This window comes from Pseudonaja textilis, chromosome 12 (genome assembly GCF_049901715.1).
Source record: "Pseudonaja textilis isolate UNSWEBS1 chromosome 12, rPseTex1.2, whole genome shotgun sequence".
Lineage (NCBI taxonomy): Eukaryota > Metazoa > Chordata > Lepidosauria > Squamata > Elapidae > Pseudonaja > Pseudonaja textilis.
In genome coordinates this window covers 9,453,798-9,597,976 of record NC_142001.1, presented here as the reverse complement: position 1 = coordinate 9,597,976, position 144,179 = coordinate 9,453,798, and the positions used below count along the sequence as shown (strand labels likewise).

At 40.7% G+C, this 144,179-nt stretch overlaps 2 protein-coding genes and 1 long non-coding RNA gene across 5 annotated transcripts in view; 1 reads left to right on the top strand and 2 right to left on the bottom strand.

Moving 5' to 3' along the window:
• Nucleotides 1-26,160: 26,160 nt before the first annotated feature.
• Nucleotides 26,161-87,818, top strand: RPS6KA6 (ribosomal protein S6 kinase A6). Of its 3 annotated transcripts, none has more exons than XM_026703025.2 (22): nt 26,161-26,731; nt 45,570-45,629; nt 52,893-53,009; nt 54,521-54,602; nt 56,769-56,849; nt 58,715-58,794; nt 61,032-61,138; nt 61,826-61,863; nt 67,386-67,528; nt 68,544-68,614; nt 70,801-70,889; nt 72,531-72,595; nt 73,550-73,652; nt 75,348-75,472; nt 77,594-77,719; nt 79,379-79,468; nt 80,440-80,598; nt 82,019-82,180; nt 83,336-83,412; nt 83,602-83,719; nt 85,324-85,464; nt 85,563-87,818. In XM_026703025.2, the coding sequence occupies exons 1-22, from the start codon at nt 26,513-26,515 to the stop codon at nt 85,686-85,688; spliced, it is 2,379 nt and encodes a 792-aa protein (XP_026558810.2). In that variant the 5' UTR covers nt 26,161-26,512; the 3' UTR covers nt 85,689-87,818. The 3 variants fall into 3 exon arrangements, with proteins under 3 accessions (XP_026558810.2, XP_087797105.1, XP_087797106.1); XM_087940979.1 differs by lacking the exon at nt 26,161-26,731 and adding an exon at nt 30,754-30,772; XM_087940980.1 differs by lacking the exon at nt 26,161-26,731 and adding an exon at nt 31,051-31,199.
• A 4,976-nt stretch (nt 87,819-92,794) lies between these two features.
• Nucleotides 92,795-100,956, bottom strand: LOC148124779 (uncharacterized). Its single transcript, XM_087941271.1, has 4 exons — nt 100,937-100,956; nt 97,292-97,442; nt 94,675-95,939; nt 92,795-92,876 (listed from the first exon to the last, which is right to left on the bottom strand). Exons 1-4 carry the CDS (start codon nt 100,954-100,956, stop codon nt 92,795-92,797), a joined length of 1,518 nt encoding a protein of 505 aa, XP_087797397.1.
• Nucleotides 100,957-113,004: 12,048 nt separating this feature from the next.
• The window catches only part of LOC148124778 (uncharacterized), a 48,900-nt gene continuing 17,725 nt past the window's right edge, over nt 113,005-144,179 (bottom strand). Inside the window, exons 2-3 of the long non-coding RNA XR_015745058.1 lie at nt 114,718-114,839; nt 113,005-113,178 (exon numbers count right to left, since the gene is read on the bottom strand). This is a non-coding gene — a long non-coding RNA (uncharacterized LOC148124778). The remainder of the gene's footprint in view (nt 113,179-114,717; nt 114,840-144,179) is intronic.

The following is a 144,179-nucleotide window of genomic DNA, read 5'->3' as shown; positions in this document are numbered from 1 at the left end:
GCAGTAGAAAGTAAGTTTTAGAGCTGAAAATGAACACGTGCTCACCGAACCGGTTGTTACACCGGTTGAATCCCACTGCTGGGTATAAGCTCTTCGGTCTTGGACAGGGGGTTGGACTAGAAGACCCTCGAAGTCCCTTCCAGCCAGGGGTGGGATTCAAAAACCCCAGCAACCGGTTTGCTGCCTGGTTGCTGGGTGGGTGCGACCATGGTGGGCGTGGCCTACCAGAACGTCCTGTTTCCGGATTCTGGTGGGCCTCCAGAGCCAGGGGGAGGCTGTTTTTGCCCTCCCAAGGATCCAGAAGTGTGCCCCCGGCCTCTGGGAGAGTGAAAACAGCCTCCCCTGGCCTCTGGAGGCCCACCAGAAGCCAAAAATAGCCCTGTTCTGCCACTTCCAGTTTTTCCAGGAAGGCCATTTTTCACCCTTGGACAAGGGGTTGGACTAGAAGATCCTTGAAGTCCCTTCCAGCCAGGGGTGGGATTCAAAAATCCAAGCAACTGGTTTGCTGCACCCACCCAATTGTCGGAAGACAACAATTGGGTGGGTATGGCAATGGTGGGCGTGGCCTACAGGAGCTTCCTGTTTCCAGCTTCTGGTGGGTCTCCAGAGCTTGGGAGAGACTGTTTTCACCCTTCCAGGGGTCCAGAGGCCTCCCCTGCGCCTCTGGGAGGATGAAAACGGCCTACTCTGGGCTCTGGAGACCCACCGGAAGCCAGAAACAGGCCCATTTCTGGCCTTCCGGAAGGCCCATTTTCCCTCTCCCAGAGTCTCTGCGCAGACTCTGCACTTACCTCCATTGAAAATGGGTTGCATGGAGACTCATTGGAGGGATGGGGTAGGAGAGGAGGGGCCAGCCCGTTGGCTGAAATGCTGGTTCAGTGAACCAGATGTAACGTTAACATCCAGTTCACCCAGTCCAGTCCGAACCAGTAGAATCCCTTCCCTGCTTCCAGCCCTATGTTTCTAGCCCAGGTGAGAAACCATGAGTATCAATACTAGCTTTAGTGTAAGGCTACAATAAATAGAACCTTGCAAATCTGAAAGCACGTCTCTGCCTTTCTTGCCTTTGCTTTCCAGAGAAGTAGGGAGTGTTCTTCCTGACATGCTTTCCACTCTTCCGTTCCTTCTGTGGGGCTGAGATCTCTCTTATCCGGCCACTGCTCTGGCTGCAGCTCTTCCCCCCGAATCTCAAGGGTATTTCCACAGGACACTATACCATGGTAGATCATGTATTTACTGCTCGTGTCATTATTGTTTATATCCAGCACCACATGGTATAATTAAAAGAACGTCTCTTTTAAGTTGAACTCAACCTCAAGGACATCACAAGAAGGTTTTGTTGTTTTGTTTTTCATTTTGCAGCTGTACAAAAGTTCTTGGCCTTTGCTTCTCTCCAGGAATTTGGACTGGCTTCCCAATCTGGCTTTCAGTATTGGGATTTCTTATAAGAATGGAGTGGAGTGGAGTAGAGTAGAATGCAGAATAAGAATAGAATAAGAATAAGAATAGGAATAGGAATAGGAATAGGAATAGGAATAGGAATAAGAATAAGAATAGAATAGAATAGAATAGAATAGAATAGAATAGAATAGAATAGAATAGAATAGAATAGAATAGAATAGAATAGAATAGAATGGAATAGAATGGAATAGGAGAATGGAATAAGAATAGAATGGAATAGAATGCAGAAAAAGAATAAGAATAGAATGGATAGAGTAGAATAGAATGCAGAATAGAATAGAATAAGAATAAGAATGGAATAGAGAATGGAATAGAAAGGAGTGGAATGGAATGGATAGAGTAGAATAGATTGCAGAATGCAAAATAGAATAGAATAGAATAGAATAGAATAGAATAGAATAGAAAATGGAATGGAACAGAACAGAACAGAACGAGCAAGAGCCAGAGATGAATCCATGATGGTGCAGTGGTTAGAATGCAATACTGCAGGCTAACTCTGCTCACAGCCAGGAATTCAATCCTGACCAGCTCAAGATTGACTCAGCTTGTCATCTTTCCAAGGTCAGTAAAATGAGGACCCAGATTATTGGGGGCAATATGCTGACATTGTAATCCACCCAGAGAATGCTATAAAGCACTACGGAGTGGCATATAAGTCTATTGCTGTTGCTACTTCCTTTTGTTCCGGCTACGGGAGAACATTTTTTGAAAGGTTCTTCATCCTGGAGAGATGATGTTGGGAAATGAGGAGTAAGGACCTTCAGATTGTATTTAGACCTGCTCTCATACAGAGGAATTAGTTTGAACAGAAACATTAGAAACATAGTAAACTAATAACAGGATAAGACCTGGACGTCCACCGAGTCTCCCCTTTGAGTTTATTTGGTTTTTGTTTTCTTTTTAATTAATCCTTTTAATTATTATTTTATTTTTATTTTGAATTTTTTTTATTTATCCCAAGCATATTTAAACTTATTTACTGACGATTCCTGATGACTAACTTGAGGGAGCTCTGTGTTCGCTCAGCCCTGTTGTTAAATTTTGTTTTCTCGGTGTCTCTCTGCCTTGTGATCCTTGGCTGCCCAGGCTGCATAATAAAACACAAGCTGACCTCATCCATTGCTCACTTTCCCATGCTAAAAGGCTACGATGAATCAGAATGTTGTTAATTTGAGCCTCTCAAAGCTGCAATTTGGGCACTTTTTTTCCCCCGAGCTGCCAAACAAATCCACCCATTCCACATTTGGAACCCTCTTCGGTTAATTTCCATTTTTATGCCTCTGTGTTACTTGCTTACATGCACACACCTGTGACAACCCCACATGCTTTCTCGGTGTCCTGTGCATGACACACAATGCCATTAAGCAGTTGGTAATTTTTTGTACGGAGCTTTTAAATCTGACTCAGAGCTGAAACAAAAGCTGACAACAGGGCATTATTGTAACAGGACCTCTGAATAGTTCTTGTGTTCTGCAAAATTAGCCCAGACTTGAATATTAGATGGGTTGGGTTAGAACCATCTTGGAAAGTGAGCCCCTTTTTATCGCCATGTTTTCTGGGTTGCCAAGAAACCTGGTCTTGTCAAGCACTCTATGTAGTCATCCATCAATGAACAACATATTCATCTCATTTGTGCAGAATCCAATCTGCAGAGTGTATCCAATGGTTAAACATAGAGTATAAAACTAGTCCAAATGTGTAGGTTCCAGCTGTGTCCTTAGTTTCACATTTCATTGGGTTTATCCACATCCCACCCAAGCTTCTCTTCTCTTCTCTTCTCTTCTCTTCTCTTCTCTTCTCTTCTCTTCTCTTCTCTTCTCTTCTCTTCTCTTCTCTTCTCTTCCCTTCCCTTCCCTTCCCTTCCCTTCCCTTCCCTTCTCTTCTCTCCTCTTCTCCTCCCCTCCTCTTCTCCTCCCCTCCTCTGATCCACCTCTAAGATTTAGAGTTCCATTGATACAAACTCCCCAAGAAGGCCATAAAAATTGGAAGACAACAATTGTCTAAGGCCCCCGTGTAATTCAGCAAACTGTCATTCAAAAGTACATTATTATTAGCAGTGGTGTTAATGCTCTCTTTTAACACTAAGCTTTCAAAGAAAACAGGTGACTGAAGGCAGCTATCTCAGGCTGGTCCCAATCTGCTCAAATGTTTATCTCCTTTCTGCACTGAAGCTGGCTGGCCCATTATTACTGGATCTCGATTATCTCTTCTGTGCAGGCCTGGCTAGGAACACAGTCTGTTCTTCTTATCCTCCATGTGCCATTTTGCATTATTTGTTCTCGTTCCATATAGGACACTCCTAACAATCCAGGGCTTAACAAAGAAAGGATTAGAAAGCAAAAACCTTTAATTTGAAGAGCGGGGAGGTCAAATTATGATCTGGACAGATGTTCATAAATCATAAAATAGTTAAAGAAGATGAATAGACAAAGGGGTGGTGGTCTTTGAATGCTAAACCTTCAAGGCATCCAGTGAAAGTTATTTAAAAGAAGCAGTACTTCTTTAAAGTGGCAACTGGAAGTACTTCTTTAAACTGATGACTTTAACTTAGATTATTTTGCAAAAAGCAGAAAGTCCTTCTCTCAAGATTCATCTGGAAAAATAAAACTGGTGTTCTTCAGTCTAGAAGTCCATTTTGTGTGAAACCAGACTAATCAATTTTCTAGTTCAAAGTTGACATTTTTCCTAACCACCTTTCTTTGTTTCATGAGCAAAAACCATTCTTTGTTACTTGCCTCTTGGTTCAGATGTCTGGACCTTTGGGTTAGAAAATGGTGATGGCTTTTCTATTGAAGAGGAACCAGAATTTCATAAGATGGAAGAACATCTGAAGTGGAAGGCAACAGAGTGAAATAGAGGCCATCACCATGGAACTGAAGCTGTCAACTTGACTTTTTTTTGACATTCTCCTTGAAGATGCCTCTCTTGCAAAGATGGTTGTTGATTTACATACCGTGTTATGTCTCTTCCTTAGTGCTTCCATCTTTGGAAATGAAGTGGATGATAGCAGATCCACTTGTATTACACTTCTCAATCTTTTAAATCCTCCTTTCTAGCATTATTGAATTTTTTTTTTTAAAAAAAAACTTCCTTTCTACCATGTGGCATGATGCAGATGAGAAGACCTGCAATTTTCCATTCTTTCCATAATTAATATTATTAACTATGTCTTTGATTGTTTACTGGTCATGTTTCCCTTCCATTGCAAGCAACTGGAGACAAACCTTTGAGACCAAGCAAATGACGGATCAATGCCTTCTAAACATGGAAAGGAATGGTGGGAGGGGCTTCAAACTTTTAGAGTATCTCAACCTGATTCCAATAGCACTTAGACTTATATATTCCCAGTGCTTTTCAGACTTCTCTAAGTGGTTTACAGAACCAGTCTATTGCCCCCAACAATCTGGGTGCTCATTTTACCCACCTCGGAAGGATGGAAGGTTGAGTCAACCTTGAGCCTGGTGAGATTCGAACTGCCAAATTGCAGGCAGACGGTAGCCAGAAGAATTAGCCTGCGATACTGCATTCTAACTATTGTGCCACCATTCCCCCTTCCTAAAATTTCAGGAAACATTCTTTATTGGCTGTAGAAATCATCAGTCCCAGAAGCTGTCAGGGAGTGAATAAGTTGGATTCCTAAGGTTAGATTTCTCCTGGCATCAGGATTCCACATCTAACTTCAAAAGGAAAGAGGGAAAAAACACTATTGGAACGGACGCTCTCGCACACATTTTGTTTCCACAGATGCTGCTTTAATTTGTCGTTGGCAGTCTTTTCCATTTCTAATTGTAAGCTGCTCTGAACACACAGTAGAGACATTGATCATTTATAAATATATACCTGTTAATCTAAATATATTCGTATAATGTGTGTCTTCATTTGAAGTGCTGTTTATTGCTCCTTTTTCCCTCCCCGAGTCCTGCAAAATTCGTAAGATGTTAGGTTTAAGATGATATTTGGGAAGGACAGTCCAAAATTTCCTTGCCTCCCAACCTACGAAGCTCAGTTTAAAAAGGAAAGGGAAATTAAAGGGTATTTCTCAGGTTATTCCCTTCCACTACACAGAGTAGGGTTCAAACTAGAAATTCAAGAAAAAGCAGTAACATGTAGCAACCCGTAAGATGATTATTTAGCACTTTCCTGCTTTCATTAAGAAGGAAGCATGTAAACTGTCAAAGCTGACTGCCTTTATTAATTCCTCCCCTCTTGCGCCTGTAGCATTTCCAGTTTATGGCAACCAATTAAAAGTGATGAAAAGAATCAGGAATTGCCTGTTTGCCTTTCACTTTTCACTAGATGTATAGTTTCTGGGCTTTAAACAATTCACAGTAGTGGGAGGAATACAATTATATCAACTGTGATTCACATAGCTGTCGTTCTCTGCATAAAAGCCATTATTTAAAAATACACTACAAAAGTAATTGCTATTTTGGATGTGGCCTCTAAGTTAAGTAGTCACTTTTCAGTTCAGCTCTACTTCTGATGAATTCATAAATATATCTGTACAGTTTTCTTGGGAGCGGTGTGCCATTGCTTCTACCTTTTTGGTTTTCAGTCCAATCAGACAGTGGTCAACCACCTAAGTTTTAACCCCAGATCAAAAGCCCAGATCATGTCGGCCAGCTTGTTGTGATTCGCCGGCAGCCTGTGCAGATGGCAGTGGAATTGGACAGTGGGAAGGAAAGTGGATCAGCCCGGGAGTCTGGGGATGACTTGGACGAGGGTCCTGTGTCCGATGCAGAGATGGGGCCAGGACCATCTTGGAGTAGGGTGCTGCCTCTGGAGCCTTTGGCATCCGGCAGCAGTGAGGCAGAGGACCCAGGGGAGCCTGTTTCCAGTGCGTGTTTGCGCAGAGCTGCTAGAAGGCAAGAGCAGCTAAGACAAAAGGGGCAACTCGGGAGTAAGGCTTGGAGGTGATTGCCCCTCCCATAAGGTATAAAGGACAGGCAAAGATGACAAAACCTTTGCAGGTAGCAAAGTCATTTGTCTGGTTCAGATTCATTCTTGAAGCTCTTTGTACTTCGGTTGGTTTTTATTCTAGTTTATTTGACACCTCTGTTATTGGCAGCACTTCACAGGGAAGAAAGGCGGGTGCTTATCTCAAGGGACTGTTTGAGATTCATTACCGACTGAGAATGAAAATAATTCCCAGCATTGCAATAAAGCAAGACTTGTTTTTAAAATAAGCGTGTGCATAATTACGGTCTTGGAAGCCTTGGTCAGAACACAGCTGCTCAATCTGCTCACAACACACTGTGCGCACATCATTACTCAAAATGCTGTCGTTATGGGTTTGCTTCCTGTTGTCTGACACAAGTATACTAGTTGTGGTGTTTGTGCATTGACGTTGTCAAAGATGGGTCATCTTTTGTTCACTTTGCCCAAATCTTATGGACGCCTTGCTGAGAACTAAGAACAGAACAAGAAAGAGATGAATAGGATGTCTTTTGTGTACTTTGTTTCAGCACAAGACATAGATTTAGCACAATTTCCACTCTTAATTTGAAACAAAATCAGCTTGCAGAACGTAGATCCTCAGGTGTAAATGGTTTGGGCTTTGTGATCGGTTGAAAGTCTGTTATTAGTGCTGTAAGAAAAATGCTCTTTTGTTGTTCTTCAATATTGATTCACCTGGAATGACTTACAGCCTGAGATTTGAGCAGCCAATTGAAGGATTATTGCTCTTATTCTTAGTCTCTTGATAACCAGTTTAGCGACATAATAGCAGAAAATTTATATATCCCGGATCAATGTTAGTTTATTTGGTTTCTAAAAGTTTTACAGAATTACAGAATAACCAAATTGGAAGAGATCTTGAAGGTCTTCTAGTCCGATCTTTTGCTTAAGCAGAAAAAGGTATACCATTCCAGCGATGGAATACCTACAACTTCAAGCCATTCCATTGATTAATTGTACTCTCCGGCAGGAAATTTCTCCTTAATTCTGGGTTGGATTTCTCTTTAGTGAGTTTCCTCCCATTAATTCATGTCCTGCCTACAGATGCTTTGGAAAAATAGATTGATCCCCTCTTCTCTGGGGCAGCCCCTCCGATATTGGAAGACTACTATCATGTCACCCTTTAGTCAAAAACACCTCTTATTGTTTGGGTTAGGGCTAAGGCAAGATTGCTTTGTGTTATTCCCAAAATTAGGCTAGGTCAATACATTTTGTAGTGTCTCATTGATTTTAGAATCATAGAATCATTCATTGATAGCTCTTAGCTTTATAGATTTTAACCCAATTGCTGTTTTATAGTATGCATCTTATAGTATATAATATATATACATTTATATGTAGGAGCTAAATTTATTTGCTGCTGTAATTTCATAGATTAATTTACTGTATTACTTTTTAATATAGATTAACATGGATAAATGTACTATATTACTTATTTAATTTACTGAAATAATTAATTTACCTTATGGTAAATACCGTGCAAGTATAAAATAATCTACAATATTAATTTTGTGTTCTTTGTTGCACATTTCATCCCATTCTTTTAAACAAAATCTGCTCTACACTGTGCACTAGCTTTTCCTGTGGGTCTAGAGATCGAAGTAGGAATCGCCTGGTTGTCATGTGGGGTGATCAAAAGGAATCCTATAAGATAAAGACTCAATTCCAGGGGTTGATATTAGAACCTAACTTCTCAACGGCCTTCAAGAAGGAATCTTTATTGGGCCTCAAATCTTTAAATGGGAATAAAAATAGCATTCAAGCTTATAGATTGCTTCCTATCCCAAAGGTGCTTTTTTTAAAAAAGAGCCAAGTGGACTTTCTGGTTTTTCTTTGAAGATGTTTCACTTCTCATCCAAGAAGCTTCTTCAGCTCTGACTGGACGGTGGGGAATGGTAGGATTTATACTCCTCGCAGACAGCTGGTCATTTGCATCCATTTTACAGAGTCATTGAGGCCACTTGGAGGTTTGTCTGTGTCCTCAGGGTCACCTGAGTGGTGCAAATGGGCGTGGGGCCTTCTTGAAACAGCTGGAAGGACCGTGAAAGGAAAAAGCACCTTTGGGACAACCATGATCTGGATGACTGAAAATCTCCAGGCTAGACAGAGCTTTAGAGGACCCTCATGACAGTTTACAGTGTAAACATTATTTGCATGTTGTCTCCAACAATCTGCGCCCTCAATTGACCAACCTTAGATGGATGAAAGGCTGAGTCAATCTTTAGCCCTGTCAGGATTGAACTCCAGGCTGTGGACAGGGTTTGCCCACAATACCGTAGTTTAATCTCTGCACCACCAGGGCTCCAGCCTCTTCCAATGTCACCCAACCCGTGTGCTAAGATGAACACGGCAAGCTCCATCTTACCTTGGGATCCACTTCGCAGTACAGTAGCCACCAATAGGACTCCCTGCCAAGAGGATTACAAAAGATCCCACCCTGTCTTGCTTTAACAATCAATTACTACTTTTGCAACACCTATCCACTCAACCCCAGGCTAGACAACCTCTTCAATGATTTTATTCCCATTGTTTAATTGTCTTGTTTTATGGGGATTCATTCTGTTCTTAACAGCTTTTATTTAATTGTTTTGTGAACTCTCTTCTTTTAAAAAAGTGGGTGTGTATTCCCGTAGGCTCCTTCCTTTAGAAGGAAGAGAAATGTAAAATAAAATGAAATAAAATAGTAGCAAAGGATTATCAAGTAGGTAGGTATGGGAACATAGGATGAACAAGCCTGGAAAAACTCAGAGGCGATGTTATCTCGCTGAGAACAATTTTGACTAAGTGAGCTCTGTTCTTATCCCCAACTTTGTCTGAACAGATTGTTCCGATGGCATTTAATCATTTTCTATGCTTGTGTAATGTTTTATTGAAAGTGCAATTCAGGATGAACAAGAAAAGGATGTAAAGGAGCTGAGATTAGCTTGTTATCAAGGTATGACTAAGATGCAAAGATTGATAGAAATTGCCAAGCTATTGTTCTTGAAATAGAAATCTTGCAAGCAGCTCTCTCCCCATACCTACCTCCATAAAAATATTGTAGGACAAAGTTTTACTAAAATCTTCAGAATAGTTATCGGCTCTGAAAAAGATGGAAATAGCTGGATCTCAACGGCATTCAGATGGCAACATCCACACTCACAATGCAATCACCGATTTGTATTGTTGTTGGTGGTTGCGAAGTCATGTCCAACCCATCGTGACCCCATGGATGATGTTCCTCTAGACCTTCCTGTCCTCTACCATCTTCTGGAGTCCATTTAAGCTCACCCAACTGCTTCAGGGACTCCATCCAGCCCCCTCCCCTTCTTTTGCCCTCAGCTCTTCTCCAGGGAGTCCTTCCTTCTCATTAGGTGGCCAAAGTATTTGAGTTTCATCTTCGGGATCTGGCCTTCTAAAGAGCAGTCAGGGTTGATCTCCTCTAGGACTGACCGGTTGGATCACCTTGCAGTCCAAGGGACTCACAGGAGTCTTCTCCAGCACCAGAGTTCAAAAGCCTCCATTCTTTGGCGCTCAGCCTTCGTTATAGTCCAACTTTTATACAACTGATTTGCATAAGCCAGTACAGATGTCCTCTACTTACAATCTTTTGTTTAATGATTGTTACACTGAAAAAAACAACGTATGACTGTCTTTCACCCTGACGACCATTGCAAAGTCTTCATGGTCACATGATCAAACTTCAGATGCTTGGCAACTGGCATGTATTTCTGACTGTTGCAGTATCCCAGGGTCAGGTGACTCCCCTTTTGCAACCTTTGGACAAACAAAAGAATGCCAGATTCACTGAATGGCTGTGTCAGTAACTTAACAATTGCCATGATTCACTTAACAACGTTGGCAAGAAAGCTCACAACATGGGGCAAAATTATAACTGTCTTGCTTAGCAACAGGAAATTTGGGCTCCGTTTGTGGTTGTAAATTGAGGACTGCCTATGGCCATCGAACTCCCCTTTATTGCTCCAACGTTCCACGAAATGCTCCCAAGTTTATGGCAAGTCCCGGAGCAAAGCGCTCACACAAACCTCCACAGACTCTGGCTGTAGGTAGTCCAGCAACATGTCATTAGCACGACGGCTTCAAGTCAAGAAATCCAGCAAACAATAAGACACGAAGTCCAGCGAGGCAAAGAAACAAAACAGCAAGAAGGTAATAAGTCCAGCAAAATCCAGACGTCAGCAACAGCACATCAAACTTCACAAGTTCAGTGCTTGTTCCTGACAAATGCCCCTCCCTACAGCATCTCCTTAAGCCTCAGTCCCCAGGTGTGACTTGTGAAGAGGAGTGGGGCGCTCTGCTCCTGCGTTGTCAGATCAGCCTGTGCTGCTCCTGCCTCCTCTCCACCCTCTGTGCTCCGGGATCAGGAGGGGACGGTTGTCAGGCACTGCTCCATTCAAAATCCAAGAAAGAAATACTTAGACTCTTTTAATTAGAGAAAAGATATCTTTTACTGGAAATGAAGTGGTAGCAACCATAGAATTCTGAATCTGAGGAATTAGGCGCGTAAACCACATATACAAAGTGATGGAAATGTTCCTACCCCCAATAGTTCAGATGAATCTTCCAATTGCAAGTTGTGAATATGATCATGTGGACATCCTCAGGTGGTGATGAGGCTTCTGTCCGTTGACCTTGGCATACTTTGATAAAAGTTTGCAGTTGCTCAGAGGAAAGAAAGCTAAGCAAGAAATAGAAACCTAAGCAGGAATGTCCTCTCCCCCCTCCTCATTTTATACAACACTAGAATGTAACACCTCCAGCTCTCTTCCCAGACTTTACCCACTCCTCCCGCCGTTACTTATGACAGCCGAAAGATGCAAAGCAATAGTAGAAGATCTTGAAGGCTGACAACGGTACTTGCTCATTGCCTGAGCTCTGTTGCTCCTCATCTCCATTGCCTGCCCTCTCTTCCACCCTCACTCGATCGTCCTGCCCCTGTTCTTCCCTGCTGGGAAGACATTCCAGGCCCAAAGGACCCGGGGCTGCCTCCTCCTGCTCCTACCTGCTCCTATTCCTCCGGAGCCAACAAGGCAACCCCCTTGACCTCTGTCTGTCCCAGCTCTGGCTTGTCTTCCTCCATGGATTCAGGCTCCGAAGAGGCCACGACAGTCTGTACTGCAGTTAAAAAAAATAGCCAATACTTTAGACTGCACTGAATTCATGGGTAGAAAGGCACCACAATGTGTTTGGAAACTCAAACAGTATTTGCTGTGTGAGCAAGAAGGAGACAGCAAGGAGCCTGGGAGTGGCTTAGCTCAACTGTTTTGTACTCAAGCTGCTTGGTGCTTCAAAACTGAAACTGAAACTCCTCTTCTTGTGTTTTGTATTTGGAGCAGATTTCTTTTCAGGTGGGGAGGGGGAGTCGAACTCCTTAGCATCAGAGCTTGTTAATAATAATAATAATAATATCCGAAATACGAATGCTCTGATGGTCATTTTGAAAAATCCTTTCTTAGTGAGCACCTCGAAGCCAACAGGAACATACCTGCCAAATTTCAAGTGTGTCGACTTTACGGTTCTGGAGATTTTGTGAGGATGCGTGAGTGGTATTTCCACAAGAATAAAGAATATAATTTCTCTCTATGGAGGCTCAGCTCCTTTTAATTACCAGCCACCCACCCACTTTACCATTTGGCTTTGATGTTATAGAATATTTAACGTTTGGCATGATAATGTTTGGCATGAAACCTTAGAGAATTGCCGCCAGCTAAGACTAGACTACCTGGCTAATAGCCGGACTTATTGTACGTAGATGATGGTTGTTGGGCACTTTTGCATAGGATTAAAAAAAAAACCTGTCAGGGTTGTGTGGAGGCATATATAGGGCACCCAGGTTCAATTTCCTTTAATTAATCCACCACCACCCCCCACCTCCAATAATGAAGTGCTACAGCAGACATCCATGTGATCCCCAAAAAGGCATGGTTACTTTAAGGAGTTTGGGGTTATGTAAGTAATTCCTGCACTCCAAAGTACACGTTGGCTATGAATCCAAAGCAATGTACTTGAATAATAATTTAATGCAGATCCAATAGTTCCCAGACTTTACCGTTTCCCTAGCGGTGAAAAGCTGCCACGTGTAAGCGACCAGATCCATATCTGTAGAGTTCAAACTACTTTCTTGTTTTCTGCCTACAATACAGGACTCTCCCCATACCGCTTGCCTTCCCTTGAGAATAGGTAGATAAGGTTCCATGGACCGTAAGGGAAGGAGGGGTGTGCGTGTCAGTCCTAGGCCTCTGGTGGCTATGCAGTGATTCAAGGCTAATTCCCCACTTGATTCCTTCTCCCTAGTTAGCTGCTCTTTTCCCAATGGAAACACTCTTTATTCATAGTTCATTTATTTGTGACCTAGTTTGGCCATATATTCACTAATACCAGTAACTGTGGTGTAATGCTTATTGCAAGCCCAAAAGACATGGAAAATGCTTGCTTGACTTCACCTAAAGCCCAGTTTAATTCAACATTCAGCATTTGGTTTTGTGCAGGGCTATCCTTCAAAAAGCTGTTTTTTTTAAAAAAAAGAAAAATCAAATTTCTCCATTCAAATACTATTGAATACAGACTCCATTAATAAAGGGCTTGAACCAAGATCATGTGAAGTATTAGTACCACTTTACTTGGAATGTTGCATTCCAATTTTGGTTACCACAATATAAAAAAAAAAAGATGTTAAGACTCTGGAAAGGTTGCAGAGAAGAGCAACTAGGATGATTATGGGGCTGGAGGCTAAAACATATGAAGAACGGTTGCCGGAACTGGGCATGGCTAGTCTAGTGAAAAAGAGGAGTAGGGATGACATGATAAGCAGTGTTCCAATATCTCAGGGGTTGCCACAAAGAGGAGGGAGTCAACCTATTTTCAAAAGCACCTGAAGGCAGGACAAGAAGCAACGGGTGGAAACTAATCAAGGAGAGAAGCAACCTAGAACTAAGGAGAAATTTCACGACAGTGAGAACAATTAATCAATGGAACAACTTGCCCTCCAGAAGTTGTGAATGCTCCACACTGAAAGTTTTTAAGATGATATTAGACGACCATTTTGTCTGAAATGGTATAGACTCTCCCCTTCGTGCAGGGGGTTGGACTAGATGGCCTCCAAGGTGCCTTTGAACTGTGTTATTCTATATGTATCCTGCATAGGGTTGCCCTTTTAGGGGGAATGCCTTCTTTCAATAATAAATGATGAGGAATGATCAGAGTCAGAAACACTTGATCTATTTCAACTCTCCAGAGAACTACCCCAGCTAGCCCTTCCACCAAAGCCCATTAAGACCTCCATTAAACATCTCCCTTTAAATTAAGACTTACCTGCAGCAGTGCAATATTGTTAACAGTTTTTACACAGGAGTTTTTTTTTCCACACCAAACGTATTTTACTTTCTGTATGTATTTAAGATCCATTTAGACCAGAAGCAGGGGAAACCACATGCTTAAACCTTCTTAAATGGTTTTATTGGAAAAGGACACATTCTTGAAATGGAGCATTAATGAGAATTCTGAGTAGAAAGTCTTATGACTGTAAATCAATGCGAGAGCCGGAGATTTGAAGGAAGGATTTCATGTCCATTAACTGGTGACATCACCAAGAGTAAAGCTGATGCAGCTAAGAAATGTAGCCCAAATAAAGAATTGATGAATCCGATTGGGCCTCTTGGGGTAGCCGAGCAGAACATTTGAAAGTGGCCCTCGTGATTAAAAAGAAATGCAGCGGCAGTAAATTATGCATATGAATGAAAAGCTGCGAAATTATGTTAGCTGGAGAAATCTGTCCGGTTTCTCAGCTCTGGCAGCCCAAGTTTTTGCTCGTGCAATCAGAAGAACAAGTGCAAAGATGTATCAGGCACATTTTTTCACATGTGGTGGACCTGCAATGCTGCAAAAAATATATATATATATTGGAGACTGTTTCAGACATGGGTGAAACAAATGGTGGGAGAATGTATCCCATTTAAGCTGGATTTTGTTTCTCCTAGGAATAATATCAGAAGGATATAGGAAGGATTTAATTTACCTAATAGTACATGGGTTGACGGCTGCTAGAATAATATATGCGCAATACTGGAAAAAGGAAAGCATATAGAAATAATAAGGAAAATTATCGCTTGTGCAGAATTGGACAAGTTAATGCTAGAATTAAAAAAAAAAAACAAGAGCGAATCTGAGTACTCTGAGATGTGGAATAAATTCTATCAGTGGTTGCATAGAAGAAGGCAAGATCAGAACATAAGTAGCTATGATGACTAGAATAATTAGTAAACAATGTATAAAATAAGATAATTGTAAATGGTGAAGTAAAATTTATATACGTATAACAATTGCAATGCCAGTACGGCTGCCCCGTGTTGTATTCTTATATTTTTTTTTAAAAAAAGAACATTTTCTTTTTTACATTTTTAAAACTAATGTCCTGCAGTCGTGGATCAAAAAAGCATCCATCAAAGCTCTGAGGTTCAACCGGTGTGGATGTGGATGTAGGAGATGACTAGTCTGAGCCCGAGGGAGAGGTCAAACACGTCATATGTCTCGAGTCCCTTCGAGCCCACAAGAGTGCTAAGTCCAGCCCATTTTGAATTCCTACAACTGCTATTTACTGCAATTTGCTTGGACCTGTTAGCAGCTCAGATTCTTGTAGAAAGCTGAAGCTTGCCATAAATCTTTATATCCATTTGAACTGCTTGGCTCTCCTGATTTCCCTGGCGCTTAACAGTGAGTAGCAACATAGAAACATAGAAAACCGATGGCAAAAAAAGGCCTTGGGTCCATTAAGTCTGTCCTTTGAATTTGTTTGCTTGTATGTTTGCTTTCTTATATTTTATTCTGTTTTATTCTTCTTTTTTATTTTTTATTTTATTATTTTATTTATTATTTTATTTTATTATTTTATTTTATTTATTTTATAATTTAATTTAATTGTATTTATTTTACTAGCTCTATACCCGAGCTTTGCTATGAAACTATTTGGTCGGGCTTAGTTTTGGGGGAGGAAAATAAGATGTGTGGGGGGGAAGTTCTGCCTCTGCCTAGCAGCATCCATCGGTATTCATCTGGCTAGTGTCTTGTCAGTGTGTGAGAGAGCTGAGGGCTGTTTGGAAACTGAAACAGTATTTGCTGTGTGAGCAAGAAGGAGACAGCAAGGAGCCTGGGCGTGGCTTAGCTCAACTGTGGTGTACTAAAGCTGCTTAGTGCTGTGAAACTAAAACTGAAACTCCTCTCCTCTGCTTGTGTTTTGCATTTGGAACAGATTTCTTTTCAGGTGGGGAGGGGGAGTAGAACTCCTTAGCCTCAGAGAATAATAATAATAATAATAATAATAATAATAATAATAATAATAATAATAATATAGGAAATATAGGAAATTAATGCTCTGATGGTCATTTCAAAAAAATCCTTTCGTAGTGAGCACCTAGAAGCCAAGAGGAACATAGGTGCCCAAATGTCAAGTTTGTAGGTTTTACGGTTCTGGAGATTTTGTGATAAAGTGTGAGTGGTATTTTACATATATGTGTGTGTGTATGTATGTGTGTGTGTGTGTACACACACACACACACACACACACACATACATATATGTGTGTGTGTGTTGTATGTATATGTATAATGTTATTATTTCATTTTATGATTTTTATTTTATTTTTATTGTTTTATTGTTCTATTATATTTTTATTTATTTATTTCATCGTCACCATCATGTTAGCCGTTGCCCCAAGATGAAGGCCTCTTCTGCCTGTTTCCAATCAATAGAGTCCTGTACTTTCTTTTGCCAATTGGGCCTTCAATACTTGCTGATGTTGATCCATCTTGTTGTGGGTGTCTTATGTGGGTTATATATTATTTTTAATTATTATTTTTATTTCTTTTTTTAAAAAAAATATTTTTTCCGGCTGAGACAATTTTCTATTTCATTTACCTTCTGTACCTTCCCTCTGTTCCTCTTGGCCTTGGTCCCTAATTAGTCCCTTGTCAAACATTCACTGGCTCAGCATATTCAACATTTTTAGACTGCCTTTAATCTACCTCGTCATCCAAGTGGATCCATAGTAACACTATTCCAGAAAGCCCACTCTTTTTATTTTGCAATATTTTTTTTTATTTTTATATTTTAAAAACCATCTCTTTGGGTGAACGATGTGGTTCCAGGTTTTCAATGCAAACATGAGCCTATTTACATGTTCAGCTTTCATATTCAATTTCATATATTATTACTTATTGCATTTTTCTTTAAATATTCTCATATATTATTATAATCATTGCACTCATTTTATCCAATTTCTTCATATTATAGCTTATTTCCTTTTTCTTTAAATATTCTCATGCCTTATTTTTCAATATTATCTAAATTCTTGTTTCATTTCTATACTCATTATGCATATTTACTTTCATCTGTCACATTTGCAAGTTTATCACGTACTATTGTTCCATTCAGTGTTCAGTAAATTTCCTCCTAATTCTAATTATCCAACAGTTATCCCCTTTCACTGTCAATTTGAGCTTGCCACTCCTTTACCTGTTCTGTTATGGAGTTTTCCCTTTGGTTCTTCTCCCATAGTATACAACTCGACCCCACTGTCCAAGTCATTTACAAACCTACCTTTCCAAAACTACGACACTGCAGAGAAACAATCTGCTACCCTGTTATTAACTATGATTATTTTCGAAAGGAACCCTTCAGCTATCTCAAAAGGCATATAAGCACAAAAGAAAAAAATATCACCAGCTATTTGAAGAATGATAAGTACCAACTTATCATTCATCATCATATGAATGACAATAATTTAATAGTGGCAAAAAAAAAATATCATTGGGTTGATATTGCAACTGGCCTCAAAAATTAGGATGACCTTTTTGAAGAAAGACAAGAATAAATACCGAAAAATGGACATTTATCCTGGGGGAGCAAAAGGATAAGGATGAGTTGCTGAGGCCTTAGACCTGAACAGTTTTTGATAACTTTTTATAGCAGAAATCTTGAGTGTAGATATGATGTCTATAAATATCTAGTGATAGGAAAGGATCATTGTTAAAATATTGATGCTTGGAGTTGAATGTGAGGTGGTCAATGAATGTTTTTGGGAAAAAAGAGCACAGAAAATTGAAGAGCCTCAAGTGAGAAATAAGGATAGAATAGAATAGAATAGAATAGAATAGAATAGAATAGAATAGAATAGAATAGAATAGAATAGAATAGAATTCTTTATTAGCCAAGTGTGATTGGACGCACAAGGAATTTGTCTTGGTGCGAATGCTCTCAGTGTAAATAAAAGAAAAGATACATTCGTCAAGAATCATCTGGTACAACGCTTAATAATAGTCATAGGGTACAATAAGCGATCAAATCATACTAGGAAACAGTCAATATAAAACGACAAAGTTACTGTCATATAGTCACAAGTGGGAGGGGATGGGTGATAAGGAGTGGTGAGAAGATTAATAGTAATAGTAATGCAGACTTTGTAAATAGTTGGACAGTAACAATAGTTGGATAGATAGATAAATAGATAGATATAGTAGATAGATGATAGATGATAGATAGATAGATAGATAGATAGATAGATAGATAGATAGATAGATAGATAGATAGGATAGATGATATAGTGGGTGGATGGATGGATAGATGGATGGATGGATGGATGGATGGATGGATGGATGGACGGATAGATGATATAGATGGATGGATTATATAGATGGATGGTGGACAGATAAATAGATAGGTAGGTAGGTAGATAGGTAGATAGGTAGATAGATAGATAGATAGATAGATAGATAGATAGATAGATAGATAGATAGATAGATAGATAGGTCAATATCACTCACATCGAGGCACGCATCTCCTTGCCTGGCCTCTCATGACTGTGGGGATGCTGCAACAGTCGTAAGTGTGAAAAATGGTCATAAGTCACTTTTTTCATTGTAACTTTGAAGGGTCACTCCACACAAGCAAAGTACCAGCAAAGGAGGGGAAAAATACTCCAGAGATGTTCCTGAGACAGGAAGTCTAGTCCTGCCAAGAATGTAATAAGGGTTAACGGAGAGGCAGTTTCTGTAAGCAACACCAGAATGTTTCCTTCCTGCCTTCCTTACAGGAATTAGGATTAGGCCAGTAATGTCTTCTAACAACCGGTTCTCCGAACTGCTTAGAATGTTAACAACCGGTTCTAGCGAATAGGTGTGAACTGGTAGAATCCCACCCCTGAGACACAGAACCGGTTCAGTGTCTGCTGCTCTTCAGAGCTACCAGTCCTATAGAGCTGGGCAGAACTGGTAGCATCCCACCCCTGATGCTGCAACAGTTTTAAGTGTGAAAAATGATTGTAAGTCATTTTTTTTTTAGTGCCATTGCAACTTTGAACCACTGGTGAGATTCAAAACTTTTTGCTACCGGTTCTGTGGGCATGGCATGGTGGGCATGGCTTGGTGGGCATGGCCTGGTGGGCGTGGCAACAGAAGGTTGCTGCAAAATCCCCTTTCCAGCTCCGTTCTCCTGTGCAGGGCAACAAAAGAAGACCCAGCCAATCAGCTGGGACTCAGGAGGCAGAGAATAGATGGGGGCGGGGACAGTCAGAGGTGGGATTTGCTGGTTCTCCAAATTACTCAAAATTTCCGCTACCGGTTCTCCAGAACTGGTCAGAACCGGCTGAATACCACCTCTGCTTTGAACAGTCACTAAATGAACATTTGTGACTTGAGGACTTCCTGTATGAGATCAATAAAATTAAGAATGTGCCAGGTATAAACTAGGTAGCTACTGAAGTGTTTCTTTCTGTACAGCATTCGATCGTGAAGGTTCACGAAAAGAAGAGAAAGCTGCTATAAATTTGAATCAAAAGTGAAATGTAGTCAAAAAGGGAACACAGAAATTTAAAAATGTCATTGAAGGATCTTATTCAAGTTTTTGCTAAGGGGATGACTGACTCAACGAGCTTTTTGTACAAATACTATTGTTCTGAAAGAGTAAATTTTCAGGCGTCTTGTTAAAACCACGATGGAAAAAACCAAAATCTTGCCATTCACAATATGGCTGTGTATGTGCAATTCTTAACACCCACAATCTGGAACCGTATAGCAGTGTTACGATGTATTAATGTTAAGTTGAATAAAACATGCAGTTCTTCCCAATATATTCAGATCAACAACACTACAACAGCCTGTAGTTTGTACCCAGATTTACAAATACGAGTGCCGACTTTGAACAAAGAGAGAGAATGAATCTTTTCCTGAGAGCCATGTGGTGGACCAGATTGTTCCTTCCTTCTTGCCAACGTTACACAAAGAAGTGGGGAGGGATAATTGATAATTAACAGTCCCAGTAACTTCATTTCTCATTGTCCTCCATGATCATCTGAAGGTATTAACACACTTTCAGGTTTATTAGGAGAAAAACTCAACTGAAAGGACATTTTCTCCATGGAAGATAGAGCTCTGCTATTCTATAACAAGTACCAAAAATCATGTATAGGCCTGTTTCAGTGTGCTAGGACTCATGCGGGGGAGAGAGAGAGAGAGAGAGAGAGAGAGGAACGGAGGGAGGGAGGGAGAGAGAGAGAGGGAGAGAAAGAGAGAAGGAGAGAGGGAGATAGAAACACAGAAGCAAAGAAAGAGAAAGGGAGCGAGAAGCAGTGAAAAGGAGAGAAAGAGAAAGAGAAAAAAAGACAAGAGAAAGAAAGACAAATAGAAAGAGAGGAAGAATCACAGAGAGAAACCGAGAAAGAGGAAGGGAGGGAGAGAGAGAAAAGGAAAAAGAAAAGAGAGAAAGCAAAAGAGAGAAAAAGAATCACAGAGAAAAACAGAAAGGGAGAGACATACAGAGACAGAGAGTGAAACAGAGAGAAATAGAAAGATAAAAAGAAAGAAAGGAAAAGAGAGAAATAGAGGAAGAAAAAGAAAGAGAAATAGAAAAAGAAAGAGAAAGAGAGAAAGAAAAGGGGAGAGAGAGCAAAAGAAAAGGAAAAGAAAAAGAAACAGAGAGAAAGAGAGAGAGAGGAGAAACAGAGAACGAGAAAAGGAAAAAGAGTGATAGAAAGAGAAAAACAGAGAAATAGAAAGGGAGAGACAGAAAAGAAAGAAACAGAGATAAATAGAAAGCTATAAAGAAAGAGAAATAAAAAAAGAGAAGAGAAAGTGAGAAAGAGAAAAGGAAAAAGAGAGAAATAGAAAAAGAGAAACACAGAAACAGAGAAAGAAAGGGAGGGAGGGAGGGGGGAGGAGAGAGAGAGAGAGAAAGAAAGAGAGAGAGAGAGAGAGAGAGTCTTTTGATAAAAACACTGCCTCTGTTTCTTCCAGGAAGTTTTGTAAGTCATTTAATAAACGTACAACCCACATGCACCAGATGAACAATTTTCTGTTCTCCATACTCTAGCCACCTGTTCAAGTAATAAATAATGCTGGGCGTCTTTGACAGACAGACATTCTATAATCTGTACCACCAAATCCAGTGAGGAATTAAGTGTGCGGTTAAACCTTTGGCTTTGTTTTTTAAAACATTATGCCTTTTAAAATGGGGATTGTTATTCTGAGTTGCCCGATATTAGTCCTTCAGCGTAGGATAAAACAGACGCAGAGATTTCATTTCAGTATCAGTATGAACCATTCAGGGCAGCCGGAAAAGTACACGGCCTTCTTTTCTTTCTTTCTTTCTTTCTTTCTTTCTTTCTTTCTTTCTTTCTTTCTTTCTTTCTTTCTTTCTTTCTTTCTTTCTTTCAAAGCAAGGAGTGGTATTAACAACTTTAACCCCAGGAATTTCAAGATTTTGGAGTACTTCTGTATCAAATGGCACTCTTCATTGGTGGCCTTTTATAAAAAAAAAATAGTTTGAGTACAAAGAGACATAAAACAAACACTGAAAACTTTATCAAGAAAAATAAACGAAGGAAACAAAGGAAAGGCAAAGGGAAATAATCTTTCACGTTAAGATAAGGGCATGTCTACAGAAACCAGAGGTGGCATTCAGCCAGTTCTGACCAGTTCTGGAGAACCGGTAGTGGAAATTTTTGAATAGTTCAGAGAACCGGCCAATCCCATCTCTGACTGGCCCCGCCTCCATCTATTCTCTGCCTCTCAAGTCCCAGCTGATTGGCTGGATCTTCTTTGGTTGCCCTGCACAGGAGAACGGAGCTGGAAAGCAGGTTAGTAGGGTGGGGAGGGAATGGGGATTTTGCAGTATCCTTCCCCTGCCACACCCACCAAGCCACGGCCACAGAACCGGTAGTAAAAAAATTTGAATCCACCACTGGCCAAAACTCACGTAGCGGCTGTTTCACTTTGCAACAGAAATGTGTTGCTCAGTTGTGGTTATAAGTTGAGGTCTACCTCTATTGGAGAGCTGATTTACTATAAAGCACTCTGTTCTCTGAATACCTTAAATACGAACAGCTCACTACTCACTCTCATTTTAAATAACCTTGGTTGTTTTTAGACAGAGCGATTTCCCACACTTTAAATGCCACTAATTGGTGAAAGATACATTTAAATTTTCCTGTGTTTTATGATAACAATTATAGCAACAAGCAACAGGAATCGACTCAGTTTCCTCTAAGACTAAGTGGTATCAACTGATACGCCGCAATTGGTTAAAACTTGTATAAAAATATAAGTTATATCTATTGGAGCCAGAAGGCACACATGGGCACGCAATCTGCATTCTGGCCAACTGCCGTAATTTATAGTTTATTAAATATATTGTGACAAATGCATTTTATTTAAGCATTGGCATCTTAATAATAATTATGTGCAAGGAAGGACATGAAAAGGCGAGAAGCAAAGAACTCTTCCTGTTGAGATTGCATTGCCAGCACAGATTTGCCCTGTGGGAAGAAGGAAGGAGAGAATTCAGAATAGCACCATAGGGCTGGAAGGGGCCTTAGAGGTCTTCTAGTCCAACCCCCTGCTGAAGGCAGGAGACCTTATACATTCCTGGTCAAATGGTTGTCCAGTCTATTTTTGAAGCCCTTGAGCAATGGAAGACTCACAACTCCAGGCTATTCCATTGTTCTCACTTTCTGAAAATTTCTCCCTACTTCCAGATTGGATCTCTCTTTAACAAGCTTCCACTCATTCTTTCTTCTCCTGCCTGCTGGTGCTTTGGAGAACACGTCAATCCCTTCTTCGCTACGATAGCTCCTCAAGTGAGATGACCCAAAGGGGCGGGGCACAAAGGCAACACGGTCAGATGTCCTGGTTACCTTCTGGGCTGGAGAAAAACTCTCCCAGGAACAGCCTTTGGCTGCAGAGAATCAAGTCCAAAACGTGGTCAACAAAAATTGTAACTATAAGCCCAAACAAGGCAAAATGAGGTAATTATTCTGGCAGGGTGGGAGCAGGAATTCCAGACATGAAGGCATGGCAATAACTCCACACAGCTGGGAAGATGCCAGGAACACAGATAAGCAAAGTCAACACAAGATAAAGTCATGTTTGTTCCCAGGAGACACCGCACTCAGCATGCATCTCTTTTAAACTCTCTTCCCATGTATGGCTAATGAAGGGAATCAGGGCCCTTTCCTCCCCCGTAAGCCACACAACCCAAATTGCTTTCTTCTCCGTTCCTCCCTGCGTGCCCTAGGATGAAAAGAGGGTGGGCCTGGGTCTTCTTCTGAACCCACTCTCCCTTGTTCTACCTCTTTCCTGCTCTGCCCAGCTGGACTTTGCCCTTCTCCAGTTTCCTCCAATCAACGGAGCCACACTTCCACTCCCTGTCAGCTGTTCGTCTTCCTCCTTGGATTCAGGCTCCGACAGGGGCATGACATCAAGTACTAGAAGACAGTTATCGCCCCATCCTTCTCTTCGATAATTAGATATACCTGGTTCTCTCAATGTCTATGGAGATTCTCAGTCATCCAGGTCATGGTTGTCCCAAAGGTGGTTTATTTTTTTTTCAAGAGGCAACTGGACTTTCTGTTTTTTCTTTGAAGATGTTTCGCTTCTCATCCAAGAAGCTTCCTCAGCTCTGACTGGATGGAATCCTTCCATTCCCCACCATCCAGTCAGAGCTGAAAAAGCTTCTTGGAGGAGAAGTGAAACGTCTTCAAAGAAAAACCAGAAAGTCCAGTTGCCTCTTGAAAAAAGCACCTTTGGGACTAGCTCCTTCAACTGTTCACCATACAATTTAGTCTCCAGACCCCCTAATCCAGAGGTGGTATTCAGCAGGTTCTGATCAGTTCTGGAGAACCGGTAGAGGAAATTTGGAGTAGTTCGGAGAACCGGCAAATCCCGCCTCTGACTGGCCCCACCAACCCCATCTATTCTCTGCCTCCCATTGAGTCCCAGCTGATCGGCTGGGCCTCAGCTTCTTTGGTTGCCCTGCACAGGAGAACGGAGCTGGAAAGCAGGTTAGTGGGGTGGGGAGGGAATGGGGATTTTACAGTATCCTTCCCCTGCCACACCCACCAAGCCAAGCCACACCCACCTATCCACGCCCACAGAACCGGTAGTAAAAAAAATTGAATCACACCTCTGCCCTAATCATCTTTGTTGTTCTTTTATGCACACTTTCCAGGGTTTCAACATCTTTTTTTGCATGGATAGTATGGACACAGCATGGAATATGACACATATAACCTTTCAACATATTGGTTGTGGGGAAAAAAGGGTTTTGGTAGCCACATCAGACTTTGTCTAACTGCCCTTAGACAAAGGGCAGTGCAATGGTTTGAGTCACGGGTGTTTGTTCTTCTAATTTGCCATTTAAGAACACGCTTTTCTAAAATAATTCTAGATTAGTGGAATACATTGGCAATTACTTTTTGCTAGATAAGGGCTGAATTGGTACAGATCAGTGAACTAGAATGCAATTTTTTGTTGTTGTTATTTTTAACTTAGGATGTGAACTTTGCTTTATAAACCTGAGATTATGAGTTTACTTGTCATGAGAACTCACACGTGTAAAATGCTCTTAGCTATTGGAAGCACTACAGATATGCCAGGTTTATTTAAAATAAAAAAAATAACCACCTATATTGGAAGCCTCTGTTTTTTTTCCACATTTCCTAACAGAAGTTGCTTCCTCTATCACACCAACGTGTTAAGAATTAAGGCAGTCCATCCCATTTCACCAGAAATGCTGCTGGTAGCTAAAACTTCAAATGTGTATCATAATTTCATTCTGATTATAGGGTGCCCTAAAAAATTAAGAGCTGAACAAAAGGAAAGAGAGTGGTGTGTACAGGGCATGTTTTGATCCATGTCGTAGTTATTTCCCCGGGGGGAAAAATTCTTTAGCTGGCATAACCCGGTTTGGGTTTGGTTTGAAAGCGGGGCAAGCAGTAGGATGGGCCAGCGACAAAGAGAAGCCAGCTTGCTTCGCAGAGGCCTTAAGGGTCCAGAGAGGTCAAAAGGTCTGAATGTTTTGAGGTTTTCACTGTTTTTATTGTTTCATATTTTTTAAAAAAGGTTTTGATTGTAATGTATTTCTGAACTGTAAGCTTCCCAAAGTCATTGAAATGGAGAGGAAAGAAGAAAAGGGCAGGGAAGGGAAGGACAGGGAAGGGCAAGGAAGGAGAGGGAAGGGCAAGGAAGGTGAGGGAAGGGCAAGGAAGGACAGGGAAGGACAAGGAAGGTGAGGGAAGGGCAAGGAAGGACAGGGAAGGGCAGGGAAGGTGAGGGAAGGGCAAGGAAGGACAGGGAAGGGCAGGGAAGGTGAGGGAAGGGCAGGGAAGAACAAGGAAGGAGAGGGAAGGGCAGGAAAGGGCAAAGAAGGAGAGGGAAGGGCAAGGAAGGTGAGGGAAGGGCAAGGAAGGACAGGGAAGGGCAGGGAAGGTGAGGGAAGGGCAAGGAAGGACAAGGAAGGGAAGGACAAGGAAGGAGAGGGAAGGCCAAGGAAGGTGAGGGAAGGGCAGGGAAGAACAAGGAAGGAGAGGGAAGGGCAGGAAAGGGCAAAGAAGGAGAGGGAAGGGAAGAGAAGGGCAAGGAAGGTGAGGGCAGGGCAGGACAAGGAAGGTGAGGGCAGGGCAAGGAAGGTGAGAGAAGGGCAAGGAAGGACAGGGAAGGGCAGGACAAGGAAGGTGAGGGCAGGGCAGGACAAGGAAGGAGAGGGAAGGGCAAGGAAGGTGAGAGAAGGCCAAGGAAGGAGAGGGAAGGACAGGACAGGACAAGAAGGAAGGAAGGAAGGGGCCGTTCCCGATGCCTGCTATCACCTGCCCGATCTGATCCCTTTTCCATCCCGTCCCCGCAATTATTGCACTGCGGTCTAAGGCTGCGGGCTCCAAGGGAGGCGTCCACGCCCTGCCCGGGCCCCTCTTCGCCGCTGGCCAGGGCACACCCCCCAGGCAGGCTGCAGAGCCCCCCGGCCGGGCGCTTTGGCTTTCCCAAGCCCTTCTGCCCCCCCGACCCGCCCCCGCCCCCGGCCGGCGCCTTTGCTGCCTGGGCTCGGTTCTTCTCCTCCCCTTCCCCCCTCGTCTGGGGCTTCCCCCATTTCGCCCTCCTCCCTTCCCTCCCCCCCACGCCCCCGCCCGCCCGCCCTCCTTTGTTCGGGCTGCGCTAACGTCATCGCCACCGACGTCACCCCCCTCGCTCGGTGTCCACGCAACCGCTGACGTCACGCCTCCCCGGGGGTCCTCCCCGGCTTTTAACCCCTTCCCCGCCGGCTCTCTCTCTCTCTCTCTCTCTCTCAGCGCAGGGCGGGCTGGGCGGGTTGGGGGGGAGAAGAGAAAGAGAGAGAGGATTCTCCCCTCGCCGCTGACGTCACGGGCGCTCCCCCTCCCCACCTCCAGGCGCCGCCCCGGCCCGGCCCTCCCCGGCCCACCCCCACCTCGAGGCCGGCGCCGCGCAGAGCCGCCCCCGCTCGCCGGGCCGCCGCCGCCGCCGCGGCAACAGCAGCAGCAGCAGCAGCTTCCCCGCCTCCCGCGCCCCAGCCAGCCAGCCAGCCGGTCGGTCGGTCGGTCGGCCAGCCAGCCAACCATGCGCGGCTCCGGAGCTGCTGCCGCCGCCGCCGCCTCCCCGGTGGCTGCCTCCGACTAGCCCCGCTCCTCGGGTCCGCGCCGTCCTTCCGTCCCCTCCGCCCGGGGAGGGTCGAGCATGAGCGGCCGCCCCGGCTCGGAGGAGGCAGCCGGGCACAAGGCAGGGCCGGCCCCGAGTGGCAGGAGCGCGCCGGCGGAGGCGGCGCCATGGTGCCCTTTGCGCCGCCCGAAGGCGCGGAGGAGCCGCCGCCTGAGCCCGACGCCGAGCCCTTCTGCCCTCCTCCGCCGCCGCCGCCTCCGCCCCCGCCGCCGCCGCCGCCGCCCGCCTCCATCCCCGAGATCGCCGCCGCCGCCGCCGCCGCCGGAGGAGGAGGAGGAGGAGGAGGGAGAGCAGGCAGCACCGGCAGCAGCAGTCCGGGCGGCGAGGTGAGCGCAGGGAAGGAGGTCGGGCCGGGAGAAGTTTGGGGGGGGGGGGTGGCGGGAGAGAGGACGACGCCGGGCTGGGGGAGGGTCCCAGTCTGTCTCTCCGCCGCCGCCGCCGCCGCCCGCTTGTGGTGCTGGGCTGGGGGGCGCCCCCTTTGCAGCCTCCCCGCTTCTTCTCCCTCCCTCCCCCCCCGCCTTTGGGTTGTGGGGGGGGGGTCGCTATCCATTCACACACACCCCTCCGAACTTTAGCTGGCTTATTCCCCGGATACCACCCCCCTCCCCAATAGAATAAAATAAAAAAGTAAAATACAATAAAGTAAAATAAAGTAAAGTAAAATAAAATAAAGTAAAGTAGAATAAGATAAAGTAAAATAAAATAAAGTAAAGTAGAATAAAATATAATAAAGTAAAGTAGAATAAAATAAAGTAAAACAAAACAAAAAGTAAAATAAATAAAGTAAAATAAAATAAAATAAGGTCCGTGGTCGAAATTCTTTGCCCCGGGACTCTTCCGAGCGCCGCATCCTCCGCCGATCCCCGCCGCCAGGGATGCGGAGTGGTCCGATGCCCAGCCGGCGCCTCTTCTTCCCTCCCGGTCTCTATATAGTGTCCCGGGTTTCTAGTCTGGTTGTTCGCTCGGGGAATCTGCAGCCCCATAATCCCCACCCCGCCCTCCTCCTCCCAGCGAGGCCGTGGGAATTCTGGAGGGGATCGGATGGATAGCCCTCGTTCATTCCCTCCTGGGTTTATTTAAGCCCAGTCATTCTCCCGGCTGCGAGTTTGGAGAAGGTGTGGAGCGGGACATCAGTGCCACTAATCCCCGGCTGGGCTTTGCTCTTGTCTTCTGACGGTTTTCTCCCTTCTTCCTTCGGTCTTGGTGTGAATGCAACGCAGGGGCGCCGGCTTGGAGAAGGGTGGCTGCCCTAATATACCCCCTCCTCTTTATTTCTATGAGAACTGAACTTTAATTTTGTTTTCCATATGTAAAACTTCTTTCTAACAACATCCGCCAATACAACCATTTTTAAAAAATTCCCCTTGGCCACCTTCTTTTTCCTTCCTCGTTTTATTTGCCTTTGGGTCCTCTACTACCATGAGTCTCCAAGAACTTCTGTTTTCTTTTTGTCCCCTGTCATTTACTTCCCTTCCGGTGTTTTTAGATCCTGGGAGATCCCACCTTGGCAACTTTAGGACTTGTGGACTTCAACTCCCAGAATTCCCCAGCCAGCCTGGTTTAAAGTCCACAGGTTTTAACCCTGCCAAGGTTGGACACCCCTGGTTTAGATTCCTTCTGCTCTATAGCTACCTTTGCTTGTCCTTTCCCTGTCTTGACAGGTCCAAATAAACCTAGTTTTGAACTGTTAACCAGGTTCACATTTTTTTAAGGACCAGGGTGATGTAATAGCAGTCTTCCAATATTTGAGGGGCTGCCACAGAGAAGCGGGAGTCAAGCTATCTTCCAAGGTACCCTTGAAGACCAGACAAGGAATAATGGATGGAAGCTGAACAAGGAGAAATTTAACCTGGAAATAAGGAGAAACTTTCTGACAGCAAGAACAATCAACTCATAGAACAGAAGTTGCCTTCGGAAGTTGTGGGATCTTCATCCCTGGAAGCTTTCAAGAAGAGACTGGACATCCAACTGTCAAAAATGGGGCAGGGTCTACTGGGCAGGGGGTTGGACTAGATGACCTACAAGGTCCCTTCCAACTCTGTTAATCTTTTCTATTCAGTTTCTTTTGGAATTCTCCTCACTCTAGACGAGAGGATGGTTCCAGGCACGAAGGATTTATAAATCTTTTTTTTTTATTTTAAATCTAGTTCCCCTTTCCAGGAACTAAATGTAGAAATGGCTCTTCAATGCCAAGGATAAGGATGGGTCCCACTTTTTGAGTTGCTGAATGTCAAGAACCTAAAATCCAGGATGTTCATACCTACAGTCTCAGTCTGCAAAACAGGTAGTCCTTGACTTAGGAACCATTCGTTTAATGACCATTCAAATGGCACTGCAAAAAAAAAGACGTGACATGGCCTTTTTTTCCACACTTAACGACCGTTAAAGCGTCATGGTCCCATGAACAAAATTTGGATGCTTAGCAACTGGCGTGTTTTTTATGACATTTGCATGTCCTGGGGTCACGTGATCCCCATTGGTGGCTTTCCATCTGGCTCCTGAGAAGCAGAGTCAATGGAGGGAAGCCACATTCACTTAATAACGCTGGCAAAAAAAAAAAAAAGATGGTAAAATGGGGTGGAATTTGTTTAAGAACTGTCCTGCTGAGCAATGGATATTTTGGCCTCAATATCTGTCCAAAGTCAAAGACAACCTGCAAAGCTTAAGAGAGCCAGATCTGTAAGAAAACTAGATTTTTTTTTGTGACCTCTGCTATTACTTTATTTTGGGGGCTAATGTGGAGTTTTTTACATGCTGTTCTTTAGTATTCAGTCTACTTTGCATCAAAAATTTGGAGGGAGGACGGGAGAGAGATAGAAACAAGAAGTCTATCCTTCTTTAGGGCATTAACATACGTTTAGCCCTATCTGTACTTTAAAAAAAGAGGAATTATTAGTTTCCATCACTACTTTCATACCAACAAACAACTTTGTGTTCCAAAATGATTTCTAAACTATTTTAAAATGCTTTGAACTCCGTACCCTGAATGCTAAAAGGTTCTGAATTATTGCCTTTCTTAGTTTTTGACACCTTTTAAAAATTCTTTTGCCATTAAAGTGTCTTTCCTTGTCTTTAAAATGTGCCCTTTAAATAGTCCAAAACAAAACACCTCCAAAATGTCATCCACGTTTCATTCATCAGCCCTACAGGATAATCTTAATATTTCATTTTTTAAAATAGGAAGTAATCTGGATGTTGTCCCTTGCCTCTTATAAGAGAAAACATAGTGTCCTGTAAATGTTAAAACTAAAGTGCTGATTAATATGCGCTTTTTTTGCTGATTTGCCATTGCAAACCTTCACAAGGCCATGTTTTTTTTTTTATTATTATTATTGCTATTATTATTATTATTATTATTATTATTATTATTATTATTATTATTATTATTAAATCTTTAGTGAGATCACAGTTGTTGTTGTTGTTGTTGTTATTATTATTATTATTATTATTATTATTATTTCCATATCTTCCTTTTTCCCGTGGAATTTAAAATAGTGTTTAAGATCCTGCAGGTGCGGTGATCTTATCCTGGTTATTTAGTTTCAGGAACTCTGCCCCATTGCTTATCCTTTATCTATTTCAAGTCCTGAAGTTTGCTCCAAACATTTAAACCAGATAAGAATCTCTGCTCGTGATTATACAGTGCATTACATCATTGTTTGCTGAATAAGCTGCCTTGGGCAGAGTGGGTTTCTTGCAGTGAGCTCCAAACCATGGTTTCCTAACAGTGCACGGGCTAGGTTGGCGAAACAAAGTCAGTTAGATAAACCAGATGTTGCAATCAGGAAGTCTGGCAGGGCTGTTTCCTTGAATTGGGTGGTTTTGTCTTGCCATCCTGTGTGTTACAGGTCTATAATTTATCTGCAGTGGGGTTCAGTCGTCCTTCGGGGATGGAACAACTGATGTGGTTACGGTTTCTAGCTGAGGAGAACCAGGCTCTCTCAAGGGTTTGTTGATCAGGGAAAACAACCTGGTTGGATTCCCACAAGACGTTCTTGGGCGAATCTTGTTTGCAAGCAAGCATGCAGAACGTCTGCATTCACAGGGGTGTCGGAAAGGAGCTTTGGATGGGCAGTTTCATTAACTTTGGCAGCAGCTTTTTTATCAGGATGGGTTTTGTTCTCTTTTGGGTGTGTTAATTATAGCAGTCTTGGTCCCAGACATTACCAGAGGTTTCATTAAACAAACATACTGGGTGCATCAATTGCTGCCCTGAATAGGGAGGGATTTCTTTTTAAAGTTAGTCAGCAGTTTCATTATAAAAATAAGCAATGAGCTCAGCAATAATTTCTTTAATTATTGGTCAGTTTTCTTGGCACCGGACTATTTGTACCATGGCTGTTGCTGGAATTGCCGTGCCTAATAGAGTGAGTTGGGAAAATTTACACTGGGGAAATAACCCCATTCAGCTGTGTTGTGTGAAATACTGAAATATTTGTGTGGCAGAAAATGTGAAGAGAGAGAGAGGCAGGTTTGATTATACTGCAGCTCCTTTTTCTAGAATTGGGAGAGGAGAGGCAGAAGTAAACTCTTACATTTTTGCCAGTTTACACGATATGTTCATGAAAGATCTTATCCAAATACTGTTCTGAAAACTGGTTAGACTTGCCTGAGAATGCACTTCAAATTATTTTTTCTTTTTTTTAAAGATACTAGTTTTGAAAGGTTCCTCTGAGAGGAAGTTTTACAATTAGTAACTGCAGTTTTAGGTGGCAGAGAGGTGAAGGAGTTGAATAGATTTAATATTGGGGGAGATATGACCCTGTAGCGTCAGGCTACAACGTTTTCTTGGAAGTAAGTCTTCTTTCACTCCTTGGTGCTTAACTAGAATGTCAGATTTTTATGAGAAAGGAGTCGCTGCGATTTGAAGCAACTTTTGTGCAGGATTGTAGCTTTCGCATTTCATGCGCTCTCTGTTTGTGTGTCCACAGAGTACCATTCCTGAGGATTGTAATTAGCATGCTGTTCTCTATTATACAGCTGTATGTACTTTGAAATATTTCTATGATTGAATGTTTTAAACAGGGCCCCAATTGCCTCCATAATTTTGGCAAACGCTGTAGCGAAGTCTCATTATTTGGGTATCGATGCTTGAAGATTAGTGCTTTTATTTGAAATTGTTAAATTTAATCCCAGCAGGGTCGGCTATGCAGTACTTTCTTGCATTTATTCTCCAGGGCGATGAAAACATATGGTTAGGACGTTGTTGAGAAATTGTACGTTTGCTTCTCCTCGTGTGTACGGGACAGTTTTCATTGTAAACACGGTCTTTATTATTATTATTTTTACAAGGAATTTTTTATCAAGTTTCATTATAAGTTAAAGACATAGCAGAAACCGGAGTTAGAGAAATGAAACAAAATGAAAGAAGAAAAGAGAAAAGAGACATATCAGCAGTGCTGCCACAGGGGGGTGGGGGTGGGGGGTGTTTCGGGCTATTTTCCAAAGCACCCGAAGGCCAGGCAAGGAATAATGGATGGAAACTGAACAAGGAGAGATTTAACCTGGAAATAAGGAAACAATGGTGTAGGGTGTCCTGCTTCGGTGGTGGGGGTTGGACTAGATGACCTATAAAGGTCCTTTCCAACTCTGTTAATCTGTAATCTATCTATCTATCTATCTATCTATCTATCTATCTATCTATCTATCTATCTATCTCTACCTATCTATCTATTTCTCTCTCTCTCTCTCTCTCTCTTTGCTCTATAAAAATACTAGCTCGATACTGGTGCTTCGCTATGAAACTATGTGATCAGGCTTAGTTTTGGGGAGGAAAATAAGGGGAAAAAATTCTGCCTCTGCCTACCAGCATCCACTGGTATTCATCTGGCTAACGTTCTGTCAGTGTGTGAAAGAGTTGAGGGCTGTTTGGAAACTGAGACAGTATTTGCTGTGTGAGCAAGAAGGAGACAGCAAAGAGCCTGGGAGTGACTTAGCTCAACTGTTCTGTACTAAAGCTGAAATTCCTCTCCTCTGCTTGTGTTTTGCATTTGGAGCAGATTTCTTTTCAGGTGGGGAGGGGGAGTAGAGCTCCTTAGCATCAGAGCTTGTTAATAATAATATTATACAAAATACTAACGCTTTAATGGTCATTCCGAAAAATCCTTTCTTAGTGAGCACCTAGAAGCCAAGAGGAACATCCGTGCCAAGTTTTCAGGGCTTTATGGTTCTGGAGATTTTGTGATGATGCATGAGTGGTATTTTGCTTTGATAGATAGATAGATAGATAGATAGATAGATAGATAGATAGATAGATAGATAGATAGATAAAAATACAGTTCTCAAGGTTTTTTTGTACAGACTCTTGGTTCAGGGAGAACCCTACCACATCTGCAGGGATTTAGAGAAGAACTGACGGAGCTCCAAATCAGAAGGAACGGGGGGAGTTACTGGTAGTCCTTGACTTAAGAACAGTTTATTTAGTGGCCATTCAAATTTACACCTTTGTTGAAAAAAAAAAAGTGACTTATGACTGTTTTTCAATACTTTGTAGCATCCTCATGGCCACGTGATCAAAATTCAAGTCAGTTGGCAATTGACTCTCATTTATGACGAATGCAGTGTCTTGTGACTAGATTCACTTAAAAACCGTGTGACCAATTTAACAACGGCAATGATTCGCTGCGCAAAGGAAGAGCATAAAACGGGCCACAAAATTCGCTTAGCAACATAAATTTTGAGCCCAGTTGTGGTCATAGGTCAAGGACTACCTGTGCTGGAGTGGCAATCATCTACCTGTCGTTTTTCCCCCTCCTCCTTTGTAACCCTGAAAGGTTATAGTTCAAAGAGGGGACATGAATTCCTCCCCTACCCTATACAGGGCCTCTTCTCTCAGCGTTTCCTACCCCTTGTTATAGCTTCAGTTTCCTGCCTGCTCATGCATTGCCTAAATCAAAAGATACTAACTGCTAAATGGAGAGAGAAACTCTACTATCCATTCGCTTGAGTCAAACATGCCTGGCTGTTGAGCAGGAATTTCTAGCCTTTGCGTTAAATGATCAAGGTTTGAATTAAGGTCTGGGGTTGATGATTTTGTAGTTTAGCCTGAAACGGAAACGACTGTTTTTTAAAAAAAATATTTTTTTTTTTGCTGGCTTATATAATAACACCGTGATATTGGCACCTTCCTCTTGTTTTCTGCAGTTATTCTGAGGCCCTTATACTACTAGTAGGATCTTGGATGCATAGCAACTGATCCAGAAAGAGTTTTCTCTGGAAATAACCTGGATGTATGAACGAACATCTTTGAAATGTAGACCTGCTAGCAGAAGCCATGTGTGTCTTTTTTTTCTTATTTTTGCACGCTTCTGGGCTTCTGCATTACAACTTTTAGCTACTTATTGTATTGCTGCAGGTAGTTCTTGACTTATAACTGTTCATTTACTGACCATTCGATCTTACAACGGCACTGAAAAAAGCGACTTATGACCGTTTTTCACACTTATGATTGTTTTTCACACTTACGACCGTTGTAGCATCCCATTGGTTGTGTGATCAAAATTCAAACGTTTGCCAAATGACTCATTTAAAAAAAATGTTTTATTAAACATAACAGTTAAAAAACATTGAACGTAGTGGAGTCATTTTGACATAACTTTTGGTCATCATTCTAGTGAAATATAATAGAATATAGATCTTATATACATTTATACATACATACATATACATATATACATTTATTCATCCTTATTTACATCTTCCAATACTTTTACTTTTATTGAAGACTCACAGATGTCCACTTAACAATTCTTTTCACTCTTGAGTCCTTCCTTTCTACCCCCACCAATAGTAAGATCTATTCCAAATTACATAATATTCCTATTCATCTTTATTTTTCATCTCTAATGTTAACCTATCCATTTCAGTGCAAGTCAGAATTTTATTTATTACTTCATCTTCACTAGGAATTTCTTTCTCTTTCCACTTCTGGTCAAATAACCATTCTTGCCTCAGTAATGACATGTATTATCAAATATAGCACTTCCTTATTGTATTTCTTTGGTATAATTCCCAATCAAAAACATTCTGGTCTATGGTCTGTTTTAAATCCCATCATTTCTTCCAACCATTTCCCAACCCTGTGCCAAAACTCTTGTGCTCTTTTACATTGCCACCATGCATGGTCATATGTGCCTGCCAAATGACTCATATTAATGACAGTTGCAGGGTTCCGGTCCTGTGATCCCTTTTTGTGACCTTCTGACAAGGTCACAAGGCTCAGTTAAGGACCTAAATCAAGGACCTTCTTTAGGCAAATTGTGTGTGTGCACGCAGGAAACGTCTTCACTACTAGGTTCATGAGAAAAATTGGATGCCAGAATAATATATAACTGCCTAAAATGAAATTATCCAGCCTTATCAAAAGGGATGTTTGTTTAGGAGGATGCTGTCTGATTTGGAGAAAGCAAATATCGTCACGAATCTGAACTGAACTTTCAATAGCTTGTCAATGCCTCTTTTGTGCTTGTGCTCATTGCAGAGCTGGTACGAGAAGAAAGCAACTTGGTACCTTGATTTCTTTTAGGATGAAAATCAATACTTTGTGTAGATATATATATATATATATTGAGAAGCCTTGTTTCTAGATTGGTAGGTCACTGGATATTAAGATATAGTTTTAGGAAATATTCTCAACTTTGAAAGTGAATAAGAATTCAAACTTCCTGAAATCGTAGCTGGTACTAAACATAGTTCCACAACAAAATAGCAGTTACAAGTTTGGGAAGGTTTGCTGATGCGTTGTAAAGGTCAACTGACTTCTTGGCGGTTACAGTTGGAGATTAATTAAAATATATTCCCTCATGTAACTTATAGTTAAATGGTGATTAGGTGTGGTGATGACCATGCTGCTGATCCAGTTCTACAGAGGAATTATTGAGTCTGTCATCTGCACCTCTATAACTGTCTGGTTTAGCGCTGCAACCCAACAGGACAGACACAGACTCCAGAGGATAATTAGGACTGCAGAAAAAACAATTACTACCAATCTGCCTTCCATGGAGGACCTGTATACCTCATGAGTCGAAAAGAGAGCTGTGAAAATATTTACAGACCCCTCACATGCCAGACATAAACTGTTTCAACTCCTTCCCTCAAAACGACGCTATAGAGCACTGCCCACCAGAACAACTAGACACAAGAACAGGTTTTTCCCGAATGCCATCACTCTGCTAAACAAATATTTCCCCCAACACGGTTCAACTATTTACAAAGTCTGCATTACTATTACTATTAACCTTCCCATCACTCCTTATCACCCATCCCCTCCCACCCGCGACTGTATGACTAACTTTGTTGCTTGTATCCTTACGATTTATATGGACTGTTTCCTAGTATGATTCAATTGCTTATTGTACCCTATGACTATTATTAAGTATTGTACCTTATCATTGTTGACGAATGTATCTTTTCCTTTATGTAAACTGAGAGCATTTGCACAAGACAAGTTCCTTGTGTGTCCAATCACACTTGGCCAATAAAGAATTCTATTTTATTCTATTCTAACATTTTAGATAGTTTAAAAAGAGCTGTATTCGTGGGGAATTATATTATGAAGAGCTTCTAATCATCTCTTCTTCTTTCCTTTTTTTCTTCTTCATCTTGTCATCCTGAGAATTTCTGGATTTGATAACTGAATCACAGGCAGCAGACCTTGGAGATCAGTTCTCTCCCCCTCCCCAAAGCTTTATTACATTTCAGAAAAATGTCAGAGACAAAAAAAGCAAAGCAAAAAGATTTTTTTTTAAAGAGGGAAGGATGGAGAAAAAGAAAAATTGGGAGAGTGCAAACAAAAAGGGGAAAAAGCTATAGAAAAAAGTAACTTCCAACTTTCTTTTGTACAGGTAAAAACCTAAAAACCAACAGTCTTTGAACTAGAAGAACTATAACAAATAGCGTCCAAGAAAGGTGTCCAAATAGACAAAAATGTAGACGTTGCATGCCAAAATAACTAGACACAAATAGAATGACGGAGTTGGAAGGGACCTTGGAGGTCTTCTAGTCCAACCACCTGCTCGGCAAGAAACCTTTTACCATTTCAGACAAGTGGCTGTCCAATCTCTTCTTAAAGACTTCCAGTGTTGGAGCATTCAGAATTTCTGGAGGCAAGTTGTTCCACTGGTTAATTGTTCTAGGTGTCAGGAAATGTCTCCTTAGTTCTAGCTTGCTTCTCTCCTTGATTAGTTTCCACCCATTGCTTCTTGTCCTGCCTTCAGGTGCTTTGGAAAGGAACTTGGCTCCCTCTTCTTTGTGGCAACCCCTGAGATATTGTAGCACTGCTATCACGTCTCCCCTAGTTCTTCTTTTCATTAGACTAGACAAATCCAGTTCCTGAAACCATTCTTCATATGTTTTAGCCTCCAATCCCCTAATCATCTTTGTTGCTCTTCTCTGCACTCTTTTTCCCCCCATGCCATCACTCTACTAAATACATAATTCCCTCAGCACTGTCTTATGCCTAAGGACATCTAACCATGTAGTAGGATTGCATTACTATTATCCTTCTGATCTTTCCTATTGACTACTTTTGTTGATATCTTATTATCTTACGATATCACTTTGTTGATTGTATCTTATGCTTTATGATTGTATCTTATGCTTTATGATTTATCGCTTTGTTGCTTTTATATATGCTGAGGGCTTATGCACCACAGACAAATTCCGTGTCTATCCAATCACACTTTGCCAATAAAGAATATTCTATTCTATATTCTATTCCAAAAGCTGGACAAAGTCTTCTCTTTAATCAAAGCTGTGCATTTGTCCATCTCTGCCAACTCTGTTGATTCACCATCCGTTCTTTCATTGTGATTACATGTGAGCTCTTCCATCTCTGAGCATAGAGAAAAAGTCTTGCTGCTGTTATAAAAAAAACAAAAGTTCTGAATCTGTTTGTCTATCAAACCAAAAAAAAAAGGCCTCTGGTTCCAGTTGTAAGTTCAGTAGAAGAAGATCATCTCTTGGGGTTCAATGGTGAAGAATGCCTACTGGCTTCCATTTATGCTTGCAAACTCCTGAAGGCAACTGAGCAGCCATTGTGTGACCCAGCATGAAACGTTGAGTTGGGGCAGTGGCTGTCAGTGCATTGTTCAGATACATATGCCTCACAAACCCTGCCATGATGATGCTTGGCTGATGGTTCATAAAGTGCCTGCTTGTTTAGCAGATAAAATAAGGTAAGGACTTACAGTCCAATGTGCAAAACGGGACCTCTGATCCAGGATGACTTCTTTTCAAGATCTAGTTGCAATGGGATTGCAAATGATTGATGTGTGAATGCTGCCCAAGATCCCATCCCATCCAAGGTCTAACTTCATGTCCTAAAATGTGGTTTGGGGTTCCTTGCTGTGGTCATGTGGAACAAAAGATATGGGAGATGAAATCCCAACCACTTGGGAATACTAAATTGCTTTTTTTTTTTTGTAGACAATATAAATGTTGGACAGTGTTGAGCGTCAGGTTTAGTGACCGTGGTCTCTCTAGACAACAGATTTCCCGATGTTACACCGGCAAGTGTGGTTGACATTCTCAGAAGCATGTTGGTCTGTCTATTTATTTACAAATGGAGTCTTGTAAGCAACATTTGACACATGGAAGATCAGTGTTTCTTTTTGAGTAATCATAGATGAAATATGGACAGGTATTTTGCCCTTCTGGTGATTTATTTCTCTTTCCAAAGTCCATCTATTGTAATAGGATATAATAACAGATTCTTGAATGCCTGCTAGAGTTTCTGTCTTATATCAAAGAGAATCAAGACTGGGTTATTCTGAGTTTCTTTCTCACCTCACTTCATTGCCAGGCCTAAGTTAATGTTTACAAAGCAATTCATGCATTTCTTCTTCCATCTCATCTCCATATTCTCCTACCCCAACATATATAAATGAAATGCTTTAAGTTCCGAGTTTTTCTTGACCGGAAGGAAACAAGAAATGATGATTGCCCACTTTGGAGTAAGCTGATGTAGAAAACTACGATGTGAAAACAGCTTGGGATCCCTACTTCTTTATAAGTGTTCATTTTCTCAGAACTGATAAATAGTGAAGAAGTGCAAGGAGCAGCACTACAAAAGAGAAAAAGTGATTACGTTTTCAATCAAAAGGATGTATAGTATGGATCTTTATTTGGTAAGAAGAATGCTAGTTCAATATGCTACTAGAGTACTAGTTCAATATTCTTGCTGTTAATAATATTCTATAATTCACATAACCATTAAGGTTGCTCGGTGTTCAAATAGCCTTGTAAATAGAGTAAGAATTAAAAGGTAACTTTCTCACACACTTTTCTCCAGTTTATAAAATCTTCTGGCCATCCGGACTAATGTTTCGCAACCTTGGCATCTTCCATTCTCCATACTGGTTGGGGAATTCTGGGAATTGAAGTCCACACATCTTAAAGTTGTCGAAGTTGAGAAACACAGGTCTAAACCATATTCCTACCATAGGTGTCCAGGCTAATGAGTTATATCCAAGCTTACATTAATCCTTCTGAATATTGCAGTTATACAGGCAGCTGTATTATTATGCTTTACAAACATAAATAATGTTTCTTGCACTCTAGAATGGCTTGTTCCCAAATAAGTGAGTGTCTCATTCAGGCTCATTCATCCAGTTGCAGGTGGAAAAAAAATTAATAAATTTGGCAGTTTATTAAGACATTCTTCAGAATTAATGTAGAGTCCTTTTTAATCTATGGTGAAATCCAGTGTAGTTGTGGGAATGAATGTTAGAGTAAACGTTTTATTTTAAAGAGAAATAATGTAACATTGATGCTATGGATGTTTACAATTGTCTACATCAAATAAAGTTTTAAACTATTTGGCTGGAGATTTTTTTTTTTTAGATTTTATATAATTACTGAGTGTCTGAAAAGCAGATGTTTGCATCTGCGCATAAATTTAGAGTGATGGTATTACAGAGAATATGTTCTTCATTAATGTTGCAAAAAACACTTTTATTTCATGTTACTATTGGTCTGGTCTCTCGTTCATTTTATGCTGACAAGAATTTAGTTCCAGTTTGTTTTATATTGCTGCATTTGTGTTTTTTGGAACTGTTTGATGATGTCACACTGTATAATTGGGGATGATTTGTCATGGCAGGAAAAGAATCCTTCATGTATTAGAATGGTTCATTAAAAAAAAAACAGTCATGAAACATAAGAATGTGGTTAAATTGCTACTGTTTGCAAGGCCGACTGAGTTGAAGCAGGAGAAAAGGATTTGCTGTTGGTGAAGGGTAATTTGCCCTAGTAGAAGGAGGAGGCATTTTGGATCCATAACTTTATTCCAGAACCAATTTCATTTGTTCTTTCCTAATTGAACAGCGTTCAGAAATCAAGGTTTTGTTGAAAAGGACAGTCACATGATGGACTTTGTTTTAAAAAAGCACTGTTTTTTTAAAAAAAGCAACCTCATTTTTAAAACATTGAAAGCATTGCAGAGCCAAACAATGTTATGTACTTTACTGTTTTACTTTAGAAATTTACAAGGCTGCCCAGCTCTGCAATGATTCTAGATGGTGTGCTGTGAAAACTAGTATACCAGACAGTTAAACTCTCCGATGTGAAAAGAGAAGCAGCGATTAAAGACAATCAAATACACAGGACCCGTCACCTACTCTCACCTAAGACTTTAAGAAGGGCCAATTGTTTTCCAAGCTCTCTTGAATGCAGTCCGGGTGGAGGCCAAACCTATCTCAGGAGGTTAGGCTGATCTATGACCTTGATAAAGATTTGATCAACTGATATATCAGGAGGGATATTTTGGTGTTCCACAGGTGGTGCACTAGGTCTGTCTAGTGATATTGCTTAATTGATGGGACCTTAATGGATGGGACTTCCAATGCCATTACAGAAGGTCTTTTAGACCAGGGGTCTCCAACCTTGGCAACTTTAAGACTTGTGGCTGAGGAACTCTGAGTTGAAGTCCACAAGCCTTAAAGTTGTCAAAGTTGGAGACCCCTGTTTTAGATAATCAGACTCTGTGCCAAGAAGGACTTTATAAGCAGCGTCTTGATTGAGCTTGGAAGCCAATCAAAAGCCTATAGCTATAGCCTATAGCTTATAGAGTGAAGATGTTGTGTGGGCTTGATGAGACATGTCAGTGGAGATTCTGAGTCATCCAGGTCATGGTTGTCGCACAGGTGCTTTTTCAAAAGGCAACTGGACTTTCTTTGTTTTTGCCTCAAGACGTTTCTCTTCCCATCCAAGAACCTTCTTCAGATCTTCTCATGTTCTCTTCATCCAAAAAAACATCTTCAGTTCTCTTCATGAACTGAAAAAAAAAACACACACATATTGGATGGGAAGTGAAACATCTGCAAGAAAAATCAAAGAAAGTCCAGTTGCTTTTTGAAAAAGCACCTTTGGGGCTTGATGAGATACACCATAATTGTCCATGTTGCTGCATTCTGGATTTCACTCTAGAGTTTCCAAGTGCTTCTCAAGGACAACTTCATGTAGCTCATTGCTTCGTTAGTTGTGCTTCTGTCTAAAGGGTTCTGAACATACAGAGGTTCTGTCAACATTCATTCAATCCAAGGGCCTTATTATTAAAAGAATCTGGTCCATCATGGCACACAAGCAGAGCTGAATATCAAATTAAGAGTCTGGAAGGGCACACACGTCATCTTTGGTGCTGTTTTTTGGAATACTGAAGCTGAGTAATGCATGTGCAGAATTCATGAAATGTTCCTCTCATCCATTGGCCCATCTTCCATGGGTCATCCTCACTCCATCCTTGCATTTTCATTTTAACCCCATCTAGGCTGGGATAGAGACATGTGCTTGCCACATTTGGATCTTGGCCACTGTTTCAGCAGATGTAAGGAGCAATGCGTCACGGAAGGGTTGTGGTGAAGGCAGCAATGATCTCAGTAGAGTAGAAGGGATTTCGTGCAATGCTTAACAAACAACACTGTGCTAGGCCTATTTATTTCTGATCAGAATTCAGGTGTTGGTTTCTTAGTGGATTGAGAGAAGAGTACTTTACATATTCCTTTCTTGCACACCTGCTCATTCTTTAGGATCTGCTCCAGAGATTCTTTTCGTCTTAAGAAACACAAAATATTGGCAAGAAGCTATGTCGTGTTTCCTGAAAGGATAACGGTGGCCTCTTCTTTTTTTAAATTTTCAAGAGAGCCACAAAATCTTCGGTTGGGTTTGGCTTCTGCTGTTCTCTCTCTTATGCCCTTCCTTTTTCACTTTGCAACGTTTGAAAGCTTGCAAACTGCCCCTTTGTTCCCAAATGTGTCTTTCTGAGTGTCAGAAAATGGAGTTAGAATAATTTCACAACCAGATAAAATGAACTGACAAAGAGCCAGATGGACTCAGAGAAACTAAAATAACATCAAGGTCTAACATTTTAGGGGGAGAGAAGGCAGCATGCACCCAGAATCTCTTTGGTTTCCGATGCCACCATCTCTGCACCATCTACCCAGAGGGCTATTTAAGGCTTATCAAATCATATATCTGCCAGGCACTTCCACCCACTGGTACTCAGATGAATGCACCAAAAACTACCAATGGTTTATTTTAGCTTTTGCATCTCTTATTAGCAATGGTGAGTATCGCAGGAAAGAAAAATACCAAACAGTTCAAAACAATTATTATCCACAACAGAACAGAATAACAATGTTGGATGGGACCTTGGGAAGTCCTAGTCCAACCCCCTGCAGGAGACCCTATACCATTTCAGACAAATGACCATCTTTCTCTTCTTAAAAGCCTCCACTGTTGGAGCATCTACAACTTCTGGAGGCCAGATGTTCCACTGGTTAATTGTTCTCACTGTCAGGAAATCTCTCCTTAGTTTCAGGTTGCTTGTCTCCTTGATTAGTTTCCATCTGATATTTCTTGTCCTGCCTTCTGGTGCTTTGGAGAATAGGTTGACCCCCTCTTCTTTGTGGCAGCCCCTCAAATATTGGAACATTTCTATCATGTCGCCTGTAGTCCTTTTTTCCATTAAATTGAAGGATTGTGAGTTCTAGTCCTGCTTTAACCATGAAAGCTGCCTTTGGTGATTCCTGAATCATCAGGAGACAGTGAGTTCTAGTCTCGCTTTAGCCACGAAAGCCAGCTGGGTGATTTGAGGTCAGTGACCAGGTGACAGTGAGTTCTAGTCCCATCTTAACCACAACAGTCAGTTGGGCCAATTTTGTCGCTCTCTCAGCCCAACTCACCTTGCAGAATCGCCATTATGGAGAAAATAAGAGGAAGAATGTGTGTAGGATATGTTCTCTGCCTTGAGTTATTTGTAAAAATAATAAAGGCAGGACAAAAAGGAATAAAAAAAATGTCCAGTTTCATTTTGTGAGCTACATTAAGAACTTTGTGGTAGATGGTTGATGATTCCTGTTGCTTTAATAACCCAGAAAGATATTTCTTAGCATGTGGTAATGGGTGTGTGTAGATATGTGCCCATGTAGGGTGGGAGAGTAGATGAACATGAGTTGTTGCTGAATTATACGATAATTCATCTCACAAAATGAATAATTATCCCTGCATCCTTTATCAGGTTTTTCCAGTTTTTAATGAAACATAATCAACATGTTAGGACAAGAACATATCATCGTTTCTAAAGTTCAACTTTGAACAATTTTTGCAACTTCATAGTAAGGGAAAAAAGACTGAAAAAAGATTATTTAACTTAGTGTGACTTTTTATAAAATGGGGCCAATTATTTAAAATTAGGTTGAAGGAAATCTCATGAGCCATCTGTCTAAATTGTAGCAGCTGATGCATTTTCATTTGACTTTTTAAAAGAATTTTGTAAAATTCTCACCTAATTAGCCTCCCTACACTTCGACACAGTAGATTAATTTGGCATTTCCACTTTTACTTCATCCTCTTTGAGTAGCTAAATAGAATCCAAAGAATGGTTTCATTCTGAAAAACCAGGATATTGGCTAACAATCATCTCAAACCCCTCATCGGTTTTTCTGCATTTTCTGAAAAAGCATAAAATCCAGTGAGTGCTAATACAAATTAAAAAGACACATTTTTCTCTCTTGAATATAGAACCTTTGCATTATCATGAAACACTATAAAAGTTTTCTGGTTATTCTCATCTTAGAACAGAAGTTTGGGAAGTTATGGTTTGTCCTTCTGTTCCTCTATAAACATCTGGGGATGTTAAGCAAAATATTCCATGTATACTTTGAAAGCACGTACTGCTTACGTTAGTGTATCTGCTGTGTGGCCTATTGTTATATTCTGTTGCTATGAACTTATGGACTTTAGCAAGTGGCTAGGAGAGCAAGTTCCATTGAAAAGTGCAGTTGCATTTAATATTACTTCCTGAAAAAAGAAGAAGGATGGTGCAATCCTATAGACTGAAAGGAAGCTCCTACTAGCAGTGATTTCCACCCCCCCTCAAAAATAATCACCTCAGGCAAAAGATCGTCATAACTTTTTCCATTTCTCTGTCCATTGCATTTCTCCCAATCTTTGAATTCGGTGAACAAATGTGAGGCAGCACTAAAATCTTCATCTCATTAGAAAAGTTGATGGAGTTAGCAGAGATGGCCAAATTGACAGCTTTGATCAAAAGAAAAAGCAACGATACGCAAACATTTTTGCTTCTCCTTGGAAACTGCTTCAGGACTTCATGCTTGAGGTGGGGAAAAATATATATGAAACTTCGACTTTGGGCTTTGCCGGTTAGATAGATTTGCTGTTATAGAAATGGATAGTTTAATACTATTATATAAAAGTAAAAAGTTGAGGTTTGATGTTACCATCTTATCCTACTGCACCAAGGGAATCGAAGTCAATTCCTTTCCTTTCTTTTTTCCCCCTCTTCTTTTCTACACTTCTCCCTCCCCTATTTTTCTTACTGTTTGCTTTTGCATTTTTGTATTTTATATTATAAACTAATACAAACTGAGAAAATGTAAATGTTGTGGCCCACCAGTGGCCAGCAGAGCTGGGAGCAGACTCGGACAGTGAGGAGGTTGTGGAGGAACATGGGCCAGTCCTGGAGTCTGGAGAAGGCTCTGATGAGGGCTCTGCGTCAGAGGCAGAGATGGGGCCAGGGCCATCCGACAGTTATCAGCTGCCTTTGGAGTCAGAGATCAGTGGGAAAGAAGAACAGCTGGAGCCTGTTCCCAGTGTGCTCATGCACAGAGCTGCCAGGAGAAGGGAACAATTAAAGGAACAAGGGGTGACTCAGGAGTAAAGGCACAAGTGGACGATGAATGGCCCCTCCCATGGGTAATAAAGCGGAGTGAAAGGGGAGTGGTGTTTGCAGGAGACAATTAGTTCGTTTAATTAGTGTGCAGACTTGTTTGTGACTCTCAGAGACTCCTTGCCAAGTATTTTCTGGTGCAGCATTGCGCTTGAAAGCTACTGGACTGGCAAACCTCTATGCCTGATAAGGTCTGTGGTTGTAATTCACCCTCAAAAGACTGTTTGCCGGGACTTTGCTGGATGTAAATGATAGGAATTCACATTAGCCTAATAAAAAGGGGTTTTGTCATGATTTTGTGAAGCTTAGGTGAGAACAGCAAAGCTTTCATCTCACTAAGATTATCAGGCAGGTAAAGTCCACCCCCGCTTGATAAAATTATAGTGCGGAGAGTGGGATGTCACAAAATACTCGTTTCTCTAACAAGAAAGACCTGCTTTAAAAAAAAAAAAGGATTGAACTGTTATCAATGGGCAGAATTAGCCTGTAATAGTGCAATCTAACCATAGGGAGGGAGGGAGGGAGGGAAGGAAGGAAGGAAGGAGGGAAAGTAGCTATAGCACTTACATTTATATACCACTTCATAGGGCTTTACAATCCTCTCTAAGGCGTTTACAGAGTCAGCCTTTTGTCCCCAACAATCTGGGTCCTTACTTTACCGACCTCGGAAGGATGGAAGGCTGAGTCAACCTTGAACCAGTCAGGATCGAACTGCTGACAGTCGGCAGAATTAGCCTGCAATGCTGCATTCTAACCACTGTGCCATCCTGGCTCTTGTCCCTCTTGTACTACACCTGTAACCACTTCACAGTATACTGGATAGTTTAATTTGAATTAGCTAAGATTTGTACCTAAAACAAACTCCCATTTTGGGAGTTGTGCAACAGCCTTCTCAATTTCTTCTCGATGAAACTGTGAATGAAAAAAGAAATGTGATTGCTTATGTGTTTGAACTCATGAGTGACTTTTTTATTTTGCAGCTGAATGGCATTAAAATGGTGGATGAACCTATGGAGGAAGGAGAACTGTATTCCTGTAATGTAAGTACATTTGGAATATTCCTCATGATAGGAACTACCGTTGAAGTCTTTCAAAAATAATTTTATATTATATGGTAAGCCTGTTGGGTGTAGTCATCAAGGCATTAGACTAAAAACCAGGAAACTGTGAGTTCTAATCCTCTGAGTCAGTGGTCGCCAACCAGTGGGCTGGGGACCACTGGTGGTCCGTGGGAAAATTTTGGTAGCCCACAGAGAAATGTCATCCCCAAAGCACCCCCCATAGCAATTAATCCAGGCTGCCCAGGAACACAAGGCTAACATTGGAACAAGGGAAGCGGGGAAAGGAGGTTAGGGGGGAACTTGCCCCACACGCCTGGCCTGGCCTGGCCATCAGGCTGCTTCTTTCTGCTTCTTTATTTCTTCTGGTTTTGGCTGGATGCAAGGAAAGCAGCAAAAGTCTTTCTTTCTCTCCCACAAACTCCGCGAGAAATGAGTCTTAGGGACTCTGCAAGGCCTCCTGCTCCAAGAGGCTGCGCCGGCAAAGACTCATTTCTGGTGGAGTTTGAGGGAGAGAAAGAAAGATTTCTGCTGCTTTCCTTGCATGAAGCCAAAAGTCTCTCTCTCTCTCCCTCTCCCCCTGCGAAGAGCTGGAGACGGTATCCTGTGATCCCAAATAAAGAATGATTGACCAGTAGAAAAACGGGGTGGGGAATTTTCCTGCAGACTTTTTTCTTGAAGCCACCGTCAAGTCAAAATTCATATTAATGGTCCACGGGATTTAAAAGTATGAGTTTGGCGGTCCCTGAGGTCCAAAAGGTTGGTGACCCCTGCTCTGGGTGACCTTGGGCCGGTCATGCTTTTTCAGCCCTAGGAAAGAAGCAATGGTATACCTCTTCTGGAAAAACTTGTCAAGAAACCTGCAGGGATTATTCAGACAGTCTATAAGAATTGGACAAGATTGAATGCAAGAAAACAAAATTATATGGTACCGGTGTAAAGAGGAGATGAAAGAAATTTTCCTTGCTTGTTCCATCAGGGAAAATTACTTTTTGGGCCACGCTGATGGAAAGTACATACAAAATTATTTGGTTTGCCTAGCTGTGCTTTTAAAAAGATTACATATTTTCAATATGCAAGTCTGCATTAAAAAAAATAAAAAAATAAATCTAATTCTCTAAGAATTGCATCCTACTTGTTTGAAGCAGGAAAAAGTGGTAGCCAAGAAAAAGTTTTAGTCTGAACATGCAACTGGATTTTTTTCCCCCTCAAATCTCAAGGTTTTTGATTCAAAGGGGTAAAGATGCCCTTCAGTCAAACTTCATTCTTTGTGGTTGTATCCATGCAATTTTCTTGACATTCCCAAGAGAAGCGGTTTGCCATTGCCTTTTCCCAAGATTCTTTTTCTCTATTTTCCAGTCTAGCTCTGGTTCCTTGGGAATTCCCATTTAATTCTCACAATCAAGTACTAACCAGGGCTGATGGCTTCTTAATTTCTGAGATCAGTTATGGCTAGCTGCGTGCTGCCGTCTACTGAGTCCAGCGGTGGAAAACAACACTGAAAAACAAAGTTTTGCAAAGGTGTCTTGTTTGCAGAAATATTTCTCCTTTCTTGCTTGCAGAAAGTTGTGGGGAGGAATTGTGTTTGATACCTTATCAGCTGATTAGCCATGCTTCCAATGCACACAGTGTTCTGAGAAATTTGTACGGTGGCTAGTTACAGATATAGTTGAGAAAAATAAAATTGTTCTCAGCTCAGAGAATTGAAAAACCCATTACAGCGGAAGGAAGGGTTCTCTTATGTGTCAAATTCATTATCAGAAATACCAAATTGTGTTCTGGTTGGTATTGGTTGGTGTTTTAATTACATAGTAGTTGTTTAACATGGTGTTGCTTGCTCTGGTTTCATTTTGTCTCGGGGATATCGTATCCATCCTTTTCCAATAGCTTGTATTTTTGCTTGCAAACTTAAGTAGGAAATGAGCTCCTTAAAACCATTTTGACAATGAAATGCTAATTCTTGATGACAATTACTCTATTTTATATTTCCCTGCTGATAGTAGAAGGTACAGATGTGATTACACACACATACACAAACACATGAAATATATACTTGCTTCAAAAGCTGGAAAAAAGAGAAAAGAATCCACAAGAGATGTGGAAATTCTCCACGGATTCTAATGCTTATCCTGGAAGAATGTTTCCCACTCATGCCCAACAAATTACATTGTCCTTAACATCAGAACTAGTATCCTAACCATATATTAGTCCGTCTCATCAGTAAATGCGTTGGCTGCTAATTAAAGGGAAGTTGTTGGCCAAGGAACTTTATTTGTTCTATGTTTTGTGTTATTCCAGAAATTGCTACTCATAGTAATGGTTCCATGTAAATTAGAACTGATAAAGCGCTTAATCTAGGAGATAACATTTTTTTTTCTTATTAGACAAGATTATTTTTAAATATTAGCAGTCCAAAGTCTGGGAGCTGGAAGATATAATAACTTTGTCATATGGTAATGTGTGTTTCAAATCTGGATGGTTCATTTCCTACAAATTAAAGAATGTGTTGTATATTGGTTGGTAAGGTTCTAGTTGGTTTTGGAAATATTTAAACACTTTGAAATGATAACTGCAGTAATCATTAATAAATATTAAGATTAGAGTTAAGTAAAGTGGAAGCTTACTAATATTTATAACATTAATTAACACTTAGTGCTAATTACCGATGTTCAGTGGTTTGGATGAAATCAGATAAATTTGCTGGAGATAGTATAATAGCTTTAAAATACAGTTTGCTGGTATTATAACATTCTTGTAATGCTGTATTAATAATGCAGTAAAATAATAGAATACAATAAGAAGGTTTTACTGCATTATGGGAACTTGGGACTTATAAAAATAAAAACAAAAATATTGGGATTTTAATTAACAACAATACAATATTACATATATCCATGCCATTACGTTTACAATTATACTGGACAGAAATTGTACTGAACTGCTTAAGTCCAGTCACAGTAGTAGGTATGGAACAAAAGATCGTAGTTCTTCAATATAGTGCTGAAAATGAAAAGTTTTCTTCTAACTGGTTTGCTTTTTTTAATAGTTCTGAGAATTTGTTCCTACCTTTTAAGTAGAATCAAGCAAGAAGGGAGTAAATAAATATTGTAAAATCTAATTGATTACTTAAGTTGGATCTTGACCACACTGGTGAATCACTGAAACATCTACAATAATCTATGCTACAGATGTCCCATATTTTAACATCTAATTAAAACCCTCTTGTGGAAAATCTAAAAGAATTAAGGTCTTAGCAGATAACAGATAATCAGAGTTGGAAGGGATCTTATAGGTCATCTAGTCCAACCCACTTCCCAAGTGGGAGATCCTACACCATTTCTGACAGATGGGAATCCAATCTCTTCTTGAAAGTCTCAAGTGATGATGCTCCCACAACTTCTGAAGGCAACTTCTGTTCCATAGGTTGATTGTTCTCACGGTCAGAAAGTTTCTCCTTATTTCCAGGTTAAATCTCTCCTTGTTCACTTTCCATCCATTATTCCTTGTCTGGCCTTCAGGTGTTTTAGAAAATAGCTTGACCCCCTCCTCTCTGTGGTAGCCCCTCAAATATTGGAAGACCGCTATCCTATCTCCCCTGGTCCCTCTCTTCACTAGACTAACCGAGCCCATTTCCTGCAACTGTTCTTCATATGTTTTAGCCTCCAGTCCCCTAATCATCCTGGTTGCTCTTCTCTGTACTTTTTCTAGAGTCTCAACATCTTTTTATAGTGTATTGACACTGGATGCAGTACTCAAGGTGTGGTCTTACTAAGGCTTTATAAGAGTAGTACTAGTACCTCACTTGATCTTGATTATATCCCTCTGTTAATGCAATTTAGGATTGCTTTAGCTTTTTTGGCTGCTGCTGCACACTGCTGGCTCATATTTAGCTGGTTGTCTACTAAGACTCCAAGATACCTCTCACAGTTACTGCTATTAAGCCTGGTTTCACCCAGTCTATATACTGTATATAGGTGAAGATAAGTCCCATAGAAAGAAAGAGAAAGGTACACAGGTTTCATCATCAAGCATAGCAACAATGTACATACTCGGTTATGATATTAGACCGTTAGTGTTTGACACCAACATAATGTACATGTTGACATTTCACTGTTATTGTGAACATCTACATTGTCACTTTCCTCTTGTTTCTGCATTCCAATCTCCTAACTACGAGACTGAACTTTAGAAACATGAAGAAAATGTAAGTTTTTTGGAAGATGTTTAGGCCAGAACTGAACTCATCTGGAAGCTGATGGAGCATTATGCAGTTGTACAACACATGTTTCTTTTCTTCTGTTCTGCTGCGTGTGTAGCTGCTGCCCACACTTAACAGCTGTTGAATTTCCAAATTCTGTTCAAAATCTTTTTTTTCCCCCTCCCCTCTCTCTCTATTATGCGGCTACCACTCAGTATTTAGAATTCACTGGAAGCACTGTAGCATTTCAGATCTTTCAGTTGTGTGAGGTCTACGATGACTCAGCTAGCAAGTGTTCCGATTATGGTAATAATCGAGTATAACATCATTTCCACTGACAGTGGCATTCAAAAGTGTTGTTTTCTTAAGTTCTTATTTAATTACTATTGTGTCAGTTTCCACAGAAACCCGTTCTACTGTCAAATCCAGGTTACCTCAGATCACTTTTAAACATAGAAACAGATGAACTGCTAAGATCGGTTCATGTAAATGAGAATTAAAAAAACAACAGTGAAAAGCATCATCATTAGATATTGGATATTGACACTTCAACTTGGACTGATGGATACCATTTCTTTTTACTTTGTCACTAGGCAACATGGATTCTACCTTTTAATTGCTTCTTTCTTGGAAAAGGGTACCTTTTTAGGGCACGCAAGTCTAGTGCTAACATGCTTTCTAGTATCACCTGAACAAAATATTGCAGTGTTCCAATATCTAAGGGGCTGCCACAAAGAAGAGAAGGTCAACCTCCAGATGGATCTTGACAGACTAGAACACTGGGCCCTATCTAAGGAAATGAAATTCAATGTAGAGAAAAGTAAAGTCCTACACTTAGGCAAGAAAAACTAAAAGTACACATATAGACTGGGTGAAACCAGGCTCAATAGCAGTAACTGTGAGAGGGATCTTGGACAAGCAGCTAAATATGAGCCAGCAGTGTGCAGCAGTCACCAAAAAAGCTAATGCAATCCTAATTTGCATTAACAGGGATACAATCGAAATCAAGGGAAGTAGTAATAGCGCTCTATAAAGCCTTAGTAAGAGCACACCTAGAGTACTGCATCCAGTTTTGGTCAACACATTATAAAAAAGATGTTAAGACTCTAGAAAAAGTACAGAGAAGAGCAACCAGGATGATTAGGGGAATGGAGACTAAAACTTATGAAGAACAGTTGCAGGAACTGGGCATGGCTAGTCTGGGGAAGAGAAGGACCAGGGGAGACATGATAGCGGTCTTCCAATATTTGAGGGGCTGCCACAGAGAGGAGGAAGGGGTCAAGCTATTTTCCAAAGCACCCAAAGGCCAAACAAGGAATAATGGATGGAAAGTGAACAAGGAGAGATTTAACCTGGAAATAAGGAGAAACTTTATGACAGAACAATCAACCAGTGGAACAGAAGTTGCCCTCGGAAGTTGTGGGAGCATCATCACTTCAGACTTTCAAGAAGAGATTGGATTGCCATTTGTCAGAAATGGTGTAGGGTCTCCCGCTTGGGCAGCTGGTTGGATTAGATGACCTACAAAGTCCCTTCCAACTCTGATTATCTGTTATTTGTAACCTATTCTCCAAACCACCTGAGGGCAGGACAAGAAGCAATGGATGGAAACTAATCAAGGAGAGAAGCAACCTAGAACTAAGGAGAGATTTCCTGTCAGAACAATTAATCAGTGGAACTCCTTGCCTCTAGAATTTGTAGGTGCTCCAACACTGAAGGTTTTAAAGAAATGGTATTGTCTGAAATGGTATTGGCCTTCCTGTTTGAGCAGGGGGTTGGACTGGAAGACCTCCAAGGTCCCTTCCAACTCCTCTTATTCTGTAAAAGAATAAAAGCCACTGATGTAAATGATTAAAGTGATGGAAAAGCTGGGCAAAGAAATTTTGGGCTCAATGTTCTTTTCAAGGAAGTTTTGAGTAAAGATGGGAGAGAATCTGGAGTTCTAGAAGACATTTCTTTTGCAAGGTCATTATTAATCATGCAATTTTATTTATCAGAGAACGCAGAATAAGTCAAATTAGGGTGAATTATTCCTTGGTAAAGTAATATTGGGTTGCACCCTGCCTTCTTTCCCCCCTGTAATATGTTATTTTTGTATTATGGAAAAATCAAGAAAATTTAAAGAGCCCCAGCTTTATAATCTGAAATAAATATTTATGCTTTTTAATCTTGAAAGCTAAAGGTCAGGGAAATTCTGCAGGTGTGTTAAAAAGTCTAGAAAATAGTGAGTCGCTTCTGAGTGCCTTTTCGCTGGATTCTACAATGATAGAGTTACTGTATAAATAGCCAAGTCTTTTTTTTTAAAGCTTTACTATACATTTGCTCAGATTGTGAACTATAGTTCTGCTCCAATTGTTTATATTTGAGTAGCTTGTTCAAAAGTGGTACGCCATCTTTGCCTCTTTGTTTGTTACAGGTCATAAACTATAAACAATATCCTTTACAACTGTGGATTAACAACCTTCTAGAGCAGGGGTCTGCAATTTTCAACACTCAAAGAGCCATTTGGCACCCGTTTCCCACAAAAAAGAAAACCCTGGGAGCCAATAATTTAATGACTGGTGTGACTGGGTGGGCATGGCCAACTCGACATGACTCCCACCCAGTGGTTGTGGGTGGGCAATGGCCAACTCACTCACTGCCACCCAGTCACCTCCTGCTCTGGGATATGGAGCGAGTCTCCATCCCCTGCCATCACTCTTACATTCTCAGGCCGGGTGAGGAGTGAAGGGGAGGGTGGGGGGCAGCCAGTGGTGGGATCAGCCAACAGGGAGCTGCAGCAGAGGGCCAGAAGAGCCGCATGTTGCTCCAGAGTCACAGGTTGCAGACCCCTGTTCTAGGTAAACAAGCAGGGTGCAGATACCTAATGTAGCACTCATTCTTAGCAGTTTTCCTTCCTTCCTTCCTTCCTTCCTTCCTTCCTTCCTTCCTTCCTTCCTTCCTTCCTTCCTTCCTTCCTCCCTCCCACCCTCCCTCCCTCTCTCTCTCTCTTTCTTCCTTCCTTTCTTCCTTTCTTTCTTCCTTTCTTTTTTTCTTCCTTTCAATAGGATGAAGGGAGTGTCAAAGAGATTCCTATTACCCACCATGTGAAAGAAGGTTGTGAAAAAGCAGATCCAGCACAATTTGAATTGCTTAAAGTCCTTGGTCAAGGATCGTTTGGAAAGGTAACAATGAAAAGAAACCATGTTTATTTTAAATTTGCATTAAATGTCCCACGTAGCCCCTGATTTTATTCCTTTACTAGATGCAAGCTAAGTGTTTTTAAGTGTTGGGGGGACATACTGTAGTAAAACCTGTGAGCATTTCGGTAGCAATAGCTATAGCACTTAGACTTATAAACCATTTCATAGTGGGCTTCACTAGCAGAGGTGGCTCTTTCTCCCCAGGACCAGTCCATAGATTTCCACTGCCCTCCTCTCCTCTGCCTTCTGCGCATTTGTGCGTTAGGCACTGGACCCATCTGTTCCTCCTCTTCCTCATCAGCCACTTCCAGACCTGGGGGCTGTTGATTCTCCATCTGAGGGCTGATGGACAACCCAGGCTTTGCCTCTGTCTTTCTCTCTGACAGCTCCATTCCCTCTTCCCCCTCAGAGCTCTGAGGTTGCTTTGATGCTGACCCTAAACTCCCATATCACCTCCTCATCTGATTTGGCTGCCGGATCTCAAGTTCTCTAAGGATGGGTTCCAGCAGGAGTCTGAAAGCTTGGAATCCCAGATTGGATCCAGCAATATTATCCTGGATCACATGTATTTGCCTCCATACATGAACATGTGTATTTTCCTAGAGAGACTGCACTGTAGCTGGGAAGTAGAAATGCAATTAAAAAAAGACATAGTTGCTTTAAAGAGTTGCCAAGAAGTGCAACCAGCTTTTGAAACGTTTGAATCCAAAGTGCTCCAGATGCTTATGTGCTAGGAAAACAACACTTTTATAATTTTTTTTTTCTAAATAGTGTCTAGACCCTCTTAGCTGCTTCTTTGTTTTTCATCATGAACCTAATACCTTATGTTCTCCTCTGTTTGCAATGCTGCAATGCTAGATTTGTACTAGCGTTGGCTAAATCACTGGTTAATTCTTCATGAGATTAAACGTGGCTTTTTAATCTTTTGGAACATCTGCACTTCAACAGTTCAACAGTTGGTTTTAATGGCAACGAACCCAGAAAGTAATACAGATTGTTTAGTTCTGTGTATGAAGTTCCAGAATTCTTAGCAATTGCCTCCCTAGCTAGGGAATTCTGGGAATTCAATGTCATATATCTGGAAGGATTCCAGGTTGAAAAAGTCTGATTTAAGGAATAAGGGAATAAAAACTATACTGAACTTTTAGATAATGGAATTGATGATAGGGGTTTGTGTGTGTGTGTGTGTGTGTGTTTTCAAGGGCCACAATTAGATTTGCAGAGGTTTAGGCTGTGTTCTTATGGGATTGCTTAGTATTTCTTTGCAGTGGAATATTTTATTTCTGTAAAATTTCTGTAAAATTCTGTAATTTTGGAGAACTAAGATTTTGTAAAAACAAAACAAAACAGGTGTTGGAAATATTATTCTCCTCTTACATAGCATGCCTTTCATCAGCTCATTTAGAATTGGTGGTTACTAGAAAGAAATTTGTTGGACTACATAAGATTTTAGAAATGTGTCATAATGTATTTAATCTTTCTTGTTTGTTGAGGTTTTCCTTGTGAGAAAAATAATCGGTCCTGATGCTGGCCATCTATATGCCATGAAAGTCCTAAAGAAGGCTTCGTTGAAAGGTATGCATGATTTAAAATAAAGTTAAAAAATACTTCTGCTGTGTTTGTTTTTATTTGTGAAATATAACCATTTATAACTTAATAATCAACTTTATCTTTAAAATGCTGATAAAGTCCATTGAAGATTGTGGTATTTGAACAGAAATTTCCATAGGAACGAACGTGAAATCATGTTCAATATTGTAAACATGACTTACTGTTTATATGGAAGCAAGCTTCTTGGATGAGAAGAGAAACATCTTCAAAGAAAAAAAACAAGAAAGTTCAGTTGCCTCTTGAAAAAAGCACCTTTGGGACAAATCATTGCCTGGACGACTGAGAATCTCTACAGACTTCTAGCCAACTGGTTATAGATTTCTTAGCCCTATCATCAGTCCCTGTTGCAAAAAATCTCTTTGTCTAATCACAGAGATGTAGTAGTGATTGCTTAGACAGTGTTGGCAAATCTTTTTGGCACCGAGTGTCGAAACGGGAGCCTGTGCACATGTGCAGAGGCACACTGGAAATCGGAAGAGCAGCTCCACGGTTGTGCACACGCTGGAGTGCCAGAAACCGGAAGAGCAACACTCCCCAGCATGCATGCATGCATGCACTGGGAAACTGAGCTTCTGGTTTCTGGCACGCGCATGCACACTGGCCAGCTGGTCTTCGCACGTACATGCGTGCCAGAAACAGGAAGATCAGGTGGCTGGTGCGCATGCATGCGCTGGAAACCGGAAGCTTTGCTTCCTGGTGTGCTTTATGTGAGCTGGGGAGATAGCTCTGCATGGCACTTCTGGCACGCATGCCATAGGTTTGCCATCACGGGCTTAAGACTACATAAAATGAAAGGGAGTCAGCAGTTCCTGATTTATTCCCAGGATTTATTTCCAGGATTGACAAAATGCTTAAACTAGATTCACATTAAACCATTCCTGTATTATCCATTGGTAAGGAGCAGCATGGGGATGACTTTGGCTGAACATCGGAAGCTAAGCAAAAACCTTGATGAACATTTGAATACTATTCCACTGGGAAATCCCAGAACTGTAGATTTACCCTTTACAACAGCACTTCTCGACCTTAGCAGATGGTGTGGACTTTTAGGGTGTGTGGACTTCAACACCCAGCATTCCCCAGCCAAGTGAAGTCCATACATTTTAAAGCTGCTAAGGTTGAGAAACGCTTCTCTAGAAGAAAAAGAGGACAGTTCCATATCCCTATGAGTGGGAAAAAAAAAGGATTTTCTCATCTAAGGCATCAGCAGTCATGTTCAATTCAATTATTACCAATATAATTTTGAAGTGGCTGTTTTATATGACTCAACGGAAAGCTGGCACAGTTCACGGATATGCCGTACTCATGAGTCATACTACAGTTGTGACTTTTTCATGATGTTTTGGCGGTCTTGATGTTCATGGTCGCTTGAACTTTCCCATTCAATTTCCCTGGAAATCACTAGAACGCTTCTGAAAAAGACTTACAGAAATTTGTTCATAAAAAATCCTTTGTATTTGTGCTTATTGTAAACTGCCAGAATAGAATAGAATAGAATAGAATAGAATAGAATAGAATAGAATAGAATAGAATAGAATAGAATTAGTAGAGTAGAGTAGGGTAGGGTAGGGTAGGGTAGGGTAGAGTAGGGTAGAGTAGTGTCAGGTACAGTAGAATGGAATGGAATGGAGTAGAGTAGAGTAGAGTAGAGTAGAGTAGAGTAGAGTAGAGTAGAGTAGAGTAGAATAGAATAGAATTCTTTATTGGCCAAGTGTGGTTGGACACAGAAGGAATTTGTCTTGGTGCAAATGCTCTCAGTGTCCATAAAAGAAAAGATACATTTGTCAAGGGTCAAGAATCATCAGGTACAACACTTAATGATAGTCATAGGGTACAATAAGCAATCCAATCATACTAGGAAACAGTCAATATATAAATCGTAAGGATGCAAGAGACAAAGTTACAGTCATACAGTCACAAGTGGGAGGGGATGGGTGGTAAGGAGTGATGAGAAGGTGAATAGTGATAGTAGTGCAGACTTTGTGAATAGTTGGAAAGCGTTGAGGGAAATATTTGTTTAGCAGACTGATGGTGTTTAGGGAAAAACTGTCCTTGTGTCTAGTTGTTCTGGTGTGTAGTGCTCTATGTACGTATTTAGTTTCACTCTTCTTGGAAAATTTATGTTTGCAGTTCGAGACAGAGTCCGCACAAAGATGGAAAGAGATATATTAGTAGAAGTAAATCATCCCTTTATTGTCAAACTGCACTATGGTGAGTATTATTGTCTGTGACTTTGATCAAGGTTTATCCAATCAATGTCTTCATTTCTAGAGTTTGAATGACATCTACTAGCTTGGTTAAAAAAAAAATGCATACTTCGTATTGTACTTTGAAATCCACAAGCCATTTAAGCAGATATTTTTAAATGTTTTCCATGAAGCTGGATTTACTTAGATAAAAGTTTTTATTATTTACTTAGCATATAGCGTATCATACATGGACTAGCCATATATATTAACCTTTCATCTAGATTAATAAAATGTAATGAAGTAGGGTTGTTAAAGATATCTGTGTTCAAATGTCTAGGCTAGGGGTGTCAAACTCAATGCTCAGATCTGGCCCACGGTGCCTCTGCCAGTGAAAACAAGCAGTGTTTTGCTGGCAGAGGGTTGCAGGAGACCGTCACAGCCGGAAACAGAGCTCGGGAGTGTTCTGACCAAGGCTTCCTGGGACCACAATTAAGCACATGCTTAGTTAAAACAACTCTTGTTTTATTTCAATGCTGGGAATTATGTTCATTCCCAGCTGGTAATGAATCGCAAACAATCCCTCGAGATAAGCACCCACCTTTTTCTCCTTTGAATGGCTGCCAACAACTAAAGTGCCAATTGAATTATAAAAAACCAACCAAAGTACCAAGTCCACACAGAACTTCAAGGATTAATCTGAACAGAGTGAACAACTTTGCTTCCTGCAAAGGTTTCTCTACCTTTGCACCTCCTTTATACCTTATGGGAGGGCCAACCACCTCCAAGCCTTATTCCCGAGTCGCCCCTTTTGTCTTAACTGTTCTTGCCTTCTAGCAGCTCTGCACACACATGCACTGGGAACAGGCTCCCCCTGTTCCTTTGCCTCGCTGCTGTCAGATTCTAGAGGCTCCAGAGTCAGCACACAACTCCCAGATGACCCTGGCCCCATCTCTGCATCGGATACAGAACCATCGGCCGAGTCCTCTCCAGACTCCCGGATTGGCCCATGATCCTCCCCACTGTCCACCTCCGCTGCCAGCTCCACAAGCCGCTGGCAGACCACGGCAGGGAGCCTGTTTTCGCTGGCAGAGCGCTGGGGCCGCCACAGGCACCCCCAACATGAGTGATGTCAAGCTGGCCATGCCCACCATGGCCACTCCCCCACCCCACCCCAAGGTCAAACACAACCCTGATGTGGCCTTCAGTGAAATTGAGTTTGTGTGTGTGTGAGAGAGAGAGAGACAGTGAACTGGTATATTCCTCAGCTTACAGCCAGTCACGCAGTCACAATGTGATTGACAGCTTGACATGGGAGCCTGCATGTCACCCACACTGATGGGAGGATACTATGCCCCATTTACACAGAGAGTTCTGGCAGACACCGGCTGAAGTGTGACACCTATTCAAGACGGTCCATTGCTGACCTGGTAGTTCAGAGCCTGCTCTCAGGATTCCAGCAATCGCCCTCATTAAATCATGATTCTCGAGCCAAGCTTCAGAAAACTTCAAAGGATTCATTAGAGGTGACATACTGGCACTGCCCCGTATGGAGCCAACTCTGGCATACGTAATACATTGTAATACAGTGTAAGAGAAGAGGAGGAGGAGGAGGAGGAGGAGGAGGAGGAGGAGGAGGAGGAGGAGGAGGAGGAGGAGGAGGAGGAGGAGAAGAAGAAGAAGTAGAAGAAGTAGAAGTAGTAGTAGTAGTAGTAGTAGTTGAGGTTGTTTATAGAATTCCTCTTGATTGATTCCTCTTGCCTTGAGTAGTTAAAAGTTTAGAGCCCTCAAATGTCTCATGTGATTAGGATATATTATTTAGTGTTTTATCTATGCTTCATATCTGTTGTTGCACAAAACTGATTCATATTTTATGGCTGCTCTTTACAGCCTTCCAGACTGAAGGAAAGTTATATTTAATATTGGATTTTCTCAGGGGAGGAGACGTGTTCACAAGATTATCCAAAGAGGTATGTATTTATGGACCTTTTAAAACATAATGTGAAGTGGTAACCCTTATACTAAGTTTTTGTCTTTGCCTTTTCTTCCAAGAGCTCCATTTTCTCTTTTTTTTTAATATTTTCAACATCCATATTAGAGGGGACGACTAACTCAAATCCCTTTATTTTATATCTTAGTTTCAAATCTGGGTGTTTTTTTTTTTCCCTTGCCTAAATCCGGCTCTCTGTCACTATTCAGCAGTGAAGAAACTGGATCAATTTTCCATTAATATCTCTTAACCTAATCTCCCTCCAAATTGCGAGGACAAATTGTGATCATGAAGTTAAGAGGGTGGTATGCTGTTTTTGGCTTTCTGGAGAAAACGCAGGATTGAATAAATAGTTGCCTCCCACAGTGTTATGACTACATAAAAACCATCTTACTCTCTGCTTTTAGAAATGTTTTTTTCCCCTTCACTCAGGGGAAAGGTTTCTGTGTAAAAACACAATGAGGTCAAATATATTAATAAGTAAAACATTTCTCACTATGTAAGAAAGTAGTTTTTTTCCCCCTCCAGGACTTGGAAATGTCTTAGAAAGGATGCTAAAAGAAGAAATGCTTCAAAGCACCAGAGTGCAAAACCCGTATCACCTGGTTGCTTTAATGAGCCACAGACAAGTGCTGGACTCAATTTTTGGGATGTTCCAAGCATGTTCAGCTAATTGCAGAGTTTTGTCTTTTAATGGTTAAGCTCTCACTTTTATTCTTTATGATCTTGGAGATCTTTTTGCCATATGGGATAATTTGAGATACTTAAATAATCTTGTTCATTTGACCTTTTTCCCATGCAGAGAAATTAGGTATTCCGGACACGTGTCCTTCCAGAGGTCAACCATTCCATTTCCCTTGTAACCATTCATTTGTCATTGATGAGCTGCATCAAAAGGCATGCTCTGAATATTTATTCTTGGAGAACTAATAGTATCAATGTCTGTGGAGACTCTTGGTCATCCAGGTCATGGTTGTCCCAAAGATGCTTTTTTCAAAAGGCAACTGGAATTTGTCTTTTTCTTTTGCTTTCCTTTGTTTTCAAGGAAAGGTTGCCTTTTGAAAAAGCACCCTTGGGATAATAGGATGAATGTTGGTCCTTTTTGAAGTTGCATATGTATAGTTCCCAGGGGTGGGATGTCAGCGTTCCAGAAATTGTCCGTTTCAATCAGTAACTCAGAGACAAACATATTCTCAAAGTGCTTTATTAATAACAGAAACTTGGCACGTTTGTGAGATTCCGAAACTAAAGGTTCCTCCCAGACTTCCCACAATACTCAACACCCAGCCCTTTTCTCCCATATCATAAATCACGTGAACAAATCACCCTTCAACTACAATTCTTGCTGCGCCATAGAGAATGACCTTGACAGCCTTACGTATCTATTATGTCTACTGAAAATTATTCGAATAACAACAACTCCCCCCTTCCATTCTCCGTAGCTGTGTGGCCTAGCTTTTCATAGAGATTCCAAAGCTGACATGGGATTCAAATTTCTTAACAATCGGTTCTGTGGGTGTGGCCTAATTTGTGGGTGTGGCTTGGTCATGTGACTGGCTTGGCATGGCTTGTATGTAGATATTGTAAATATTTATGTAAATATTGAATTTTTTATTTTAAAAAAAGAGCAACTTTTACCCAAAATTAGGCAAAGCAGGCAAACAGATTGAGTTGCTCACAGAATCACAGATTCACTCAGAGATCTATCTTTCTGCAATCCGCTACCTGAGTCTGCACTGAAAAATAGAAGCTCCAGTCCTAAGGAAGGTTCAGCTCTGCTTTTAGATTAGCTATAAAGCAAGAAATCCAACGATTTCTTGCTTTCCAACTAATCTAAATCTCCCGGCACACCAGAACAGCTGATGGTCGGGAAAAAAAGAAGAAGTAAAAATAGCAACTTACTAAACCTGGCAAGTTTGATGGCATGCCAGGTAAGGAGTGAGTGGGCGGGGAGGGGCAGGGCCAGCCAGTAGCGTGATTTGCCAGTTCTCTGAACTGCACAGAATCGTAACAACCGGTTCTATAGAACCGGTCTGACTAGGTAGAATCCCACTCCTGGCAGTTTCTTCTTGTGAGTCATCCAAAACCATGGACAATATGCAGCATGGACTAGTGAATTTGCATCGTGGATCTTTAAACATTGTGGGAATTTGCTAATGTCTTTGATGTACAGAAATTTAACCAGACCGGAATGTAAATCTATATAGTTCTTATTAGGTTATGTTTACAGAGGAAGATGTGAAATTCTACCTCGCAGAACTGGCTCTAGCTTTGGATCACCTGCACAGCTTGGGAATTGTATACAGGGACTTGAAGCCAGAAAAGTAAAGTAAAATGTATTTTATCCACTATTACGGTACTCTTATTTAAACCCTTCTTTTGTGTTTGCCATAAAATAAATATGGAATCACTGCTCTAGAGGTGATCCTTGACTTACAGCTTACAAATGAGCCCAAAATCTTGGTTGTTCAGTGTGACCATTGTTAAGCAAATTTTGCCCCATTTTACAACCTTTCTGGCCACTGTCGTTAAGTGAATCACTGCAGTCGTCAAATTAGTAACACCGTCGTTCAGTGAATCTGGCTTCCCCGTTGACTTTGCTTGTCAAAAAAAAAAAATGGCAAAAAGTGACCGCATGACTCTGGGGCACTGCAACTGTCATAAATATGAGTCCATTGCCAGTTGCCTGAATTTTGATCACACAACTATGGGGGATGCCGCAATGGTTGTAAGCTTGAAAAACAACCATAAGTAACTTTTTCAGTGCTTTTGTAACTTGGAACAGACACTTCATCCATCCTTTATCCTGTATCCTCCTTTATCCCTTCAAATTATTTTTCAACTTGTTGTAAGTCAGAGACTACCTATACTCTTTTTTTTTTTAACAAAATATGTTTTCAGAAAATTCTTAATTAATTAAATGTAAATACTATAGCATGCTAATTTGCTCAACTGTCTTATTAAAATATTCCTGTTTATGTGCATTGGTGAATGTGGATTTTAATTTTCAGCATTTTGCTTGATGAAGCAGGACATATCAAGTTAACAGGTAGGTGGAACTTATTAGTATAGCTTTTTTTAAAAAAAAAACTAAAAATATTTACCTAAATAGACTCAGCTGATTAAAACAGAAGGTATTTTGAAGTGGCTGAAGATGCTGCTGGATAGATTCATCCATCATGTCTTCCTTTATCCCTTCAAATTATTTTTCAACTTTTTGTTGAACAAATGCTGCATTCATAAAAAAAAAAAATGTTTATTTCATATTGAGCCTTCCTCCAGTGCCCACTCCAGCTGCGGAGAATCTGCAAGAGGTGGTCAGAAAAATAAAGAGAGAAGCCACGATGCTTCAAATAAAGTCCCACCCATTATTATTATTTGTTGATTCATTAAGAAAACTTATATGGCTTCCTAACCAGTGGTGGGATTCCAATAATTTAACAAGCAGTTCTCTACCCTAATGATTTCTTCCAACAACCGGTTGTGATGACCCTGATTGTAACACAAATGTAACAAAATACAAAACGTAAATAAATGTCCTTTAATGCCTCCAACTTGGCTCCACCGTTCCATAATTCTCAGTTGGAGATAAAACGTACTCAAAAATAGTCTTCAAAAGAAAGCAATACAGTCCAAACTTAATGAGCAGATAGAGGTGAAATAAAAAACCAAACAAACTGCAATGAAGAAATGTCCACAACAGACCAAGATAAGTAATTACCAAATTCAAGGAGATAACAAGGCACAGTCTGTTGGAAGGACGCCAACCAAGATAACTTCAGCCCCAAATAAAACACACTTTACTTCTGGCAACTCTGTGTTGTAACCGTCTCCCTTATATACTATTCTCCCCAGCTGCAACTAATGAGGGGGATCATGGCTGCTTCCTCTCTCATAAGCCACGTTGTTCCCTTCTCCATTCCTCCCTGCAGGCCCTAGGATGAAGAGGGGATGGGCCTGGGTCCTCCTGTGACTGCCCAGCCAGCCTCTGCCCTTCCCCAGCCTCCTCCACAACCTCCGGAGCCACACCTCCACTCCCTGTCGGCTGTTCCTCCTCTCCCTTGGAGTCCGACTTTACCAAGGGCATGACACTAGTTCACCAAACTGCTCAGAAAGTTAACCATTGGTTCTCCTGTAGTGGTGCAAACTGGCTAAATCCCACCATGTTCCCAACTCATTCATGGTGATACCAGGTGGCTAATAGAAATAAACACTCCAAATATAAAACCCAATAAACCTCACTTTCCTGGTGACAGCAATCAAGCAAACCACTTGATGGGCTCCATATTACCCAGAACCAATGGCAAAACTATGTCTTTCAAAAGAATATCAAGATGGGAACCAAATATCTCCGTGGGAAGGATGTTCCATAGGGAGGAAGCTATCATGGAGAGGGTCCTTCTTCTTGGTCCCACTAGATCAGGGGTGTTGTTCTGACCCAAACCCTTTTCCAATAAAACAAACACGAACCAAAGGAAACAGAAACCTTTTAATGATTCTTACGAATCCCCAGTTAAAAGGCTGCTGCAAACTAATTAACTTTGATAAGCACAAGCCTTACCAAAACTGTGTGAGGCTGCCAAGAATAACAGATAAGAAATACTTCACAACACAGGAGTCTTCAAATACCAACTAAGATACTGCAATGTCCACGAGGCTGAGTTTCAAAATGTCTTTTGTTTCCTGCAAAGGACGTCTGATTCACAGCTGCCTTTTATCTTTTTGAAGGAGGGGCCATTACCTTGCAGCCTTACTCCCGAGCTGCCGGTGATGCCGCAACTGCTCTTTCCTGCGAGCAACCCTGCGCGCATGCACACTTGGCACAGGCTCCTCAGGAACCTCCTCATCACTGCTGCCAGCCCCCACAATCTCTGAAGGCAGCAGTCCACTCCCTAATGGTCCTGACCCCTCTTCTGAGTCCTCACTCTCCTCAGCTGTCCGCACCTGCTGCCAGCTAACCACAACCGGTGTCAAATTGAATGCGTCTTGTGCAAGCCACGCCCACCCCGGCTCAGCGAATGGGGAAAACGTCACGTGACGGCAACATGATGCCACAAGTTTGACACCCGTGCATTAGAGGGACCTCCTTTAAGGTGGGGGGAGTGATCTCCACTCATATAGATTGGGTAGATATAACTTGGAAAAGATGGTCCTTCAAATAACCTGGATCCATTTTTAAGTGTGTTCCACATAGACAACAGGCGGAGCATCAACCACAGTGACTGTTCTTCTTGATTTCTCTGACTTCCTCTTGTGAGTACATCTGCCAGCTGGTTGTTATATTCTCATGTATCATAGCAGTTAAGAGTAACATCGAAGTATAATGCCTAGTAACAGAACTCTACAGTATGTGCAAAAAACAGGCTTGCAAATGCATCATCGTTTACTGCAAAGCTAGAATTTTCAACGTATAACAAAGCAAAAGAACATTTGTTGTTACAAAGCATTAAGCCAGCAATGCCTCCCCCTTCAAAAAAGAAAAGAAAAAAGCATGTCATACATCAATGCTCATTATCAACCATCCGTTTCTCTTTTTGAACAGTAGTCAGGGAGATTGGGGCTCTAATGCTCACATTTTGCCTTTTATGAGAAACGAGAACATCCTGTTTTGTAGGTATGTAAAACGAAACCTAGCAAAATGACAATAATGCTCTAAAAATGTAGGGAGGGAAAATATCCGGATACCATTCCAGAGTGCTTCAGATTTTAAATGTCGTTTATATCTTCCCTCCTTTTATGTTTCTACAGTCTGCTTTTAGTCTATACTTTTCTTGCTAGTTATTTAAAATGAATTATGGTTTAATGTTGCTGATAGAAGAATGACAAGTCTGGATTCATTACAGATGAATCTCTCCCATTCTTTCTGATGAGAAGAGAACTTTGTAAGAGTTTGCAAGAGAACTCAAAGGCAATATCCTTATAATTTAGGGCATGTCAAATTTTTCAACTTTCAATTTCCAAACATTAGGGGTAAAGCTGCGCCTCCCTAAAAGTTATGACATGCCTTGAGGATTGTAAATATATTTTGGTCACTTTAATATAATTTAGAATAACAGAGTTGGAAGGGACCTTGGAGGTCTTCTAGTCCAACCCCCTGCTTAGGCAGGAAACCTGATAGCATTTCAGACAAATGGCTGTCCAGTGTCTTCTTAAAAGCCTCCATTGTTGGAGCATTTACAATTTCTGGAGGCAAGTTGTTCCATTGGTTAATTGTTCTAACTGTTAGGAAATTACTCCTTAGTTTTAAGTTGCTTCTCTCCTTGATTAGTTTCCATCTATTGCTTCTTGTCCTGCCTTCAGGTGCTTTGGAGAATAGCTTGACTCTCTCTTCTTTGTGGCAGCCCCTTAGATATCAGACCACTGCTATCATGTCACTCCTACCCCTTCTTCTCCTAACTACATAAATATCACAACTTTTTAACATTTTGTTTGTTTCATATGATATAAACCTAAGCTTAAACCTTCTTCCATTTAGTTTCTAGCACTTGGTCGATCGCTTGCTTCTCAATGTTTGATTGCGCTGGGGACCAAGCTTCAAATCATACTCCAAAACATTGGTTAAAATTAAAATGAAGCAAGTTAAAACATTACAGCTCTCCTAGCTTCTTGCTCGTTCTCTCTCTCTGTTTATTTCTTGAATTTATATAGCTGCCCCCCTCACACATGGGAATCTGGATGAGGTACACAATGAAAGCTAAATAATTAACCTCGTTTCAAACACAACCATTAAAAATGAGTTAAAAGTAGTTTCCTCAGCCTTTTGGCCCAGACCGAGTGTGCAATTGTACAGTTGTGTATGTTGTACTTTCGGAGACAGCTATTTGGATTTCTTACCCATTTTCAGCTTCTCTGAAATATGTAAATTTTCTCATGTGTTTTTGATTCTTATGGTCATGCTGTTTAGAGTATCTGGTGTGCTTTACGAGAAGCCGTTCCATTTGGATCTGTCAAAAAGTAATAATTGCTTATTTATAACATTTCCTAGACACCAACTGTTAGGGCGACTAATATGTATGTACAATAAAAGCAAAACAAATTCTCCAGTAAGATAATAAAACAACTAATCAAAACAAGTGTTACAACAACAACACTCCCTAAATAGATCACAGAAATGCAATTAATTTAAAACCAGACAGTGGCTTTTAGCCTATTGAAGAAATACTGGTGCTCATTATTCTAATTCTAATTCAGTGCTTAACTACAGGTGGCTGAGACCACATTTTCATGCTGAATGTTGACTAAAAATGACACCTGTGAATTAAGCATGCTTTGAAGAAAAGCTGTGTTAGCTAGCTTGCTGCACAATAGGCTGAAAATATTAAAGTAGGGTAAGCAGAAATGATGTGTACAAGCTCCTCTGCTTTTTTGGTGGGGGAGAAAAGTTATCGTATATTCGATACATTTGTGAGATGATGCAAAGAGGATTTTGCGTTAAGTTGAAATTCTCCACTCGGAGGAAGATACACAGTTGAAAATTTTAGCTTGGTCTTTGTACTGTTGTATAAATCTGTCACTTGGGCACTGGTGGAAGCCACGCAGAGATCAAAGTAGTGTTTCTCAACCTTGGCCACTCTTAAGATATGTGGACTTCAATTTCCAGAATTGCCCAACCAGCCATGTCCACAAATCTGAAAACTATTGAGGTTGAGAAACACCGGCTCAAAGCCCTGGATTGATGGAGCTTTCCAGAAACTGGGCTAGAGTTAAATCCAAACTGATTTTCCCCCTTCAAACTTTTCATTGACCCAGTGATGAGACATATTGCTTTTACATGTAGAACTTGTCCATATCTTTACAGGTAATGCTCAATCATAATTTACTTTATCTATAATGCAAGGGTCTTCAAACTTGACAGCTTTAAGACTTGTGGACTTCAACTCCTAGAATTCCTGAGCTAACATGACTGGAGGAGGAATTCTGGGTGTTGAAGTCCACAAGTCGTAAAGCTGTCAAGTTTGAAGACCCCTGCTATAATGTCTTCTTCAAACCAAGCTGTAACATCAATGAATCATGAATTCATGTATGGTAACTAGGAAAGGAGAGGAAAGATAGCACTAGGACATTGTTGTGCCATTATGCAGCTTGTGGGTATTTTGGTGGGCTTGCATGGGGCCATTTATTATTTAGTAATTAATTTAAGAGGTCATTGATAGTCATGTTGGGTATCAGTTTACTAAATTTAGATAGCGAAAGGATCACCTGTCACCTTTCATGTTTTTTTGGTGCCTGCAGCAAGGAGAAAATGATGACATGAGCAACACCACATATTGCAAGCTTGGCCAACTCTTATGTCCTGCATGCAATATTACAATGCAAATGCAAAAGGGCTGGAGTTTCTACCATGACCTATGACTGGATAAGAGATTAAGAACAGATCATGAAGTGAACATGACTTTCCATCATCGCTTCTCATTGGGGTAGGGTTGAGGAAAATAGACTTGTCATGATAGCTGGAGGGCCATCATTGACTCATCTCTAGGAGATGTGATTTACATGCTAATCATCATCTTTCTATGACTGATGTTTGCTCATAATTTCTTTGCTTGGTATGTCTTTGTGATGCTGTTTTAGACTTCGGCTTAAGCAAAGAATCGGTTGATCAAGAGAAGAAAGCCTATTCTTTCTGCGGTACTGTAGAATACATGGCCCCTGAAGTTGTGAACAGGCGGGGCCACAACCAAAGTGCTGATTGGTGGTCATTTGGTGTTCTCATGGTACTGTGCATTAATGGCCTGGTTTTGTGTTGCATGGCATAAGCATTTCTGACTCACAATGCATGAATAATAGAAGGGAATATTTTCATTTCACAGGGTTGAACTGTGGAGACTTCGGTGCTCTCTGAGCTTGGTTGTTTTCTTGCAGACATTTCATTACCCTACTAGGTAACATCATTAATAACTGTACACGCTGATGATGTTGTCTAGTTTGGTGATGAAACATCTCCAAGAAAACCACAAAGTTCGGACAGCACCAAGGATCACACAAATCGATGTATTTTTTTAATTGTAATTGGGTTTGATATTTTTGGAGTTGTGGCTTAAATATATTTGTTTGGGGTTTTATTGCCATGAATGTTTTGTTTCTTTTATTTTTATTTTAGTTTATCCTCTTAGCATGGGGTTTTTGTTATATGTTATCTTACAAGATGCCAGGAGTGAGAAATATTTGGTGATATACAAATTTAATGAGATGTAATAAGTTATAATTTATAATTGTATTATTTTTGCTGCTAAACTTACATCAAGATGGAAAGTGCGTTATTTGGTTGAACTGAACACGCTTTATGTTAATTTTGTGAGCCAATTAGCTGAGGGAGGAACACTTAAACCAGAACTGAATGTTGAAAAACATATCACATAATGCTATGGTGAATATGGTTGTAATGAAGTGTTTTATAGTTGTCGTTGACTTTTTAAACAAAGTTATAACTGTATTTTCAGCCATCATAGTTTTGTCTGACTATTGAAATATCTTAAATTAATCAAATCTGTATTAGTGCAAAGTGTTTAGAAGGCATTTAATGTTATCAAAATTGTTTAATATAGATTTATTATTTAGCATAATCTATTATGAATTTAACAATTCTGTTAGTGCTTTAGTGCAAGTTAGTCTGCCTTCAGAATAGGTTATAATAAGAAGCAGGTTTTTTCTTAAATCTCAGTTCTGGAAACTGGAATCTTGTTTGTTAGTTTGTTTTCTAAATGTTTTTGGTTTTTGTTTCTTTCTCAGTTCGAAATGCTCACTGGTACTTTACCTTTCCAAGGTAAAGACCGAAATGAAACTATGAACATGATACTCAAGTAAGTATTTTTCTCTTCTGCTCCATTGCTAAGTATTTTTGCAAGTTGGTTGCAAAAATGGCATGCAGTACAGGTTATTGATACGATAAATTGATTATGAGGTTTCCCCTGCCCAAAATTCTTCATTATCCAAGCTGTTTGAAAATTTCACTATGGGCAAAAGTGAGTGGTTTTGAGATAGGATATTTTTATTTCGGGTTTTCGGGTTTTAATTAGTTTCAAAGTATTTATCAAAGCAAAGCAAAACTTTCGTTACTGCCTTCTCGTCAGGGAACCCTTACCATAAAAATACATAAAAGTATTTATCCAGTTTTAAAATGGATGAAGAAAAAAACAAGCATTTGGCTTCATTCTTAGGACAGCGGTCCCCAATCTTTGCAGCCTGGTGGCTTGGCGATGGGGGAGGGAAGAGGGGAACCGACCATGCAAGGGGCAGGTCGGTACACCTGTATATGAGTGCCAGCCCACCAGTCATGTGAGTGGAACTGTACACTACCCTGCTGCTTGTGTGAGTTGAGCTATGTGCGCTGTGTGTAGGCTGATCCTCCTCTCACACAGCCCAGTTCTGTATAGGCCACAGCCTGGTAGTTGGGGACCCTGCCTTAGGATAACGCTGACAAATCAAGTATTTAGTCAATAAAGTTTAAATAAAGTTTTAAATAAATCGAGGATTTAGTAAATAACGTAATAAAGTTTTCCTGCTCATTGTCAAACTCATAAAATATTTCTATGGTCTTTTTAGAGTTGCCAACAGAAAGGGAGGGGGGAGCTTGCAAACTGAAACTGCATTCCATAAATGGTTTTTCAAAGATAGTAACTAGGTCACTGAAGTTTCTGCCTCGCAAAATTCTAACTGGAGAGCATGATTGATGACTCTTGGCTATGGATGTATCCCATTGGAGAATATAAATTACGATACACCCAGGGGGTGGGGGGAAACCAGGGTCAAGGGTGACAATGAATGATGTGTCTCAGAGTTGGCTACACCAGGCAGTGCTGGATAGTTTTAACTCCCAATAAATCCTTTTTAAGTTTTGGAGTTTGGCTCAAGACTCATGATTTAAATGGGGGGGTAACTGCTGGAATCCTGACACTCATGGTGTGGGTTGAGGAATGACTGGTGTCCTTTGTGCAAAATAGCCAGTAAAACTCCAGACAATAAACAAGATACAAATGTTATAAATTGATATTAACATCAGTGCCAATTTGGTCGCTAGAGTCAATGTTGATTTGAAGACAATGCGAGGTATCTTGGTGTAGTGATTCAAAGCATAAGGCCAGAAATGGGAGTCTGTGAATTCTAGTTTTCCTTAGGTATGAAGCCAGCTGAGTGACATCGGGCCAGTTACGCACTCTTAGTCCTAGGAAGAAGGCATTGGTAAAGCATTTCTGAAATCTTGCCAACCCAATTGCAGGAGGGCTAACCCAGGCAGTCAATGATTTGAAGACACACACACATACACAGAAAGTTTGTTGATTTTATGCAATTTATAAAACTTAATAGTTTTTTTAAATAATTGAAAACTGATTTTTAGGACATGCAGTTTAGCTCTTCGAGCATTTAAAATGAATCTTGTATCCGTTTCATGTTTTCTGGAGTGTGATAATATAAAAGAATGGGGGATTGTTTTTAAGATGGTGCATACACAACTTTGGCTTCCCAGCTGTGTGAGGCTTTTGAGGCCTTGGGTTCTGCAAAGGGACCTTTGATCTTATGGGAGATACTAAAGTGATTGGCAGGGAAATGGAATCTCTGGCTTTCCAGATGTTGATTATGGGAGGTGAGGTGATTTTAGTAATCATGACCAATAACCTGATGGTGACGTATGTGGTGACGTATGAAAGATTTCCCAGAAAAAAAATAACCTGCATACAATTCCATCAAAAAAGCAGACAGTTAAATCTTGTTTCTGAGCTGAAGAAAAATGTAGTCAGAAAAATGAAAACTAAGGAAGATACTATATGTATTGCAAGATTGAAGCTGGCACCAAGAGTGCCATTTTTGATAAGCTGCTAAAAATGCACCTTTTTAGAATACTTAGTTAGAACAATAATTTCCTGTCTCTTTGAACAATCACTTGCGCAGGGGAAAACACATGTTCAAAGGCCCATTTGAGTAAATTGTTTGCATTTGATTTTTTTTAATTAGAAAGCACTTCTTGAATCCAAATTTTTTCTTTTCCCAGAGCGAAACTTGGAATGCCACAATTCCTGAGCCCTGAAGCTCAGAGTCTTCTAAGGATGTTGTTTAAAAGGAATCCTTCAAACAGGCTAGGTAAGTTAATCCCGCCTACGTCAGTCTCTCTTGAGGTGGAAATTTCCAGATGTTCTGGACCTTTACCTCAAAATACTACAGTCAAAGGATAAAGGAGAGAAATACTTTAGTCCTTGCAAAAACCTTGCAAAAACTCCAGGTTTGTGGATTGTGTTGTAGCATTTCATAACCTCCCTGATATAATCTATTATGGATAGTGTGTCTTGATTTTCAAGCTAATTTAGGAAAATGGCATATATAGAGGAGAGATAAGATAGAATTAGAAGCCATCTCTTCCCCAAAAAGCATATGGGTAGCTGTGATACTACAGTATAATAGGAAACTCCAAAAGCCCACAGTGTCCAAACTAAGATAACAAATATTGATATTATAATTGGTCACAGAGTCAGCCAGATGTTTAGACTGGATATGGCATTTCTATCCACCTAGCAAGTCATTGCCAAAGACCTGAGATAGGCAGATGTTGTTATTATGACAACTATTGTTGAGAATACTGCGGCTGAATATCTAAACATTCTTGGTTTTTTTGTTCAGAAATTCCTTTACATTAGCGTTGGTATAATTTACATTGGTTTTTTTTTAAGAGAGCATACCCTGACATTGAAAGTCTACAGAGAGATTCTCAGTCTTCCAGATCATGATTGTCCCAAAAGTGCTTTTTCAAAAGGCAACTGGATTCTTTCTTTCTTTCTTTCTTTCTTTCTTTCTTTCTTTCTTTCTTTCTTTCTTTCTTTCTTTCTTTCTTTCTTTCTTTCTTTCTTTCTTTCTTTCTTTCTCTCCCTTCCTCCCTCTTTCTTTCTTTCTTTCTTTCTTTCTTTCTTTCTTTCTTTCTTTCTTTCTTTCTTTCTTTCTTTCTTTCTCTTTCTTTCCTTCCTCTTTTTTCTTTCTTTTCTCCCTCTCTCCTTCCTTCCTTCCTTCCTTCCTTCCTTCCTTCCTTCCTTCCTTCCTTCCTTCCTTCCTTCCTTCCTTCCTTCTCATTCAAGAAGCTTCTTCAGACCTGAAGAAGCTTCTCGGATGAGAAGCAAAACATCTTCAAGGAAAAACAAAGAAAGTCCAGTTGCTTTTTGAAAAAGCACCTTTGGGTCTGTCATTGAAAACAGCAGTCACTTCCACTGCTTAAGCACTTGGGGCCCTTCTGTGGTTTATATTTCATTTGCAGTAGCATGACCGCGTAGACTGCAATCTTTTGAAGCTGACTTGCAATGTGGTGGAGAAAATGGGAAGCTGAAGCTTGGGAACTGGAAAGCGTTTCTTTTTCAGTATTTGAAAAAATATTTCATTATGAATATATGGTCAAGGCAACCCAAAGCCAGGTGCAAACCTGCAGCTAGTGCCATCATAACAGCAACCTAAAATCCCAGGAGTTACAATATATAATTAAAGTAAGATTTATCATGTGTATTCCTGGCACCAGGAGCTCTGCAACACTCAAGTTCCAAAGTCCTTCAAGAAGACCCAGAGTTTAACAAGAATAGAAGACCAGGAAAGTCAGAAGAGCAAATTCTTCTAGTGGAAGGGAACTCATACCAAGTAGATTTACTTTTAAAACCTTTTCGATTGATCAGTGGGGACCTTCATCAGCATATGTCATTGTTGTTTGATTGGCAATCATTTTGTGCCTTGTGTTCCCTGAAATTATAGGGGCTGGTCCTGATGGTGTTGAAGAAATAAAGAGGCATCCCTTCTTTTCAACCATTGACTGGAATGTGAGTCTATGGAATAAATCTGTACTCAGGATACCATTCTCGTAAGGACTCAAGCTTAATATAATGCTTGACAACTCTTGCATTTTTAATGTTGGGAAATACCTTGAGCAGGTAAAGCAAAAAAGCCAATACCACCTCCACCAAAGGGAAGAAAAAAGAAAGGAGTAGCAATGCTGCAATCTTCTTCTTCTCCTCCTTCTCCTCCTCCTCCTCCTCCTCCTCCTCCTCCTCCTCCTCCTCCTCCTCCTCCTTCTCCTTCTTCCTCTCCTCCTCCTCTTCCTCCTTCTTCTCCTCCTCCTTCTTCTCCTCCTGCTTTTCCTTCCTTCCTCCTCCTCTTCTTTTTCTCCTCCTCCTTCTTTCTCCTTCTCCTTCCTCCGCCCCCTCCCCTTCCCCTCCTCCTCCTCCTCCTTTTCCTTCCTCTTCATTTTCTTCTTCTCCTCCTCCTCCTTCTCTTTTTCCTTCTCCTTCCTCCTCCTCCTTCTTCCTCTTCCTCCTCCCTTCCTCCTCCCCGTTTCTTTCGAACCTTAGCTGTATCAACTTGTACGTATCTTTTATTTATTTTCATAGCATTTGGAAGCTTTTCAAAAACATTTATAGAAACAGGAGAATGCAGGTTCAAGAAAAGCCTGATACCTTTAGATTCTCTAGTGACTGCCTAGTACTTAAGAGAATATTTATACTCACATCCAGTAGTTTTCCTTCCTTCAATTAAGTCTCTTCGAAGAAACAAACTCTTCTGTAACAGAAGGAGAGGAAAAGTTGAGTTTTACTGTTTCCTCTACCTGGGACTCCAAATGGCTCTGGGGACAATCACAGGTGTGGGAAGAGGCATGGGCACCGAAAGGCAATGTTTCTAAAATTGAACCTGCAGAAGCAAAGAACTTTCCACTAGAAAAGCAATATAAATCCACTGTCATCTACGGTGAAATAATCTTCTTGTGGTTCTGATTACAGAAACTTTACAGGACAGAGATTCAGCCTCCATTTAAACCTGCTTCTGGAAGACCAGAAGACACATTTTGCTTTGACCCAGAATTCACAGCAAAAACTCCCAAAGGTAATAGCAATATCACGTAGACTTGTATACTGCTTTACAGTGCTTTTACAACCCTCTCTAAGTGGTTTGCAGAGTCAGCCTACTGCCCCCAACAATCTCTCATTTTACTGACCTCAGAAGGATGGAAGGCTGAGTCAACCTTCAGCCTAGTGAGAATTGAACTGTGGGCAATGGGCAGAATTAGCTTGCAAGACTGCATTCTAACCACAAGGAAGGAAGGGAAGGGAAGGGAAGGGAGGAAGGAAGGAGATGGGGAGCAGTAGCTATAACACTTAGACTTATATACCACTTCACAGTGCTTCACAGCCCTCTCTAAACAGTTTACAGAACCAGCATCTTACCCTCAAACAATCTGGGTCCTCATTAGCCTGCAGTACTGCATTCTAACCACTGCGCTACCACAGCTCATATTACTCTTATTACTTATTAGTAATAAGTAATACTGAAAAGATTACAATGTATTACAGGCAGTCCTTGACTTCCAACAGTTCATTTAGTGTTACAGCGGAATTGAAAAAAGGCACTTACAGCCATTCTTCACACTTATAACCATTGCAACTTCCCCTGTGGTCACATGATCAAAATTCAAACGCTTGGCAACTGACTCATATTTATAACAGTTGCAGGTCCCAGGGTCATGCGATCAACCTTTTGTAACCTTTTGACAAGCAAAGTCAATGGGGAAGCCAGATTCACTTAACAGCCGGGTTACTCACTTAACAACTGCAGCGATTGACTCAACAACTGTATCAAGAGAGGTCCTAAAACGGGACAAAACTCATTTAACAGAAGTCTCATTTAGTGATAGAAATTTTGGGCTCAATTTTGGTCGTAAGTTGAGGACTACCTGCAATATATTGCAATATACCTGTAATACATCTTCCCTCCACCCATTCTTCTTTGTCATTGCCCAGAGGATCATGGGTTGCCCTCTCCCCTCTTTGGAAGAGCTTTATAGTTCCCGCTGCCTTAAGAAAGTTCAAAACATCCTCAAAGATCCATCTCATCCTGGGCACCCCTTTTTTTTGAACTATTACCATCTGGCAGATGGTACAGGACTATAATAAAAACAAGGACAAATAGGCTGAAAAACAGCTTCTATCCCAGGGCAGTAGCTCTTTTGAATTCTGCTGTACAGTGCAGTGTTGGTGTGGTGTTGGGGGTTTCCGTTTCAATGTGTGAAGGGTGAAATATTTGTGTTTGTGTTTATTTTCATGGTCATGATGTGCACTGAAGATGGTGTTGGATTTCATCATACGAGGTGCAATGACAATAAAGTCAACTAAACCAATAGAACTTTCAGTTAAAAAGTTCAACATAATAATTGGAATAGGTATAAACCAGCAGTAAGAGTAAATAAATATAGGCCAATCCTATTGGTCTCCACCAGAAATATTGTATGATGCTCTTAATTTTTAGGGTTAATTTTTTTAAAAAATGGCTTTTATTTAACATCACTGAATTAAAATTGATCAATTGAATTAGTTTTCCGTGCTAATTATTTGATTTTTTTTTTTAAAAAAAACCAAGCCTTCATTTTCCTTTGACTGCTTCTTTGTTACAACACTCAGACAGGTGGTTAGATTTGCCATCTTTCCAAAAGTGGATTCTTTTGATAAATCAGCATTATGATGTGGAATATTTTGCACTGTATTTTGGGGCAAACTAACGTGTTACACTGCTCAATTAATCGAGATTCCCCTGGAGTCCCGCCAAGCGCCAATGCTCATCAGCTCTTCAAAGGGTTCAGCTTTGTGGCAACGAACACCATAGAAGACCACAAAATCACCCCTCTCAACAACATTTTGCCAATAGTACAGGTAAAGAAATGTGTGTGTTTGTGTGTGTATGTGTGTAGTTTCTAGTCTATGCATGCAGAAATATCTAAACAACCATTTATGTAGTATTAAAATTCACGAGAAATGCTTGATAACTAGCGTTGCTGGTGTATGAGCCTGATTTTTCTGGTTCCGCAGCTATGAAAAAAATAATGTATGGATAATAAGTTGTAAGAGTTCACACATACTTTGCTGGTTTGAGAATGGTGGTTTCTCTGGTTGAAAGACGAGAAGTGTGCCTGTATGTATGCCTGTTTGTTCTTTTGAAAGGAGCTTAAAAGGAAAGCTGCTTTGGAACATAAAGGTCATATAATAATCCACTTGAGAATAAACTATTAAATTGTGTTACGAGTCCAAACAGAAATTATTTTTGGTGAATTTCATACAGACACTTTCCCCTTATCTGTTGTGATTCACTGGCAGCAGGTGCGGATGGCTGAGGTCTCGGAGAGCGAGGGTTCAAATGAGGGGCCTGCATGTGATGCAGGGATGGGGCCAGGACCATCAGGGAGTGGAGTGCTGCCTTCAGAGATTGTGGAGGCTGGCAGCAGTGATGAAGAGGTCCCCGAGGAGCCTGTGCCCAGTGCGCATATGCACAGGGCTGCTTGCAGGAAAGAGCAGCTGCAGCAACATGGGCGACTCAGGTGTAAGGCTGCAAGGTAATGGCCCCTCCCTTAAGAGATAAAAGGCAGCTGAGAAACCAGAGTTCTTTGCAGGAAGCAAAGAAATTTTTGCACTCAAGCCTTGTGGACATTCAGAATATCTTGGTTGGTGTTTGGAGACTCTTCGTGGTTGAAATATTTCTTAGTAACTTTTATCCAGTGTTCTTGGCAGCCTTACATAACCTTGGCAAGGCTCGTTCTTATTAGTTTGAAACAGCCTTTTAACCATGAATTAACAGAATTTGCAGAGAAGCATTAAAAGGTTTTGCTTTTATCTCTGTTCAGTGTTTGTTTATTTGGAACAAGGTTTGGGTCAGAACAGTATCCTATAAAAATGTTACAATGTATTTTTCTTAGTCATGATTCGTTACTGCATAGAGAGGATAAAATATGATTAGGTATAGTGATTATAATTATGTAACTATACAGAATCAATATGGTTGGAAACTGGATTCTTTGGGATTAATTTAAAACAAAAACCTGGTTCCCATCTAATATTAACTTCTAATGTCACAGAGCAGGGGTTTTCAAACTTTCAGAGCAGTTTTAAGACTTGTGGACTTCAACCCCCAGAATTACTCAGCCAGTTGGTTGGGGAATTCTGGGAGTTGTAGTCCACAAGACTTAAAGTAGTCAAGTTTGGAGATCCTTGTCAAAGAGTCTTTGGACAAGGATAAGCTTGCATGTGGAAATGACAAAATCAGCATCATAATTTCACAGCCCTGCTAACATACATATTTGTGTCTGATATTGATGAGACACATCATTGTAGGTCTTGGGTTGTGATGTCACCCCTGTGTGCTCATTTTTTAGTTGGCTGCAAGGAGTGGTGCGATGACCCAGAGGTAGAGCTCTCATCTCACAGTCAGGAGGCTGTGAGTTCAATCCTAGGTAGAGGCAGATATTTCTCTCTGGGCACACTGAGAATTTATCTGCTGAACAAAACTCCGCATTGGTGACAGGAAGGGCATCTGGCCAATACACACTCTGCTAGCTCTATTCAGTTGCTCAGACTCTATCCCACAAGAGATTATGAGGTCGTTAAATGATGATGATGATTATAGTTGGCTGCTAATGTCTATGGCTAAAGTTTGTCATGGGTTTAGGAGAATTTACAGATCCATCTGAAGAAAGAAAAAAAACAGACTGCAAGAAATGGTTATTGTATTAAATCCAAATTCAACCAAACTCTGACATAATGTTAATTGTAAACCAGCTGGGATGCCTCCACAACTACATCCACTAAGACTAAAACTTAAAATGGACTAAATGGTCCAAAAGTTGTTCTTTTAGGTCTGCCTCTGCCCTTACTATTATATTTCTTTTCACAAATCCAAATTGTATGGAACTGATAAGAAGTGTAGGGGGCCTGCAAAAATGTTCCAAAAAAGTTTATGAAATAATTGCAAGCCTTTAAAAGTTGTTTTATTGTGTTCTTTAGCAACTTCATGGGAGCAGTGCACTCTTCACAGATGCCTATGAACTTAAAGAAGACATTGGTGTGGGCTCTTACTCGGTGTGTAAGCGCTGCATCCATACAATTTCCAATATGGAATTTGCTGTGAAGGTATGAAGGGGCGCTATTTTTTTTCCATATCACTTTTAAATATCTAAACATATATAGCAATCTATATAAATTAGCCCATGTTTCAAATAAATGTTTTATAGCTCTTAACCATTTTAAATTAAATTAAGATTTGTGTTCTTTTCATCTTATTTAGAATGAATATATAAAGAAACATCTCCTAAGCTGCAAATTTGACAGTTGTATGACATCAATAAAGGAGAATATTTGTAGCTCAAGGTTTAAACTGTGGGATCCTTGGTGCTCTCTGAGCTTGGCTGTTTTCTTGTAGATGTTTTATTACCCAGCCATGTAATATCATCAGTGCTTCTAAAGAGTGGGGTTTGCTTTCTTTTATATAAAATGAGAGCAAACCCCACTCCTTCCTAGCACTGATGATGTTACCAAGTTTGGGTAATGAAATGTTGCTAATATATGGTACTTTCTTTGGGGTTGACATGTAATTATCTTCAGTTATTTGTGGATGTGCTATTTAGAACTTTAATACTAAGAAGATAATTGCCCAGAGGATCTTTTACTAACTGCTGGTATCTCCATTCATTCATTCATTCATTCGCTGCCCATCTTAAAACAGGGGAATTCTGGGAGACTTACAATTATCACAGATAAAAATTGTATGTACTAAAAACAAAGTTAATCCCACCAGTCAGAATACAGTACTTGGACTGACAGCATCAATGGCGCTGGCCAATCCCAACCCTCTCTATTTCCATCTCATTTGCATAGTGTAGAACTTTAGTAGATGAATTGAGTCTACCAATTGTTTTAGAATAGAATAGAATAGAATTCTTTATTGGCCAATGTGGTTGGACACACAAGGAATTTGTCTTGGTGTAAATACTCTCAGTGTACATAAAAGAAAAGATATATTCGTCAAGAGTCAAGAATCAGGTACAACACTTAATAATAGTCATGGGGTACAATAAATCAGATCATACTAGGAAACAGTCAATATAGATCATAAGGATACAAGCGACAAAGTTACAGTCATACAGCATGATGTTCTTGTCATTTAGACAATTTAAGATTTGGTTTAAAGTGGCACATCCCTTTACATAAGTAGGCCTTTCAAGTTTGCTGCCTTGTTTCTAGTCCATCTTTTTAAAAGTATCTCTATGTTGATTGATTGATTGATTGATTGATTAGCCTATGGGCCATATCAACATACAGGTCCAAACACATATTGCCAGGAAAATTCTAAACAAACACTTTAAAATGAGAGTAAGGTAAAAGACTATAGTTACAGGAGAAAATACAATAATTTAATACCCTTAAAATACATATAAAATGTCAGTATCTCAGAAATATGTCTCATCTGCAGGCCTGCTTTGGGATAGGAGAGAAAGAGATAGAGATTCAGTATCCACATTGTAGTGGAGGATTTCCAATGTTTTGAAATGCTTGGGACATCTTCCAGAGATATTGCCTCTATCCTACTACTGCCTAGAATTGCTGGCACTCAATTGTAATGCTGGCTTCACAATTCTGGGAATTGAAGGGAAGAAGGCTGCTCTGTGCCCTTGTTACAAGGTGGCCTTGAAGAGTGAGGCTGTTCTGAGCTTTCTTAAATAGAAATGTGCTTCCTTGTGCTGAATTTAATCTCCTGTCACACTTCCTTGTGGTCATTGTCTTCCCCTCCAGATAATTGACAAAAGTAAGAGAGACCCTTCCGAAGAAATAGAAATCTTGATGCGGTACGGACAGCATCCTAACATTATTACTTTAAAAGATGTAAGTATTCTGTCTGGTTTCTAGAGAGCATGCAAAGTGTAGCTGTTGATGGGATGAATTTCTTTCCTCTGGTCCAGTCTCTGCCGGAATGCAGAAGAGAAGCTTTCGATATTTGTCAGTGAAATATGATTCTGTTTGAAAATAGGCTTTGTTGTGGTATGTCTACAAAGGTGTGTGGGTTTATAGAGCCTCCGTGGCGCAGTGGTTAGAGTGCGGTACTGCACAGTAGTTCTGCTGACTGTTGGCTGCCTGCTATTTGGCAGTTCGAATCCCACCAGGCTCAAGGTTGACTCAGCCTCCCATCCTTCTGAGGTGGGTAAAATGAAGATCCAGATGGTTGGGGGCAAGAGGCTGACTCTGTAAGCCGCTTATATAGAGCTATAACGCAAGAATATAAGTCTAAGTACTATTGCTATTTATTGTTCCCAACTGGGTGGAAATGTAATTTCAGCTGTATTAACTTTATAGAAGGGATGTCCATCCTTTGCAACTTGTAGACCTCAACTCCCAGAATTCCTCAGCAGCATAGGGAATTCTGGGATTTAAGTCAATAACTCTTAAAAGTTGCCAAGATCGGACACAACTGCTTTATGGCAAGGGAAAGAACCTCATAGCATATGATCTTGTTTTTTCCACAATTCCTCAATATTCTCTCATCTGCCAAGCTGAAAGCGGCAAAAGGTTATTCAGTAGTCTGGAATCTTTGCAATCTTAAAAAAGAAGTTATTGGTGGAAAATCAGCCCCTTCTGTTGAGTGTGCCTCCAGGCCAGGGGTCTCCAACCATGGCAACTTTTAAGACGTGTGGACTTCAACTCCCAGAATTCCTTAGCCAGCTGGTTGAAGAATTCTGGGAGTTGAAGTCCACACGTCTTAAAGTTGTCAAGGTTGGAGACCCCGGCTCTAGGCAGACCCTGTGTTTCACGCCCCATTCCTGGAGTATGTGTTACTCAACTATATTAAACTTCTACAGGTGTACGATGATGGTAAATATATCTACCTTGTCACAGAATTGATGAAGGGAGGAGAGCTTCTGGATCGTATTCTCAGACAGAAGTATTTTTCAGAACGCGAAGCAAGTGCCGTCTTGTATACAATCGCTAAAACTGTGGACTACCTGCACTGTCAAGGAGTAAGCTGGCCACATTTTGATAATTTAATTAAGTTTGGGTGTATCTGTTTCGGGTTTGTGTGGATGAGCAACTGAACGAATCTTTTAGAGATTCTCAATCATCCAAGTCGTGGTTGTTCCAAAAGTGCTTTTTCAAGAGGCAACTGGACTTTCTGTTTTTTTCTTTTGAAGATGTTTCACTCTTCATCCAAGAAGCTTCTTCAGATCTGACAGGATAGTGGGGAATGGAAGGATTTATATTCCTTGCAAATAGCTGATTATTTGGATCCTTTTAGAGGGTTGTTGAGGCTCCTGGGTGGTTTATCTGTGTCCTCAGGGTTACCTGAGTAGTGCTAATAGTTCTTGTAGTAAGATTTCCAGAAAAAAAAAAATACAGGAGCCAAAAGCACTACTCAGGTGACCCCGAGGACACGTAAACCTCTCCAGGTGCTTCAACGACCCTAAAAGGATGCAAATGACCCCCTGTCTGCAAGGAATATAAATCCTTCCATTTCCCACCATCCTGTCAGAGCTGAAGAAACTTCTTGGATGAGAAGTGAAACGTCTTCAAAGGGAAAAAAAAAACCTAGAAAATCCAGTTGCCTCTTGAAAAAGCCCCTTTGGGAGAATCTCTTAAATATATAAGCAAATATCCATGTACTGAAATCCTGAAGAGCCAGTTTGGTGTAATGGTTAATGCATCACTCCAGAACCTGGGAAACCATGAGTTCTAATCCCACCTTAGGCATGAAAGCCAGCTGGGTGACTTTGGGCCAGTCTCTCTCAACCCTAGGAAGAAGTCATGGAAACAGCAATTCTGAAATCTTGCCAAGAAAACTGCAGAAAATGACCCAAGTAGTCATTAGGAGTCAACATTGACTCAAAGGCACCAAATAAACAAACTGAAATCCTTTATATTTTCTTATACGTATAACATTTCAGCAAATTGGTTGGTCTGAGAGCAAGTGCTAACCAGAGACTGGTCTGTATAAAAATAGGTGGGATGTTATATTTTAGAATTTAGCTGGCAATTGTTGGAGACAAAATTAGAGGAGGGGGGGAGGGAGAGAGTTTGTTTTTAAGATTGCTTGCCATCCAAAGTCAGTTGTTGAGTTGGGTGACCATACAAATTAAATGAATGAATCAATCAATCCATGAACAAGTAAACAAACAAACCTGATTTAGAAGTGGGTGTCTGTAAGCAAAAGAGAAAATCAGATGTAATGATTCACTTTTAAATCACAGCTGGATAAATTGATTCTGTGGTCTGCTCCCAATTATGAAGTCTCATTTTTGTAGAAATTTGGTTTAAATATTCAATCATTCTTTCTATTCTCCTTTGTGTTGCGGCCGAGTTGATAGAATTTACTTAATCTTTTAAAATGTTTTTTTTTCCTGATTTCAGTTTGAACAGTTGGGTTTTATATGTTCTTTTTTTAAGGTTGTGCATCGGGATCTTAAACCAAGTAATATTTTATATATGGATGATTCCAATAATGCTGATTCCATCAGGATTTGTGATTTCGGCTTTGCAAAGCAACTCCGGGGAGAGAATGGGCTTCTCTTAACGCCATGCTATACTGCTAATTTTGTGGCACCAGAGGTATGCATTTTCCTGTTTTGTTTTACAAATCGTCTTTTTAAATCTCCAAGAAAGTATTTGAAATTCACAAGTTTGGGGAGGAGTTGGGGAGAGATTGCTTTGCTCCGTTGTTCCTTGCAACATAATTATTGATTTACTCTCACACACAAGAGCATGCATAAACGGGCTTCTTAATGTATAGAAATAAATGTCAGGATTCTGGCAGTTACTCCAATTAAATCCTGAGCCTCGAGCCGTACTCCCAAAACTAAAAAGGATTTATTAGAAGTTAACATGCCGGCACTAACCTGGGCGTAGCCAACTCTGAGATACGTAATTCACTGTCACCCTTGATCCTGCTTTCCCCACCCCTCTGGGTGTATCATCCAATGAAACACGTCCATAGCCAAGAGTCACCAATCATGCTCTCCAATTAGATTTTTGCACGGTAGAAGCTTCAGTCATCTAATCAGTCTCTGAAGAAAATATGAATGGAATGTACTTTCGATTCCACACTGCCGCCTGCTCTTTCAAACTCCTCTCCCGCTTTCTGTTGACAACTATAAAACGTATATACAAAATGTTTTATGAGTTGACAATAAACATGGAAACCCAGAATTCAGTTGAATGTTGATTATTGTTCTGTGTACTACTGCAGCATTTGAGCAGTGCTATGGCCTAGAGGTGGAGCTCTTGCCTCACAGTGAGGAGGCTGTGAGTTCAATCCTAGGTAGAGGCAGATATTTCTCTCTAGGCACAATGAGAATATATATCTGCTGAATATAACTGCATATTGGTGACAGGAAGGGCATCCGGCTGGTAAACACTCAGGTCCATTCAGTTGCCCAGACTCCATCCTGCAAGGGATAATGGGGGTCATTAAAAGAAGCTCGTATTACTGCAGCATTTCAGGAAGGTAACTATTTTATTTAAGTAGCACTGTGGTCATTAGTTTAAATCAGTGTTTTTCAAACTTGGCTACCTCAAGATGCATGGACTTCAATTCCCAGAATTCCCCAGCCAGCATACTGGTTGAGGAATTCTGGGAATTGAAGTCCACACAATTTTAAAGTGGCCAAGATTGAAAAACACCTATTTAAAATTACTTCTCAGTTTTGAGTGTGGTGAGGGCTCGTCTTTCTAACAATAACACAGAGTTTTTTGTTCATCTTCTAGGTCCTCATGAGGCAAGGCTATGATGCTGCTTGTGATATTTGGAGCTTGGGAGTTCTTCTTTATACAATGCTGGCAGGGTGAGATCCGCCTTTCAAATGTTGACATAGCTATGAATTTGCAGATGTTCAGAGGCATGACTCTTCTGCTTATTTTATAGGATCAACCCAGAGTATGACAGCTGTGCTAAATCAGCAAGTTTCAATCTATGTTTCTGAACTACTTATGCAAAGGGAACTAACCTCCTTTTTTTAAAAAATATTTTTTAGGTACACACCTTTTGCAAACGGGCCCAATGATACCCCTGAAGAAATTTTGTTACGGATAGGTAGTGGAAAATTTTCTTTAAATGGAGGCAATTGGGACACTGTGTCAGATGCTGCAAAGGTATCAACGTATTTTTATTCTGTGCTTTATAAGATACAGGCAGCCGTGTAAATGCCATTGCAAGTGAACCGTTGGTTAAAATGTGATATACTTTAATGCCAGGTTCCAAAAATCAAGAATGATGCTTTATGATTCTCCCAAGGAGCTATCTTTATTGTTCTTCACCTATAGATAGGCTTCTATAGATAGAATCTTAGCCAAACTAATGCAAGCTACCAGCCAAACCAAGCATATATCTTGGGGACTCTTAGGGAGTAGCTGTCTTCACCCACTTTCTCTCACACAAACAATCTGAACTGAATTGTCTCGTGCTCCTCTCGAATGCACCCCCTCCCTCCTGGGAATCCAGCCTACATTCCATCACATTAGGTCAATGAAGACTCAATTATCCAGGTATCTAAAAAGTTGAATCATGGCAACAATACATTTTGTAGAGACACCCTTGAAGTTGGTGGGCGAAAGTTGGCACATTCCAAAGACTTTCTGACTCTCTACAAAACTACTTTTTTTAAATTTTGACCTATGAAACTTCCTGGATGGTCAAATTCTGGTCCAGTTGTCATGATTCAACTTTTAGATTCCACCACGTTAATAGACAATGGACAAAATTTATATGTAGACATTGCTCCCAAATAATAGACCAGTCCTGTTGCATCCTGATGTTTCATGCCATAGACACTAATAAAAATAAGTCACTTCACCTTCATAAAGTTGCAAAAAGATGCAATTTTCATAAATTTGGATTTAATAGGCATTGATGTGTAATGCCTCTTCTGCAAAATGTCAGTTAAATCAGAGCTTCACCATGCATGCATTTTTTGGTAGTGATCAGTAATAAGAAACTTAACCACCACCTTTTGTAAATAATGTTAAAGCATTTTCAAAAAATATTTGAAAATTAACTTGATCTAAAAAGCAAGGTACTATAAGTTACTTAACTCTTCTGTAAGATTTACTTAGCACGCTTAGTCTGCACGTGCTAAAATTATTCAGTTTATTTAAAAAAAAAATAATAAGCCAGATTTTTTTCATACGTGAATGTCAGGCTGAATAAATTTTATTTAATTGATATTATGTAGATATTCCAATATATTATGTAAATTTTAACCAGGTCTGTAATTTGACATATGATGTTTTTCCTGTTCTACCTCTTCTAAAAACTGAAATTCAGGTCTGCTTCATAAGCAACAGTATTATTCAAACTGTTGTAATAGATACACCCAATGAGATAATACCCTGTTCAGGGTGTGTATTAATTCTGCTTTGAGCTTTCCACTCATTTTACAGTTTCACTCACAAATTGACTTCCGTGGACCTTACATAATACTGAAGTGGTTAGTACGAGGGGGCATGCATAAGTGCACTAACATGACTATCATCCCTGTCTTTGTATTTTTACTCTTCTTCTCATTTTTGTTGGACAAATTCCAATAAATAAATAAATAAATACATTTAACAATTCCAGTAGTGTGGAAATCTTGGGGTGAAAGGACCACTGCTATTATGCTGGTAGGAGTGACAATATGAGAACGACCACGTTCAACTCTTTGTAACCTCCTCTTCTCTAAGTTGTACTCATAACTCTTGTTACCTGTTTGATCCAGGATTTGCTATCTCATATGCTACATGTCGATCCACATCAAAGATATACCGCCGAGCAAGTTCTTAAGCATTCATGGATAGCCTGTAGAGATCAGCTGCCACATTATCAGTTAAATAGGCAAGACGCACCACATCTGGTGAAGGTAAAGTTGGCAAAACTCAACATAGGGACGGAGATCTGTACCTTAATGAGGATTGTGGATGGTGGGTTGATTTGTCATTTAATGTCGTTATGTTCCAGGGGGCCATGGCTGCTACATACTCTGCACTGAACAACAAGACATTTCAGCCTATTTTGGAACCAGTTGCAGCTTCAAGCTTGGCTCAGCGGAGAAGCATGAAAAAACTCACATCCACAGACTTATAGGTCAGCTGGAACAGAGAAAAACAAAAACAAACCCCAAGAAACAGCTCTGTATTTGCCTGCCCTGTGAATTTAAAGGCATCTACCAGTTCCTCCTACACTACTTGAATTCAGTTGAAGAAAGGAAGAAAAAACAAAACAAAAAACTTCGAACAGTTTAGAGGATTTGTTGCTGTTCGTAGGTTGGTTTCAGTAGCATCAGGGTATTTTGCAACTGTGGTGAGGAATTTTTGGTACACATTTCATTTCAGAGATCAATCGCATTATGTTAATACTTTTAAATACTGTATAGTTTTCATCCGGTTTATAAAGATATATATTAGTTGACCAGAGACGTTGCTCAAGTTGTAAATTTCATTTCAGAAGAAAAGGTCAGTGTTTTAATATTTTTGCTATCTTGGCCCTATTGTAAAGACAAAGAAAAGAAATCATTAAACATGATGTGCTCTGGTTTTGTAAATCGATCCCCTTAACCGGCGGACTCCATGGCATTCGATTCGTGGGTAGGACCACCAAAATGGATATCCTAGTGCAAAACGCCCTTATCTTCTGTTGGTGTCAGGCAATTATGTGTAAAAAAAAAAATCGTGTACAGCTATAATAATCCATGAACATACACCAAGATGATAGTGTGTAAAGCCTTCATTAGAAGCTGTAGATTTGGTCAACCTAGCTGTGTCTTTCTTAAGGCTTTTGAAGAGTGGTGGTTGTTAGGATAATAAATAATCTGTTGTACTTAAACTTTATGTATGACTTCACCATCATTGGACCTTTTCAAGAAGGGGTAAGTAGATCTCTACTTGATATACTACTTTAGATCAGGGGTGTCCACCCTTGGCAACTTTGAGGCCTGTGGACTTCAGCTGGCAGAATTCTCCAGCCAGCCATAGGAATTCTGGGAGTTGAAGTCCATAAGCCTTAAAGTTGCCAAGATTGGGCATCCCTGCTTAGGTATAGAATAAGGTGTGTAGAGGTTTATACCACATGTGTGGACTCCCAGTATTCTCATGCCTGGCTGGATAATTCTGGTAGCTGAAGTCCACAGGCCTCAAAGTTGCCAAGGTTGGGCACCCCTGCTTAGATATACAATATTCCTAGATACAGAATAAGGTGTGTAGAGCTTACATCCTATAACTAAAAGGCTACGAGTTGATATCAACTCGTCCAGTATTGTACTCTCATGTCCTGAGGCTTAGATTGGTTTCATCTGTGAACTTTGGTGTCACATAGTCTGTGCCCATTTCATCTAACCATAGAAGCACTGACATTGCATTTGCACTGACATTCTGGGTTGAACCCTGCCACTTGATGGGTATTGAGACGAGACAAACTAAGCTACCTTGATTGGTATCGACACAAGATAAATTAAGCTACTTTGCTAATTAAGCTAACACATTTTGCTGTCTTCGATTGTTCTTCGGTTCTCACTGTGCCTGAATTTTCTCATCCTGGGACAGCACTTTATTCATCCTAAATTGTAAGTTAATGATGTTTTTAATCACAAACCATATTTCACAACAGATTTTATTTATTTACACATTGGCAAGTTCTCTGAATTCCCATTTCTCTCTGATGTTTTGTAAACAGTTTAGAAGATAAATGCTTATGTTAATGGTCCCCCTCACTTTTTTTTTCTTCTTTCCTTTTTAATATCGACTTTGTATCCCCTGGAAAAGTGCAAGCTTTGAAATATTCCTTGGTCTTTTCTAATCAAGTTTTAAATTCCTCATGAATCCATACATTCAATGGGAAGAATAAAACCAATGAAGATTACAAGGATTACTCGGAAAAATTATGAAATTGGTCAGGTTAACTCATATTAGATCTAGATTAGTTTCAAACTGGCATGTTTTCTTAGAAAATGGACCTTAGAAGTCTCCTTCCTCTTCCCTCAAAGAAAGATATTCCAGTATGGATTACTGAGATATTTTATTGTGAAATGAGATTAATGCAATTGATCAATATCCTAATAATATAGAATCAGTTTTTTGGATGACCTTCCTTGAATAACCATTAATGAATTAGAGAACTCATTACAAGAAATCAAGAGAGTGCTGAATATTATGTTGAATAATATTTTATTCTTTTGTTTGATGACTTCATTTGGGATCAAATAAAACTGCTAAGACTAAAGTCTGAAAATATAATGCATTTGTTAAAATTCATTAAACATTTTCACAGAGTTATAAGAAACTGGAAATGCTGGTCATAAATTACATGAGGAAAAAGATTACTTTTTCCATCTATTTCTGTAATATATATATTCATTCTTAAGTTTTCGCAGGTACTTACATGTATGGTATTCAGTTTTGTTCGGGTATTTTCCCACCTCATTATAGTTGTGCTTTTAAAGTTGTAGCAATGTTTCGGCAGAAACTCATCAGATGAGATTCTGCCGAAATGTTGCTACAACTTTAAAAGCACAACTATAATGACGTGGGAAAATACCCGAACAAAGCTGAATACCATACACACATACACAAGCACACACATGGATTTATTTTGCTTAATCAAATCCTCCCTTTAAGGAATGAATATATATTATCTCAGCCGTACATTTCGTTTTATACCAACAGAAAACTAGACTTTTCTCAAATCAGAATAAAGGCATTTCTAGACCAATATTGTCTACACTGACTGGCAGGAAATCAACAAAACCTCAGGGACTTTTTCAACAGCCAAATCTCATGTTTTGGGTATTTTGTGAGCGTATTTGAGGCCTAGTGACTTTTCTAAAGGGTGGGTTGCAATAATTATAATTTCCTGGATAGTTAGTGATAAGTTATATAAGCTTCTGGAGACAAGTATCCAAGAGTCAGTCAGTTTGCTTGCAGATAAGCACAGTATAAATTCTTAGAAGACACTGAATATCTGATCATTAAGAGTGATTCTTTCTTTAATCTGCTAAGTGAAAGCAGTTTTGAAGAGAGGGAAAACACCTTCCCTCAAGATGCACGGAAATGACAGCCGATGACTTTGACATGGATGGAACGAACCAAAAGGGGAAAAATACATTCATTTTTCTCTTTATAGCACCTGCTGGAATGCTTTTTCAAAAGCAGATCTTCACATATATCTTGAAGTACGTAACCCAAGAAATAAGTAGAACCTCCTTATATATACTTCTTTTAAAAAATGCTCCTAAGGTTAATTATTTACCACAGGGATTGCTCTCACCCTGTAGGAACGATCCAAGTTTGTCCATACAAATCCCTTCGTTGGAACGTGGTAGATGTTCTTTTACAGAAACATACATGGTCTGTTCTAGGCTGTAAGTTCCTGTTTGGGTTTGGATACTAATACAACCTCAAATAGAGGTTTGTCAGCTATGGTTTTCTAGAAAAAAAAAATCACTTCTACCCATTGAAATGAACAGCAATGATTAAGAAGCCCTAGGATCGCCCTTTCAGTATTGTGAGACTTTAGAAATTGCAGTGTAATGGGGGAATATTGGTTTCAGTGGCTAAAGCTGAGCTCATCATTTCAAATTGCTTCACAGACTCTGGTTTCGTCCATCTTACACCTTGTTCAGATGTAATGGAAAGCTATGATCAGGAGGGTTTCAACAGTCGCATGGCAAGGAGGAAAGGAATAGTGCGCGCTAAACTAAGTTTCCCTATGGCTTTGCATGTTGGAATATGTTGCATCATAACCTGGCTGATAACTGGCTTGTCAAACTATTCCGACCAACAGAACAGCGCCTACCCACCTCATAGTTCGAATGCACATAAATGCGAGTAGATAAATAAGTACCACTTCAGTGGGAAGGTAACAGCGTTCCATGCCCCTTGGCATAAAGTCATGCTGGCCCCATGACCATGGACAATGCTGGCTCCTTTGACCAAGAAATGGAGACGAGCACCACTCAGTAGAGTTGGAAACAATTGGATGGGATACCTTTATCTTTACCTAGAAGTTATTATACTAACCAGTAATTCATGTTAGCTGACATTAGGGTAAAAAAAGACAGGGTAAGTTGAAACAGTTGGTGCATAATAAAACTCAATTTAGATGAGATGTTATCTTATTTGGTTCCAGTGGGACACCTTAAGTCAATTCCATTTTAAATTCCGAATAGGCTGCTGCCTTCATGGGAATTTTCTGGATGGAAATCTTGATATTATGGTCTGGGACTGTTTGGGAAGGTGGGGCAGAATGATTTATATGCATCCCTCCAGTTCCCCAACACTGAATAAGTGGATTTGAACTTCAGTTTGAAAAGCTAGGTTGTAAATGACCTTTGATTTCACCATGGTCTACTATCCCTTCCTCTTTCTTTCTATTGCTTCACATGAAGAGTTGCTGAATCAGCCAGAATTCATCATTAGAACCAAAGATAGATAGGTAACAAACTGGAATCTATAACCATCATTGGACATTGCTTTCAGGCTGTGATTCCGTCCATCTTATGCCTTGTTAAGATGTAACAGAAAGCCATGATAAGGGGTTTTTCATTGCATGGCAAGGAGGAATGAAATAGCGTGTGCTAGCCCAAGTTTTCCCATGGCCTTGCGTGTTGAAATATGTTCCATCTGAACCTGGCTGTTAACTGGCTTATCTTCAGCTGTGGAGCAATAGAAACACTACAGGATAGGCAATTATTCAAGTTTTATTTACATGATATTTGGGCATAGTACTTCCCAAAGGATTAAAATGTTCTCATCTGACCACACTCTTGTCAGTATTGTAACCCTCATGTCTCAGAAGGACTGTGGATTTTGTACCATATTGTATTTATTCCATTCAGAATTTTTTCTCCCCTTAAATTTTTTATTTCCAATTATGTATATATTGACATTAAAGTTTGCATTGTACTACATATTTTACAGGTGTATCCAGTATTGTACTGAAAAAAAACCTTGTTTACACCCTCCTGCTAAAATTCATGTAGTGTGTCCTTTCACTTCTCTGTCTCTATCCCTTTCTCTCTCTTTCTCTCCTTCCTTCCTCCCTCCCTCCCTCGCTCCCTTCGTTCCTTCCTTCCTTCCTTCCTTAACCAAAGACAACATAACTGTGTGGAATAGGGTGTATGGAGTATGAATGTTTGTGAGGTATGCCTTTAAATAGAAAGATCCATGTCTACTAGAATAAAAACAAAATAAAATGAATTCATAAAGTGTCAGGTTGACAACATTTTGATTGTTCAAAGGTACCTAAAGCAAAGGGTTTTTTTCCCCTTTCTAATAATTTATTTTTATTTATAAGCTGCTTCCCAAGGAATCATTGTGATCTCACAATAATAAACACAATAATAAGATATAATAAAACTAAACTCAACAAAGCAATACAGTACCATAGAAAGCCATTATTAAACCTAAGCTCTGCAACAATGGGAAAATGGCATCTTAAAATAACGTTAAGCTAGTCTCGTTAATTTGGAAAGTGGTAGATGAAAGCAATTGATGGTTTTCAAAATCAGTTTTAAAAAAAAGTAGTATAGGAGATATACAGGTAGTCCTCAACATACGACTACAATTGAGCCCAAAATTTATGTTGCTAAGCTAAGCAAGAAATGGGCTGTATCAGATTCACGACATATACAAAACTATAGACCAATTTCCCTGTTAAATACTGATTATAAAATATTTACTACAATTATAGCAAATAGATTGAAAAAAATATTGAATGAATATATACATAAAGATCAAAACTGATTTCTTCCTAATAGACAAATCAGGAATAATTTATGAATAGTATTAAATGTTTTGGAATACTACGAAGCCCACCCGGAAAAAGAAATAGCTCTTGTATTCTTGGATGCACAGAAGGCCTTTTCTGTCTTCTTCTGTGTGTTTTTATTTGATATTTTGGTTTTGTAATCAATAAAGTTTGTTTAAAAAAAAAAAAGAAGAGACTGAACATCCATTTGTCTCTTCTGTTTTGAAGATAAATAAAGGCAAACATACTGAGACTTATACTTGACATGACAAATCTAATATTGGCAAGATTGAATCACTAATCAATCAATCAAAGCTGGAAGGGACTTTGGAGGTCTTCTAGACCAGCCATTTCAGACAAGTGACTGCCCAATGCCGTCGTAGTTCTGAAGCAATTTCACAACTCCTGAAGGCAAGTCGTTCCACTGGTTAATTGTTCTCATTCTCAGGAAATTTTGTTCTAGGCTGATTCTGTCCTTGATCCGTTTCCACCCATTGCCTCTTGCCCTGCCTTCAGCTGCTTTGGACAGCTGTACCTCACAAATGTTTATGCCTTTTAATAAAATTTGTTAGCTGTAAAAAAAATATGATCTTAGACTCTTTCTGATTTGTGATTACCATAGACTAACATGGCTCTGCTACACTTCCTTCAGTGTGGTATTTTATTTATTTTTCATTGGATTTATTTTTAATTTATTTCCTTTTTTTGGTCAGGAGATGGCGGCATTGTTCAATTCATGTCATCTTGGGAATCACCAAATTGTGTTATGGTATTGCCTCCAAACCTGTAAATGTGAAATTGAAGTAAAGAAGATTGCCTGTAAATGCAAACTGAGGCTTGGAGGAGGAGATGTCCTTGGTATTCTCTGAGCTTGGTTATTTCCTTGCAGACATTTCATTACCCAGCTAGAGAACATCATCAGTGCTAGAAGGCAGAGTAGTAGTACTAGGACTGTGTGGCCCTTGGTGTCCTCTGAGCTTGGTTGTCTTCTTGCAGACATTTCATTACCCAGCTAGGAAATATCATCAGTGCTAGAAGTCAGGGGAGTTGTGAGGAGGAGGAGGAGGAGGAGGAGGAGGAGGAGGAGGAGGAGTCAAAATAATATTGTAAGTTAAGATACGAGACAAGACTGGAGATTCCCAACTACCTACCTTGGAATCTAGCAGGCGATGGGATTATTGATAGAATAATTGGATCTCTTCAGAAGGCACCTTTGCTAGGTTTATTACAACATCCTATTGTATCATATCCTCCTTCAGATATGAAAGTTCTGGCAATCCTAATCCAAGAAGATCAATCTATAAAGTCCTATACAGGGGTGTGATCATTATGTTTATTATTAAAATATCTAAAATATTCTATTTTAGAAGGTAAAATCTATAAATCACTGGATGCTGGTGGAAAAGTTTTATTTTTGTTTTTGGTTTTTCATAAAAAGTGGTGCCATCATATCAGCTGATCGCTTGTGGAACTTCTGGAGAAGACTGGCCCGATCCTTTAAAAAAGAAATTTATGAACCCATTTTGCTCCAGGCTGGGGAGAAAAAGACAAGGCAAAGACAGAATTAAACACTAGCAGAAAATGTCACGAAGGCAACAAACAACATAATTTTGCAGGAAGTCAATCCATATTTTTCTCTCGTGAAGTGGAAAAATGATTACACATATAATACATCCTGGATGGTTGGGATTTTACTTCATGGGAATCCCGAGACAAAAATACAAGTTTACTATTAGATGTGTATCTTGTTTTTCCATCCAAAAAGTGCAGCTATTGAAAGAAAAAGTAAAATGCAAAAACAGGTTCATTAAAAAAAAAAAGATCTTCAAAGGGGAATTAAAATACTGAAGCCTAGAATGATCTTGAAAAAAATAATAATAATTACGCAAGTCAGAAAGGCAAAACATTCAACACTGATCATTGGGCCAACCGGATGCCAGAACTTCACTCTCCAACATATGGGCACCCAAATCTGTTTCTCTTTTGTCATTTAAGGGTGGAATGCCACCTCTAAATGAGGAGGGTTGAAAAACAACTGCAAAAGAAAATTGCCAATTTTAAAGTCCCAACTTTAGGTGCTTTTTTCCCCAAGAAACAACTGGACTTTCTGGTTTTTCTTTGAAGACATTTCGCTGCTCATCCAAGCAGCTTCAACAGCTCTGAGTGGATGGTGGGGAATGGAAGGATTTATACCCCTTGCAGGCAGCTGGTCATTTGCATTCTTTTAGTGGGTTGTTAAGGACATCTGGAGGTTTATCTGTGTCCTCAGGGTCACCTGAGTGGTGCAAATTGACTTGGAACCGTTGAAAGGACTATGTTGTAGATTGGAGATAGAGTCAAAATTGAACAGCCCTCTCTTAACAGGGGTGGGATATGACATTATCTATCTCCAATCTACAACACAGTCCTTTCAACGGTTCCACACCCATTTGCACCACCCATTTGTGACCTTGAGGACACAGATAAACCTCCAAGTGGCCCAGGGGTGGGATTCAAAATTTTTAACAACCGGTTCTGTGGACGTGGCTTTGGTAGTGGGCGTGGCTTGGTGGTCATGTGACTGGGTGGACATGGCTTGGTGGTCATGTTACTGGCTGGCTGTGGCCAACTCAATATCACTCACATCGAGGCACGCATCTTCTCGCCTGGCCTGTGGGGATGCTGCAACAGTTGTAAGTGTGAAAAACGGTCATAAGTCACTTTTTTCAGTGCCATTGTAACTTTGAATGGTCACTCCACATGAGCAAAGTACCAGAAAAGAAGGGGAAAAAAACTCCAGAGAAGTTCCTGAGACAGGAAGTCTAGTCCTGCCAAGAATGTAATAAGGGTTAATGGAGAGGCAGTTTCTGTAAGCAACACCAGAAGGTTTCCTTCCTGCCTTCCTTACAGGATTAGGCCAGTAATTTCTTCTAACAACCGGTTCTCCAAACTACTTAGAATGTTAACAACCGGTTCTAGTGAATAGGTGCAAACTGGTAGAATCCCACCCCTGAAGTGGCCTCAACAACTCTGTAAAAGGATGCAAATGACCAGCTGTCTTCAAGGAGTATAAATCAGTGGTGGGATTCAAATATTTTTACCACTGGTTGGGTGGGTATGGCTTGGTGGACACGCTTTGTGTGCAAGCATGTACCATACGTGCACTTTGCGCAGGCACAGAGACATTTGTGCAGGCACAGAGGCATTCTAACTTGCCTCCTGCAAGCCTGCACGATCCCAGTCACTTCAGCAACTGCCGCGTGGCATTCTTCTGTGCCGCCCAAAGCAGCTGCACTTCAAATTCAGAGGATAAAGGTGAGTATGAGAGCCCAGGCAGGTGGGTGAACCCAACAGCAGAGCAGTGGAGAGAACCAGCTTGGTCTCCTCTGCCCATTGCTGCTTCCGGCTTGGCATAGACATTGAGCTCACCAGTGGTGCGCCTCTGGCTCCTGGTTTGGGCGGTTTGGCGGGTTCTGTTTCATCCTTGGCTTTGCTCGGTGCAGGCGGATGATGCAAATGTTTCGGGGGTGGGATGTACGAAGGCGCCATCTCCAGTTGGAAGTGTGCTGCAGGTAAACGGCACGTCATCTTCTCGGTCGGTCGAGGCATGGTGGAGGTTGGTGAGGGAGACTGAGGGAGGGGTAATGAGAGTAAAGGGGAATCAGGTCTAGCGGTCTCGACTGGTGGGACCGTCTGGGTTGCGGTATCTTTTGTGTTCATTTTCCGTTTCAGAGGAGCGTTTGTTCTGGCAAACAAGGGGTCCTTTTTCTGTGATTTGAGAGAAATGGGAGCAGGAGAGGACTCCTCCTCCACTGTTGACTTCTCCTCCTTTTCTTTGGCCCGGTCAGGAGGTGATGAGGTGGGTTTTCTTTCCCGAGGAAGCGATTGGACGGAGCTCTCACTGGTCACATGAGATACCTCCTGGCTTTTGAAGTGGGTCTTTGAAGACTTCACAACCCCTTCTGGGGGAGCTTCAGCTGTGTCCATTTCTGATGGCAAGATGATGGAAACGGATTTGCTGGTCTGCACCCTTTCTTCGGAGGTCTTCAAAATCCCTTTGGGCAACTTAGAGGGTTCCTGGATGAAAATCTCGGCCGGTTCTTTGATAGGATCAAAGATGGAAAACACTGTCTTGGGCACCGAGACTTGGGTCGAAGAAGTCTTCCTTTTGTCCTTTTTCTTCTTGCTTGGCGTTTTCTTTTTAGGCTCCTCCTCAGGCAAGGGTGGCGAAGGCACTGTTGAGATGCAACGTGTGTCCCCAACCATGAAAGATGTTTTTTCATACGGTCCTTTCGGGGGAGGAGCAACTGCCACCAAATGTTTCTCCAAAGGTTCCTTTGGTGGGGGTTTCTCTTTCTTTAGGCATGGGAATATCTTTTCCCATATGCTAGGTTCTGGCTCGGGGACTTTTGCTTTGGCTGGCGGTTTTGGCTGAGAGGGTGCAGTAGGCCCGCCTCCCGCAGGTACCGCAGGAGTGGCAGGCTGTGCCTTCTGTGGGGCTGGCTGTGGCTTCTCCGGGACCGGCTGTGGTTTCGGTGGGGCTGGCTGTGGCTTCTCTGGGGGTGGCTCTGGCGTCTCAGCGGGTGGCTGTGGCTGTGGCTTCTTGGAGGATGGTGGCTATACATTTAATAATAAAAAAGCATGTTATTATTTAAGGTTTGGAGAGAAAGGGATGGAGAAAAGAGCATCCAACCCAAATAGGTTGAGGGTGCTTGTTAAATCATAAGGACATCCATATCAGAGGTGGTATTCAGCAGGTTCTGACCAGTTCTGAAGAACCGGTAGTAGAAATTTCGAGTAGTTCAGAGAACCAGCAAATCCCACCTCTGACTGGCTCTGCCCCCATCTATTCTCTGCCTCCCAAGTCCCAGCTGATTGGCTGGATCTTTTTTTGTTGCCCTGCACAGGAGAACGGAGCTGGAAAGCAGGTTAGTGGGGTGGGGAAGGAAAGGGGATTTTGCAGTATCCTTCCCCCACCATGCCACCAAGCCACACCCACAGAACCGGTAGTAGAAAATGTTGAATCCCACCACTGGTACATATTGAGATTTAAACTCTGCGCAGAGGGGAATGGACATTGGAGATTAACATATTAAGGGCAGCATTACTCATGCTTAATAAGAATAAATACAATTCCAGCATGCCATTCAATAGCATTTTGTAACCCATATTTTATTCATTTATTTTTTTAAAAAAGAACTTCTGCCACGAGGACACTAGGACACATGCAATGTACCCCCCAAAATAAACTTCATCAGGTAACCACTTGATCTATTTTTGGTAGATCAGTACTGAAAATAATAAGGCAACAGGTGTCACGTTTAGATTAAACCACGATTCTATAAATATAACAGAATAGCAGAATAACAGAATTAGGACCCTGGAGATTTTCTAGTCCCGCTACCTGCTCATGCAGGAAATCCTATGTCATTTTAGACAAATTGTTGTCCAATCTTTTCTCAAAAACCTCCAGTGTTGGAGCACCCATAATTTCTAGAGGAAAACTGTTCCACTGATCAGTTGTTTTTACTGTCAGGAAATTTCTCTTTCATTCTAGATTGCTTTTCTCTTTGATTAGTTTCCACCTGTTGCTTCTTGTTCTGAATATGGTCAGGCGCAAAATATCAGGACCACATGAAGTTCCAATTGAACTGATTTATTACTCTTATGCCTACGCACAAGAATCGATTCAACTCACAGCACTATTTTGGCACTAGTTAAGGCTCAAAGGAACTTAAGAGAGGTTAAAGGTGGCCCATTTGTGGCTATGTAGAGATTCTAGGCTGATTCCTCTTTTGACTCTGCCCCTTCCCCCAGGTTCTGCCATTCCTTCTTCTGCATATGTTGACCCTACGCTGACCTTGATTTTCATGAAAAGAGGCTCCATCTATTTCACACAAAAGAACTAATAGCTAGCACTGCTTCTTACACATTTAGCCTTTGCAAATCATGATAAGAAAGCCACTTGCCTTTAAAACAGAAGGTTTGGATCTCGCTTTGTGACCAGGCCGAGATGGTTTTGGAAAGTCTTGTTGAAAAATTATTTTGGGCAATGGTTTTGGTAAAGAGGTATGGCTTTCAGCTCCTGAAATACAGAAAGGAACAAGATTGGGTTTTGAACTTGGGGGGGAAAAAAGAAGGAATAAGGAACACATGTACAACTGAGTATATACACAGCTAACTTATGCATGGATCTAAACTCATAAACATGTGACTTTATAAACTCTTGGATAGCATTTAAATCCAGCTACTTCCGAAATCTGTAATCCAAATGTGTTTTTTAATGGAACTACAGGAGCCAATATATTAAATACATCATAACCAATTGTAACCATAAGTATTTATTTTGCTTTGCTGTACAACTACAGGTAGCTCTTGATGTAGGACCACAATTGTGCCCCAAATGAATGTTGCTAAGTGAGACTTCTGTTAAGTGAGTTTTGCCCCATTTTACAGTTGTTAAGTGATTCATTGCACTTGTTAAGTGAATCTGCCTTTCCCATCAGCTTTACTGCTCAGAAGGTGTTGTGGTTAGCTGGCAGCAGGTGCGGACGGCTGAGGAGAGCGAGGACTCAGATGAGGGGCCAGGACCATTAGGGAGTGGACTGCTGCCTTCAGAGATTGTGGGGGCTGGCAGCAGCAATGAGGAGGTTCCCGAGTAGCCTGTGCTAAGTGTGCATGCGCACAGGGCTGCTCGCAGGAAAGAGCAGTTGCAGCAGCACGGGCAACTTGGGAGTAAGGCTGCAAGGTAATGGCCCCTCCTTCAAGAAGATAAAAGCCGGCTGTGAATCGGATGTTCTTTGCAGGAAGCAAAGATGTTTTGAAACTCAGCCTCATGGACATTACAGTTGGTATTTGAAGACTCTTGTGTTTTCTCTCTTGGAAACAGGTTTGGGTCAGAACAGAAGGTCACAAGAGAATAACATGACCCTGGGGCACTACAACTGTCATAAATATGAGTTAGTGGCCAACTGTCTGAATTTTGATAATGTGACTTGGGGATATTGCAATGGTCGTAAGTGTGAGAAACAGTTGTGTCACTTTTTCCAGCGACATTGTAACTTTGAACCATCATTGAATGAATAGTTATAAGTCAAGGACTACCAGTAAACCCCAGTTTAAGAATGAGATCTATTCCCAGAGTCTGTTCTTAAGTCAAATTTATACCTAAACCAGAATAATATTACTGCATATGACTATATTAGCAATATGGTGTAATGATTTTGAACCATTGTGTGTATAACTTAAATTTTGCTATAGTAGGCTCTGCTGATAACTATGAGTTCTCCTGAAACTGAGACATTCTTAATTCAAGTAGATTGCCACTTACCTGGTTTGGAAACTAAATAGATATAATCCTATTTAGTATTGGACTGGAGATCCAAGTAACACCAAGGCTATTAGTGAAAAGATTGAAAACCACCCTAGACAGTGCCTGTTCCCACCGCCACCACCAACACGTCACAAGTGGTTTGGGTGTAATAATCACCAAGAATCAAGAGTAATTTGAGATAATTTCAACTTGTTTTTTTTTAATTAGTATATAGTTCTTGTCCTACTTGCAACCTCTCTTTGGAGTACAGCCTCTAATGTCCTAATGTCCCACAGTGTTTCCACAATCTCAGCAACTTCAACTCCCAGAATTCCTCAGTCAATATTTGGCTGGGGAATTCTGGAAGTTGAAGTCCATGCATCTTGAGGTCCTTGACGTTGAGAAATCTTGGTCCAATCCCTGGAAGCTTATCTTTTAAAAACATCTTTGCTTTCTATAACAACCTTCCCCAAGTTGTAGGCTCTCCAGGTGTTCCAGGATGACCCTTCCTAGAATTTCCATCTTAGATCTGGGAAACACTGCATGTGCAACTAGCCTACAAACCCCTCAGAATTAAAACCAACCAAACAGCCAACCAGAGACAGCACTGACCCTCAACCAAACTATGCAACAGCACCCACAACCCTAACCCTCCCAATGACCCTGACCTGATGTAACCTCCCTATCACAAGACCCATTACAAGATCCTCACTTGATACACCCACACCTGAAGCCCTTATAAAGAGAAGACGACTAAGGTAAAGGTTCCCCTCGCACATATGTGCTAGTCGTTTCTGGCTCTAGGGGGCAGTGCTCATCTCCGTTTCAAAGCCAAAGAGCCAGTGCTGTCCAAAGACATCTCCGTGGTCATGTGGCCGGCATGACTTAAACACCAAAGGTGCACAGAACGCTGTTCCCTTCCCTCCAAAGTGGTCCCTATTTTTCTACTTGCATTTTTTTTTACATGCATTCGAACTGCTAGGTTGGCAGAAGCTGGAACAAGTAACGGGAAGTCATCCGTTATGTAGCACTAGGGATTCGAACTGTCAAACGGCCGACCTTTCTGATCATCAAGCTCAGCATCCTAGCCACTGAGCCACCGCGTCCCTTTTAAAAGAAGACTGACATCCCCTAAACTCTGCTAAAAATGTTACCTAGCCAGATAATGAAACATTTGAAAACCAAACCACGAGCTCAGAGAACGCACTTCCACCCTCACTGTATATCTTGTCAGAACAGAGTGACAATGCTGGAAATAAATAACAATTAATGGAACATTACATGCAGTCTTTCTAACAATTACCTAACTTCATACCTTGGCTTCGTGTTTCACTCTTTCCACGTCTTCCATGCTTACTGCAATAGAAATGGAAAGATTTTCTTTTTTAAAAAAAAACACAACATATTCAGATTAGCGTAGCAGTATTTCTGGAATCTGATGAATAATTGGACATCAAAGCTATGCAAAGCTACACAAACCGGCTTAGAAGAAAGAATGCCATTCAACTTACTATAACATAATCAGCTGCAGATTACAGTCTAAAATAAATTCACTTTTTCAATGGCAACCAGATAACGTTTCCTGTGTTCACTTTGCTCTCTGTGTGCATGTTTTAATCCAAGGTTTTCCACAAACACACATGAAAAGAATCATAGTTTTTTTTTTAAATGGGAGGAGCCTTAAAATACAGCTTTTCTATGAATTTCTGGGATACATGTTCCCAAATACTATGAATGAATAACTATATTGATTTTTTAAAAACTGCTCAATGAGCGAAACTTTCTGGCTGGTTTATTTATTTATTTTTTTGTCAAATTCTTACAATACAATAGAAATAAGAATAAACATAAGTTTAAATATAAGAAATAGGAACTAATAATTGGGGACAATAGGACAGGGAAGGTAGCACGATTGCGCGCTTATGCACGCCCCTTACAGACCTCTTAGGAATGGGTTGAGGTCAATGGAGGTTAGTTTGACGGTAAAGGAGTGGGGGTTTGAGCAGGTGACAACAGAATCAGGTAGTGAGTTCCAGACATTGGCCAGTTTAAAATAAAATACTTGCTAAATACAATTGCTCAACCACAATTGAGCCCAAAACTTCTTTGCTAAGCATGACGGTTGCTAATAAATTCTGCCACATTTTACAAACTTTCTTGCCATAATTGTTCAGTGAACCACTGCGGTCGTTAAGATGCTAAGTAAATCTGACTTCCCCATTGACTTTCAGTTCATTTAATGGCCATTTGAAGTTACGATGGCACTGAAAAAAGTGACTTATAACCATTTTTTCACACTTACCTCCACTGGACCGTCCCCATGGTCATGTGATCAAAATTCAGACACTTGGCAACTGGTTCATATTGATAATGGCGGCAGTGTCCCAGAGTCGTGTGATCACCTTTTGCGGCCTTCTGACAATAGGGAAGCCAGATTCACTTAACCGTGTTACCTGGGAGGGAGGGGGTTTCTACTGGTTCGGACTGGTTCTATAGAACCGGTTGTTATGATTCTGCTCAGTTTGGAGAACTGGCAAATTGTGCCCCTGGCTGGCCCCGCCTCTCTCCGCCCACCCCTCCCCTCCCTTCCTCACCCAGTCAGTCCTTATCACGCATGCGCAATATTACATGCATGCCCGACCTTGCTGACTGGGTTCTTCCCTGCCCAGTCATTCCTTAAAGTATTTCTCCCCCCCCCTCAACTATCACCTGTTCCTATGATCAGCTGTGCGGGATTCCTTTCCTGTCTTACTGCTTCTTCACCCAGGAGGCTTCCCTGAGGTCCAGGAAGGCAAAACATGGAGAGGGAGTACAGCTCCTCCATGTTTTGCCTTCCTGGGCCCCAAGGAAACTTCCTGGGAGCAAAAATGCCCCCCAGGAGCCTTCCTTGAGGCCCAGAAGGCCCCAAAACTGAGGGAGGGTTGCTGCAAAAAAAAGCCATGCCCACCCAGTCACATGGCCACACCCACCTAGCCATGCCCTCCAAACCGGTCGTTAAAAATTTGAATCCCACCCCTGCATGTAACTTAATAACTGCAGTGATTTTCTTAACACCTGGTCATAAAAGGGGGCAAAGCTCACTTAACATCTGCCTTGCTTAGTAACAGAAATTTGGGGCTCAATTGTGGTCGCAAGTTGAGGACTACCTGTATATAGGGAAAGTAAATCAATGCATTTGTGCCCATCGCTTGAGATAAGTCCGTAAGGCCAGGCGTTGTATGGTTCTTACATAAATCCTTCACAGTTGTTAGCACACAGCACAAAAGAGTTGATAACTGAATTTTCTGCTATTCCTCTTCTTTTTGAGTTATATTTTGGAGATAGTGTCCCATGTTAGAAAGGACAAATTATCTGAGTGCCATGTTGGTATGGCTAGTGTGGAATAAACTCCAGAATATATATATATATAAAATAGTATCCAACAGCAGATAATTTATTTCTGGATGTAAAAATAATGCAGTTAATCAAGGAAAAACATCTACTTATTATAGCGCCACATGAAACAGAAACGTTTAAAAGCAAAAGCATGTCCACTGAAAAAGGGAGAAGCCAAAACATTTTGGTTGGAATCTGTCTCTTCTTCATTCGTCTCTGTAACATGCACGCACAAACACACCCACAATGTAGCTGTTTCATGCTCTTTCATTCGGAAATAAACTTGCATTCTCTTTCTGCATAGCTTTAGCTCCATATTTTGTCCCCTTCCCTAATTATGTGCAGGAAAGGAATTTTACAGAGTGGAAATAAATGACTTAGATGAGGGAACAGAAGGGAAACTTACCAAATTTGCAGATGATACTAAGTTGGCAGGAATAGCTAACACCCAAGAAGATAGGCTCAAGATCCAGAGGGATCTTGACAGACTAGAAAACTGGGCCGTATCTAACAAAATGAAATTCAATGTAGAGAAAAGTAAAATCCTACACTTAGGCAAGAAAAACCAAAAGTACACATATAGACTGGGTGAAACCAGGCTTAATAGCAGTAACTGTGAGAGGGATCTTGGAGTCTTAGTGGACAACCAGCTAAATATAAGCCAACAGTGTGCAATGGCAGTGAAAAAACCCAATGCAATCCTAAATTGCATTAATAGATACAATCAAGATCAAATGAGGTACTAATGCCACTCTATAAACCTTTAGTAAGACCACACCTAGAATATTGCATCCAGTTTTGGTCACCACACTATAAAAAAGAGGTTGAACACTACAGAAAATGCAGAGAAGAGCAACCAAGATGATTAGGGGATTGGAGGCTAAAACGTATGATGAACGGTTGCAGAAACTGGGCATGGCTAGTCTAGTGAAGAGAAGGACCAAGGGAGACAGGAGAGCAGTCTTCCAATATTTGAGGAGCTGCCAAAAAGAGGAGGGGCTCAAGCTATTTTCCAAAGCACCTGAAAGCCGGACAAGGAATAATGGATGGAAACTGAACAGGGAGAGATTCAACCTGGAAATAAGGAGACATTTTCTGACAGTGAGAACAATCAATAATCAACCAATGGAAAAGAAGTTGCCTTCAGAAGTTGTGAGAGCTTCATCACTGGAAGCTTTCAAGAAGAGACATGTATATGTGTATGTGTATCATATATGTATGTATGTATGTATGTATGTATGTATTCTTCAGTTTTCGCGGGTACTTACATGTATGGCATTCAGCTTTGTTCGGGTATTTTCCCACGTCATTGTAGTTGTGCTTTTAAAGTTGTAGCAACGTTTCGGCAGAATCTCATCTGCCATCATCAGGCTTCTGTATTGTGTTAGTCTGTGAGTCAGATGAACTGTAAAAGTCTGACTTTCACTTTCTGACCCTTCACTCCACTAGAATAAATCCTTTTTAAACTCTTCCTAATCCAATCCCTTCTTTCTGGAATCATCTGCTTCCAGTGGTGACTTCTACAGACTTCCATTTTGCATATCTGACTGGTGGGAGGATGGCCCCTCGATTCCTCTTCTATTTTCTGTTTTTAATACCAGTTGTCAATCCACAAGAACCTTGGCCCTTTAATACAGAATAACTGAGTTTGCTTAGGGGCCTCTGGTGAGTGACTTTGTCAAAACCTTTTCCAAAATCCAAGGATCTGATATCTATTGGGCCATTCTTCTACAAAGTCATCTTTTCCTTTTCTGTCTTATACCCAAAAATGACTAGAAGATTTGGAAATCCAGTATGGGCAATTTTGGGGGGATATAATATAGAACTAAATAACTGGCAAACACTCTGGGAAAGATACTATCAATAGATGATGGCAACCACTTACAAAGAAAAGTTGTATAAAATGTTTTGTAGGTGGCACTTACCACCAGCGATGTTAGCAAAAATGTTTAAAAATACGTCTACCAAATTTTGGAAATGTAATAAAAAGTCAGGGCACATATTATCACTTGTGGTGGACATGCCCAAAAGCAAAAAAAAAAAAAAAAAGTGAAAATGCATACTTGGTTAGAAAAAATGTTAAGGTAGCATATAGATTTTAAGCCACAACTATTTTTGTTAGGCATAATACCAGAAAAATATGATAAAAGGAATGTATATTTGATATAGCATGTTTTAACAGCAGCAAGACTTGTATTTGCACCACATTAGAAGAAGATATAATTTAAAAAGTATTGGACCATGCAGAAATGTACAGATTTAACACTGAACATAAGAGAAAAAGAAGTCATAGGTAGACTAAATAAACTAAACATTATTTGCTTGCACCAAAAGGTTTCCCTTCCTGGTGTGCTGCATTTCCTGTAAGATCATATCCCCCTAGATTTGCTCTTATTTATGTGAAAGAAACCTGGTAATTAGCTATATGTTTCAAAAGAACACCTGATTAGCCCTGAATGGTTACAGAAAGCATTTTGGAATTTTCTCCTTGGCTTCACTGATTTCCTGTTTTCTTATTTATTGATTTTAAATAATGCCAATTCATTCTTTTCTTCTCCTGTTTTGTTCCTCTCAGACACTTTAATGATGTTCCAATTCAGCATTCATCAGTGTAAAAGAGAAAGCATGGAAGGGTTTTTCTAGGCCACATCTTTTTTGGCGGTTTGGACCCCGGGGCAAGTTAAGGAGAGAAGAAATTACTTTTTTTTTTCTTTTGCTATGTATCTTTCGGAGCGTTTGGCTCGAGTCATTTATAAAAATGAAATAAGTACACTCCCTATTTCCCATTTGAAATGAAAATAAAATTAAGGCTGCTAGGTCTAGCTGCATATTTTCCATTGGGCTATTATTACTTTGAGAAATAGCAGGGTCACAATTGGGCAATGAGAAATATGTATTTTTTTTCTCTCTTCTGCAGTTCTTCCCTTAATAATAAAATATGTTTCTTTAATGAATAGTTAGGATGAATATATTTGCCTGAATGAACATGGCTATCTATCTATCTATCTATCATCTATCACCTATCATTTATCTATCTATCTATCTATCTATCTATCTATCTATCTATCTATCTATCTATCTATCTATCCATCTATTTATCAACTGTCTCTATCTATCTATCTATCTATCTATCTATCTATCTATCTATCTATCTATCTATCTATCTATCTCTATCATCATCATCATCATCTATCATTTATAATTATCTATCATCTATCTCCATCTCTCTGTCTATCTCTGCCATCTATCATCTATCTGTCTATCATCTATCATCTGTCTGTCTATTTATCTATCATCTATCATCTGTCTTTCTATCTATCTATCTATCTATCTATCTATCTATCTATCTATCTATCTATCTATCTATCTATCTATCTATCTATCATCTCAACTGTGGTTATTGAAGGCTACCTGAATTTCACTGCAAATAATTTAAATTCATTTCCATTTCATTACCTCAGAAGTTGGTACTATTTTTTTCTATCTCTACATTTTGGAGACAGGTAAAGAGAGGTTCTGTTTCCAAAGCAAGAGAAAAATAAATATAAAAAGAAATGAAGAATTGTTTTGGCCCTATTCCCTAGCATCTTCATCTAAAAAAAAAAAAAAAAACCATGTTGAAATTATTTTCCTCAACAGCTTTTTAAGTGTTGAAAAGCCTTGTTTTGTTTCTTCCCTTGTTAATTAAATCATTCATCCGAAACTCGTGGGGGAAAGAGAGATCTAATTTATAGCCCTGGACTAGTGAAAGAAATGAAATGAAGAAAAAGCTGAACTGTTCAAAGGATTTATTACGACCGTAGTGAAAGCTTTTTAAATAAACTTCAATGGGAGGCCACAGGGAAATGTGGCAACTCCGTTCTGCATGAAAAAAAAAGCAAAGATAACAAAGGGGAGCTTAGAGGAACAGGTAGAAAAGATTATTTTCTATTACAAAGCCTCATTTGGAATACAGATAATTGTAGTTGATGTTATTGTCAAGATGTCCCCAAATGTTCCTGAATGGTGCCTTGTTTCACACCTTTTAAAATTCAGATTCATTCCAGAGTGGAGGATGCACAACACATTTTAGTGGGGGCACAGAAAGCATGCATAGAACAGACTACTGAATAAAGACTTGGCTTTAGTTCCTAAGGGATTCAGATTTCATTTTGTAAATGGTCCTCGTTTCTTTTGTCTGCCTCCATTGCTGCTGAGATAACAAATGTTGACCACTATTTTCTTGCACCTTGGTCTGTGTGTGTTCCCCATGGCATCCCATTCTCAGAGACTCCTGTGAGAGGAACATGATTTATGGGTCATTCAGACAGTTAGAGTTGGAGATATCTAGATAGTTAAAATAGCTAGACAGCTAGAGATAGCTAGAAATAGCTGGATTGCTAGCTACATAGTTAGATAGGCACTAGATAGCTGAGATGGATGGAGGATCGATGGTTGGATAGTTGGTTGATTGGTTGGTTGGTTGATTGGATGATAGTTGATAGATTAGATAAAGAGTAGATAAAGAGTAGATAGATAGATAGATAGATAGATAGATAGATAGATAGATAGATAGATAGATAGATATAGAAAGATAGAGAGATATAGATAGATATAGATAGATAAATAGATATAGAAAGATAGATAGAGATAGAGATGATAGATAATAGAAAGAGAGAGAGAGAGAGAGAGAGAGAGAGAGAGATGCAGGCAGGCAGGTAGGAAGGTAGGCAGATAGACAGACAGGAATTCAATAAATAAAACTGCTGAGGCCTGAATCATATAAGTAGTGGCTTGCATTATATACATATACATGGCTTGCATTATATACATATACATGTCCAGGAACCTATTTTTAGCAACTCATGGCAAATGTGTTTTTCAACCAGTTCAAAAATCTTTTCTATGTAATCAAGTGACATTTAATTGATTTATTGCTTGAATCTTGAATTTTGATATGTTTGGGATGAATGCTTTGGAAATTTGGAAGAGGGGTTTTTGTGTGTGTGTGTGTGTGTGTGTGTTCGGGACATATATTATTTTTATAGGCCAGCCTTTAGATAAAATAAGGTTATAGAATTTATTCAATGAATTGTTTAGATAAATTAGCCTGAAATTATTTTTAAAACTGAAATTAATTAGAGATATCTTTCAAATGGTAAATATTTGTATTTGATAGATTCCCAACCAAATATTTGGAGGTACAAGTACAGTGGTACTTTGGTACTCAACTGCTTTGAGAATTTGGTACATTTCGTCCTGGTACTCATTGTTTGTTTGGTACTCAATGCACAAGCTAGAACTTGTTGGTATCGGTTGGCTTGTGACTCACTACATTATTTCTTACAGGGAAATGTATTCGATACTCGTAGTTTTTGGTACTCATCACATCTTCCTAAACCAATTAACAATGAATATTGAGGTACCACCTCTGGGATATTTTGTCTTTTTTTTAAAAAAAATACAATATAGCTTTATGAAGATTATCACTTGTATGATAACAAACTGTAGACCAAGACTTCCATCATGTTCTAGTCTTTCCATCTTTCACGTTAACATTTTTTTTTTTTTTTGCATACAACAAACTTTTGGATTTTAAAAAAAAGTCTTCACCCCCCAACTCCTCCAAATCTCTAAACCACATCAGAATTTTCACATTTGGGATGATTTCCCATTTCAGTCAATACAGAAGGTTGGGATAAAAGGACTTTCTTGATCGCAAAGCTCACGAGGAATTTTGTTTTTGAAACCCTAAGGAACAAAGAATGTCAATAAGAAAAAAATGGAAGGAATTGTTGATTTTCTCGAGGGGCTGTTCTGGAGTCACTATTTTGTTTCATCCAATGCTAATAAAAGAAAACAGGCCCCACAATTTTTTCCTCCTGGGATTAAAACCTAACCCTGGTAACCATAAGATTTTGAAATCAACACCCTTCCTTTAATTTTATTCCTCCAAGATATCAATAGAATTAAGCTTGGGAAGTATGAAAAATAGCCCAGATAATGCATGTGATGCATTTTAATGAGATAATGCTAACCCATTCACTTTTAAAAATCCATTCACTTTTCAACCAATGGAAAAGTTGTTTACAGTGGTATGGAAGAGACTATCAAGCCTGGAGTACAAAAATCAGAGAACTTTCTCTGTTCCATTTGGTGGTCAGTTCAGATTACAGCTCAGATACGGCTGACCTCACCCCAGACTTCCACCACAATATTTTTTTTCCATGGGTTTGAATGGGAGCAGTATATTTACTGGACATTTTTCTCAGGAGATCCTGTTGCACAAAATCCAGCGCTCTTCTTAAAGGGTGGAAGAAGAGCAGACTTTATTCCCAATCTTCTAGTTTAGCGCTACATTCTTTAGCAACCAACAGTAGAGAAGGCCTCCACAGAACTGGAATTGATCCCAGGAACTAAATGGGACTGAATTAAAATAAAAGAGATTGTTGGAATGTTTGGGTTGGATTTACCCAGTAAATATGGCTACCAGATGCCTTTATTTAGGCTAGCTCTGCAGCCAGTCTCTTCCTGGAATGACACAAAACAGTCATAGCATGAGGAGCCAGATTGTTTCCTATCTACAATCTCTCTCTTAAAATGAAATTCAAGAATTCCGTGCACAGGGTGGGGTTTCCACTTCCCCACCTTTTTAAAATAATTTGGATGAAAATCTATCAAAGACAAGAAAGAATGTAAGATTTGAGAGAAATGCTCAGTCATGATGATAAAGAACCTGTGTTAGATGCCAAAATTGCCCAGGTTCGACCTTCAGCATCACCAAAGAGAGCCAGGAAAACTCTGGACTCATGTCCTGAAGAACCATTCTTTTAGTGCAGATACAGGGAGCACAATGATTCAATGGTTAAAGAAGTTGAGCTTGTCAGCTGCAAAGCTGACATCCCAGGTTTGAAACCCATGCACAATGTGGTCCGCAGGCAGCCTGCGGAGATGGCAGCAGAATCGGACAGTGAGGAAGAACATGGGCCAGTCCGGGAGTCTGGGGAGGACTTGGACGATGGTCCTGTGTCTGATATAGTGATGAGGCCAGGGCCATCTGGGAGTTCTGTGCTGATTCCGGAGCCTCCAGAATCTGACAGCAGTGAGGCAGAGGAACAAGGAGAGCCTGTTCCCAGTGCACGTGTGCGCAGAACTGCCGGAAGGCAAGAGCAGTTAAGACAAAAGTGGAAACTTGGGAATGAGGCTGGGAGGTGATTGCCCCTCCCATAAACTATAAAGGACAGGCAAAGGGACAGGAACCTTTGCAGGAAGCAACGTTGTTCATTCTGGCCTGTTTGGAACCTGAAAGCTCCATAGTGAATTTTGTGCTCTGTTTGGTTTTGAAAGACTAATTGGTACTTTAGTCATTGGCAGAACTTCAAGGAAGATAAAGGTGCATTCTTATCAGACTTCTTCTGAAGGACTTTGTCAGACTTCCATGGGACTACATTGACTTCTGGTTGAGACTCATGATGATAATTCACAGCCGTAAAATAAAAGGGTTTTGGATTTAACATAGGTTTGTTGGTCAGAACAAATATAACAGGATGAGCTCCCATTACTTGCCTCAGCTCCTGCCCACCTAGCAATTCAAAAGCATGCAAAAGTGAGTAGATCAAAAGAGACCACATTGGTGGAAAGATAACAGTGTTCCATGTATCTCGACATATAGTCATGCCGGCCACTTGACCACAGAAAATATCTTCAGGCAACGTTGGCTGCCTCGGCGAAGAAGCTGAGATGAACATCCCCTGTGCAGAAATCACCAGAGAGATCCCAATTTGAACCATCCTTTTGCTTCAATCTCAGAAGCTACTCTATGGAGAAGAGTACCCACCAACCCCAAAGAAACAAGTAAGTGAAAAAAATCTATCACCTCTCCTGCTTCTTCATTTTTCATGGGGAACTGTGTTTTCTTCCAAAAGCCATATCTTTCTCTTCCTGTTAAGAATTTATAATGTGATGTCACGGAATAGATCCTTGGAGTGAGAACAACGATGTCATAAAAGAAGAAAGAAGGGGAAATGAAGAGAAAGGCAGGTTGAGTTTTGCGACTTGTTCCTAATTCTCAGCTGAAATCTGCCTTCCGGTTTCTGAAACGTCTTCTCGTCTGCAAAAGACGCTTCTGTTTTGTTTTGTGATTCTTGGGGTTCTTTGCAAAGTCCTTTGTTGATGGTTTTGAACTTACCTGTCCTGACCCAGATTCCCAAATATGACAAACCTTCTGAAGTTAACTCAGATTGATTTATTAGGAACACCAGTAGCCCCGGCAAAAAGTTTCTGTCTCAACACAAGTTACCAAGCCCTTACGGCAGGTAGATAAATAGTTGTCTGCCACAACTATTCATCTCCGCCCTCTGCCCTATCTATTTGTCTCCGCCCTCTGCCCTATCTATTCATCTCCACCCTCTGCCCTATCTATTCATCTCCTCCCTCTGCCCTTTATCCCCAGAGCTAGGGTGGGGCTTTGCTAGCAGCAGTGGCTCTTTCGTCCCAAGGACCAGTCCATAGATTTCCACTGCTCTCCTCTCCTCTGCCTTCTGGACATTTGTGCGTTAGGCACTGGACCCATCTGTTCCTCCTCTTCCTTATCAGCCACTTCCAGACCTGGGGGCTGTTGATTCTCCATCTGAGGGCTGATGGACAACCCAGGCTTTGCCTCTGTCTTTCTCTCTGACAGCTCCATTCCCTCTGTAAGCTTACTACCAACGGTACCTCTGAAGGCTGTGATGGGGTCTATCTCTGGCTGGATGACAGTCCTAAGGATGCTAACTGCTATTGATGGATCAGTTCAAAGCATCCTCTGGCGTATGCCAGGGCCAAGCAGATGCCTCTGGGAAGCTAAGCACGAAAGGAATCGCCCTCCAGCAGCTGTCGCTACATGGCATCCTGCCTTTGATGTTGAAGGATCCATACAGTCTTTAGCTAATTCGGCGGCCTTGTCTTCCATAAATCTGCTAATCCTCTTTTCAAGGTAGGCTGCACCTCATCAATACAGCATTACATGAAAGTGAGCTTCACGCAGTCAATATATGAAGAGGTGGAGTCTCAAGCATTATGAGAAAGAGGAGAAATACTTTATCCAACACTTTTCAATAGATGCCTAATATTTTATATTTTCCACTTGCTTTCTCTTTGTGGCCCCTTTTCCCCCATTTCTTTTTAAAAAGCCTATACAAAACAGTCTTTTCTCACAGGGAGAGTGCTCTTAATGTTTGATTATCTCATCCTTTTCTCTCTCTCTTTTTTTTTTTGCATCTTGTAGAGTTTGGGTTCAAAAACAGGAAAAGAGAGCAAGGAAATTGGGAAAAAAAATCCCTCTTGTTGTTCTCTCCAAATAGTTGTAGTACACTGGTAAGGACCTGAATGTAGGCAGGAAAAGCCCAATGCACAACTACAAGATAGGTAGTAGCAATAGCAACAGCCAGAGGTGGTATTCAGCAGGTTCTGACCAGTTCTGGAGAACCTATAGCGGAAATTTTGAGTAATTCGGAGAACCAGCAAATACCGGTTTGGCCCCGCCCCCATCTCTTCTCTGCCTCCTCAGCTGATCAGCTGGGTCTTCTTTGGTTGTCCTGCACAGGAGAATGGAGCCGGAAAGCAGGTTAGTGGGGTGGGGAGGGAATGAGGATTTTTCAGTAACCTTCCCCTGGAGTGGAAAGGGAATGGGGATTTTGCAGTATCCTGCCACGCCACGCCCACCAAACCACACCCACCAAGGCCACGCCATGCCCACCAAGCCACACCCACAGAACCACTAGGAAAAAAAAATTTGAATCCCACCACTGGCAATAGCACGTAGACTTATATATCGCTTCGCAGTGCTCTAAAGTTCTCTCTCTGTATAGAGGTTTACAGAATCAGTACCTGACTCAAGAGTAGTGCCTGTGAGAGGATTCCGGCTGTCTAGGTGAGCCACTGCTTCAGTACGAGCCAGGAGTATGCCACGGCTTCCAACAAGATCAATGCAATCCTAAGCTGCATCAATATGGGATGGATTCCAGAACACTGGAAGGGATAATATCGCTCGGTGCTGGACTAATAAAACCACGCCTGGAAAAGCTCCTCCAGTTTGGTCACCATAATACAAACAAAGCAAAAAAGTGCTGAGGTCCAGAAAGAGCGTAGAGAAGAGCCACCAAAAAGATCAGGAGTCTGGAGGCTAAACCTTACGATGATTGATCGAGAGAATTAGGTTGGCTTAGTCTAACAAAGAGCTAAGGCATAGAGGTGAAATGCTGGCAGTCTTCCAATCCTGTCATGGGGAAGAGGGCATTGATTTATTCTCCACAGCACCTGAAGGCAGAACAAGAAGCAAAGGAGAGAATAGCAATAGCACTTAAGACTTATATACCGCTTCACAGTGCTTTACAGCCCTCTGTAAGCAGCTTGCAGGGTCAGCATATTGCACCCAACAATTTTGGGTACTCCTTTGACCCACCTCGGAAGGATGGAAGGCTGAGTCAACCTTGAGCCTGGTGAGCATTGAACTGCCAAATTACAGGCAGCCAGCAATCAGCAGAAGTAGCCTGCAGTACTGCACTCTAACCACTGCGCCACTGCGGCTGTCCAAGAAAGATCCAACCTAGAATTAAGGAGAAATTTCCTGACAGAAACAATTAACCAACTGGAACAGCTTGCTCTCTGGAGCTGTGGATGCGCCATCACTGGAGGTTTTCAAGACAAAAAAAAATGTGGATAAAATTAATCTGGGATGTTATAAGAACTCTTTCCCTGGTAAAAGGGTTGGGCTAGAAGATCTCTAAGGTCCTTTCCAGTCTTATGATTTTATGGCACATGGATTTTGTAGCAGGAAACCAGGATTTTCACATGAAGCATCAGGTTAGCTAGACTCTTTCTGCTTCTGCCTTATTTTTGGTGTGCAACCTAGCATCTTATGCAAATTGTTAAGTAACTGCCATGCTACTTTATAAAGGCCAACTTTTTGTAGCTTTATTAATCCAAAATGTAAACATGCCTTTGAATTTACCAGCTCCTTGCTCTTCTGGAGGTGTCAGATATTTTCTTCTACTTTTCCTCATCTGTGAAAAGCGGGCTCTTCACAGGGATTGGCATGACCAACATACCTCCAAAACGAACAAAATTTTTCTTCAGGAATTCTTGCGTTTTATCCATTTCCAGGGCATCTGTGACAGATTCCTGGCTCTGTTCTTCCATAGCTATACAAGCCTTAAAATAACAATTACAGTAAGTGTAAGGCATTTTACCACAAAGCCGTTAAAGAAACATCTGATTTACTAATTACATGTAGACCAGGGATGGGATTCAATTTTTTTAACAACCGGTTCTGTGGGCGTGGCTTAGTTGGTGGGCATGGCTTTGTGGTCATGTGACTGGCTGGGCATGGCCAACTCAATATCACTCACATCGAGCCACGCATCTCCTCGCTCATGACTGTGGGGATGCTGCAACAGTCGTAAGTGTGAAAAATGGTCATAAGTCACTTTTTTCAGTGCCATTGAAACTTTGAATGGTCCCTCTGCACAAGCAAAGTACCAGCAAAGAAGGGGAAAAAAACTCCAGAGAAGTTCCTGAGACAGGAAGTCTAGTCCTGCCAAGAATGTAATAAGGGTTAACAGAGAGAGGCAGTTTCTGTAAGCAACACCAGAATGTTTCCTTCCTGCCTTCCTTACAGGATTAGGCCAGTAATTTCTTCTAACAACCGGTTCTCCAAACTGCTTAGAATGTTAACAACCGGTTCTACCAAATAGGTGTGAACCGGTAGAATCCCACCTCTGATGTAAACCTTGACTTACAACAGGAACACAAGGCTGTGCTGCCCACATGGCCTGCTCACACACTGGCCCACCCTTCAGCTGAGCGCAAACCTTACTTTGAGTAGAGCCATACGATCTGGAACTGGAAGGTAAGACCAATGGCGGGGGAGGGAAATCCGCCCCCGGGTGGCTTGCTGCCGTTGGTGGGAAAGTCGGTCCCATATTTCAGGGCTGCAGTAATCACAGGACTGTCCCTTTTGTGATCCCAGAGTAGCAACTCCTCCAGTCTATGGCAGGCCGGTGCACCTGGATGGAGGAGTAGCTGCTCTGGGATGATCAAAGGGTCGGTTCTGTGACTATTGCAGCTCTGGAATATGGGACCGACTTTCCCGCCCATGTCAGCAAGCCACCGTTAGTCAAAATTCATATCAGTGGTCCACAGGATTTAAAATTATGAGTTTGGTGGTCCCTGAGCTCCAAAAGGTTGGCGATCCTTGCACATGATAAGCGTATATAATTAAAGCCATCGCAGGCATCTTTGGAAGGTCTGGAAGAATGCTATAATACTAGACCAGACTGGATATATTTCGAACCTATGATACCAAAACTGAGAGGATATGCTTCTCAGATTTTCCACAGCTGCTAGAAGCTATCTATATCTCTACTGAAAATGAGTTATTCAAATAAAAGTGAAAATATCTCCGTAAAGTATCTTCCAAGCATTTCCTCCCCCTTAATCTAATCATCCGATGAGCTTTCTAAACCACAAATACCCCATGAGAGATTTCTGTTTTAGTTGAGCCTTATTTGAGCGTTAAGGTCTTCGTAGGTTATGGTGTTTTTTCTTGGGAAAAACAGATAATTTTGGCCTGAAGACTACATTATGGAAATTGCAGAAAATCTGGAGATGTGTCAATTCATGTATCCTTTCTTGAATTCCAAATCCAAGAATCCGCCACGCAGCTATTAAAGTAGAACACAGGCTACTTACTTCAGTGAAAAATAATGGTTGCTTTGTTTTGGGTCTTTGTAGAGGTGGGGGTGGCTTTGGAAACAGAGGTTGGATCTTGATCAATGATTTTGGAGGCAGCTCACCAAAAATGGAATCTAGAACTAGGAAGTTGAAGAAGAAAAGTTAAGAATAGGAGTACTGTGAAAGGATGAGCTTTCCGGTCGTCTCCATAGAGCGTGTTGGGATTTTTCTGATGAAGGGAGAAAAAATTCTGAAAATAATTTCAAAGTCAAGTAGTATTACCAGACCATCTTCTGGAATATTGCTCCTGCTACCTCCGCCAACCTCTGAATTCAGCTCTGCTGTCTGGAATCTGCAACTGTATATCTGACATAAATACAATTGAGAGAGTTCAGAAGTATTTTACCAGAAGAGTACTACACTCCTTTGTTTGCAAAAGAATGCCCTACATCACCAGACTTGAGATTCTAGGCTTAGACATCCTTGAACAACACCGGCTAAGATTAGAGTTAAGCATAGTACATAAAACCATACATTACATCTTACCAGTTAATGAATATTTCAGCTTTAACAACAACAACACTAGAGCGCACTACAGATATAAACTAAATGTAAACCACTCCAAACTTGATTGCAGGAAGTACGATTTCAGCAACAGAGTGGTCAATGTCTGGAACTCACTACCTGACTCTGTTGTCACTTGCTCAAACCCCCACTCCTTTACCCTCAAACTAACCTCCATTGACCTCACCCCATTCCTAAGAGGTCTGGAAGGGGCATGTATAAATGCACAATCATGCCTACCATCCCTGTCCTATTGTCCCCAATTATTAGTACCTATTTCTTGTATTTAAACTTACGTTTATTCTTGTTTCTGTTATATTTTAAGCTTTTGACAAATAAAATAAATAAAATAAAATTAATGTCCTTCTTCCCTTGATTCAGCAATGGGAGTATTAGAATAATGGAGAAGACCAACAATGTGATGAAAACTGGAGGAAGGAGAGATTCTTGGTGGTCTCTGAGCTTGGTTGTTTTCTTGCAGATGCTTCACAATCCAAAATACCTAGGTATCATCAGTTTTTGACTATCGCTGATAATGTTACCTAGTTGGTAATGAAATGTCTTGAACAAAACAACCAAGCTTAGAGAACAACAAGGACCCCACATTTCAACCAAAACCTACAAATATTCTCCTTTATTGAAACTCTGGGAAGGTTCTTCCAAACATGTACAAGTAACCTGCCATGATAAACAGAGGTGGGATTCAACAGGTTCTGACCAGTTCTGGAGAACCGGTAGCAGAAATTTTGAGTAGTTTGGAGAACCGGCCAATCCCACCTCTGACTGGCCCTGCCCCCATCTATTCTCTCCCTCCCGAGTCTCAGCTGATTGGCTGGATCTTCTTTGGTTGCTCTGCACAGGAGAACGGAGCTGGAAAGCAGGTTATTGGGGTGGGGAGGGAATGGGGATTTTGCAGTAACCTTCCCCTGCCACACCCACCATGCCATACCCACCAAGCCACACCTATAGAACTGGTAGTAAATTTTTTTGAATCCTACCACTGATGATAAAGCAACGAAGAAGAGAGAGGAAAAATATACTTATTTTTCTCCTCTCTTCAGTTATCTCCACACTCTTCATCTTGTTTGATTCAGGATTACTTGGAATTCAATGAATCATGAATTGCTTTGTTTCAGGAAAACTATTGGCACTCTTTTTACCAGTGATGTCCAGTGAAGATCTACTCCTGAGTGGAATTCAAGAGAACGGCTTTTTCCAAGGCAGGTGAAGCCAGCACCAAGAGAAATCTGACTCCAGGATCAATACTCAATTGAATCTAATGCTTAATTTAAATTTAATTAGAATTGGATTAACTGCAGCCAATGTGATTACCTCCTGGCAGCATTTAGGCTGTAGATACATCATCCTTAACCTAATTGCTCATTTCCTGAGGATGCCCAATACGTTGAATCATAAACCTGCCCAACAAGACTAGATTCACAAACATGCTAAGCCAAGAACAATAACAACAAACTAAGGTTAATGTTAACCAACTTTAGCATACTATGCAATAGCCTTGACCTTGGCTGGCTAAGCAGATTGTGTGGACAGAGTCCTTAGGTATCTTATGTATTTGTTTATTTATTTACTATGTTCCTCTTCTATCATGTTAAACATTGCAATTAGAGGACAATTTTTTGAAGGGGTTTCATGACCTTATTCAACGTTTTGCAAAATTGGGCGTGCCCTGGATTTTGTGCTACAGCTTTTGGTTACAAAAGATTCTCCCAGACAAACTTTTCTACTCAGCTTTACAGCGGATCTCATTATAATCTACCATTCAGTCTCTATGAGTTTATAGACGTGCATCTTTGAAAAAAAATACCAGCCAACCTTCAACCTTACACTAGCTGAATGTCTATGGAGATTTCCAGTCATCCAGGTCATGCTTGTCCCAAAGGTGTTTTTCCAAAAGGCAACTGGATTTTTTTTCCCAGAACCAAAGTCCAGTTGCCTTTTGAAAAAGCATCTTTGGGACTGTTGGAAGAAATATCCATCTCTTTCAGTTCCAAGCTGGAAGAAAGACACTGGAAACATGGAGGCTGATTGGAAAGAGGGTTTAATGATGAACGGAACCACCAAGCACATCTGATTCTGAGTAACTAACCCCATGGAGTTGAGAGTGAGGGGCTTTTATACCTGTTGGGGGGCTTTAAACTTGAGCTTCCTGTTCCTCTGCAAGAACCTGTATTCTATTGGCTGTTGTAGGGGTCATAGCTGGCTCTAGGTTGTCTGCATTAAGCTTGGTTAAAGTTTGGCCTGCTGATGCAATGAAGGGGCTTGTTAGGCAATTTCTATTGTGGCTGAGGGTTAATCCTACCTTTGTTCAGTTGTTGCTGCAGGGAATTTGCTTATGAATAGAGCTACCTAGATCTCAATAAGCTCTTTATCTTTTAAGTGCTGACATTTGCCACCAAGAAAGGTGGGAGCTGCTTTCTGTCTCCAAGAGCATGTTTCTTGATTTCTCATCCAGGGAAATATAATATTCTGCCTTTTGGATATTTCTCAAAAAAAATTATTCCTCTAGGAGAAGGGTAGGTGCTAACTTTCTATAGGACTTAACGCTACAGACTCAAAGCCTGTGTGGAGAACACTGGGCTGGCAACTCATTTAGATTTGAGTCAAAGCACTCTAGGCCAGAGGTCTCCAACCTTGGCAACTTTAAGCCTGGAGGACTTCAACTCCCAGAATTCCCCAGTCAGAATTCCCCAGCAAAACTGGCTGGGGAATTCTGGAAGTTGAAGTCCTCCAGACTTAAAGTTGCCAAGATTGGAGACCCTTCCTCTAGGTGCAACAGGGAGCTGCAACATTATTGATGCAATACAAGACAATAGTTAGAAAAACAAATACCTGTGTTCCCTCATTTTCCAGTTTGAGATTCAATGAAAACTTGCACCAAAGTTTGGTTGCGTTTCAGCTTCTGCACATTTTGTTTCTCTAACATGTTTTTCTATCTTCCTTTCCACTACCGGTGCCTACTATTGGGAAATAGTATGGTATAAATCAGATTTTGAAGGATCACGGAGTTTTGGTTGTGCATTGGACCAAAAGAGAGGAAAATTAATTAAGTTGCATTAAAACCAGAGGTGGTATTCAGCCAGTTCTGACAGGTTCTGGAGAATCGGTAGTGGAAATTTTGAGTAGTTAGGAGAGCCAGCAAATCCCGCCTCTGGCTGGCCCCGCCCCCCTCAATTCTCTGCCTCCTGAATCCCAGATGATTGGCTGGGTCTTCTTTGGTTGCCCTGCACAGGAGAACAGAGCTGGAAAGCAGGTTAGTGGGGTGGGGAGGGAATGAGATTTTGCAGTATCCTTTCCCTGGAGTAGGGAGGGAATGGAGATATTACAGTATCCTTCCTTTGCCACACCCACCAAGCCACACCATGCCCACCAAGCTACGCCCACAGAACCGGTGGTAAAAAATTTTGAATACCATCACTGATTAAAACAGAAAGGAAATATCTTTCTCTAGTGCCAGGTAGTTGAAGAGAAGACCAGTTCAACAGGATGTTGCTTTTCCAAACTCAGAGTCAGAAGCATTGTGTGTGCATATGGACAGGGCAGGAGGGGTTTTCTAATCGTTCCTTTCCACCATATCTATCTGATTTCTCACATTGTTTTTCAACCTCTTCTTCCCAATTGTTCGGCAAAGGCAGAAACAAAACTCACATCTTTTCTCAGGCTCTTCTGGTGGACTAGCAGCTTCATCGCAGCAGTACAATTCCCGGGCGGGCAGTTCAGGATCGCTTCCAGTGGAAATTTCTATGCCAAAGTCCATTTCATCGTCATTGTACTCTTCTTTTACAGCCTCTTCACTGACATCATATTTTGCGGCAGCTTGCAAAAATTCTTCCACTTCAGTTTCATACAGTTCATCAACATTGCTGAAACTGGGAGGAAGAAAAATCCAAAATAAATCCAATACAGAATAACAGAGTTGGAAAGGATCTTGGAGATGTCTCAGTCCAACCCCCTGCTTAAGCAGGAAACCGTATAACATTCTGGACAAATGGCTGTCCAATCTCTTAAAAACCTCCAGTGATGGAGCACCCACAACTTCTGAAGGCAACTTCTGTTCCATTGATTAATTAACTGACCTGTCAAGAAAATTCTAGATTGGGTTTCTCCTTAATAAATTTCCATCCATTACTTGTCCTGCACTCAGGTGCTTTGGGAAATAGGTTGATCCTCTCTTCTCTGTGACAGCCCCTCAAATATTGGAAGACTCCTGTCGTGTCATCTCTAGCCCTTCTCTTCATTACACATACTCAGTTTCTGCAACCGTTCTTCATGTTTTAACTTCCAGCCTTCTTATCATTTTGGTAGTTTTTCTCTCCACTCTTTCTAGAATCTCAACATCTTGTATGTATTAGAAATGGATGTGGTCTAACTAAAGGAGTATAAAGTGGTACTAACTCTTCTTCATACGATCTTGATACTATTCTTCTGTTGATTCAGCCTAGGACTGTCTTGGCTTTTTTGGCAGCTGGCTCATACTTAAGTGGTTGTCCACTAAGACACCTCTCTCACAGTTACTGCCGTTGAGCCACATACCATCTCTTCTGTACCTGGGAATTTAGCTTTTCTTGGCGAAGTGTGAAACCTTACCTTTCTCACAAGCCCTCTGTTAATTAGTACACTGACATAGATTTTTGCTCCCACTCACATAGGGAAGTGCTAAACTTTGTCACGCTAATGATAAAAGGCAAAAGATAGAGGTCAGGATTACCACACAGACACACCCAAAGATACGTGATGGAGATAAATTGATTTATTATACAACTGAAATCCCCTTGTACTTTGCCTTTAGGTGGACACGCATTAGACCTCATAGCCTTTGTGTCTCTGCCTTTCCTTTCCTTAGAAAGTCTGTAGTTTATTAGTATAGTTTGACAGTTGATAACTAGTTGGTCACTATCATTTTCTTTGATCAATACTTGCCAGTCTAGGTGCTCCATTGTTCCTTTTTTTTTGCCCCCAATTTCCTTTGCTGGATGTTTGGTCAGGAAGCTGAATTTGCACCTTGCAAATTAGTAGATATGGGGTATGAAGCAGTTTCATCACTGAGAAAGACATTGTGATGCAATGATTTCATTTTTTTTTCAACCTGTCCTAGTTTTCCCAGTGAAGGAGTTTGGTTTCTTGATTCCTAAATAGACCTTCTACTGTTAACAGAAAGTTTTGTCACTCTCAAACTTCCTGCCTGAATTCGTATAAATAGTAAGTTGAGTATTTGGTTGTTATTTATTATGTTACCCTTTGAATCAAACAGGGATAGCCACATTTATTGGCGGATGAACATACTTTTGAGAATTTTTTATCAATAAAGGAGAATATTTGAAGCTCAGGGTTGAAATGAGGGATCCCTGGTGCTGTCTGAGCTTGTTTTCTTGCAGGTGTTTCAATACCAAACTAGGTAACATCATCAGTGAGCATTTTAATTAGATGTCTTGCAATAAAATAGATGTACATTCCCTACATGCATCTTTCATGCATATGGCCAGACACTGATTGACAAACCACCACCACCCTCCATATCCCTTCCATCTTCCAGAATGTTCTTTTCCATATGGGAAAGTAGTCCAACTTCTGATCAAAGCTTTTAAGCTGCAGCCCTGGATTTGTTTTTGTTTTTTTAATTGTTCTGGCCATCCAAAGCACCTGAAGGCAGGACAAGAAGCAAATGGGTGGAAACTCATCAAGGAGAGAAGCAACTTTGAACTAAGGAGAGATTTCCTGACAGTGAGACTAATTAATCAGTGGAACGATTTGCCTCCAGAAGTTGTGAATGCTCCAACACTGGAAGTTTTAAAAAAGAGACTGGATAACCATTTGTTTGGTGTACGGTTTCCTGCCTAGGCAGGGGGTTGGACTAGAAGACCTCCAAGGTCCCTTCCAACTCTGTTATTCTATTCTATTTTGTTCTGTTCTGTTCTGTTCTGTTTTATCCTATCCTATCCTATCCTATCCTATCCTATCCTATAGCTCAAGAGATATTTTTGGAAATAAAGATGCCAGAGTCTGGAGATCTGTATTGGGAGATTTCCATTTGGTTTTATAAAAACAGAAAGTGAACAATAAACGGTGAGATAGACTCAAAAAGCTGGTGTACCCAAAGAGAGTTAAGAATGTGTATCTCATTGCCTACAGTTACTTTTGAGCTATTTCTTTTGGGTGTTGGCAGTGGGTTGCATAAGCACTACACTATAAGATTATTTGTGTGTGTGTGTGTGTGTTGTGTGTGCTCCATATACTGTAATAGGATGGGCTTCCTTCAAGTACTTTTCTTGAACCCATGCCAGCTAGTGGCACCCAGCAAGGACTTTTTCTATGACACTGCCTACCCTCTTCCCAATACACAATTGACCCCCATTCTTTCTTGCTTTTCAGGAACAAAGAATTGGAACCACAACTTCAGATAAACTGATCTATTGCTCACGCCTACACACAAGAATCAGTCAACTAATAGTGTCAGCAGTAAGTTGCTACTAATTAACTGAATTCAAGAGGTGTTTGATTGCTTACGGGAACGTAATGGTTCTAGTCTAATTCCTGTCTTGACCCCATCCCCATATTCTTTCTGTCCTTTTCCTACAGAAGAATTTTAAAATGCTCAGTTCTTTCCTCAGATATTGGGGCCAAGATGATTGAAATTCCCTGGAAGGGTGAAATATAAATTCAGGATCCCAACTACTTATTAATTTGTTTAATTTTTAACTCCATGGGTCCATGGCTTGTTTGTTGATTGCATGCCACCCCAAATCACAATTATTCAAGTTCAGCATCTGTATCAGCTTCTTAAATAAATAATAAAATAAGTTATTATTACTGCTTTCCTTACACTTAGGATTTGGAAAACAGGTCGACTTAAAAAGGGCTGAGTAAGGAAGGGTTGAGGCAGAATTGTGATAACATTTAAAAAAAACTTAATATGTAGATGAGCTGCACTCTTCTTTAAAAGTACGCTTGTTGAAAAGTGTATTTTCCAGGAATTAAATAGAGCATCCTTTGCAGCCACAATTGAGGTTATGTTTAACTGTAGATGCATCAAAGGAGTCTTAAATAAATTTTCTTGTTTCTTAATGAAAGAAAAATCAAAGAGAAGAAGAGAGGTAATTGGCAAATATACAAATAACCTCTCATATTTTAAAAAATCAGCAGTAAACATTCTGGAATTGCATTTCCTAGGTTATTTACATAATCTCCTTTTCAAAAACCCTTAAGAAATGTTGGCCATCATAAAGAAGAAAAAATAGCATGATTCTTAAACTCCGAATAATTCCTAAAAAAAGAGATGCTGCAGAGTTTAACAATGTGCTCTATGTAGATTTACATTTTTAAAATAAGTTAACCCACAGACCTCTGCTCTTTGCCTGGATTCCTTATGTAAATTCTATATGCAAATCCTGATTTTATATATATATACTTGGGGTAGGGGGGGATGGGGCACATTTGTGAAGCTGCAAGAGAAGCCTTGCTTGGCCGCTCACCAAAGTTACCAGGTTTTTCTCACTGAAATCCAGACAAGTTGGGTCATGGGATTGGGAAAAGTTCGTAAATATCTATGTTTGTCTCTAAATGCTTGGAGGAAACTGGTGGCTTTGGCAACCAAAATTGGGAGAACTTCGAGATAGACTGTGCTAGATTTTTCTGCAGGTTTTTAAAGTTTAGTTAAATATTTTTATGAATATGAATTTGCATTGATTCTACCATATCTCTCTCTCTCTCTCTCTCTCTCTCTCTCTCTCTCTCTCTCTCACACACACACACACACATCTTCCGACCTACCTACCTACCTGTCTCTCTCTCTCTCTCTCTCTCTCTCACACACACACATCTTCCGACCTACCTACCTACCTGTCTTCTCTCTCTCTCTCATCTATCTATCATCTTCTATGTCTGTCTGTCTGTCTCTATCATCGACCGATCTATCTTTTATCTGTCCATTACCTATTATCTGTCTACTGGTATCTCTATCCACCTTTACTAGTTTTACAAATAACTCAAGGCATTGAACATATCCAACACACTCTTCCTTCTCCCTTTTTTCTCCCAGAACCACTACTACTCTGTGAGATGGACTGTGCTGAGAGAGTGTGACTGGTCCAAACTCACCCAACCAGCTTTCATAGCCAAGGTGGGACTAGAACTCCCAATCTCCTGGTGATTGGCCCAAAATCACCTGGTCACCTCTCATGGTTAAGGCAGGACTTGAACTTAAAATCTTCCGCTTTCTAACCCAGTGCCTTAACCATTAGTGATCAGGTGCCCAAGCGATTGGGGTTTTTTTGATCCAGAGATAATGAGCCCTCCAATGAATAAAGACATTTTAAGCTTTCTGATTCATTGTAGCAAACAAATTTAAAAGCGTAAGATAAAAAGCATGCATACTAAGCAAGACGATACTCAAAACTCTTACGAGCTGTCAGTAGCTCTTTAATAACAACAGCAGAGGTACCCCAAGACTGGCCAATTGCCATAGGACCTAATGCTAGGTTCTCTGCAGAATCTTGAAGGCCAGCACTAATCTGAAATGCTTCCTTACAGATTTCTGCCTAGTTGACTGGAGATGCCATGTAGGAGTTAAGATGTCAATACAACTGATTCATTTTCTTGGCTGTTGCTCTCTGTACTGTCTTCCCTCCTTTTAACAAATTAACAGAGTTGGAAGGTACCTGGTAGGACATCTAGTCCAACCCCCCGCACCCTAGCAGGAGACCCTACACTATTTCTGACAGATGGCAGTCCAGTTTCTTCTTGAAAGTTTCTAGAACTTCTGAAGGCAACTTCTGTTCCATTGGTTGATTGTTCTCACTGTCAGAAAGTTTCTCCTTATTTCCAGGTTGAATCTCTCCTTGGTCAGTTTCCATCCATTCTTCCTTGTCTGGCCTTCGGGTATCTTGGAAAATAGCTTGACCCCTTCCTCCTCTCTGTGGCAGCCCCTCAAATATTGGAAGACTGCTCTCCTGTCTCCCTGGTCCTTCTCTTCCCTAGACTAGACTTTCTCAACCTCCTCCCACTGGAGGAACTTCATCGTGGTCCAAAGCACTAAATTCTCTTTATCCTGAGATCTTCCGAAGCCAAGCTCTCTCCAGCTTCCATCAGAAAACTGCTGTTGCTTCTATCCCCAACACTGTTTTTTTCCATGAGGTTGTTCACTAGCTATTGTGTGGGTTTTGGGGTTTGTTTTTTTTTTGACAGGTAATAATCAAGAGGAGAGGGTGACACCCTTTGCCGGGGTTTTGTTCCTAGGGAATGTTCACACTTTTGAGACTTGTGGTGCAGGATTTTATAGAGAGAGAGAGAGACAAATCCCAAAAGTCTTTTTTGATTAAGCAATTGTGCCCGGAAGGAAGTCACAGAGCACACTAAAATTATTCTGTGAATTTAACACTCACACATTCCATCTCTGGTTGTTTCCTCCTCTTTCAACTTGCCCATCCACTTTTCCTTTCTTCTTTCTAAACCCTGTTTCTCTCTGAGGAGGGAAGGATCTGTTTGCTGCTTGTTTGGTCTATGAAGACCCTGCTTATATACCGGATAAGAGTTGGAAGGGACCTTGGAGGTCTTTTAGTCCAACTCTTTGCTTGAGCAAAAGACCCTGCACAATTCTGGACAAATGGCTCTTGGAACCTTTGAAAGGACTGTGTTGTAGATTGGACATAGATGATACCATATCCCTCCCCCTCTGTTGAACAGCTTCATTGAACAGGCCTCTCTCAACAGATGGTGGAGGGATATGGCATCATCTATCTCCAATCTACAACACAGTCCTTTCAACCGTTCCAGGAAGGCTCCGCACCCAATTGCACCACTCAGATGATCCCAATGACACAGATAAACCTCCAGGTGACCTTAGTGACCCACTAAAAGGATGCAAATGACCAGCTTGTCTGCAAGGAGTATAAATCCTTCCATTCCCCACCATCCACTGGTAGCTGAAGAAGTTTCTTGGATGAGAAGCAAAACGTCTTCAAAGAAAAGCAAAGTCCAGTTGCCTGTTGAAAAAAAAAGCACCTTTGGGACAACCAGGACCTGGATGACTGAGAATCTCCATAGAAGACAAACTCATCAAAACTCATCAAAAAGGTTCAAGCATCTCGAGGTTCCCATCTCAAATGTTTCCCATCTCAGAACACTTGGTCAATGATCGTCAACCTTTCTGGATAGGTTTTTCTCACCACATTTTAATTGCTTGCCCAATCTATTTTTATACAGCTGAATTTTGCTGAAGATCCAGAATGCTGAGGGTTTGGTTCTTGTTGTTGTTGTTGTTGTTGTTGTTTTAAGGGAGGTATTTATGAAATCCAAAGCTAGAGTGATGCTTTGCTCAGGTGCTAATTTATTTACACCAATTAATTCCAGGCCCCTGATGTAAACCAATTAGTATTCAACCCTTAATGGAGTCATTATCTGTCAGATTAGCTTTTCGTAATGCTTGTCACTGTTACAGGACTAGGCAGCAGAACTTTGCTAATAAAACTAGCAGAATTAATGGAGTGAACAGCATAGATAATGACTTAATGTGGAACATACACTTTAGGAAAGGAGACTTGATCAAACGGGATTCTCAAAATGAAGATGTCAGAAGTAGCTTCTCTATTTTTTTAAATTTTATTTTAAAGAAGGAGAACAGGCAGAAGAGAAAGTACAGCTAAGTCCTCGACTTACAATAGCACATTTATTGACCATTAGAAGTTATAACAGCGCTGAAAAAAAAAGAGCTATGACCATGTAACTTATGACCATTGTAACATCCCGATGGTCACGTGATCAAAACTCAGACTCTTAACAACTGACTCATATTTATGACGATGGCAGTGTCTCCTGGGGTCATGGGATCCCCTTTTGTGACCTTCTGATGAGCAAAGTCAATGGGCAAGCCAGATTCACTTAACCATGCAACTAATTTAACAATTGTGGTGTGTCAGGATTCCGGCCGTTACCTCCATTTAAATCATGAGTCACAAACCAAACTTCCAAAACTTCAAAAGGATTTATTGGGAGTTAAAAGGTCTGGCACTGCCTGGGTGTAGCTGACTCTGAGATGCATCATTCATTGTCACCCTTGGCCCTGGTTTTTCCCGCACCCCCTGGATGTATCATAATTCATATTCTCCAATGGGACACATCCATAGCCAAGAGCCATCAATCATGTTCTCCAGTTAGAATTTTGTGCGGCAGAAACTTCAGTCACCTAGTTACTATCTTTGAAAACATTTGTGGAATGCAGTTTTGGTTTTGCAAGCTGCTGCACTGCATTGGCAGCTCTAAAAAGAAATATTTTATGAGTTGATACGATGATTCACTTAACAACCGTGGCAAGAAAGATTGTAAAATGGGGCAAAATTCATTTAGCCAATGTCTCATTTAGTAACATTGGGCTCAATTGTGGTCGCAAGTCGAGAACTACCTGGAAGTGTTTCTCATGAACATATGGAGGGGGGGGTCTTTCAGAAGCTTTGCAAAGTCATTCAGCTTTAAGGACTGTATTTCCAGGTTTGTCTCCACCATTCATTCATGTCCCCATCTGTGCGCAAAAGAGACCATTGTTAGACTCTCATCTGTTGGAGTGGGCCATAGCTGAATTGGTGAAATCTGTGTTAGGTGGGCAAAAGGTCTCAACTTCAGTTTCCTCCTTCCCCAAGCCCAGCTTCCATCGTCACATGCTGAATTGCTTTTCTTCAGTCTCTAGAGACTATGGTATCGTGCTATGAAACCGGTACCTGCCACTTCCCGTGTTGTTTCCGTGCTGTAAGTGAAGCTGGGGTGTCCTCTCCAGAGCACGAGGCCTGGGTAATCTAATATGGAGGATAAACTGTTATCCAAGCAGCAGATCCATCTCATTGAAACAGTCTAATGGAATGGCAGAGTTACAGTTGCGCCGCAGGAGTTACCAGAACGTGATTGTACACAGTCGCGAACTGCTTCTGGGACTCCGGCTCCGGATTTTGCCTCGAGGTTGAACTTCTGAAGCCTTTCCCAAGAATAATTATAGCCACCAGGCAGTGGAGGTTTGAAATCAAGAGTTTCCCTTCTCCTAGAGGATGGTTCTACCATGTTATCTGCTGTCGGGGCATCAAGCCCTCTTCTGCCTTCAAAACTGTTGACCATCTTCTCCTATAACCCTGGAAAGGGGCCCTTATGAGGTGCTACCAGCCAGGTCAGCTGGACCAATGTTTTTTTAAGGAGGTATTACTCCTCCGGCACTCCTCCTCATCCCAGGACACCTGTATGAAACCCCCCAAAAGCTTCTCAGCTCATTGTTCACTGGTATTTCTTAGCCTACTCAAAGATCATTGCTGGCTGGAAATGATGAACTCCAACATGCTCCAGGTTTAAGGGTGAAGTCTGGAGCATAGAATACCACTGATGCTCAGAGAATGTTCTACTCCAGGCAGGAAATCTAATGGATCCTGGTTGGAAGATGTAGTAACTAATGAAGAAGAGGCTCAATACATTCTCACAGTGTCTGACAATGGATTCTATTGCTGGATTCCCCAAAAGTCCCCTGAAGTTTCTTGAAGCAGGTATGATATACTTTGGCAGTTCCTATTCACGTAAATGACGATGGGAATAAGCTGGGTGTCTTGAGTTTGCCCAACTTGAAGTTTTCCGTGATCAACATTTGAGAAAGGAGGAGAACTGAGCATCACGATAAATGTCATTCAAGGACAAAGATCATAAAAAAATAACCCAATAAACTGATGATAAGGAGTTAGTCACTTCTAGCTGTGGTAAACCTCCACGTAATAATTTCACATCTGTGATTGTAGTTTAACCCAGGGCTTTGTAACCAGTGGCCTTTGCTCTTTAATCCATCTTTCCAAGTCCGCTGCCTTCCAGATGTGTTCCATCCCTGGAGGTTTTTAAGAAGAGATTGGACAGCCATTTGTCAATAATGATAGAGAGTCTCCTGCCTGAGCAAGAGGCTGGACTAGAAGACCTTCAAGGTCCCTTCCAACTCTGTTATTCTATTATGTATTGGAAGCTTCTATAAGGTAAAGGTAAAGGTTCCCCTCGCACATAACGTGCTAGTCGTTTCCGGCTCTAGGGGGCAGTGCTCATCTCCGTTACAAAGCCGAAGAGTCAGCACTGTCCAAAGACGTCTCTGTGATCATGTGGCCGGCATGACTAAACGCCCGAAGGCACACGGAATGCAGTTACCTTCCCACCAAAACAGTCCCTATTTTACTACTTGCATTTTTACATGCTTTCTAACTGCTAGGTTGGTAGAAGCTGGGACCGGTAACAGGAGCTCATTCCACGACGCAGCGCTAGGGATTCGAACCGCCAAACTGCCGACCTTTCTGACTGACAAGCTCAGCGTCTTAGCCATTGAGCCACCGCATCCCTTTTACAGTTTCTTGAGTTGAATACTATAACTGGGGCTATGGATCTGGAACATCTCATCCAATGTTTTTGTGGGAGCACCAGGCTGGGGATGACTTTTCTGTACCATTGTTTTCTGATCAATATGGGATTAATTTGAACAGCTTTCTCTAGTCAGACGCTGTGCTCCAGCCTCTGTATGACAACTCTGATCATTTTTCTTTCATTTTTCTATTCTAATTCTTTTGCTAAGTTCTGTTATTCATCCTTCAGGGGAAACTATGGATCTACTAATAGTTAAATAAAGCATGGTGGAATCTTAAGCATCGTCCTTTGTAAAATCCAGAGATTCACAAGGGAAATATACTAACAGAATTGAAAATACGCCTCTAATTCCCCCATAAACAGTTCAAGTTCTTTCCTGTTTTCAGGTTTCCAGAACTGAGTACTGTAATTACGCCTAATAAATTAAAGAATTAAAAGAATGTTGGCTTTGTCATCACACCTATCTGGTGCTGAATTGGGAAGTCACACTTTCTGTACAAGCAGACAAAGGGGGATAAAAAGGAGAAGTAATTGGGGGTTCATTTAGCTCTTATCTTTGGCTATTTTTTTTCAATTTGTTAATGTCATAATTTTTTTTCTGCTGAATTAAAACATTCCCATTATGGAGTAAGCATGATCTATTCTCCTTGAATGACCCAATTCAGCCACCCCAAATCTGATCAAGTTTCAAAGTTTTCCCATATTCATAAAATAAAAAAGAGCTATTATTGCAATGTCTCCAAATTCATTTATTCCTCCTCATGAAATAGACAAATAAGCAAAATGAAGATATTAAACAAACCCAGATGTGTACGGCAAGTGCACCCAGGAGATCAGAAGCTGTAATGAAATCACCGGCTGTGCTCGGTTCTACTGCTCAGCTGTCACAGAAAAACTGAAACCATGGATGTGAGTTTTCTGGTTCCCCTTGGTCTTTGAAAAAAAAAAGTTGGAATGGATTCTAGATGATATGCATTATTGAGATTCTGGATTAGAAGATGATAGCTCTTCTTTTGGCCATAATTTTACTGTTTTTATGCCATCCTCTTCCAGACAACTAGAAGGGGCTGTGAATGGTTTAGCAGTTATGTCATGCCCCTCTGACTCCAAGGAGGAAGATGAACAACTGACAGGGAGTGGGAGTGTGGCTCCATTGGCTGTGGAGGAAACAGGGGAAGGTCAAAGTCCGGCTGGGCAGAGCAGGAAAGAGGTAGAACAAGGGAGAGGAAATTCAGAGGAAGATCCAGGCCCACTCCCTCTTCATCCTAGGGCATGTAGGGAGGAACGGAGAAGGGAGCAACGTGGATTATGTGGCTTACGGGGGAGGAAAGGGCCCTGATTCCCTTCATTAGCTGCAGCTGGGAACACAGTGTATAAAAGAGGAAGCTGCGCACAGCAAGTCACTGGGAGCAAATGTGAATTTATCTTGTATGATCGTGGCTTATCTGTGTTCCTGGCATCTTCCCAACTCTGTGAGTTTAGCCATGCTTTCAATTCCTTCTCCTGCCCTGTTAAGTTAATTACTTCAGCTTGGTTTGTTTGGATTTTTAGTTACAGTTTGTATGTACCTTGTTTTGGACTGAATTTTCTACAGTTAAAGGCTGTTCCTGGGAAAGTTTTTCTCCAGCTGAAGGTAACCTGGACATGGGGGCAAAGTTGAAGATAATAAAGAGACTCTTATTGCTTATTTAACTGTGTTGCCTTTGTGCCATGCCTCGGGCCATCACAAGTTAAAGATGCTAAGCTTGTTAGCTGGAAAGCTGACAACTTGGGTTAAAGACCCAAACGCCATGCAATGGGATGAGCTCTCATTAACTTGCACCAGCTCCTGTTCACTTTAGCAGTTCAAAAGCATGCAAATGAGAGTAGATAAATAGGTACCACTTCGGTATAGTCATGATGGCCACATGACCATGGAAATGCCTCTAGACAACACTGGGCTACCTTTATGCTTGTTTGTGCTTTGCTACTACATGGTGACAGCCATGGACTCTGGGGAGGGGGAATGGGAGGAGGGATTTGGGGGGAAAGCGAAAGTATGAACTGTTGTATCTCCCTGAGATGCTGCTTCAAGGTTACCTGGCTGGGGAAAGAACGCAGCTACATACTAAGCTACACTTAAACTGACCATTGTGAAAATATTTTGCTTGAACCTGATTGGTCATGGGGGAGGGGAGTGTCAGTGATGGGAGGCAGTTAAGGGAAAGAAAAACTGAACTTAGGGATTTTGGCATGTGAATCTCAGTTCTGGTTATGCACTACTGCATTACACTTGAATTCTAATGAAACCATACCTTTCTCAAAAAATTGGAGTCAAAGATTGTTTCTTTTTAAGGGTTTACATTTGTTCCAAGTCTAACACAAATGGAGCACTGGTTCCCTAGAGTTGAAAATGACTAGACAGGGAAAACCTTTACTTTTTTAGATAACTAGAAAGTCAGAAGATTTCTGTACTGAGGTTCATTCCATCATGAAGGACCTTAAGCAAGGAAATAGTAAATGGGAAAAAAAAGAAAAAAAGGGAATCTGCATTCTTTCTATCTCTGCAGTGAGTTTTCCCTTATCAAAGTGGTATCCTTTTAAGCTTAAAGGCTCCAGCTGTCCTCAAAGAACCAAAGCAAGATGAGAGACAATTACTTCTTGGATCAGATACCATCACTAGATATCAGTTAGATTAGAAAAAGGGAAAGCCAAAACTTCCTGGAACAAGACAAATGTCAACATTCCAAGCAACAACTCCATAGAAAGCAGAACTCCAAGGCAGACAGACTCAAAGAACAGTTTTATTGGAGATTTCATATTGGCACAAGCTGGTGAAAACCGACTCTGGAAGTTCCCACAGTTTTCACCTGATTAAAAGGGAAAGTTTCCCCCCCTTACCCTAAACAATCAGTCACATTGTCCAATCAAGATGGTTGCCTGGTTACTTTGCCCCGCCCCTTCCTCCAGCCACCTGTTGGAATGTCCTGGGTTCCCTCAGGAAACTAACTTGTTTTGGCTCAAACCCCACATCTAACTATGTTCCCCCTCCTTTCTTCGCATTGTGGCAACCCTGAAGCCTCCAAAAGGGCCCCAGTCAGGTTTGCTTCGGAGTGGACAATAATAGAAAATATCTTTTTAGGGACATCTCCATAACGTCATTGATCAATGAAACTCAATTCAAGAGACGTGTTAGTTTTACTAGAGTTGCATTCAGAATGATTTTAAGACTTGCTTTAGTGTGCTTTTTGATAAATTCTTACTTTCGTTGGCCAGGAGGGGGTGCAATTGGAATAGCATGTCTTACTTTATTCTCCTTAAAACTCCAGTCTGCAATATATCCAATTTTGTATCAACAATTTAATTTTGTCTCTTTTCAGTGCCCTGAAAAATTGAATTCATAATGTATGCCTTCTTTGTTTTTCAAAGTTTTGAGCCTCAGAAAAGTGAATCGGAACCTGGTGGAGGTCAGTTGGATTTAAGCTGTTTTCTCTTTCATTGAAAGAAAGAGACGATTTCTGTTTCATTGGCATTTTGGTTCCCTTTTTGGACCTAGCTGGGAATTATGGGCATCTAGACAGTCCTCGGTTGAGGAGGACTCATTGGGTTGTGTCTGGAGGGATTGCCAGGAATCGGACCTTGGATGGTTGCTTTGATGCCACAACAATGTGGAACAGTTGTTATACAATATTATATATAATATTATCAGCTCCTCTGCTATTTGATTTAACAACTACCCAGTTTAAACATGAGAAAGCCTGGAGAGAGGAATGGCTTAAGTTGCCTCCTTACAACCTGACTATTACTGATCCTTCTACCAAACCACCTGGTTTTGACCTGCCTCTTTCTGTCTGGATGAAATTGAACAGAATTAAGTGTGAAACTGGAAGAGGTTCTTCTGCCCTGTGTCATTAGGGATGGAAAGATTCCCCTTGTTGCTACTGAGGTGTCGGTCCAGAAACCATTAAACATATTGTGTAAGATTTCCCACGACACGTGTTTTCTGATTCCCTAGATGTGCACAAAGCAACACCAGATTGCTGAACTGGATATCCAGTTATGAAGCCACAGCTGTATCCCCATAGAAGTTTTGTATATAATTTAACTACAATGGAGACTATGAAATGGATGCACACAAAAAAGTGATAAACCAACCGATACACTGTCTGTAAACTCATGAAGGAAAAGATGATGTTTTTATGTTTTATGTGTTTTTGTTTGTTGTCAAAATTAATAAAACTGTTTTCAAAAAAAAAAAGAAGTTTTGTATATAATTACATGGATTGTATATATATATGTTTACTTCTCTTCTGTCATGTTCTCATTGTACGCTAAATAAATAATAAAGCTCACCTGCAATGGAAAACAGGGAGAAGTCTTTGAGGAGTGCTTCATCTAACCTTTGAAACAACATCCTCCCAATCTGTATGACCACCTTCCTGCCCAGCTTCAAGCAATCTTAAAACCTTTTTTCCCCCTCTATCCCTGGGCTGGTGGCTTGGGAAGATCCTCTTCCAATTAGAGGTGACGTAGATACATATTATGTTTTTGTACTCCTATTATAGTTGAGTGTTGTCTTATCTATCATCATCTTCATTTAATGACCCCATAATCCCTTGCGGGGTGGAGTCTGGGCAACTGAATGGAGCTAGCAGAGTGTTTTAATGGCCAGATGCCCTTCCTGTTGCCAATGTGGAGGTTTGTTCAGCAAATACATTTGTATTGTGCCGAGAGAGAAAAATATCTACCCTTACCCAGGATCGAACTCACAGTCTCCTGATTGTGAGACGAGAGTTCCACCTCTAGGCCACCACACTACTCCATGTTTTCTTATCTATCATGATGTGTGGTTTTTTTTTTTAATCTTGTATCAGTCTTCCCAGATAAACCAGATAAGAAACACGTCTAGATGAGCTAATTCTATTTTATTGTAAGGCTACATTACTCAAATTGGCAAATTGGAAGGTACAAATTTCCCACCACCACCACCACCACTTTTAACCATTAGGAAAGGGGTTTCTTCCTCTGACTGTTAAGCCATTGGGGGGGTTCCGGTCTCTCTCATTTGAAGACTTCTCCACCAGCATCTCTTTCCCTCATCTCCCAAGGTTATCTACATATTCCATTACATCTTTCGAAGCTGTCCATTTTGACTAAAAAAAGATTAAGGAAGAGAGGAATGGAAGAATGGATGAATGAATGAAATATCAATCAATCAATTACATGAAGAAACTAGGTCCTCTTCCATTGATGTCTTCCAGAAACTGATATTTAATAAGCATTCTCCTGGAAGTTCCTTCAAAAGCATTGTCCTGGAAGTATCACAATTATTCGTTTTTGATCAAGCCTTTGTCTCATCCCCTTTTAAACCCTTATAGTTGTGTCCACCTTCCCATCATTTCTAGAAGAGTACATAGATGTTCTGTTTGTCTGTTCATACAACCAACCAATCAACCAACCAACCAACCAACCAACCATCTCCATGCTGAGAATTATACCTCAGCCATATCCACTGATTCCTCCTATTGAGTACCTTTCCCCTGATTTACGATCAATACAGGCAACTAGCTTATTTTAATTTTGCTCATGCCTTATGCTAAATATGTTTGTTTGCTTTGAGCAAGATGTGTTGGGGTGAATTCAGTGCTGGTGACTCATAAATCACACTTTACCAAATAGCCCAAAGCGTGAACTCTATCAAAACCGTAGCTTATTCTATGAAGTCACCACTGAGCAGCGTTAGGGAATCCAGCAATTGAGATGGTCGATCATATTTTAGGTTGCCTCTGTCGGTGAAGCTACACTGGGTGCTTCCTTCTAGGTGGGGAGACTTCTACACCCCAAAGTATGTGTTGTATTTGGACATTTAGTGCTATGATTTTTTTTTTTTAAAGCCATCTCATTTACTCTTCTCTATTTTGACGAGGGTAGAAAGATTAACGCACTCATGAGCTATATAATTGTAACTCTCTCACCTCCTTCCCCCACCGCCAACAGTTTTCCTGCACTTGGAACTGATTAATTACGTAGCATGTTGCTTTTTAAAAACGGGACGAGTAGCACGGAAGGCATCAGAAGATGGAGCTCCATCTTCTGAGTATGCAGTCATTCAGGTCTCGGGGAGGGTCACAGCTAGCTATGTGCTAGAGGCATGCTTTCCATAAATCACAGATTTGGAGTCTCCCAGTTTTGTGTTAATCCTCCCTTGCTGGGGAAGAGCTGTCTCTGCAGCTTGTGATAAGGCCAGGGAAATTAAATTGTTTTCCCGGGTACATGGTATGGCAAATGCTTATGCAACGTTTTAATGAAACATTGGCGAGGCTGCAGTGCTGGTTAATTTAATGCCAGCAAAAATTTGTCTTCTTAGGCTTGATTGCATTTCACACAGGACGGATGCCTGGAATGTGCAGCTTCTTGGGGTGGAAAACGAAGGGAGATTTCAGAATAGGGAAAACTCTGCATTCTCTCTGTCTCTGTCTCTGTCTCTCTCCTTGCACATTAAATGGACACCATTATGCATCAGCAATTCTCATGTTCCCCTTGAACACACCCACTGACCTTATCTAATTTCCTGCCTAGGATTTAAGCAGACTTTTATTAACATTTCACGTTCTGGTTTTCAAGTCATTTTACCTGCTTAAACTAACTGGTTCTGTTTCAAGCATCAGGGTATATAAAAGCCCCGGCTTTGTGCAGCCTCTTTCTGGGGCAACTGACTATTCGCAGGGTTGCAGGGTGGGAAAAGCTCACAAGGTTCACCAAGCCCGACCCTCTGCGATGCGTGGAAAACCACTGAAAACATCCACGAGGAGTAGATGTCCGGCCACTTCTTAAAAGACTCCAGAGATGGAAATTTATTCTTCTGTTGTGTAGATCGGAGCATCAAGAAGTTTTGCCTCATCTTTAAAAAAAAAATGATGGCTGAAATTGATGCCATTATTTCCTGTCCAATTTCTGTGGCCATGGAAAATTGACCATGTTCCTTTTATTGACCTGAATATGTCTGTCACATATATGTCTGAAGTCAGCTTGTCTTCAGATGAAATATTATTCCAAGTTGCTTCAGCAACGTTCTTGTTGTCTTCATCTGAACCTTCTCTATCCTGTCAATATCCTTCTGAAAATGTAGTCTCCAGAATCATATCCAGTGCTCCAGATGTGATTCCTTTTTTCTCTCCACTCCAAGTCCTACCAGTCCCTCTACTACCCAGAGTATATGCAGAATACAGAATAACAGAGTTGGAAGGGACCTTGGAGGTCTTCTAGTCCAACCCACTGCAGGAAACCCTATACCACTTCAGACAAATGGTTATCCAATCTCCTCCTAAAAACTTCCAGTATCGGAGAATTCCCAGCTCCTGGAGGCAAGTTGTCCCACTGATTAATTGTTCTGTCGGGAAATTTCTCCTTAGTTGTAGGTTGCTTCTCTCCTTGATTAGTTTCCATCTGTTGCTTCTTCTTGTTTCATTCTCTTCCGTTTTGTTTAAGGTGGACAAGAAACCTGATCTGTAAACAAGAGTCCCTTGTTGAGATAGGCAGCCGTGCAAGTTGAATTAATAAATGATGAACAAACTAAATAAATAAAAACGGGCGTTCAGGGAAACCGTGTGTTGTTTTGAAAAAATCTGCTGAATTTTTAGAAAAGAGACTCTACTGCAAGCCCAAAGTGTGTTTTTCCTGGTATTTCTATCTTCATTACTATATCTACAAACAATTCATTATTGGTAATTAATATTCATTTCATCCATTTAATTGCTTGTATTGTCAAGGGGGTAGATCACTTTTCCAGTTTTAAATAATTTTTGTCAATTGGTCTTGCTTTGGCGGATGCTCTCCTGATTTCCCAGCGGTTTCATCCCTTCTCTGCTTCCACTTAGCGACTGGGGAATTGGAGCATTTTCCCAATCAATAGATCACCAGCAAGCACAAGCCACGAGATGCAGATTTGCTGAATGACAACAGGCGATGGGGACAGATAGGGGAATGCTAAATGCAAGGAAAGTGCCAAATTGGGAACTGTGTGAGCCGAACTGCAACCTTCTTCACTCTTATTTCTCCTTGCCAACTCAAATACGTAACAGTCGATTAAACCAGTTAGTCTAAAAGGCAAGCAAGGGTTGAATTAGTATATTGCACTAAGCAGAGTATGTTGTTAAGCTGTGAGTCGTTTACTAGGTAGACTGTTTTTAGAAAACATGCTAAGCCATAAAAGTTGGCTAGATTCACACAGTAGCTTAAACCAAAAATAAATTACAATTATGGTTTAGTATTAAAGATTAATCCAGCCAGTGTCTTTCCTGTGAGTTTTCCGTTGTTCAGGCTAGAAAGGAAAAAGGGTGTCATTCTGTTAAGTTTATAGTCTTACTGCACCTGGGTGTAATTCATTCAACCCATTTAAACCATGAAAGGTGGCTAGTGAATTGTATGAACTGAAGCAGTTGGGGTTTGTTCAACGAACAGTGAAATCATGACTTAGTCTAATATATGGATCTAGTCTTCCATATGTACTAAAATGTAAAAAAAAAAAAAAACAACCCTTGGGGATTAGGTTAAAATACTAGTGAATGGAAGCAAGATGTTCAATATTCATAAGTAATAATAACAGAAGAGGTATTTTATTGTGCAGCCATTTCCATTAACTGCTGTGATTTTGGTTCAGTGTGGCATATTCTGAGCTATCGTTCATTACACGGTGGCGGCAATGAGTTAAGATATTAATTTGCATTAATATGCACATATTTTGAACCAAGAAACACTGTTTTATTCAATAAGGCAATAAGGTATTGTACTTTTAAAAAATATTCCTTGCTTGCCGCTAGCAGTTTTATAACTAAATCTGCTTTTTTTTTTTAAATAAATGCACTAATGGGAGAAGATGGCAAGAAGGTGACAAGCAGTAGGGAGAAAGTGGAACTGCTTAATGCATTCTTTGCATCTGTCTTTACACAAAAAGGAGGGGGGGGGGGGAACCAGTCCAACCTATCAAAAACAGTACCGTAAAAGACAGATTAGAAATATAAGTGTGACATGATAGCAGTCTTCTTGTATTGAAGAGACTGCCACAAAGAAGGAAGGGGGGATCAACCTATTTTCCAAAGGAGTATCTGAAGCCAAGACAAAAAGCAACGGGTGGAAACAGGAGAGATCCAACTTAGAAACAAGGAGAAAGTTTTTGACAGCAAGAACAATTCTGTAGATTAAAAAGAAAGTCCTTCCTTTCCCTCCTTTCCTTCCTTCCGCCCTTTCTCCCTCTTTCTTTCTCTCTCTTCTTTCTTTCTTTCTTTCTTTCTTTCTTTCTTTCTTTCTTCCTTCCTTCCTTCCTTCCTTCCTTCCTTCCTTCCTTCCTTCCTTCCTTCCTTCCTTCCTTCCTTCCTTTCTTTCTTTCTTTCTTTCTTTCTTTCTTTCTTTCTCCCTCCCTCTCTCTCTCTCTCTTTCTTTCTCTTTCCTTCCATCCTCCTTTCCAAAAGGGCAGAGAGACAAATAAATAGATAATGTGCCAAATCTAAAACAGCAGAATTTGTGAAGTAGAAAAATATTATTTGTACTTTTTGAGTGCAGGAGTTCAGCTCCTACCTCATTAAGAAAACAAGCTACAGGCAAAATCATGAATTGACTTTGTGTCCTGTGCTGCTAATGATTATTTTGCAGAACAACTATTCATTTCTTTATACCTTAAAGGGGAGGGGGAATCCCCTAAAAGCGATGGGTTAATTATTGAGCATCGACATCCAACAATTAGAGGGGAGTGAGGATGGGAAGGAACAGAGTCCCGTGTTTCATTTCCTCTCCCCCTCATTGCAAATCTATTTTTTTAAAACATAGGTCATAGCATGCCATGGTAACACCACTGAGGGATCATGCAAAGTGCAGAATGTGTTTAACAATTAGAAAAGAGAACCAAATACGCATCTAATTTTTATTTTAGTTCAGTTGGAGACACTGAAAATAGTGGAAAAATAGTACTTTGATTCACTAGGACTCGTGCAAGAGCTGAGCAGTATTCTTTTAGATAGACTTTAGAATTTTATCAGAAAGCAAAGGTTTCTTTTATTTTGGTTATTTATTATTTATATCCCACCTTTGTTATTTTTGCAAATAACTCAAGGTGGCATATATTCTAACGTTCCTTCCTCCTCCTTTCCCTACACCAACTCTGTCACCCAACTAGCTTTCACACTAAAGTGGGATTAGAACATAGTTTTCTTGTGATTGGCCCAACGTCACCCACTTGGCTTTCATGCTAAAGTCGAACTAGAGCTCCCCGGTTCCTGGTTTTTGTCCCAAAATCATCCAGCTGGTTTTCATGCCTAAGGCAGAACTAGAACTTACCATCTCCTAGTGATTGGCCCAACATCACTCACTTTGTATTCATGCTAAAGTTGAACTAGAACTCCCCAATTCCTGGTGTTTGTCCCAAAATCACTCAGCTGTCTTCCCTGCTTAAGGCAAAACTAGAACTCATCATCTGGAATTTGGCCCAAAGTCACCCAGTTGGCTTTCATGCCTAAGGCGGAACTAGAACTCATAGCCTTCTGGTTTCTAGGTCAGCACTTTAAACATAGAACCAAACTGACTCTATGTATGTTCCTCACCTTGAGTTATTCATAAAAATCATAAAGTCGGGATATAAATCAATCGATCAATATAGGACCAGCCCTTCAAACTTCTCTTTGTAGGCTGAAATCAACTGAAATTGTTGGCAAAAATGCTTTCTGATAGTTGACAACATGCAACTTCTATTGTTCTGGACTCTTCCCTACTTGAGGGTCTCAACAAATCAACAAATAAAAAGATAGAAGCTCCGGGCCTGGTTTTAATACAGGCATTATTTAGCAAGTTGTTTTAAACTCTAATTGCTTTTGATATTTTAAAAAAGGCAAATTGAAAACAGCCGAGGGATGATGGTTATTGGGAGGGGTTTTTTTTTATATAAAAACAAATTGGCTGTCGAACATTTGAAATAAATTTTATCCTGCAATCGCTTCTAGGGATCTGTTGCTGCTATCGTATATCCTAAATGTATAATTACAATAGAGTCTTTCTGCTTGGTTGGGAATGGGAAGAGAGAGAGAGAGAAAAGGCCCTTATCCTGCTAAAGGACAGGATGAAATGGGACCTAAAAACATCTTATCTCACGTTAGTTCAAGCATATCCAAAGCTGTTTACATAAAGTTAAAATAAACCCAAATGTGATAAAAGAGAGGTTTTTTTAAAAAAAAACAACAAGAAATTGGGTTTCCAACAAAATCAAAAATTATTCAAGCAAGCAACCAACATGGGAAGCCAACATTAGATGCAAACAGGGTTAATGTTTTTCCCTAAGTCCTAATGTTTGGGTTTAGTATCTTACAATATGTGGATTCGGCCATTTGCTGTTTATTCAATATATGATGATTAAACATGGTTTACTGCACAATGTATGAACTGTGAACCTGAAATGTCTCACATTTCATCTATTTTTAGACATTTCCCATCCTTTTTTTTAATCTTCTCATCTTTCCTACTATCTTCTCCTATTGGTTTCTTAGGATTTATCAGTTGTTGTTTGTAACTTATGATTAATGATTGTAACTATGATTATGACCTATTACTGGATGTCATCTTATGCACCAGAGACAAATTCCTTTTGTGCCTGATCACACTTGGCCAATAAACCTATTCTATTCTATTCTATTCTATTCTATTCTATTCTATTCTATTCTATTCTATTCTATTCTATTCTATTCTATTCCTATTCTATTCTATTCCTGTTCTTATTCCTATTCTATTCTAGTATTCTTATTCCTGTTCTATTCCATTCCATTCTATTCTATTCTAGTCTATTCTTAATCTGTTCTTCTTAGAAGATGTCTTCAACTCCTGGATTCTTTAGCTAAAATCCTTCTCTTTGCAGCCTGTCCACTTTATTTTGCTTCCTAACAGAGACCAAAATTTTCTAGCTTTTCTAGAAAATAATGTATACTTCTTCTGAAAGAACCTGTATACTTTTGAAGGGATCCAACGTCTAAGTCTTCAAAGGGTTTAGAAGTCCAAATATTTTCCACAGTAGAATTTTTGCTATCTTTGATTAGATCGTTAGCCATAACGTATTTCTGGAAACCTTCCTTCAGATTAGCACGATGGATTGATTTAGGTCTCTACTCTTGGAGTGGATTTGGTAGCTAGAACCGATGTGGAGAATTTGGCCTGGAAGAAGCAGATTTGAACCCTAGTTTTGAAAAAGAAAAAACCCCACCACATATTGACTGTTTGCTAGCCTTCAGAACCAGAAATATGCAGATGTTGTGACACCCTTAAAGACAGCCAAGATTTATTCCTCTAAGCATTGCTAAATGGGAACATTTATTCCTTGTGGGAAAAATTGAAGTGAAGACATACTCTATGTTGACATTTTTCTGAAGCTAATTGGCGAGGAGCGTGATCAATGTCTAGAAAGGAAATTGCTGTGGAACTTCACGTGTGCCATCTTAAGTCTAGCCATGTTGGAAGAGAAAAAGCCTTCACAGATGTGCCTAATAAATATAATGGCGTTGCATTTTTATGCTACCATTCCTCGGAGGGTCTCTCCTTCCCCTTCATGTCAAAAAAATGAGGAGGAGCATGCAATTAACCTAAACTCATTAATTACATTGTTTGGATGGGGATTTTGAATTTGATTTTCCTGACTAAAATCGATCTTATTTTACCACGTCCATAAACAAGATGTCCTTAGACAGGTAGTCCTTGACTTATGATCACAATTGAGCCCAAAATCTCCATTGCTAAGCAAGACAACTAAGCTAAGCGAGCTCTGTCCCGTTTTATGTGATTGATCTAATTCGAGACAACGATGAATCTGCATACAGATGGCAAGTTATATAACTTGCCTCGAAGTGCGACCAGAACAATCTGGAACTGAACACACTCAAAACCGTAGAAATGGTGGTAGACTTTGGGAGAAACCCTCCCATACTACCACCTCTTATAATACTAGACAACACAGTATCAACAGTAGAGACCCTCAAATTTCTAGGTTCCATCATATCACAAGACCTAAAATGGACACCTAACATCAAAAACATCATCAAAAAAGCACAACAAAGAATGTTCTTTCTGTGCCAACTCAGAAAGCTCAAACTTCCCAAGGAGCTGCTGGTACAGTTCTACAGAGGAATTATTGTCATCTGCACCTCTATAACTGTCTGGTTTGGTTCTGCAACCCAACAGGACAGAAACAGACTCCAGAGCTTAATTAGGACTGCAGAAAAAACAATTACTACCAACCTGCCTTCAATCGAGGACCTGAATACTGCACGAGTCAAAAAGAGGGCTGGTTAAATATTTATAAACATCTTGGACATCAACTGTTTCAACTCCTCCCCTCATAATGACACTATAGAGCATTGCACACTAGAACAACTAGACACAAGAAATAGATTTCCCCGAATGCCATCACTCTGCTAAATAAATAATTCCCTCAACCCTGTCCAACTATTTACAAAGTCTGCACTACTATTACTATTAATCTTCTCATTACTCCTTATCTCCCATCCCCTCCCACTTGTGACTGTATGATTGCAACTTTGTCACTTGTATCCTTACGATTTATATTGACTGTTTCCTAGTATGATTTGATTGCTTATTGTACCCTATAACTATCATTAAGTGTTGTACCTTATGATTCTTGACAAATGTACCTTTTCTTTTTATATACACTGAGAGCACCTGCACCAAGACAAATTCTTTGTGTGTCTAATCACACTTCACCAATTAAGAATTCATTCATTCATTCATTCATTCATTCATTCATTCATTTTTGCCACTAGGTGTTCAGCAAATCACTCCAGTTGTTAAGTGAATCAGGCATCTGTTAAACAAATCTGGCTTCCTCCATTCACTTCATTTGGCAGAAAGCCAGCTGGGGAGGCTTACAAACGATGATCACATAGCCTTAGGTGTCATGGCCCCGTCGCAACTCTGAATCTGTGGAGGAGGACGAGCCGGAGCTGGAGCTGACAGGGATCAAGGGGGCGGCCTCGTTGGCTTCAAAGGAATGCAGGGAGGGGCAGGATGAACCAGCCCCGAGTCCCTCAGGTTTGGGACCACCTGCCAACAGGGAGGAACTGAGGCAGGATGACCAAGAGAGGAAGGGAAGAGAGAGCAGGCAGTGGAAATGAGGAGCGATGGCGCTCAGGCGATGAGCGAGGACTGCCCCTCTTGATCCCCGAGCATGGATAGTGGAGAGGAGGTGAGAACTGTGCAGGCCAACCCAACGACTTGGGAGGAGAGCGTCCTGCCCCTCTTCATTAGGCACACCTGGGGACTGAGACTTAAGGGGAGGGGCGCTTGTCGGGAATAAGCACTGAATTCATGGAGTTTTGTGTGCCGTTGCCAACGTCTGGCATTCGCTATACTTCTTGACTTATAATTGCCTTGTTCCTTTGCTTCGTGAGACTCGTTGCTCTGTTCCTTTCCTCCTTTGGACTCCTTGACTTGTCCCCCTTGCTTGCTGGGTTTCTTGCCTTGATGCTGTTGTGCTAACAGCTTTTTGTCGGACTACTCACAGCCAGAGGCTGCCGGAGGTGTGTGTGTGTGTGTGTGTGTGTATAAGCGCTTTGCTCCAGGACTTGCTATAAATGTGGGAATGTTGGGGGGAAAGTTGGAGCAATAAAGTGGAGTTTTGAACAATCAGCTGACTGTGTGGCCTCCATGCCTTGCCCCAGGTCATTACATCGTGACACTGCAACTGTCATAAGTACATGCCAGCTGCCAAGCACATAAATTATGATCCCAAAGATGCATGGTCACACAGGGATGTTGTTGATCCATGGAGATGCTGCAAGGATGCTACGTCACTTTTTCAATGTTGTTGTAAGTGCGAACAATCACTAGTCGAATGGCTGTAACTCAAGGACTACCTGCATTTTGATCTTCTGTTTGGATAGGGGGCATGGCCCCCGGGTAAGGCTTCTCCTGCTGAAATAGATCTAATTGTTTTGGTCCTTGGGTTTTAAAGGTTACGAAAACCAGATTCATTTTATTGTATTTTGAGTGCCAGGTAGACGAAAACAAAATAACCTGTGAGATTTCTTATCTCAGGCACCGATGTAATTTGCTTTTGCAGCCTAACTCTATTACCATTTTCTATTCCATCTCAGGCCAATGTTGGATTGAAGGCTGCTCAAAGGGTTTCCTCTTCCTGTGTGCCTCATTTCTTTTTCAGTACCTCAGTGCTCTCACAGCTGGTATCACCGAGCTGTGTGTGGAAATCTTGAGAGAAACCAGAGCGATCGGTGCTGCAAAAACAAAAAAAACCCAAGTTGCAAATATATTCTCCCGTGTATATGCTACTTATGATTGAAATGAGGAATGGTATCAATTTTTTTTTGAATATCTTTAATTGCATGCACAGTCCAGGTAAGCTGAACAGTTTGTCCTTGTCTCCGATGGCAGCGTGTCTTTATGACGCCTCACGTTGCACGTCTATCAACATTTTTGGCAAATTTCTATCTTAGAAAACTACCAAATCGCTACTGTGAAACAGCAATCCTGCTTTTATCAATCCAGGCCATGTTCTACAGCCC

What these genes read in the sequence shown, in the direction of transcription:
- LOC148124779 (XM_087941271.1), bottom strand. Translation starts at nt 100,956, where the DNA reads ATGGGGACGGTCCAGTGGAG. An exon ending in ATGGGGACGGTCCAGTGGAG is followed by an intron (nt 97,443 to 100,936) that starts GTAAGTGTGAAA and finishes TTCCCCCCCAAG; the next exon opens with TTCAAAACCCAATCTTGTTC. An exon ending in CCAAACCTTCTGTTTTAAAG is followed by an intron (nt 95,940 to 97,291) that starts GCAAGTGGCTTT and finishes TTAAATGTATAG; the next exon opens with CCACCATCCTCCAAGAAGCC.
- RPS6KA6 (XM_026703025.2), top strand. Translation starts at nt 26,513, where the DNA reads ATGGTGCCCTTTGCGCCGCCCGAAGGCGCGGAGGAGCCGCCGCCTGAG. An exon ending in ACTATGAACATGATACTCAA is followed by an intron (nt 68,615 to 70,800) that starts GTAAGTATTTTT and finishes TTCTTTTCCCAG; the next exon opens with AGCGAAACTTGGAATGCCAC. An exon ending in CTGTGTCAGATGCTGCAAAG is followed by an intron (nt 83,720 to 85,323) that starts GTATCAACGTAT and finishes TGTTTGATCCAG; the next exon opens with GATTTGCTATCTCATATGCT.